Source organism: Vigna umbellata, chromosome 1, assembly GCF_029865625.1.
Source record: "Vigna umbellata cultivar VRB3 chromosome 1, Vumbellata_1.0, whole genome shotgun sequence".
NCBI lineage: Eukaryota > Viridiplantae > Streptophyta > Magnoliopsida > Fabales > Fabaceae > Vigna > Vigna umbellata.
This window is the reverse complement of record NC_142165.1, coordinates 43,763,659-43,891,208: the sequence shown is the minus strand read 5'-3', so window position 1 is coordinate 43,891,208 and position 127,550 is coordinate 43,763,659. Positions and strand designations below refer to the sequence as shown.

Here is a 127,550-nt window from a genome sequence, read left to right as displayed (position 1 = left end):
CTCGTTATCTTAACCAAATCAATGCTTTAGATTGAATATCTTTCGAAATAAAAAAACGTAAAAAAATGAGATATATATACATTAAAATAAATCGTGAAAAAAAGTATTTAATCATTAATTTAGAAGCGGAGGATCGAGATGATATAAAGATAGATAGGGTGGTGATAATATTCTAATTAACAACTTTCGAAACACTAATAATATGATATTTTAATTTTAAAATATAAAATAGTGTAGCAAAAAGGAACTATAAAAGTAAAACTATTTTTTTAAAGAAAAAGCTTTTTTAACAATTTTTTTGGTAATTTTTTCATAATGCATACATGGTAATTTGTGATAGATCCGTTTCAAATACTTTTTTAAAATTAAATTCAAGCATGTGAATAAAATGGCGACATGTGTTCTGTTGTAAAAAGATTGTTAAAAAAAGTTGTTAACGTATAGCATACAAAATTTTCCCTAACTCCATACAAACTATTTCTTGCTGAAACGCACACCCAAAACGTCGTTTCAGTTCATCAGATCCAACTCGAGACCTCGACCTAGGGTTTTGCACACATGGCAGTTGTTGATTCCTGAGTCTTTTATAACTCTTTGGAAGTGTTAAGGCGTGTGAATTAGCACGATGATTAGGGTTAAACGTTTACAAAAAGATGTTGATCAACGCTAGAAAATGGCGTCAGCAGCTTCATTCGCCACTTTGATTTCGTAGAACATCTTCATGTTTTTGCAGTGCGTTTTGAAAGGCTTCTCTTTTTCATCAATCGTTTAGGTACATATGTCCAGAAACCTCTTCTGAATTCTTTATTTTCTTTGTTGTTCTTGTTGTTAATTTCCTGCTTTGTGGGGTCTTCTAGATTCTTGCATTCTCTTGTCCTTGTTCTTGCAGTTGGGTCCATTAGCTCGCTCTTATTTTTACGAAGATGTGGCTGCTTACAAAAGACAATATGAATTATGACATCTTAATGTTTAGCCTTATATATGATGATAAGATTACAGTACTTAACTTAATTTGGCTTACATATGTTCATCATGTAACACTGATAACCTTAATGTTTAATCAACTAAACATGACCAAGTGCATTATATAGCTATGATTTTTGTTTCTAATGTTGATTAAGAGACAAAAGGGAGAATATGTTGGAATTTATATTTGATGACTTTGCAGGAAAGCACATGGCGATCCAAGTGTAATACTTCCAATAGAAACTGAAACTGTATGAATTATGAGAAGAATCAAGAGAATTATGTAATGACTTTTTGGAGTTTTTCTCCTTTGACAAATATAAAACACGTCACTGTCTGTCCTAACACCCACTGCAATTTATCGTTGGGAATACTTCATTCAACCAGAGAAGAAAAACGAGTTTAATTATCATTGATATTGTAAATTTTATGTCATTAATCATCGAAGTTTATACCTAAATAATGGTGTGAAATTATTTGATTTAGGACCGGTGAATTTTAGTTACATATTTCTGATTAAAATTTTAAAATACATACTATTTGAATTCTTTTAATTTAATTTATTACATTTTAAAAATATTAATTTACTGATTTGAATAGAATATTTCAATTCAATATTAAACTGTGTTTAATGCGAAGAGTAAAAGACATTTAGGGTGTGTTCTTTTGGGGGTATTTGGGAAGATGATTTGGGGGAGATAATTTGAGTAGATTTGAGGGTAATTTTTTTGTTGTTTTTTTGATTGGATTTGTGGTTAATTGAGAGTGGATTTGAAAGTAAAGTTTGTGAGAATTAGTGTAAGATTTGATTGATGTGATAGATTTTAAAAATTAGTTTAATAGATAAAATTAAAGATTACCAAAATGTCCCTAGTTATAAAAGTAATATAAAATGATAATCGAATATCGTTTCTAACAGGTATTCAGAAATTCCGTGAGGATATATCAGTTTTTTAAAACCATTTTATTGCAAATCCGCACACCTAAGACGAGATGGGTTCAACAGTACAATCTCGCAAATCAGCGCTTTTACTTCCGATCAAATCCTTGCAAATCGACCCAAAGATCAAATCCTTGCAAATCGACCCAAAAGAATAACGCTCAGTTTCTAAATCAATCCTCGCTTATTCACTTAAAGAGTACAATCAGTACAAAAGAACATAGCCTTAAGCGGAAACAGATAAAGCAATATAAAGGGTGATAAGAAATGGCAAAAAGCAGATTGAATCTCTGAGAAAAGAAAAATGAAGAAACATGATAAGTTCCCAGTTGAAATCCAGAGTGTTTTTGGGTATATATTTTTATTAGTTTACCCATGTACCTAGAAAAAGTTATTTATATTTAAAATTAGATTATGCCATAACTTGAAATTGGTGGGAGAAGAAAACAAAAAGAAAGTTATGGAAGGTGGAATGATGAAAATAGCATGTGAGATGGAATCTTATGTATGGGAAATTAGAGTGATTAATATATGTTGCCATGACATGATTAAGTTATGCGTAAAAGTGTTTGTTGGCACATCTATCGACAACTCTACTTTGAACACACACACTAACCAAAAGGCATTGCATGTGCAAATATCCCACCAATTATGCTATTTATCAGTCTCTACTAAACCCACCACCATCACCTACTTCCACTTTTTACTGCTACTCACTTTCTCACACCTCAATGCCTATTATGCCTCTCTTTTCCTTTTTTATTTTTCTCCCCTTTTAAAAAATCTCTTTTTTTTTAAATTCATCTTCGATTTTTCCTCTTTTTCCCTTTTGCTTTTCTTTTACAGGCCACATTTTTTCACCAATCAATGCACCTCAATAATTATTCAAAATTATTATGGCTTTGAGTTTTGGGCCAATGACCTATTATGACTAAAGATTCGAAAAAATTAATGTAAGAAGTGTAATAAAGTTTTCAACTCCTTTTAAGAATGGTATGTACTTTGAACATATAGAAATTTTACTCTTTTTAATAAAATTTTAAATTGATCGATGCTCCATATCTCGAATGTAATATTATTTTTCTCCTTTTGATCTTTCCTTATATAAATTATATTAATATTTATGTTTGTGAGATATAAAAATGTTATATTTATTGAAAATATAGTTTAAAGTACACAAGTATGAGTCGAGGAATTACGTTTTTTTTTTCTGAAACACTTTCTAATCTCTACTTTTCAAAACTAATGAAATGGATGAAAGAGAGTACGAACTTATCGTTATTAATTTTGCTTTCGGTTTTTTAATATTTTCTTGATATTATTATGACAAAAAATATTAATTAATACTATATTTTATATTGAGAGTAATGGAGAGAGTTTATAATCCAAGCAATTGAGAAAATTGCTTCGAGTTTCCACATTTAAAATTGTTTTAAAATAATGCAGTGAGAAATAAGCATCATTGAAATCCAGTATCAGTATACTGTTAAGCTGTGATAAACTGGTTCTAAGCATTGTTAGCTTCGTTGTGTGGGTCTGGAAACATTATAACTATAGGTCATTGAGTGCTAATTTATACTATTGAGCGTCACTCTTTAGGAAAGGTTTAAAATTTAGTGTCACATTTGAGCGTCATTTTGTACGATTAAATTTGTTTTCTTCTTTAGTTGTTTAAGATAGATCTCTGATGGAACTTATGTATGTTTATAATGTTGTTTATTATTAATTGAGATGATAATATGGTTGTGGACATTGATGATGGTGTTGAAGGAATTTCAATGAAAAATTATTTGTAGTGATGACTTTAGTGTATATATTAACATATGGGATTCACTAAGGGAGTATTATGACCCTCTAATAATCATTCACACTCAAATAGAATAGAATGTTTTATATTGTGAATAATAACAAAAGTTCATAGTCAATGAACTTTGTTTGGTTTAATGCACGAAGGAGATTAACCTTGTGTGTGGTTGAGTGATAATCCCTTGAGACTAAGGCTCTGCAAAACCTAGAAACCACCATAGGTGCATACCTCTAGTAAGTTCTAATGTCAAGGGCATCTATCCAAATAATTATTTTAGTGTCAACTGTTTATGTGAATATATAATTTATCGTACCTAATCCAGGTTTGTATGTATTTGATATAATTTAATTATGTATGATAACTCTTTTGTACACTAGTTTAACTTTTTGTTTGTTTTTTATATGATGTTTGATTTTATCAATATTTATCAAAATGTAAAATTTAAACAAACACTTGAATTATTCATAACAATCTTCTGAATATGGATCATTTTCATATCACTTATTTTTCTCAAAGTGTGTGCTGACTTTACTTAAACTTTTTGTAAACTTTTTGTTGTGATTATACTATTGTTGTGTTTTGTTGTTGTTATCACAGTGAATATAAGTTTCTCACTAAGAAAAACAATAATTCTAATACCACTTATGAATTTTTTGGTATTTTTTCTTATAATTCATTAAACAAAAATTATATACATGTAACTTTAGTCCAACTGATTTACGTTACTTTTAATCGAAAACAACGAGGATTTTTTTTTCTTATATGGAATTTAATTTTTTCATTTCTACTTGATATAAACTCACATTTATATAATATTTTTTCTAAAACAAAATTTAAAAATTAATTTATAATATTAATTTCATACAAAATTTATAACTTTTTTCCATCTATATTAACTTTTTTATAATATTAATTTCATATATATATATATATATATATATATATATATATATATAAACTTTAACAAAAAAAATTAAAAACACTTTAATAAACGATTAAATTAATTTTTTATTTTTATGTTTTTCACTCGCATTGATTACAGTATCTGCGCAATTCCCCTACGTTCAAACTTCCTTCCCTTCTACCTCTTTGCTTCCCCCTTCGGATTCCCATGTAAACAACGTCTAAAGTTGGCATTAAATTCAACATTGGACTCTAATTTTTGTTTAAAGAATAACACCAAACAAGCAATTGTAACTAATATGTGATTTAAAATAAATTAAAGTTTTAAACAGTATCTAAGATTATTCAAAAATTCAAAAATTCAACTTTATATTAGGGTCCTTGATGTACCATCACAACTTTAAGAACATATTTAATACAATTTTCAAAAAATAATAATCAATCATTAATATTTTATCAAATACACTGTATTTTTTGACAGCAATTAGACTGGTTAACATGATAAGAAAGAGTAACTTGTATAATAAAGAAGAATAATAATGATGGCAGCATAGGCATAAAGAATTATAATGATGAAGGTTTAAGTATCTAAGAAATAATAATAATAATAATAATATGATGAGCTTTTTGAGGTGCTCATTATGAAGCGATTTTCTAATCTACCTGGGAAATGGAGAACTAACCCTAGAAGGACTAGGTAGGATGAACAAACCGTTTGATTTATTTCTGACTCAGGATTCATTTTGAGGACAACTGGTGTGGTCTTCAAAAAAGACTGTCATTTTCAAGAATTTAGGTTAAACCTATGCCTCTTGTTCTTTCTCAGTAACATCCTGATTTAAAATAAGACGCTGTCAATATTTTATAATTTCTTATATTAAAACACTGCTAATTACTATATTCTTTTTAGTTTAATTTAATAAGCTAGGTGAATTTCACCACTATTCAATTTTTTATATATTTTCTTTTTTTTCTTATACAATTTGGTAAAGAAACACTAAGGTAATAGATATCGATGACTAATCACCAAAAAGTTCATAATAAACTAAATTAATCATGGCATGAGAACATTAAATCTTTTTTGCTATTGAAAATATAAGAAGAATGTTTCACTTATTTAATTGCTTTTATTGTTTAATTATTAATTAGTTCTTCCTATTGCGTGGAATGTGAGAAGAGATATAAAAAATTATTTTAAATTTGTTAGTCAAATCAACAAGTCAAATTGGGTTAAATTTTTATTTTTCTAAAGGTTAGTTACATGTTAAACCGATTTGAGTCGCATGGAAGATTATTTAATTTGTAATTCAATAACAACAATTCTTTATTATATTTGAATTATTATTTTTCTACATTCTCTTCCTATAGTTATTTATTATTTTTAATTATATAGATTGATAATTTTTTCCCTTAAAAATAAAATCTTATTTAATAATATTTGATTTGTTTATATATTTTATTTATTTATTTATCAAATTATATAGGTTAAATTATATAGGTTGATACTTTAATTTTAATTATTATATTTATAATAATGTTTGATAAATAAGTGAAATTTGATTTCACTATAATAAATATATATAAATGATTGAAAAAATTTCTTTAGCTAGATAAACTTACTTATTTCATTAATAGTCAATTTAGACTACAAAATATTTAACTCATTAAAAATTAACTTAGATTGAGTAACCCATTTTTAAATCAACTTGTTATGAATCAATTCATATAAATCAAACTGAATTACTTTAACATATTTATAATATGTGACAAACTTTAGAAATTAAATGTTTGAATAGAGTTTTTAAACTTCTCAATAAATAAATATTTAAACCCTCTTGCAAAGGTTATACAGTCAATACTAGTATTGAATACTAAAGATTTTTTAATAAGTTTTAGGAAAACTTATAAATGAAAGTAACAAGACAAATTTATTTTTATACTATTTCGTTCCAAAATGAGTTATGTCCAAATCTTCCTTAAATATTTTTAAAAATCTTTAAAAGATTCTAAGAGTTTAACCACTCTTGGTTTTACAACTAACTTAACTCGTTAAACAAGTTTTATTACTCTTCATATAATACTAGTCCAATTGACTATAATTTTTAACTTCACTGAGTTGACATTCACAAGTGTTTTAATTCACTCGTGAATCTAAAAATAAAAAGTGTATTTGAAATACAAATACAAAATATTATTCTCGTAAAGAGAATATGAAATCAATATAAAAATTATGAAAGCTTGTAAAGAAAACTTTTCTTTTCAAAGACAAAATCTAAATAATGTGAATTTGGAGAGAAAACAACAGGGTGAAAGTATAATCTTGTAGTTTAATTATTGTTTTCTTTTCTTTATGGAGTCCTCTTTATATAGACTTTTTCGAAAAAGATTTGTTATCTAAGCATTGGCTTTCGTGTATGGATATAGTCTTTAAGTATGAGGTCAGATGATATATCATGTAAAGGTAACTATATTCTTGTTAAACGTTCTTAATTCGTGAATCGACGTTTAGACATAATATGTTAGAGTAACGTTCAATGTTTGAAATATATTCCAAATATTGCATTTATCTTTTTTTCTTCTAGACAGTTTATTCATTAAACATTATTTCGTTTAGACACTATTATTAAACTTCAAAACAAATTCGCTTAGATGATATTGTCTTAACATTTTTTAATTAACATTATTTTTTATTTTATTTATAGTTTTAAGATTCTAAAGTTAAACTTTTTATTGCTTTTAAAAGAGTTAATTATGTTTTTCATTCTTTAAATATAATATCATTTTAACTTTTCTAAAACTTAAGTTATGTTATACTTTCATATCCAAGAAATATATGAATATAATCTTTCTCGTCTAACCATATTAACTGTTTTTTGACGTTATAAATGACATATCATACTAACCTTTTAAGATCTTGATGTGAAAGAAACTTATAGATTCCATCCACCATGATTTGTGGTTTGTTATGACAAAAAAAAGTTAAAACTGTTAAGTAAACATAATTATATACATTTTTTAATATAAAAAATTAAATATCTAATAAAATCAAAATTTTAGATAAAAACGAAAACCATAGCTAACGTTAACCCTTTTTATAATCAAATAATCTTACTTGACTAAATTACTTTACTGCACAAATGATTTAGAAAAGTGCAACTCTAAACTATGTACTGTATTAAATATTTGATCAAATCGTCCATTGTTTTGGAAAGCTACAATTGTGATAATAAATGGTAGTTGATTGATTCATTGCAAATGCACAAGTTACTAAATTCACAGAAAGGGGGAGTTTGTTTTAGTTGTTCTCTTTGAAAAAAGAAAAAAATTACTTTTCCTAACACAAAAAATATTTATTATATTTTTTATATGTTTGTTTAAATTTAAAATAAAAGCCAAAAAAAAAAAGTAGTGTGAAAATCATCACAAACACGAAGTGATATTGAATGAAAAATATATTTTTCTTTATAGTTATAATAAAATATAAGTAAATTTAACTTGAAAAAGTTGCTAAATTTTCAATTTTTTTGAGAAAAACTTTATTTTTAAGTTTAAATATACTCTTAGAAAAATATTTTTATATTGTAAATCTTCAAATAAACACTGTTTAAAGCAACAAGGAAACATTGTTTACTGAAATGTGATCATAATTAAAGAGAGATGAATTTTGATTATCTGCAATAATATTTTTCAATGACTATTGGAAATATAGTGACAATTTTAAAATTTTTATTGACACAGTTTCCATTAAAAGTTAAATAATACAATGAGTGTTAGAAGAATTATCACTATATATATAAATTAATAATTTGTTGTAAATTTAACGTAACTTTCAACAATAATTATAAATAAACATTTTCAAATCTTTATTATTTCAAAATTAAATTTATTACAAAATTTTCGCCGTTATTTTTTTTACAATAACTTTTTTTTATAAACATTATCATTGTCGTTTCATTACTTTTAAAATAATTAATTTAAAATCGTCATAAAAATATGTTTTGAACATTAAATTAATAAAAAATGTCATAAAAATACGTTATTTAAACATTAAATTAATTGAAAAATGATCATCACTAAGTTTTAACAACTATTCCCTTTATAATTATTGTAATTTTTTTTTGTAATTCCTCTCCTCTTGACAAAATTAAAAAAAAATCATAAAAATGAATTTAAAATTTCAAAAACATACCAGTTGAAGTCAGTTATTAAAGAAAAAATATCACAAATGGTTATATGTATCCTGATGATGATTTTAATCAACTTTTACAAATAATATTAAAACTGTGAAAAAATATAAAAAAATAATTGTCAAATTAATTAGATGAACAAATAGCATATTAAAATCACACCAAGTAATTACAAAATTTAACAATATAAAAAGTAGAGTTGGAGAATAACGCACTAGGATTTATGTTGTCGACTGGATAATCATGTCCAATCTTATTTATTTGAAATTTTACTATTATCAAACTATGGTTAATAATTTAGCTAATCTTTTGGGGTAAAGGAACCCTACTTCTCATAATTCATCCTAAGTGGTTTCTAATTTTCACTCTAATCACCTATTAAGAATCACAAAAACACTATAACACTCAACTAGAAAAACCCTTTTTCCTAAAACAAGCAAGGAAACCTTTCCTCATTTACAAAATAAACAAGTCAAATGTTAATAATCACTCTACATTAACGAGGGAACATGAAATTAAAAGTATTAATCAAAATTAATGAATAAATGCTTGTTTTTACAAATTTTACTTGATTGATGAATAATAAAAAATAGTTACAATTTAAACACGTATATAAAAGAAGGATAGATTGGAAAAACATTTAGCAAATAAAGACAACCAAAAAAATAAAAGATAAAAATTTTAAGATAAGAATCTTTGATTACATAAAAAATGTTCTACGGACTTGACAGATTTGCACTTAGTTTTGAGACCCACCGATGTGAATTATAGTATGAAATTAAACTTGAAATTCTTATTAGGATTTTGTTTTTATAAAGTGACTCGAAATAATGTAAGAATATTGAGTGTATTAAATAAGTTTTCAAAATTAAGAAGAAATTACTTTCATAACTTCATTTTTGTTTTTTTTATAAACATTGCTAGCATTTCAATCTTAAGTATAATACTAGTACTAAGCATTTTCTTATTAACAAATTACATTGGAGAATATAATAATTTATTGAATATATTGCAATTGACCTATTCTAATGTTCATATATCCTTACGTATATTATTTTCTCTGTTTTTTATACGTTTAAGTGTACTTTTATTTTATTGTTTTATTTTGTTTAGAAAATTGTTTATACACTTATTTAATATATTTTTAAAAGCTTTACTATTAATGTCATCTGTGGATACAAAATATCACACTGAATGATAATTTATCGTTTTAATAACAGATACAGTATAAAATGGGTTGGTTATGAATACATTGTCAAATGGAATATGAATACATAATGTGATTAGTATTTAAAAACAATTAAGAGAAAAATAATTAATTAAATATGCCCCGATTGATTATGTACTTATACTAATCATTCTTTTGAATGATTAAAATAGTCAGATTAAAATATTCATTCCATATTTCCAAGAAGCAGACATATGGGCAAGCCTATGCAATGAAACATTAACCCGAGAAATAATGATAAAATATTGCAGAAATGTAAAAGCTGATGAATTAATATCATATACTATAATCACTGGATACAATATGCTATAAAATTACGTAAACTTTTTTTCATATATGAATCATTTCACATTGAAAATATCACGTTAAAATTCGCATTTGATGTAATTTAACCTGTTTATTTAGAAAGACTAAACACACATCTGTCTGTATAATGATAAGATATTATTCAATCTGAATTAAGATCTCAGAGATCTGTTTATGGATATAAATTCATGTCTACTTTTTATTTTTATTATACGAATTTTACAATATTTCTTAAAAGCATCCATTCATAAAAAGCATTTTATTTTATTTTCCAAATATCGATACCAAACTTTATATACGATTGAGTCCAGAAAATAAAGTAGTGTGGATTAAAGGTGAGTGATTGGGAAGTCATTTTTGAAATTCCATTAACGATATGATTGTCCCACCATTGTACTCATTCTAACAAAAAAAAACAACAGTTTCTCTCAGCACTTCGTACAAGTTGCACCATTTTGAATGACTCCATGCAAATTTCAAATTAACTACATTCCTTGTCATGTTAAGGCCAGATGTCAACTTTCTGGAAATTTTAATTGAAAAGGTAAAATATTATTCATATTTTTTAAAGATTAAAAAGAATATAAAACGTGTTTTTACTTGAATTTGTGACACTTACTTCATGTGAAAAAGGAAAACCCTTACGGTGTGCTTGTTCAAAAGAAGAAACTGAAAGAAAAAAAAGTAAAAATGAAAGAAAAAAAACTTATTTTGAGACTTACCAAAGAAAATTGAACAAAAATGAAGAAAAAAAAAAGGAAACCATCAAATAATTTTTAAAGATATTCTACACAGTTATTAATATATCCAGTTTTTGTTCTCGGTACAAATAAATTATCTTTTTCGACTATCCGATCATTTATTGGCACTAAAGTAATCTTAACCTAATATATATTGAGTTGTTGTAACATGTCAAGACCCTTAAAATTCCCTGTTAGTGGAAGACAGGTGTAGGTACAAGGGTTTCTGAAATTCAAAAAGTGGAAGACAGGTGTACAGCGCTGAGTGGCCAATCGGTTTAGTGACAGTAGTATTTAAAGCAAAATCTCAAACTTCGTGCCACTTTTTCTGCATGCACCCTTCATCTTCAACCTTCTGAGTTTTCATTTTCTCCTCCTTCTCTCTACAATTTCTTCTTCTCTCTACAAAATCCTACCATTTTCTTCTTCCGATCATCATTCAGGCAACGCCTGAGTTCTCCTGGTGGCAAGGGCTTCACTTTGCACCAATCAAGTAAATAGTTTGAACTGGTAAGTTCATTCTCTCTTTTAGAACGACTGTTTCTGGCACATGCAAGCCAAGTTTCTGGTTGCATGAGTTTATCATTTTCCTCTACGAAATTTTGATAGCAATTATGGTCTTTTACTTGGTTCAGTTTCGTAATCGGTGAACTCTAAGTGTATAAGATTGGTAGTGGTGAGGCATATCCTGCAACTGTGAGTGTTCGACTGAGTTTAGAGGTAAGGGAAGCTTATTTAATCTAATTATGATTCTTTGTTTTGAATGTTGGATTGGGTGTTTGATGTTCTGTATATATATTTGGTTGAGATGAATTATAAATGTGGCTATATTCTTGTCTGTATGGTGAATGATTGATAAAGGGTGTGAACTGGGTTGATATAAGGTTTGATCTTCAAACTGCAGTCTGCGTGATTTCTATGTTTGAAACCGAGAGTCATTATTGACCGTTCGATTTTTCCTTTGAGCATTCGGTCTAAACTAGATTCTTCTTCTGTAGAGAATTTCAGTTAATGACCGATCAGTTTTATATTATTATACTTGTAAATAAGTGTTCGGTCTATGTATAGTTTCCTATTTTTACTTCTTAAATCAGCTTAGTTAAGGTATTCAATAATTCTTAAATTCTTATATATTATATTTATCCTTTGTTGAAAATAAGTTATATGTAATTGTATTTAGAATATATTCCTTCATTGTATAAGTTCAGTAGTGCTCGGTTTTGAACCAAACGTTCGGTCTCAGTAGTGCTAGGTTTTAAACCAAGCGCTCGGTCTCGTTATAATACTCAATTATACTATTTTTGGAATAAAAGTGTTCTGCTCTAGTTTGCAGTGTTCGGTTTAAAATCTTAGGTCTCTGATAAAAGATGTCATCATTTTCGGTTAGGTTTAGTTATATGTATTCTATAGTATTCCATACGTTTCTTGAGTTTTGTTTAGTAAAGACCTTTCGGTCATAATTGTTGAGTAGCTAGTAAACGTTCCGTATTATCATAAGTGTTAGGTTCCTGATAAGTCTTATCTAGTATGGTCCGTTCGGTCTTGTTTTGTGGATAATTGAAAGACCGCTCGGTCTTACACAAAGTGTTCGGTGAGATTAGTCTAACAGGTATTCTCTTGTTCAGTCTTGTTTCTAAGATTGTAGTTATCTTTTTCAGTTCTGTTCTAAGATGGGAATTTGGTTTTCTTGGTTCGAATTGACTGTATTGATAATGAGGTATGATGATATTTAAAATGTGATATGAATGGAATAATATAGATATGAAAGAGTATTCCAGGGAGGAATATCTCAGGATTTGTTATGGAATGGTAAAGTATGAATGTGGTCATGCTAAGGTGGCGTTCATCCTGATATTCTATGATTACTCATTCTCAAGTAGAGATGAGGAAATCATGTGTGAGAATGACAGGAGGTCCTAGTCCATAAGGTCAAGATGGGCGAAGTATAATGGACTAACCTCGAGTGGCAGCTGTTGAGGGCATCCCAGCTACATCACCCGGGTGCAAAAACGTCGTAGCTACACATAATTCATACAGTTCGGACAGTCAAAGTAAAGTAGTCGGTCATTGCATGCATTGATGTATGGTTATGGTTGGAAATGCATGATTGGTTGTTGCATGCTTGACTATTGAATTATATCAGAATTATGTGAGATATATGTTTTACTAAATTAATTAAATTACATAAGCTTACCCTATTTTTCTGTCTTGTTGTCCGTCCGGTTCTTCTTTCTGTCACAAATATCATCCTGTGGATGTGAGCTTTGGAATAAGTGGAAGTGAAAGTTGAACCATAGGACCGTTCGGTCGTTAGAATTTGGTTTTATTTTGTATAACCGATCGGTGTAAGATAGTCTTGGAACCGTTTGGTCTAGACTTTGTTTTGTAAGGTTTAAATTCTGGAGTATTGTTGTAAGGTCGTTCGGCCATAATCGTACATCTTCTCTTTCAGAACTAAACTGTAATATTGTTAATTGTGAATATTCTATGGTATGATTTTATACTGTATTTTTGGGATGTTACATAATATCTTGACCTATACATATAAGGGGTTATCCAACACAAAATTATCATATTAGGATAATGAAAGAAATTAAGTCTAAATCGTGGTTAAGGTACTATTAAACATCTTTTAATTTCTTGAAAAATTAAAAAAGCACAAGAAAATACAACAAATATGAAGCTCCCAAAGTAAAACATTAGTTTTTGTTAGATTGAACTGGTTACTTCGAGAACAAATTCATAAATTTATTTTAACTTGAGTAGAAGTGTTTTGTGGGTGTCCTATCCTATGGAGACTGAAATCAATAAAATAAGGCTTAAGTGAGAGAGAGAAAAACCAAAGAAGATAGATACTTTTAGGGTGTATTTATATGTATGTGTTGAATAATTGTATGAATGAGTATGTTGAAATGCTTTAGAATCTATATATATGTGATGAAAGATGACTTCATATGAGGTATGTGATGCATGGATTGTGTAGATGATGAGGGTATAATGACTTCTTAAGATGAGTATTATACTAAGTTGGGTTTAAGGTGTATTGAATGAGAATTTCTTGAGATAATTTTGACTATGTTAGTATCCAACTTACGTAAAAAAATATACTTAATTATGAAAGTCGAGAGAGATTGTCATTATCTAGTGTCGGTTTTAAGTAGGAATGATCCTCACAGATAGAAAGAATTTACCCTATCATACTTGAGAGATACATGGATCATAGTTTATTGCTTTGTGAAAGCAGACTCTTTGAAAGTGTGAGATAGTATAACAAATGTAGAATCTCGAAGTCTAGTTAATATACATGTCTTCCAAAAATAAAGTTAAATGTCTAAGTCTTAAGGGCCAAGATTGGGCTGGTGTGGTTGTATTTATGCGATGCTAGTGAGAACATAAGTTGTTTAGACATTTGATCCTTATTGAATTTGTAAAAGATTGTTTAAGCCAATTGGGTTAAGTCGGTGGGTTGTTAATTGCTTGAGTTATGTATTATTTGGTCATATGAGCTTATGTGTGATGTGGTAAGGGAGCTATGATGGTGGTATTTAATATGAGAAGTTGAAGGAGTATTTTTACATTAGTTTATCTTGTTGTTTGTTGCGTGGTGGTTTGTTCATATGTTATGATAGCATGTTATATGTAAGCAGAAGTAGTTGTTGCTTAGGTATATAATTTTTTTTTGTATTGTATAAATTCTCCTAGTTTATGAAGAATCATTGTTAAAAAAATTAATTTTAATTTTTTCATGAAGGGCCGTAAATACATTTTATATTTTTATGTTTGTTTATTGTTTTTTTATCAATTATATAATGCTTTGAATTAATAAGGTGATCCTACTAAATTTGAATGTTAATTATTAATTTAGTTGCCTTATTTCTTAAGCTAATTACAGGTTTATATATAATAAGTAATTAACGTCTAGTTATCCAACTCTTTTACTAATTACAAATATTTAGAAAGATAATGACACGAGACCTACTTTTCCTACTCTTTTGCATATGTGAATCTTTCTTTGATTTTAATCATAAATCAACAATCCAATCTTTTTACATAACCTCGGAGGACTGTACTCTATTTGGTAAGAACACATACTAAAAAAATTGTATTAGATTTTTTATGTCAATTATAAAAATTCTTTTGAATTATAGAGCTTAATTTCTAATAGAATTTCTTTATATTTGTTGTACTTCAAATATTCAAGAAATATTTTATCTAAGTTTATCATATGCATAGTAAGACATTTTCATTTATTTATTTAAACTTAATTACTCATTTTATGCAAATTTTGATTGAAAAGTTTTAAATTTTTGTTTTTATTTTTATTTTTATTTTAATTAAGTCTAATTTTTGAAAAAATATTTAATTAGGTATTTTTCATTAATAATATACTAATGATGTTAAAAACAATCACATGATAGTTTGTAATTTTTTTTGTTTACATACAAGGAGTGTAGTTTATCATGTGATAATATCATTATCACATGAAAATGTTAATGGTATATGTTAATGTTAAGATCACGTGTTAGTGTTAATGTCAAATATAATTCTCTTGCATTTAATTCAATCATTATATATGTATTTTTTATTGAATTCAGTCCAATTTTATTAAAATTGAACAATATCGTCCAACTTCAAATTTAGATTAAATTTATTATTTGTATAAATGATAGATATTTTTATTAAAATTGATTTTTGAACATATTAAAATAAAATAATTATATATTAAGTTTCTTTATTTTATAACAATAATAATTTTAATTATTTTATATTTAACTTTTTTTTAATTATTAATAAAAATTGATTTTTTAAATTGTTTTCATTTCAATTTTGATATTTTTAAGTCAAACAAATATTTATTCTATATTTTATTTTATTTTAAGTTAGACAATACTTTATTATTCATCATATAAATATTTTATATTTGTTAAATAAAGTTAAGTATTATTTAAAAAGGAGTGAGTATTTAAAACTATTATTTTATTCATCCATAGTTTTTATAAGATTAAAAGTAATGTATATAAATGGACTTAATAATTGTTAGAGTTAATTTAAATATAATTTTATAAATATTTAATAAAAATTCAATTTTAATATAAATATTAAGATAACATTAATATAAATAATAAATTTGAGCCCGACTTAAGAAGACATAACATTATTTCTTTTTAAAAAATATTAGGAATGAGTTAAATAAAAAAACATATATAGAAATTGGATTAAATACGAGATAATAACTATTAACATTTATACAAATATGTGATAAGTACAGTATCAAATAACACGGCATTTATCTGATCTATGAATAACAAAAAAAATTACAAAAAAAAATATATGAATTGACTGACGCCTGACTTGTCTTTAATGTTATTGACACGATATTAACGAAAAAAATTTAATTGAATGAATTTTTTAAAAATTGATCTTAATTAGAAAAAAAAACTTGAAAGTTTTCAACAAAAATTTACACCAAATAACTAATTAAACCATTTATTTACTGAGAATCATCAAATTTAAAATAATCACGTTTAGACTTGAATTTAAGATCACGTTGTAGTGTTTTTTACAATGTTTCATTCTTTTTTATTAGCAAAGGTTTATCTCTATTATTTTATATTATTCTCAACATTGTTGCCAAAATACGTCATAAATAATTTATTTTACTTTCTGAAGAATAATTTTTCTTGAGAGGTGAACATGAAGTTTTTATGTATTTCTTTTAACAAAGTTAGCTTCCATTTGTGTATTTTTTATTTTTATTTAACCATTTTTTTCTCCCTTAAAAACGATTAATTTTCTCACCTAATTATGTTATCTGTTCTTCTTTCTCCTAATAAATCAACAAGTAAAACAAAGAAAAATAGATTATATATAAACATTATTTTACCTTTTTTCCGTATAAAATTTACTCCCCCTATTTTTTATTCAAAAATATATATTTCTTAAAATATACAAACATATAACTCTAGTTTTCTTAAAATATCTTTAACTTTAGTTCGTGCATAACATTTTATTTTATTATTGTGATGTATACTTTTCGTTTAAGAATTTTTTAATAAATATTAAAAATTATAAACTTTAAAAACAAATTATCTCTTTATAATAGTATATAATAATAAAAACAAAGAAATATACACGAGTTGAGTTAATTTTAGACAAATCCATTACTCAATTTGATAAAAAAAAAAGGTTAAAATAAAACTAAATCAACTCAAATGACTGTATTATGTTAATTCACCTCAATCTAACCCATCTTATTCTTGATCGTTTTGGATTAAACTAGGTCACAAATTTTAAAAAACATTTTGCATTTAATTTGTAATTTCCAGACATTTCTTTATTAAACTTTTAGAATAACTTACGCAACCAATGATAATCCTAAATGATCAATTCTCACCCATCTCTTCATTCATTACTTTTGCTTTTTAGTGCGAAAAACTCTCACTGTTTCACGGCTTTCATAGCAGAGAACTCAATAATTATGTTATGTCGTATAGCTTTTAGATAAAAGGAAGAAAAAAAAACAAGTTTCATGAATTTACTATTTACTTAACGTGCATTTTGTTTTTGTCCTTTATTTAAAAATAAATATTTATAAATAAAAAAAGTGGTAAAATAATTTAGCTTTTTTTCAGGATATCACCTCACTCACTTCACTTGATTCGTCATCCTTTTAACAGCAGGACAGAAAGGCAGAGGTTTTATCCCAAGAAAGTCACGGACAAACAAGATGCAATGCAACAAAAACATTCAAATTTGTAATTACTTTTCACTTATACATTTCCATATACATAATTCATATAATGCTATGAGTTTAGGAAAAGTACGACCATTACAAAACTCCACAGCTTATGTGTAGATTTTTTTCATTTCAGTTTTTGATTTAGCAGAAAAAGTACAGAAGGAGGCACATCTATATCTCAGGATATACCAATCAATCACTAAAATTCTTCCAGTATTACCCCTCTCATTCCTCCATTTTTACATGACAGAACAGGCATTGGGGTTCTCATCACTGAAGATCTGGGGAGGGTAAGCTGGTCCAGGGTATGCATAGAACTCCATTCCGTACCTTGGAGGGTTGTAGTAATACTCACTTTTTTTCAGCTCCATCACTGTGTTTTCTTCTGTGCCTCCTTCTTCTTCTGCTTTCCCTTCACCTTCTCCTTCTTTCTTCTTCTTCTCTTCTCCTTCACCGTTCTCTTTCTCCTTCTTCTCACCTTCCTCTCCCTTCTTCTCCCCTTTGCTCTCTTCTTTTCCTTCTCCCTCCTTCTTCTCTGCCTCCCGCTTCACTATCACTGCATGCTTCCCTGTCCTCTTCGACACGTGCTCCACCAGCTTCTCTGCCTCGAACACCCCCTTCACGCTCACCTCTGAACTCTTCAGATCTGCTTCCACTGACTCCACCCCTGCCACCATTTCCGACACTCTTGATATTATTAATCTTACATTAAACTACCGTACACTGTTTCCTGTTAATTAAATGCAATTCAACTGTCCAGAATAACGTCTCACTTTGCTAGCTGGATTCCATAACACGGGAGAATCAAACTACAAACTACAAACTACAAAAACGATTTTTGAAGCCAGTAACTGTTACTTGTTTTAGAATTCAAATCACGGAATAAACTCCACAAATTCCTCTTCTGCTCCACTTCCAAGATGATACAAATTTAACTTAGCGCACGGAAAAATGCTACACAAACCTTTCATTTTCTCGATCCGTCTCTTGATTTCCTGCGAGCACGCCTCGCAATGCATGTGGACTTTCAGAACCACCGTGATAACCTGAGTGCGCAGAGACCAAAAAAGTAATCTTGAATGAGACCAAGTTGAAAAAGCATAAAAATGACATTCGAAAGGAAAACAATGAATTGATTAACGAACCTCTTCTTTCTTCTCCTCTGGTTTGGGCTTCTCTTCCTCTTCGGGCTTTTTCTCTTCTTCCGCCGGTGGTTTTGGGATCGGAGAGAGAAGCTCAACCTTTCTGTGGCTCTTCCTCTGTACTCTTTCTAGAACCTTCAGCGGATCCGCCTTTTCGCCTTTCACCACCACCTTGTGAGACTTGCAATCCGTTAGAATATCTTCCACCCCTGAAATTACGACAAAGTTATGGAACAATCAGACAACGTGGAAACAAAAAACAAAAGTGAGACACAAAAAAAAAACAGTGGTTCTGACCTGGGAATCCTTTGAGGGAGCGACGAACCTTGCGAGCACAACCCTCGCAATGCATGAAGACTCTAAGCACGATTTCTGGCGGTGGCGGCGCAGATTCCTCCTCATTGGATTCCTTTTCATCTTTTGACACCTCTGGTTTTTTGTCTTGCTCGGGTTTCTTATCCTCCTTGGGTTCCTCTGCTTTTTTCTCCTCCACTTTGGTTTCCTCTGGTTTTTTCTCTTCCTGGTAAGAAAACAACAAAGAAATGAGACAATGATAACTTGATGAGAAGAAGAAGAAGAAGAAGAGGATGAAAGAGAATGAACGGTTCCGGAGACCTCGCCCATTGGTGTAGTGGGACTCACTGCAGAGATAAGCTTCGTGCTAATGCCTTTTGCTGTGAAAATTTTCACCCTTTTTATTTGTGCTGCGTTTGTGTTTGTGCTTCTTTCTCTCTATATATATATTTATTATAAGATTGGCCTAATTGGTAGAGGCTGAGGGGATATGATTTGAACCTACTCATTCTATCATCATCACATGACGTGGCATCTTTTAAGAGGCACGTGCAACGGGGGACTTCATGCTTCCAACACATGGTACTTGGCTGTGGTTACACTCTCACTGCACTACTATTTCACTTTCGCATTGTTTTTCCCATGATGCACTTGGGTAGTTTCGGAATTCTCTAGAATCTATTCTCTCCCGTGTGGTCCTCCCCACCACACACTCCTGTTCCTCCGTTGTATTTCAACTCAACGGAACGGACTCTTCAAAATTCACACCAAATTTACCGCAGTCTCACGTTTCCAGCTTAGAATCTCTTTTACCACCGTTTATTTTTTGACTTTTAACATATTCAATTACTAATTTAATTAATTGGCCTAACTTCATGTTTTCCACGTTACGTTTTATTGGAGGGGTGTTAATAAATTATGCCGTGTCATGATTTGACTCACTGAGCTGGAAATGATCATTCCCAATTCATAATGAGAAAAAAGAAATCTTAAGATTATTGATGTTATAAATGATAAGAACTGGAAATAAAAGTTGAGGCCTAGAAGTCTTGCTTTAGTGCTGTCTTAAACTTTATGAAAATGAGGTAATAATACGTTGAGGCCAAAAACTTGCAAGTTGAATATGATTGGGACAAAAGTTTGGAAGGGTTCGGTATGTTTTTTCAGTTTATGTTAAAATTAATGAGTTTTGATTTTATTGAATAGAAGTTATTATCTTTAAAATTACTGTGATGATTGGTAAAAGGTCAAACGACTATTTCAAATATTGTTTTTTTAGTGTTTATAATACACTGTTAATGTTTGACATTTCCAAATAAATGATAGATTTATTAAATAAATATTATTTATCTGATTTAGGGGTCAAATTAATAATTGCAGATTTTAATTTTAGAAAAATTAAAATGAAACAATATTTTGTAATGGCCAACTCTTGAATAATTGGTCCTATTTCTAGCTCTTTGTTCAGTTTTTAAGGTTTTCTGTTCTATCGTTAAGGTCTCTTTTTCGTTTAAAATTGTTCGAATGATACTAGTAAAATATACTTTGATAATTAAGTCAGTAGATAATCCACAGTAAAAATATTAAATATAATCATGCGTCTAAACATAATTTAGACCTTTATTTATAATTAATTTATTAGTTTTTATTTTTTGTTGCCTTGATCATAGATTAGATGATTGATTTGTGATTATTATTGGTTGGTTCATAGTTATCAAGTCTTACTAATTAATTGAATCCCAATTAATCAAGTCACTGATCAATTAATCAATCAAATAATTGATTGTTTGAAAGATCGATCCGTCGTACTTATTGACAAAAAATACATGTATAATACGTAAGTAATTATTTCTAACATTTAATTATTTAAAAAACACTTATTTTAAATTCAAATAAACTGACGCACTATTTATTTCTCAAAAACCACAACGGTCCTAAACTGATGGCAGATTTTTTAAACCATGAGCTACGATTCACCTGTATATCATCCATGACTTATTTTTTTATGATATATCTTCACGTGAATATATTATTTTATCCAACGCATTATTTCTTCCCTGAAAAATGAAAATTTATTCCTTGTTTAATACTTAAAATTACAAAATGAATTAAATAAGAAGTTATTCTCAGTTTGACTTTTTATCGTGACTCTTCTCAGTATTATTTACCATACAAAATTGACCATTCTGGGTCCACCCTCAACAAGATATGATGAATTCCGTTTTACCTTCAATATCATAATAACATTACTATGCCAACCAACCAGCCCCTTCACCAGATTCATCTTTATTGCTTAGTGAATGCCAAGTTAGGAAAAAGAGGTAAATCTTCCAAATTTAAAATTTACAGCATCGTTTCTGACATGTCAAACAGAATATAAAATATAAATACCTATATGAATGATCAAATGACATGTATAATCAATTTTATTATAACAAACTCTTATATTATTAAAATATAAATTTTTAAATTTTACTTAATAAAATTAAATTTCAATAATTCTATTATGAGTTGAAATCAATAATCATTTAAATATAATTTTCTCATTCAATCTTTCAATATGTTCTTTTTAAGGACAAAACAGAAGAGTTATAAGAAGTTGACAACACCTCCAATTATTCCAAAATCTTTCCAAACTTTTGACCGAAGATTGATTATGATAAACTTAGTATAACTAAAAAATGCAGAGAAAAACAATTTAATAATATAAATTATGAGGGTCCTATTGTTGGAGACAGAGGTTGTCACAACGTTACATACGTATTTGAGAGTAGGGAACACAAAGTTGCAGAGGTTGAGGATTACCATGTGCTTCAGTACTCTTATCACCAACCCCAATCAGAACATCAGTACAGGACCACATGCACCCTCATTAATTCACCTAATAACAAATCGAATAACATTAATCATTAATTACTACATCTTTCATAGCTTATATTAATATATTCTCATTATACTTTTATAATCTTTCTCAAAAGAATCTCATATCAAACAAATTTACTATTTCTTTCTCAATTCTTAATACTATAATATAAACACAAACGAACCCGCCATCTGGGACTCACATATTTGTTTCGATTTGCAAAAAAAAGATATACGTTTAAATAAACTTCAAAAGGATCTCTCATTTACTTTCGAAAAAAGTTCCTCAAAAGGACCAAAATATTCAAAAAGTAACATTCGAAAGAAATCAACACAGAAAATCATTGATTCTTAACAAATTAAATACATATTTTTAGTCTTTTAACTTTTAATAAAGTTTAGAATTAGTGTTCAAATTTTTTTGGATCAGTTTAGTTTTTTATTTTTAGAAATTAATAAATTAAATATTTTAATCAAATTTTATTAAGTTTATTAAATATTTTAAGTTAAAGTAGAAATGCGTCAAATAATACAAAAATAACTCAAATGTTGTCAAATAAACTTAATAGAATTTAGTTAAAATAATTAAATTACGTATTTATAAAGTATAAGAAATTAAATTAAGTGAGGGTTTTGAAAAGGAATTATTTTAATTTTTTTTAAATTAAGGAAAATAATATATCTAATCTATTTTTAATTTGTGTGAGTGGTGAAAATTTATTTTGGCTTTAGTATATGAATTTGGACACCCTAGCTAGGGTAAGAGGGTAGGTCTAAAGAGAGGATTTTTTGGGAGGGTGGGTGAATGTCTTAAATTTTCATCACAGTGATGATAAAAGTGGCGTTTTTGTAATGAAAGCATATAACTAGTTTTAGGTAATGCACCTAACTTGATTAAAGGCCTTCGGCATCATCATTACCAAATAGAGATACACAATTTCACTTTAAGACAAAGTACCACCTAATTATTCTTATCTTTAGTTTTATTAATTCTCCTTAAACACAACAACAGTATCATGGTTTTAATGCTTACGTTAATCAGGTCCCAATCTTTAACCCAACCTTAATTTATTCGAAGTGGATTTCGATTATATATGTTTCAACTTCTTTGAGTGACAAAAAGGAAATTATAGTTTCTGGAACTTTCTCCAAAATTCTTTGAGTGAATATTAAGCAAGAAAATTAGGTGAACTTTGTTTTACATTTAAATCTCATATTAAAAAGGAAATTTTCTATTCAAATTTCTAACTACTGGACAATGAATACTGTCGAATAATACTGATGCATGATATTGAATTGACGTCCAAAATGTTAGTGATAAGTTTATCATTATTACGTAAATGGTTGGTTTGCCAATGTTATAATCAATATCAAAAGCTTTTAGCACTGCTTAATTATTACTCCATGTCACCCTGATACTAAGAAGGAGGATATTTTCAAGAAAGATGGTGAGAAGGATAGACATGAAAAAGATAAATATAATCTTTAATATTATTTAATTTCTAAAATATATTTATTATTATTTATTGATAATGACGTAGCAACAGTGATGCTAGACGATGAGATTTTTATTTGATGCATGTATGTTTGTTTTTTCTAAAGTTTCTTTTAACATTATGAATTCGTTCAATATTTATTTTATACTTAAGGTAACAAGTATAATAGTCTTCATATGCATTTTTTGAATTTTTCTTGGGATATCTTCACATTAATCAAATATAATTATCTAATATTTTTTTATTTGATATAGAAATGAAAATAATACATACATATATGTCATGTCTACGTCCCTATTCTCGTTCTGATATTCATCTTTTTATCTTTTTTATTTTCGTTAATTCTTTGATTTTTTTTAATTTAAAGAATTTTTTGTTTCACTCAAATTTTTAATAATTTAACTAGTATGATATATTTTTTTTCAGATCTATAAGTTTTTTTTAGTATATCTTTAATTATACATTTATTTTCCTTGTGCAATTTTATTTAATGATTTATCAAATTATTTTCAGGACACACATTTAATCATTTTTACTTTTTAATATTTTTGTTTGTATTGTTTTAATGTTATATATATATATATATATATATATATATATATATATATATATATAAACTTATTCTCTTAAATGTAATTTTACTATTATAATGGTGTAGAAATGTTTTATTTATTATAATATAATTATTTAATGTGTTGTCATAAAACTAAAAAATAAAAGATTTATGTCTAAATATAATTATTATTAGTTTAATATGTTTTATTGTAACTTCAGTTAAATAGTGTCTTATAATATTTATTAATGTATAAAAATAGATTTTGTTATAATTTAGAGAAGGAAGTAAAAATATATTTGAAATATTTTTAAATTTCAATATTGGTTTTCTTTTTATAATTTTTCAACTTTGTTTCTTTAGCATTTTCAAAGATAATAATTATGTTGATTGTGATGATGTTTTATCTATGTGTAATTACATAATATTTTATACATTTTTTTTACTTTATCTAATTATTGTTTTGATATTTTGATTTAAAATGTATATAATTATCGCTCCTTTCTAAATAGTTGACATTGATTTTATTCTTTTTGATATTGTGTATTTGATAATATCATATTTCATTTTTAATGATTTTACATAAAAAATAATTATTTGATATTGAAACATATATGAGCACACATACAATACATGTTATTTCATTATAAGAAAAATTCTAAGTAATAACTAATTTTAGTGACAAAAAATATATTTAGAAACCAATTTCTTAATTAGAGATCAAGACTATTTTCTTTGGTAGCTAAAAATTTGGTTACTAATGTTGGTAATCAATTTAAAGACTAATTTCTTTGACTTTAATATCTAATGTTAGTGACCAATTTATAATAAAAGTTATTTTAGTTACCAGATGAAGAAACTAATTATAACATTTTATTCATAATATAAATAATTTTTAATTTATAAATTGTTATCTAAATTAGTTTGTATAGTAACTTATTATTTTTAATCACTAAAATTGATTATATTCTAAGAGGGATGAAACACAAATTTTATATTTATTGAGTATAAAAATGAAAATGTTTATAATTTTCTATTTTGAAAATGGGATGAAATAAAGAACTCTTCGCCTCCCGTTTTATTCCCATCTCCATTGTATTAATAAAGGTGGTAATTGACAAACAAGCACATGAGATTTGTTCACCCAATGAAATAAAAAATAAAATAAAAAGAGAATAAAAAAGTGAATGAAAAAACAATATTTAAGATTATTTAATTTCTAAAATTTATTCATTATTTTCGTTGATAATAATGTAAAAGTTGTTTCGCTAGAAAATAACCTTAATAAATTTAAAACGAAAGAGATACAGGATAAACAACTTTTTTCTCTCGATATGTTGCTATATCTTTATTTATCATTTACCAAGCAATACGTTAACAGTAGGATATAACAAAAGAATTTTTTTTTAACAACCTTTTTTACAACTATTTTATAATTGTTTATGTGATAGTTTATGATTGATTTGCTTGAAATATACAGATCAATAAAATAGTTACACATAATCTATTTTCAAAAAATTATTAAAAATAATTGTTAACATGATCTTATAATAAATGATAAATATATCTACATGGTAAATTAGTTTAAAACTTTTTCTTATTATTTGAATGTTTATTAATAAATAAAATTTAAATTTAATTTAATTTTACAAAAACTGATTTATATAAAATAAATCTTCCAATATCTTCATATACATTTTGGTAGTAAAATTGAACAATGAATAGTTTAATAACAACATGATAGCATATAGAATCATAAATTCAATAAATTTTGTAGAATAAATTATAACTCATCACTCTAATATAATAAAAAAAACTTTAAATCTAATTAAATTTTACAAAATCAAGTGAGATTTATACTCTATACACGTAAATTGACTGTGATACTTCTAACCATGTTCAAAGTATTCTATTATGCTAGAAAACCAGTTAAACCGTTGTAACTGAATGAAATTTGTTGTTGTCTGATCTTATGCAATAATTGTAATGGAGTGCAACAAGAACCTCATTTTATTATTTACACCTTACGTGATCGTATTGGATTATTAAGTTTGTGATTAGTAAAGATGAAAGAAAAGAGAAAACATAAAGTGGATAGGAAGCATATCCTTTGTGCATGGTCCTAATCGGTGGATCTAAACTCGATGTGACACGTGATTTCATTTTTATTTTTATGCATGACATCTCTAATTCACGCCAACGCAACTGGACGATCATGTAGATAGAAAACTGCATAGATAATTTAGCTCCACATCCCACACTAATTTGGGCCCGTTTCAACAGGGTTACCCACCTCCTCATATTACTTGTTCAAACATCACCGTCTACATGGTGGGTATATAGGAGGAGATTCTCTTGTGTGTTACACATACATCAATAGCATATGAATCAACTAACAGATCAACATATTCTCTACTCAAAACTTTAAGGTTATGAGTTAATGGGTCTTTTACTTTTATATACTATCCTACTTTTTCATTTTTATCTAATTGAGACTTTGACTCACACTTGGATTCCCAACAATCTCTGGATAAGTCTTTTTCAAATAGGTACATTCCTCCCCGAAGCATTTCCAACCAACCACAACCATGAGTAACCTTTTCGAATCGTTGTTTATTTTAACGGGATTCGCTTACCTAAATATTATTTATCAAAAAGACTTTTAATATAGGAATCATTATACTCGTCTAAGCCGGTCATCATGACAAATCAGACTCTGATACCACTGTTGGGTTTATCAAGAAAGAAATTTCTTATAAATTACACAAACACCAATAACATCTGAACCAACTATGTAGATCGACACCACCTCCTCGAACATTCAACAAATCTAATCAAAATTTCTCACCATGTCTTCTTCATATTCACCGCACCCTCCAACGTAAGGTTAATCAATATGACAATGCTGTCACCATGTCTCACTACAACCTTCACTGTCGACACCTGGCAAAACCCATCAACACCCATATCACGCAATACACGTAACACGTTAGTCTTTTGCCGTGGAACCTTAGTATCTCAACACGTAAACCAAACTTTTCCATGTACATTTTACCGACCGTTTTTGCTTTATAACCTCACCCAAAACCACGTGTCCCCGATCAATGTTATCCAAATGACAAGTTCTAGAAATTTTGGTATGACTCGTGAGGGGCCGAGAGACCAACTTTTGCATGGTTGGAGGAAATTTGGGCCTGGTTTTGGGCCCATGAATGCCAGGTGGGAGACCTGTTACCTGAAATAATGTAAAGGTTTTTATGGTGGGAATATTTGTCGAAAATAATTGTTCATAGAGCAGTGTGATGGCATGCGATGCATCCGAAAGTGGTTGTCAATGAAATGTGGAAGTGAACTAAGATTGCGGTACATCATTTGTGCCATCAAATCATTCTCTTTCTAAGCTGTAATATTGTAAAGCTTGGAGTAGACAATGGAAGCACCTATGTTTCTCATCAGTACAGCACAAACTATGTATTTTCGTGTTACATTCATTTCCCTCTCACATGTATATCTGCATGGTTGGAAATATCAATTTCATATCAAAAATATACTTTAAATCTAACTTAATTTAGTTCGAAATATCAAATTCCCCATATTTAAGCATACCCATCCTTCCTATTGGCATCAACATCCCGGTTCTATAATAACAAAATTAATTTATGCTTATAACACACTACAAAAATAATAGATTTTAAAAAAATAATAGATTTGAAGAGATGTTACTTTTTGATGATTTTGAAAAGGCCAAATAACTTTCGATGTTTTAAGACTAAAACTAATTTTATCACAATAAAAAAATAATCTATATACATTTCCGATAGTTTTAAAATTTTAGTTAAGTAAATATCTACATATACACGGTTTTTCTAAAATTTTTAGAAAATGTGACAATTTTGTTAAAAAGTAGACTTAAATCTAACAAAACCTTATAAAATCGATTTGTAAAGTAAGATTTGCATCTACTTATATATTATAAATTGATTTTATCTTTAGTTGATGTGGGATTTCCAAGACATTTCCTTCACGTCGAGGTATTTATATCTCAAACATGAAACTAAACACTCATGGTGATCAAATAATGAATGAAACAATGTATCCAACAAATAATAAATATATCTAAAATAGACTCTAATCACCCTAATTCTAGATATTAAAATAGATACAAGAATAATTAAGATTACGAAAAATATACTTCTAGATATTAAAATCACCCTAATTCTAAAAATAACCCTTTGAAAAATTACATATTTTATAGTAACAAAACTTGGTGATGGTAAATGGGACTAAGGCTCTGTTCACTTGAGAGGATTTGAGAATAATTTTTTTGTTGTTTTTATGAGTGGATTTGGAAGTAATTCAGAGTGGATTTGGAAGTAAAGTTTTATGAGAATTAGTGTAAGATTTGATTGATGTGAGAAATAAAAAAATTTGTTTAATGAATATAAATTGAAAATTACCAAAATGTCCCTAGATATTAATGTAATATAAAATTATATTTGTTAATGTTAAATTTAATTATAAAATGAGTTTATAAAGAGTAAAAATTAAAACTAATTATTAAAAGTAATTTTAATATTGTAAAAAAATAATTAATTATGTCACTGATTGTTTTTTAATTTTATTTTAGTTTCTTTACAATTATGGAGAAAGAGAGCAAGAGAGTGATTTATATAATTTAGAAGTAGCATTTAGGATTTCTTTCAATAATTTTTTTTTATCTTTTTATTTTTTTTAGCCTAATTAAATATGTTAGGAGGAAACCCTAAATTTAATTCCCTTTTACCATTGGGGTTTTTTTTTTTTTTTTCATGCATCATATTTAGGTTGCCTTGATGAAGCTCGCGGTAGTGTTTCTTTCACTTTCCTTTGGCTTCACACACTCTTCTCCTTCAGAAACAAACCTAGATTAGGGTCGCGTATGGGAAAATCTTTCCCCAATCTCTTCTCTTTTTCAATCACCATAATACAGAGTAACGGGTTTTTTTTTTCTTGATTAAATCCTCTATTGTTAACTCCCTCCACAACGCGCACTAATCCTTCTTTCACCTGCAAAACCAAAGAAACAAGTGAGATAGTCATCAAAAGAAAGATCTCAAGCCATCAAAACGAAGATCTCTTGCACTGGAATCAAGAATGAAGCAGTGTATTCGGTTACACCTAGTCTCGTAACCGAATACAAAGGTGCTGAAGAAATTTTCAAGGCTATGGAACCCAATCTCAGCCGCTGGAACCGAATATGCTGCAACACAGAACATGATGGAACCGAATCCATCCACATAAAATCAAATACAGCCTCCACTTTTATATCTTCTATGTGCTGAAATAGATTACTTGGAATCGCATACTTCAATTTGGCATGAGTTATTTCAAACAAAAAAGTGATGACATTTAACGAAAAAGTTAAAGGTAATAATGACATTTCTTAATAAATCAGCTCAAATCATTACATTTCAATAAAATATAAAAAGGCATCAATCTCACAAATCATCTCAAATTTTTCTTCGTTAATCACTCGAAACAAATACGAATATCTCACAAATATCGGAATTTCTATATAAAGGAAGCAGGTTTTATTCTTCTAATACTAATAGAATATTACTTTACCGTCACATAAATTTGATTTTATATGCTTTTCTGAGATAAAATGTGACCTATTCCTTTTGATTGTTTTGGAATTGCAGGACTTCTTTGATTACTGCTAGATGGTCGGTTGTTGGACAAAGTGACATCTGACTTGTGTATGGGAGTTTGTAAACGACATGTTATGTAATTAATGTTCAGAACACACAACAACCACATTTAGGATTTCATATCCTTTTGGTGTTATTATTTTGACGTCCATAGGGTCTGACATGAGGATATAAATCTGGGCTATTTGTTTGTATTTAAAACACAAATGTATTTTAAAATTTCCTATGTACTCGACAAAATTGAATATGCAGAAATCAATATTAATGTTATCTTTTAACTTCGTCATGCGGTACTGCTTACTGTACTCATAAATTTGGTTGCTACTATATTATAGTTTATGGACACCCTTATAGACAAATAACTCTGGCCCAATAAATGTTCAAATCACCTTGTAAGTAAGAAAATTAATAAGAAATTTCAGACTTTTATACCAAAATTAATAACACAACTAAAACACCAACCATTCTTTCGACATATTTGAGGAACTGATATCCAAAATGGTCCCCCCTGCCACTTAAAATGAATACCTACTACTTTAACATTCCCTTTTTTATTCATTCAAACGACACTACATTTAGCGAAAATGTTACAAATGACACCTTAAATAATTTCCTACCAGACATCCCAACTTACATAGTTTTTTTTTTTTCAATCATCCTTTTTCCCTTCCTTCAAGGATATCAAGCAGAGAAAATGTTGCATTGAATAACTATGATTACCTTGTCTTTGTATATGATTATCTTCACGTCAATTTTGCTCATTAAAATTTATCTTTTTTCTTAATTAGATCTTCAACCATTAAAACTCCAAGACTTTCTATAAGGTCACCTACAACTTCAATGTGGGTCAGTAGAATATTTCTAATTTTTCAATTAGTTGCATATTACCTAGTCCATTGACTCAATTTGAACGAAATTAGTACAAGTAAAAAGTGGTTACCCACATCATCTTATATGCTTTCCTATTTATTCAGTGTTTCACATTTCAAATTACATTAGTTTTTTATTTCAATCATCCCTTTTCCTTTCTTGAAAAACATCAAGTACATGAGATTTGTTACACTTACATAATCCATAGCATTTTGTTAACACCAAACTGATTTTAAGCAACTATAATAAGATTAAGCCTTTGTTCCCTTCAATATATTTTAAAAAAAGTGATTGAGGAAATTTGAGAGAGTTTGAAAATAATTTTTTTTATTATTTATTTGAGTGAATTTGAAAATAAGTGAAAGTGAATTTGAAAATAATTTTTGTGAGAACTAGTGTAGAATTTGATTGATGTGATAAATTAAAAAAATTTACTTTTAAATATTCTCTCACCTACTTCCAAATCCACTCAAATAAACAATAACAAAAATTATTTTCAAATTTCTTCCATCACTTTCTCATCCAAGATAAATAGAAAAGCACGATGAATGTTTTCTTTTCTATAATATTTTTTGATCACTACTCATAGGTTGCATTTGAAGCATCTTGGTTTTAATATTCCCAATATCCGCAAGCAACCGTAATTGCAACTGCATCGAAACCTTATGACAATTCAATGTTGGCTACATTAGATGTTTTATAACCTTTTGTTTTAAATTTGAGAGTGTGTGAAAGCTGCGGCATCCTCGAAACAGTGTGCAGTATTAGAGGGAGAAAAGAGGAAGAGAAGAAAGTGGTGAGGGAGGGAATGGCGTCCGGCATCCAACTCCATGGGGAGGACTCGGTGGTGTTGCGGGTCACTCATTCCAATCTGAAAACCTTCAACACCGATATCCGCTTCTCGCTTCAGGTTCATTCCTTCCCTTCCACTCACATTCTTCTAAATTCGTTCGTTAACACGTGGCTTCGTCGATGATAGCTCACGGTGGAAGGCGTCAAGGATAAGCTGTGGAAAAAATGCGGCACTACTGTCAACTCCATGCACCTTGAGCTCTACGAGGATGCTCGCAACGACAAGATCGCCGATCTCTCTGATAATTCCAAACCCCTTGGCTTCTATTCCCCTCTTGATGGGTTTGTATTTTAGGGTTTTCCTTTCGACTCCTCTTGATGGGTTTGTATTTTAGGGTTTTCCTGTTTCAGGTTTCGTTTGCATGTTGTGGATCTTGACCCAACTTCCATCTCCTCTGGTGGTTGGCTGGAAGATACTTCGTTGGTCGAAAAATACCAAATTTCTGAAGAAGCCTACAATAAGCGACAAGGCATGTCCCCTGAAAAAGCCCTCTCTTTTTTTCTTTTTCGAATTATTGTGGAAGGTGATCTGTGCATATGTAAAAATATCTGTTTAATGCGATTTCAGCATTGCAAATAGAGTTCATCATACATGTATTGTTGATGTTGAGGTTTTTATACCGCTAAGTGCCTACTGTTTAGATATCATCCTTGGTATATGACGATGTTTTGATGAGTGATTTCAAATTTTAAATCATTGTTTGTAAAATCTGTGTTGTCACCCTTGTGTGTGTAATGGTATGATCTTGTTTTATGCGATTTATGTATGTATGCTGTCAAAATAACCACTTACAGGTTATCATCAATGAATGTTTTGCTGAGAAAATATTAGTATTTTATGATCTGATTTGCATACAAAGTTGCTTTGTAGCTCATTAGGTATGTTTTACTTTACTGTAACAGACACCTTCAGAAAATATAAAGAGAAAATTACTTCCCATGTTCCTGCAACTGCGGAGGCAAAGGTGAGCATTTAATATATTCTTCCTTCCTAGTCTGCTGTTTTAGTGCTTTCTGATTTCACGTACAGATCAAAGCTATTATCTGTTTTAGAGTTTTTTTACCTCTGTTACTTGAAAATTGAGACGGACCCATGCTGGCTTTTGGGTAATTGACCTTTGACGTTCATTGCACAGATGTCAGACACCAGTGAGGAAGAGCTCTGTGCTAATATCAAGGTTTGGCTGTTATATTATTATATGTTTTATTTTATCTGTTATGATTGTTGAAATTAAGGTTTAGGTGGAAAAAGAGGGAAATAGAATAGAGATACTGTGAATAATGAGGTTAGATTGATGTAAGCGTGATGATAGATGTGCATAGAAAACTAATCTAATACCCCTTCTCGTTGATGTACACTAACAATAAGGTAATGTGCTGTTGTAGTAAAACTAGCACAACCCTATCCCTATAAGTAATAAGACTCCTGACGTAGTACCATAAATCTAATAATTGTCCCTGGTCTAGAGCTTAAGTTGTAAACTACCATGTGAAGGGCCAATTATTCCCAAAGCTTGTGCTGTTGGCGAAGGTTTCAATTCAACAATGATTTAATCTATTCATACAAGAGCCTCTTGATCTTTAAGTAAAAGTCATTACTGCTCAAGCCCAGCTTACTTTGAGTCAAAACTCAACATAATTATGTTGTATGGGGAGTGGCTATAATCAAATTCCTGATGCACCCAACGAATAACAAATGTGCAGAAGCACGCCTTATGTAGGCTGTATTTCACAACGAAACTGGAAAACTGCCTAGAAGTTACAAAACAGGTAGTAACATGTAAAGGTTACATACAAACCGTCCTAACTACTCTAACTATATTTACAAGGCACCTAGGTAACAAGTGAACTAGTAGATTGCCTCTTCCAGCTCCAATTTTATACTTATTTACCGAAAAATCAAATCTATTTTAAAACAAAGAAATAATAAGAACAAAATATATCCCAAGGAAAATTGACATAAAAACTAATCAAACCAGCAAACATTACACCCCACACTTAAGCCTTTGCACTTCTGGGCAAACAACAAAGAAAACAAAGCTAAACTAAACTCTAAAACAATTCACAAAACCGCATAGAACACCTTTTCACTGTATAGCTTTAAAGCTGTGAGCACAATGATAATCCACCAATCAAAGTTTCAAGACTTCAAACTAGTTGAAAACAGCTCAAACAACTCAAGTGCTGCAGAAATCACTCAAAACAGATTCTCAAACTAGAAATGACCTCCTCACTAGATAGTTTCACTCATTCCCTCAAGTTTTTCAGGCTAGTGTTTGCTCTCAGCACTTCATGAATATTAACTTAACCATAGGCTTGAAGAGTCTCTAATTTCCACTACTTGCTAAAAATGCAACTCAAGGTCAAAAGGACTTCATTAAGGCTTGTAACGTGGTCAAGGTAAAGGTGAGATATATGAAAGGATGCAAAGTTAAAAATCAAAGAGAAGTGAGGAAACAATGGGGAAAAAATTGGAAATGCAAGTGCAAAGTCCACGTTTCAGCAAATTCTTCAATCAAACCATCACTTTCTCTTTTCTTTCACATTTTCCTTCTTTCTCTTCTGTTTTTCTCTTTTCAGCTAAAACCACTTTCTTTTCTCGTTTTCAAAGTACTTCTCAAACTGTTTCAGCACATTTTCCTCACCCTCGAACTTCACAAAATTTTCCCAAAACACTTCCAAAACCCCTCATAACTCAATGGTTGGGTCAGATATGGTTTTTCAGGTCCAAGGCTTGTAATGAGCTAAAAATCATCAAAGAAAAGATTAATCAGGCTAAAATATAGGGTGCAATGGAAATAGTTCAAGGTAGGCTGTTTGGCAAAAGTAGCTTCAAGATAAAAAGAATGGCCTAGATCGTTTCAAGAGTACATCTAAAAACTAGTTCAAAGAGAGTCATGAAAGGAAAATAAACTCAAGTCTGGCATGTTTTTTAATGGTCAAAACTGATTTTTCATGAAGAACTTCTGCACTTTCATTGAATGAACTAGTTTAAACAGCTTACAATCTCTCAACTGCAATTGACAAATTAAAAATCACTCACAAGAAACAACTTAACAGCAAAATGGAACTCATGCAATCTGTGAAAGTTTTAAAAACTGAAACTGATAGGATCTAAGGTAAGAGGAGAGAAGGAAGGGGAAATGAGAGAGTAGTTAGGAAAGGCGGGATGGAGGTGAGAGCAGTTAGAAAAGGCGGGATGAGGGTCTTGTATAAATAGAGTTCTATTTCAGTGTTAAAGGGGGTTTTGAATATTATTTTGTAAATCTGGACATTGGCCAGAAGAGGGGGATTAGGCCTCCATTAGCACTATCAATGTACATCGTTCTCAATTTCAATACAGAAATCCATTTTTTCTTTGTTCTTTTGCTTACTGTGAGCGTTGATAGTTAGGTTTCCCACCCAGGAACCTAACAAATTGGTCTGACTTGTCGGATTGGAGTAGGGGGTGAAGGATCAAGAAGTAATCAAGAAATTGCCGGATCTTCATCGGAGGAGCGAACAGAGTGCGTGTGAAGAAGAAGAATGGAGGGAAGGTTGATTGCGATTGAATCGTCGGTAGAAGAGTTGAGAGCGGAGATGAGAGCGATAACTTGCAAACTACAAGCGTTTGGCCGCACTCGTGAACGACGAACCAGGAACTAGCATCGAAGCTCCGAAGGAAGTCGTGATTCCGTCAATGTTGGACGTGAACCACGACTGTCGGAAAACTTGGAGGAGGAATCGGAAGAGGATGGAGGAGAAGTTCGACGCAGTTGGAGGAAGCGCGTTGAACTACCTATTTTGAAGGTGTGGATCCCACTGGCTGGATTGCACAGGCAGAGGAATTCTTCGATCTCCAGAGCGTGACGGAGAAGGATAAGATGAAGCTCGTCGCTACAAGCATGGAGGGAGGTTTGGTGAGATATTGGTTCCGCGTCTAGCGGAAGAAAACTAGGCATCTGACTTGGAAGCGGTTCACCGACGCTCTGACGAGGAGGTTTGGCGGACTAAATCGGGGCACCGTTTGTGAGGAGCTGGCAGCGGAGCGACAAGAGGGATTTGTCAACGTTGGCGGAAGGCAGGAAGACGAATAAGGAGGCAGGGAAATCGAACGTACTGAGGGCCAAAACAGTGGGCGGAAACTGGTGGAGCTGCCCGTCTTCGAGGGGATTGATTCGCTGAACTGGATCAATCACGCAGAGAAATTCTTCGAGTTACAAGGGGTATCGGAGGACGAGAAGGTCCGATTAGCATACATAAGTATGGAGGGTAGCGCGGGGTACTGGTTCCGATTCTGGAGGGAGAAGGCCAAGAACCAGTCTTGGGCAGGATTGAAGGATGTGTTGGTGGTAAGGTTGGAACCATTGTTGAGCGTTTGGCGACATCAAAACAGACGGGGACGGTGGACGAGTATGTACAATACTTAAAGATATGGGCGTGCCGAACGAAGAGGGTGCCGGACGAGCAGCTGTTAGGATATTTTCTGGCGGGATTGCAAGAGGACATACGGAATCAAGTCCGACTCCATGACCCACAGGACTTGATGGTGGCGATGCGAATCGCAAGGGATGTTGAAGAATTCCAAGGAGGCAAAAAGGAGAGGACGGTCGGATCCGAACAGGAGAGGACTGCTGGACCCGAACGGGAGAGAACCACCGAATCCGAACGTGAGATGAAGGTAGGAACCGAACGGTCTTACCATTGTAGTCACATGCCGAACGGTCTTATAGTAAAAACGGTCTCCCTGTCATTGACCAAGCGATCCGAGGCCATAGAAGACCAGTCGTCTGAGGGACAAACGAGCAGTGAGGTGACACGGTCCGAGGCTAATCGCTATAACCCAGGCCGATCGGGAGTTGCTGAGCGATCCGAGGCCAATCACACAGGCCGATTGGGAGCCGCCAAGAGTGTGGGGTCAGTCCGGAAGATGCACGGTTTCATATGGAACCGAACGGTATTGGCCATTAAAGGACGAACGGTAGCAGAACGAAGAGAAGTAACTCTAGATTGGGAAGATTTTGCAGCAACTTTGTTCAGGGTTGTTATCGCGAGCTGAACGATTGAATGCAGGAGGGAGGAGTCGGACGGCATAAAGATAGGGAGAAGAGAGCCGAGAGGCATAACGAAAGGGAGAAGAGAGCCAAACAGTATAAAGATAGGGAGAAGAGAGCCGAACGGCATAACCAAAGGGAGAAGAGAGCCGAACGGTATAAAGATAGGGAGAAGAGAGCCGAACGGCATAACGAAAGGGAGGAGAAAGCCAAACGGTATAAAGATAGGGAGAAGAGAGCCGAACGGTAGAAGAAGTTATTTTACAGGGAAAGATAAGAAGCTCCTCGCCTTCAACGAAATAATGCAGAGACGAAAATGGACCCATAATTTTTATCTCTCAATTCGACCACCACCCAAGCCTCCAGACTGGAAGTTGCAGGTAGTAGCCAGCGGGTTCCCTTCCTGTGATAAGACCATATCACAATACCATGGGCTCAAACTTCATTGTTCCAACCTTGAGGACAAGGTTGTTTTGCAGCAGGGTGTAATGATAGGATCTAAGGTAAGAGGAGAGAAGGAATGGGAAATGAGAGAGTAGTTAGGAAAGGCGGGATGGAGGTGAGAGCAGTTAGAAAAGGCGGGATGGGGGTCTTGTATAAATAGAGTTCTATTTCAGTGTTAAAAGGGGGGTTTTGAATATTATTTTGTAAATCTGGATATTGGCCAGAAGAGGGGGATTAGGCCTCCGTTAGGGCTAAGAGGGGGATTAGGCCTCCATTAGCACTATCAGTGTACATCGTTCTCAATTTCAATACAGAAATCCATTCTTTCTTTGTTCTTTTGCTTACTGTGAGTCCAGGAACCTAACAGAAACAACATGGAAAATCTAAGAACAGACTAACTAATCATGACTAGAACAGCAAAATACCAAAAACAAAAATTAGTTCCTAAAAACAACAAAAGAAACTCAAACTAGCCTATGTAAACTGAAAACAGCCACCTAAAACTAAAGTTACTTGGAAATTAATCCAGCAAAAATTTAAACAGCCAAGAGATCTTGTTAGAGATATCAAAGCAATAAATGAAAGGGCAACTGGATCCAAAACAGCTGCAGCAAAAATAATAGCTAGTAAACTGGTGCAGTCAGCACATTATCTGCAAAAACAAGGTTAGAAAAGGTTAGTCAACTTGTTAGTAAAAAACTAAAATTCAGAATCAGCAAAGAAACTAAATCAATATATACTATTCCTAAAACCCGAAAACTAACTATGCATTGTCCTTACTGTGTCTAGGGTGTATACCAGAAGTGAAAACAGCAATAATACACAATCTGAAAACAGAAAATGTTAAAAGAAAAGAATTAACACTCAGCAATAAATACAGTAACAGCAAAACCTTTTTTGTGGTGGTGACTTATAAAAACCTTGACTTTGAAACAGTCCAGCAGCAATTTGATTTATAGCAACTTGTTTCATCACAGCAGTTAGCTCAGTCGCATAATGTAACCACAGCTGTGTCTCCCGAAGAGTTATTCACTTTTGAAGTCTCAGCTGTTGAATGGACTTGCATCGCATGTCGTTTCTTGGAGCAAACTGATGATAATTCCCAGCCATAGTAGAAATCAATTTTCTGGCTTCATCAGCAGTCTTATTCATGATTGTTCCACCACCAGCTGCATTTATCAAATTCCGGTCTATTATGCTCAATCCCTCATAAAAATACTGAATCAATAGCAGCTCACTGATTTGGTTATTAGGACATGTAACAGTTTCTTCGCTGACTTTCTCAATTGCAGTCATGAAAAGCTCCCTGAAGTTGGGAGGTGTGGTACGAGTTTGATAAAAATTAAACCATTAACAGTGAAGAAAAGGAAAGAACAGCCAAGTGCATTGTTTAGTCTTCTCTCCACTAATTTTTAGTGTGATTGCAAGATAGAAGGTGAGCTATATACTTGAGGTATTTTGGTGATCTATTCTCCCCCAAACCAGTTCAGTTCTTACCCATTTTTCTTCCCTATCTCTTTCTCTTTCATAACCTAAAACTGATAACTGTGCCAAGTGTTCACCACACCACAATTCAATTAGCTGGGATGCTATTCACCTCTATCTTGCCTATACTTCCAGCTGTAATCCTCTTTTAGGATCAGAATCCTATCACAATGGTTGCAAGCTTAGTTGATTGGAAGCAGATTCCTGCAAATAATTTTTTGGGTAAGTAATAACAACTAGGGAGGTTTTGATCGGTGAGTTTGAGAAATAGGTGTTGGGGTGAGAAAGCACTGTTTCAGGGCTGTTATGGGGTTATTTGAGACTTGTTAGAGGTGTGGTTTGATTGAAATCTGATATAGAACAAAGAGGCAGTTCATTGTTGAGGGTTTAGAGTGTTTTTAGTGTAAATTTGGGGTTTTGAGTAGTGAGATTTTGAAGCAAGGGGTGTGAACTGTTTTTGGAAGTTGAGAGTTTGTTATTAGACCAATTATGCCTTGTCTAGGCATTTAAATAAGTTAAATCTGTTATGGAAGTGATAATTGCTTAATAGGTTGCGTTTATTAGTATATTTTAGTACATTATGGGGGTTTTAACTAGTGGAAAGTGAAAACAGAAAGGCTGTGAGGAAACAGAGGTGTTTGGAGGTGTTATCTAGTGTATTAAGACTTGTTCCTGCTGTTGGTTTACTGAACTGGGTGTTGGAAAGAGTAGAAATGGTTTTGGGTAGCTTAGAGAAGAGATTTTGGGTTTGAAGTAGTAAATTTGAGTTAGAGGTATGTTTTCTGAGATTTCTCAGTGTCTAGAGGGTTCTAGGGGAAAGTGGAAGTTGTGTGAGAAGTGCTCAAAGTCATGTTTAAAGAGTATTTTGATCTGTCATACTGTCATGGCGCCTAGGCGCTAAGTTTCTATTTTCGTGCATTGGGCGCCACTCTTGGAGTGCTTGGGCGCTATCTCACTGTTTTTGGGTGTTGAGCGCTAGTTTCTAGGCGCCTGAAGCCTGAGCGCCAGTCTGGGGGTTTTGTTAAATGTTGTTTTATGCTATTTTGGTACTTCTTGATGGATGGTTTCTGATTTTTTTGATGGATATTGATTGGTTTCATGTAGATGTATGTGATGTTATATGAAGTTAAAATTATGAATGAAAGTGATGGAAAAGAGTTCCAAGGAGGAACTTCTTATTGATGGTTAACAAGTGTTGTGTGTATGAATGTATGGAGCTTTGTATTGTAGTCTTCTTAGACTTTAGAGATGTATATAGTTTAGCTTAGTGGTATTGTACATAAAGTTGGTTTTTATGGTTATGTTAGATGACTGTAAATAACTTTGTAATTCCTGTCTTGTCGACTGTTCTCGTTTTATTAATTATGTGATAACTCTCTTATAGTTTAACACTACATTTTGGGATGTTACATTTTGGTATCAGAGTAGTTCTTTCCTTAGGAATCTTGTAGATTATGAGTGTTTCGTGTTTCTGTTGTGTACTCTTAGTTGTATCTAGTTAGTATTTCAGTTTCTTTGAGTTAACTGTGGCTTTTCTCTGTGTGAGCAGAAGATGGCACCTAGCCCTCCTCCTCCCCCACTCACAAATCACGAGGTTCCCGGTCTTGTAAGGATGATGGAGTCCTTCGTGGCGATGATTCAACAGAATACATCCCTAGTGCAGCTGAATACCATAGCCATGCAGCAGTTAGAGGCTGCTAGGGTGTCAGCTGAGACATCCCAGAGGCAATATGTGGATCTTATGAGCAGTGGTAGAACTGTAACTAGGCCTTCTTCTTTTTCACCCGCTCCAGCTCAAGAGTGGAGTTTAGAGAGTTTCCTCCAGCACCATCCGGCCAAGTTTCATGGCAAGGTCAGTTTAGATGAGGCAGATCAGTGGTTCAAAGATATAGAGAGAATCTTCAATGCAAAGAGATGCCCAGATGAGAACAGGTTGGTGTATGCTGAGTATTTGTTGTCTGGAGAGGCTAGTTACTGGTGGAGCAATATGAGGATGCTATTGGACAGAAGTGGTACACCTATCACTTGGGGTCTATTCAAGAAGAAATTCTATTCTGAATATTTTCCTGACAGTGTAAGGTTTGCTAAGGAGGTGGAGTTCCTTCAGTTAGTGCAAGGAGGAATGTCAGTATCAGAATATGCAGATAAGTTCAAGCATCTCATTCGTTTTCACACCTTGGAGATGGATGAAGAATGGAAGTGTAGAAAGTTTGAAAATGGGCTGAGAGGAGATATCAAGTTACTAGTAGCGGGCTTATATATTAAGGAGTTTCCTTCATTGGTAGACAGAGCCAGAGTGTTGGAAAAGATAAAGAATGAAGTGGAAAGTCAGCAGAGGCAGCCTCCGAGAGTTGGTGGACCATCTGGGTCTAGGTTCAGTCAGGGAGACAGGAGGAAACCTTATTCTAGGCCTCCCTCTCATGGGTCTAGGGGGTCTTCTTCTCAGCCAGTAGGTCAGGTAGGGCAATCTGGTGGAGTGAGATGTTATTCTTGTGGAGGACCACACTATAGGAATGTTTGTCCTCGCTTGAGTGGTGCCATGAAGTGTTATTATACCTGTGGGAAAGAGGGACATGTTGCCATGGACTGTCTGCAGCTAAAGGATCAGGATCTTAGTCGCAGCGGTCGGGTCCATCTCAGCAAAGGGAAGGTGGCAGACCTCAGGCTACAGACAAGGTTTATGCTATGTCAGGGGCAGAGGCAGCAAGGTCAGGTAGCCTTATTATCAGCAATTGTTTGGTAGAGATTGCTATGTTTTGTTTGATTCTGGAGCAACACACTCCTTTGTGTCTTATGTTTGTGTGCGTGAGTTGGGGTTGCCAGTGTGAGCTACAATATGATCTTGTGGTGTTACTCTAGCTTCTGGGTTGGTCAAGACATCTACGGTGTGTGCTAGATGTCCTGTGGTGGTTGAGGGGCGTCAGTTTAAGGTGAATCTCATTTGCTTACCTCTACAAGGTTTGGAGGTGATCTTAGGGATAGATTGATTATCTGCCAATCGCATTCTCATAGATTGCGAAGAGAAGAAGTTGTTGTTCCCTGATGTGGAGTGAAGTGAAGGATGGGTCGTGTTGTTTCTTGGTGTTCACGCATATGGAGGTTGATCATAGTGGGGGGAGCTTGGATCACTTAGTTGTAAGTGATTTTTTGGACGTGTTTGCTGAGGAAGTGTCAGGGTTGCCTCCTCAGAGGGAGGTTGAGTTCTCAATTGATCTGGTGCCAATCACCCTTATAAGATTATATCTTGCATTTTTCATTTTTTTCCCTGGACGAGTAGAAAACGAAAGAAAGAAAACTGGTTAGTTTTGGGCTCACAGAAACCAATTTTAAACAAGAGAGGAGAGCGCGGGTGGGGATGGATGACTCCAGAAAAATAGAAAGGTTTATAGGACGAAAATAATTAAGGGAAATAGATGGACTAACCAACAAATTAAAGAAGGCATGTTAACCGGATAGAATATGAATTGAAATGCTTGTAGCAATAAGTTGGAGACATAGTTTTGTTAGAGTTACAATTTGTATAATGTCAATTGCTAGCAATGAATGAGACTATTTCATCTTGCTTGTGGTAGGCAGTAGCCTCAAATACTTGAGTATTTGGATGAATTTTGAATGTTATTTATTTGATAATTCTGTCAAGTGTTTTTTATTCCTTTTTGTATTGTTGAAGAAGTGATTTATATATTCTTGTTCACGTTATTGTTTATCGTAGGTATACTTCTATGCATTGAATCTTTTTTAACTGCTATTTTATTATTCTACTGTTTCCAACATCCATATTTCCAAAAATATTAAGGTAGGATCCAGATGTGAAGTTGAACCTGGGGCAAAAAGAGGTGTTGTAAAATTTGTTGGTCGGGCAGAATCACTGGGTCCTGGTTTCTGGGTTGGAGTACAGTATGACGAACCCTTGGGCAAACATGATGGCATGTAAGTACAATTTCTACATTTATTTATGATATGCAAATTAGTGGAGTCAATTCTCAATTAACCTATCATCTTAAGTTTTCTTAAGTATTACTTCCACACTTCTCTCAGAATTTTCCTGCGCTATGTTACAGGGTTAAAGGAGTACGCTACTTCGAATGTCCTCCATCTCATGGTGGAATAGTTAGACCAGATAAAGTGAAGGTTTGTTTAGAAACACATTGCAATGATATTTTAAATATTGGGATATTTTCCAATGTTAATGGTGGTTCTCTATTCTGATAAAAGTATTGATTAACACACATAACCTGGTTTCACGATAGAAAATAAAGAAAAGAGGAAAAATATAATAGGTGCTATTTTACCCTTATTTGCATAAAATTCATTAAATTTTGCATAAAAATCATTAAATTGTGCAAAAAAAAATGTCATTTACGTGTACATTTCCTTGTCAGGTTGGTGACTACCCTGAACGAGATCCCTTTGAAGAAGATGAAATATGAGTTTCAACGTGGAGGGTTTTCCTTTTGTGGATCAAGTATTTGTTTCCAGAACCTAATCAAGGGTTTCATTGTGGTTTTTGAAATGTTTGTGTTGTTTTTAAAATGAAAAACCAGTGCAACGTGAAAAACATAAATTAGATGTTCATATGATGGTAAAATGAAAGCCAACAAAGCGGGATGCTACTTCAGAGAACATTCAAATTTGTTTTTATTACTCACTGAAAGGAGTTAGTATAAATTTTTAAGCCCATATAATTCGGTAAAGGACAACACACGCGAAGACTAATTATGTTAAGAATTAGATTTATAAGTAAGTGTTTAATGCTTTTAGGTCTGAAAAAGGAATAAATATATTATGGCCTGTTGTTAAAGTTTTCTTCAATTTTCATCTTTCTAATTAATTGTTTACATATGAACCAGAAGATTGATATGTTGTAAAAAATAGTAATACAAGAATACCAAATTAAAAGTTATGTGGTCTGAAAAGATATGGTTTTTAAAATTTTATTTTTTTATTTTAAAAAGATCAGATTTTTTTTTCTAGAATTTGGGATAAATCCTTTTACTCTCGCATTAAAAGAAAGTTTATTCTAATTCCTCACATTTAGTAAATTATGATTTTAATTTTTCTGAAGGACTATACACAGTTTTCTAAAACTTATTTTAGTCTCTCAAATTTAATGTTCAAAGATTAAAATCGCATTTTCTCAATTTGAAATATTTTATTTTGCTTGAATTATTTCAAATAAGTTTACGTATTTAGGTAGTATCAGCTTAAAAATAAAATGCAAAAGGGAAAGTTAATTAAAAATTTATCTAAATTGTGTTTGAATAAAAGATTTTTATCATTCTAAAAATTGATATTTAAATGATTTAATATTTTAATTTTTTATTTTATCAACATTTGTTTGAAAAGAATAATTAAAATATTTTATATTTTTATTTTTTGTTTGAATAAAATAATTGATTTTTTTAAAAGATAAATTTTATTTTAAAATATAAAATTTTGAAATTACACTTTATAACATATTAATCAAATTTAAATATTTAAGTAATATTTAACCATTTAATCGTTTAAACAAATACGTGGGCAGAAAAAAAAAGCTACTAGTTGTAAAAATTCAATTTCTTTACTTCTTTAACAAGTTCTAAATTTGAATATTCTTCTAATTTTACATCCAAATAACTTATTTTATTTTAAAAAATAATTCATCAATGAATTATTCTTTTAAATTCTCATTTTAAACGGTGCATAATTATTATTTTTTCACAAAGATTTATTCATAATGAGATTTTGGAGTGAAGTTAACTTGAATTTTCAACATGCATGAACATATATATATATATATATATATATATATATATATATATATATATATATTGAAATGTAATGGTGGGAGATATTTTGACGTTACCTCTTTCTTGGTAGCTGCTGGAGAAGTTGGTAACGTCCTTTTCTTCAGCAATTTCATGGAAAGTTGGTGTTTTCTTTATTAATGATTGTAATAACCTATTTCACGTTCATGCCGCCATGATTCACGAATCATGTTTCTCATTTCATAATCTTAATATCCCACGTTTCTTCAGTTCACAAAATCCTCACGTCTTTTATCAACTAATAAATATATTACTAATCTTTCAATTTAGAAGCAAAATTAAAATTTGTTCATTTCTAAAATTTATGTTTTCTATTTTAAATTTTTAAAATAAAAAATTAATGTAGTTTTCTTAATTTAATTATGTAAATTTTTTTATATGTTAAATAATGGTTTAGAATAACATTTAATATATCAATCGTCAATCTAAAATTCATTTCATATATTAAAAAAGTTTAAAGCAATACGTTTGCATAATTATATTTATTTATATTTAAAGTTGAAAATCAAATTTTGATAAATAATAGATAATACGAATCATTATAAGAAAATAATAAATTTTAGATACGCTTAACTAATAGCGTGGTTTTATATTCCATCTATGCTTAATTAATTTATTTTTTAAACATGAACAACTTAGATTTCACACACAACTTATTCCTCTTGTTCAGTTTTTGGGTTAAATAAACTTTACAATAATTAAATTAATGCTTTTTCAATTGACCAAAGTCACAAGTTAGTACTTTTGACATGGAAGATTGGAATTTATAATGTCTGCGCACATCACTTGATTAGATTCCATGTTATTCACGGCAACTATGACCAAATGCATGCTAAAATACAAACTCTTAATCTAGAATTATCAAGATAATACTATGAGAGAAAACATTTGAATTATTGTAATTTGTTTTGAGTTTATGAGATGGAGGATATTAATATTTCTGAAATTTATCAAGATAAACTTAATTGAAATAATAATATTTTAAATTTTAATTATAAATCTTAGTTATTAAGATTGATTTTTGTTGAGACGTAGGATTGAGGTCAATTCAAACTTGAAATGACTCGCAAAGAGGTTTGTAGTTGGATAAATAACATTCGTGGTTTGTTCATTTTAAGTTGATTAAGATTTTTGACCATATGTTTGAGAAGCTTTTAGATTGTTCGGCTAACTAACTAGTTGGATAACACCAAATACATATTGAGATTATATTATAGTATACGTTTTTTTCATTAATAAACATCTTTAAATAGAATTATAAAATCTAGAAACAAAATAAAACTATTTTTAATTTATACGTTGAATGAAAAAAAAAATGAGCAGTTTGATATATATGTAGCTTGTGCTGAGTCATGTTCGACTTGACCAGACCTGTTGACTTGCTTGCCGCCCTCATGTTTCACCTTCTTCCAATTCATCTATTCTGTTATATACATATCTTCTCCTTTATTCCTTCTTCAATGGACAAGATCAAGTGCTGTTCATCTTCTCCTTCTCCTTCTTACTTTAAACTCCCTCGTCATCTTCATCATCAGGTTCGAGAACAAATGAAGCACCGCAGATTTGCATTTCAAACAAGGAGTCAGGTTGATATACTCGATGATGGATATCGCTGGAGAAAGTATGGCGAAAAGTCTGTCAAAAACAATAAATTTCCTAGGTTTCTCATCTTCTTCCCCTTTTACTTTTCTTTTTCTTCGAACTTCTACGTACTTCAAATTAATCTTTTAACACTTTTGCTGATATTCAAAAACATTATATTCATGTGCGATATGAAAAACTTAGGCATATAACAGAACATTCTCAACCTTTTATTAAAGTATGCTACGACAACTTTCGTTTGAAAATTTCTAAGTGTTTCCTTGTTTGAGTTCCATGATTGGTAAGTTTTTGTTACTTTGGTTGTATCAGAAGCTACTACAGATGTTCTTATCGAGGTTGCAACGTGAAGAAACAAATCCAACGACATAGCAAAGACGAAGAGATTGTGGTAACAACCTACGAAGGGACACATTCTCATCCTGTGGAAAAGACAAGTGAAAGTTTCGAGCAGATACTCAGAAACCATCACATATATAGCCTCACTCTTTAATTACAGTATCTCCAAAAAATGTTGGAAAATATTTAGTCGATAGCATTTCAATTTATTTTCAGTTTTAACTCTTGAATATTTTTCATTCTTTAGACTAAGTTTAAAGAGACAGAGAGGAAAAAAAGTAAGAATATCTCAATATATTTTTATATAATACATTCTTTCTATTTCTTTTATATCTATCTCCATGCATATTTTCTCTTCTTCTCAAATATATATCTTCTTAGAGCAATTCCAGCACTAAATGTAAAACCTTTATAACAATTTATGAAGAGGTACATCTAAAACATTATGTTTTTCTATGACAATGTTACTGTTCCAATTTGGATTATTAATCTTCATCCAGAACACATTTGACCATTCTTATTTGTTTAATATATGCTATATTATTGAGTAGTTGTAATTTGAGTCGTTTAATAAAGTGATTTTAAGTTCAACTCTTTGATTATGAATTTATTTAAGTAGTTTTAGCATTAAAATTTTAAAAACCGTATTACCTGTTTATTTATTCGTTTATGAAAAAATAATTAATCAAAGGTTTATCAAACACAATATTCTCAATTTTAAAAAAATAATTCAGTATATAAATTAGATTAGAGGTTGAAGCCTTCATTACCATGAGCACCCTTATTCCCTTTCCACATAAAAAAATAAAAACTATGTTCCATAATTTCCTCTTCTGTTAGCAGACATAATGGAATAGATGGCTCATAGTATATTCTAGTCTCTTTTGTCTTTTATAGTTGAACAGTAATAAACATACTCTGTAAATTGATGTTATATAATAAGTATCGTAATTATTTATAATAAATAATTATAACTCATTATCACAATAATATAAAAAAATCATTCAAATAAAACAAAACATCTATTAAGAAAAACGCTTAAACTAATAATTTGTGACCCTTATTTTATAATAATTATCATTCTAGCCCTTGAAAATTTGTTTTATGGCTAAAGCAGTCGTGTAAGAAACAAAAAGCTTTACTGCATAGCATAGGATCCAAATGCAGAAAGAAATCGTGTAAGTAACAATAATACTCCCAAATCAATCATATGTTGGAAATTGTTCATAATTTATGATTTTTATCGGATTTTGAAATTTAGTTAACGGTTTATTAGATTTAGGTGAAGCGAATTTATAGCAGAATTCAAAATTTTGAGGAAGCTCTTAACCGAATTTCTAAGTCCATTAAGTGCACGTCTATATTTTTTTTATTTGTTATAGTTTTCTTTATGTATTTTCTATTTTTTATATGTATTGATTTTAATATTTTTTTTGAATTTGTTTGTTATAAATATGGAAAGAATGTGAGGTGTATCTACTTATCAGCCTAAGAATTTTTCATAAAGGAGACTTACGACGTCAGCTCGTAAAAGGGATCATCCTAAATAAGTTGGAGTATTATGTAATCCTTCATGAGGAGCACTAAGATGTTATTAAGGAGTAGGATGATGTTGTTGAACCTGTAAAGATAATGAAACTTATTTTATAATAGAACAAAAGAATAATAGTTTTACTTGCACAAAATGAGATCCATGAACTAATTGTATACATATTAATCAATTATGATCACATCATATTAATTATATCAAGATTGTCTTATATCAGAAGGTGATGTACTATATAATGAAAAGATCGTAATATTTTGACAATATGACATACAAATTATGATCACATCATATTGATTAGTAGTAACATAGTCAATGTATGATATAACATAACATCATCATCATCTAATACCCCACTTTTTTTATAATAATAGTAATAATAATACCTCAAGAAATTATTAAAAAACATAGAAAAATAAATTAAAATAAAATAGTTAAAAAAATTTAGAAAAAAAAACGATTTTCTTATTTAGATTTTGTAATATTATGTGTATCTTAATAGGATTTTAAAATTCGACAACTTCTTTAAAAGAATTTCTAGAATCTCAGTGAGTTTTGAAATTCGATAAATTTACTTAATTATATTTTAAAATTCGATTAATTTTTTAAATTGAATTTCAAAATTCAATACATCAAAAACTTAATGAAAACAAATATATTAAGAAATATAAAATTTAAAACCTTTAAAAAAAACTTACATCTAAAACATAAGAGATGAAATGAAGAAGATGAACTAAGCAAAGTGGTTGAGAGGTTTTGTGTTTTTTAATGAAAACTTACCTCTAGACCACACGACAAACGAGATAACAGAATGAAACAGAAAAGACTTAGGAGTGCATGACAATAAATGTAAAACCAACAATGAATGCAATTGGATAGTGCTTAACTAATTTTATTTTTTTATATATATTTTACTGAAGGAGAAAACTATAAATTTGGAGATGCTGTGAAAAACCTTATAACGACTATATATTTAACGCATATTCATAACTAAGTTTTTTTTTTTTGTTTTAGGTGAAAGTATATTATTCACACACACTACACAACAATTTAAATATAGTAAATAAAAAACTTCTATTATATATTAAGTATAGATTACCGAACCACGAAGAAAAGTATGAATACGGGGTGTGTAAAAACTTTGGCAATTATTACTTTTGACAGAATAAAAGTTATCTAATTAACAACTAATTTTTTTTTATGATCATACACATGGAGGATTAACAGAAAAAGAAAGCTGGGATTGAAAATATAATTAAGATTGTGGGAAGGATGAACAAATATATATATTTTTCTTTTCTGATAAGTTGGAACTAAATAGAGATCTAAACAATGGCCATAAAAAACAGTATTCTTCAACAGAAATTAACGGGGGAAATTATATTATAATAAATTTCAGTAATACATATAGGTTAGTTAAATTTATAATCTATAATAAAAAATCAATTCATGATGCATGCTTAAAATTTGTAAATGAAAAAATGTACATACATAGATATTTGTGTGTGAATTTATTGCTAATAAATAACCCCAGTATCAGAATTGCAAATAAATAACAAAAATAAATAAACTTCATATAAAAGAATCATTGAATGACATTAAAAAGTATTATTATAAACAATAATCAAATATATTTTTTATTATTTTGCTTACACATAAAATGTAAATTATAATAACCTGTATCTATCATGCTGTGTTACCTATTATGCAATTTAATAAATAGTTAAGTAAAAAAATGAAAAATAAAGTAAATGTTAAATTTAAGAAAAATAAAAAAGATTTAAAGAAAAACAAATAACCAGGTGTACCCACTGAAGAACACATAAACTAGGAAAATAAGGCTTCATAACTTCAAAAGCCATTCGATGATGAAATACAATCCACGGTCAAAAGTGCTTACATACAGTTGAGTGACTAGTGTCTTCATAGCTAGAAGATCCTAACTGTAACTGTCATTAGTCTAGATAAATAATTACCAACTACGAAACTATGAGTAGTTAATAAGAAGGGTCAGTTTCTTCTTATAGATCTTACAACTTTACTAGTTTTCTGTGCTGTTTTTGGCAAAATCTTGCGTCACTGATTTAGATTACCGAAAATTCAGCCATTAATCAATTCGCAGAGATGTCCTCTATAATGCCCTTCCCATCGAAAACATCAAAAAAGAAAAAATTCTTGAGGGGGTCTCCTTTTCCAGAAATTGCTTTGATAACCTCCTGAGACAATAAAGTCAAATTCGTCAGTTCAATATCACAAACATTTTTACAAGGCAATGAAAAGTAGTCAGTACCTGTCCAAGAATGCCCCCTATAACGGCACAAACAGGAGGAAATTCTTTTGCATTTGTCACCAATCTTTCTAAAAGAGTGTCAGGCACATGAGATTCGTTGAGAGACTGTCAACACAAAGATCAGATATATGAAGGACTTTTGTAATACCAGCAAAATAACAAATTTCAGGAAGCATACTTGTGCGGTGCATAGGTCCTTTTTCAGCTTCAGAACAGCAGAAAGATCTGCAATTGAAACTTCCCCAGCACTACGTCCTTCGGCCTCTTCAAACTTTTCGATTACTGCATCGGACAACAAAACGTTAATGACTGCTGCACATTTGTCTATAGACCAGACTGATCATAAAATTCAAAGGAAGAGAACAAAATAGAGATGTATTAATTGTTTACTTCAGAATGAAAACAATCTTGCTTCACACACGAGATGCAAGCTTTCACTCCACGTCTTTGTTAACACAGTCTAAGGACCCAATCAACGGTAAAGTTTTCACTTTCCAATTGATTAGAATCCCTTTGTTTTCTTGTGTATTACTTACAAACAGAGCAGTACAGTTTACCATACCTCTCATTGCAAAGTACAGCTTTGACATTCTCCTGTGAAGTGACCTCCAAGGTACTGACAATGCATCCTGTAGGAAAAAAAAATAGTCATACTCACGAAAATAGCTCTCAACTACAAAAGGATGGTCACTCCAGTAAACTATTAAAGACATAGACAACCAAGACAAAATCACAAGCACAATAACACTAATCCCACATCTGCCATTTGAGATTGTTACAGACTCAATTTTATTTTACAAAATCAACACAACTCTGAAATTTTAATTCCAGCAAAGAAATCATATGGGAAGCATGACAGACCTGAAGTACATGATAGAAAAGAGGGTACTTCTCTTTTCTGACTTCTAGATTATGATACTAGGTTCACTGAATTTAAAAGTATGCATTTGAAGTCATACCATGGGTATCTGATGTAAATTAATAGTATGGCCTGCTATAATGATTACCGGTTGCATCAACTACCCTTCGAATCAAAATAAACATAATATATCAACTGTTATTTTCATTTCTTTATGCAAATGATAAACTATAGGAAAAAGTTTTGAAGGTCTTATGGATTGCACCACATACTATTTTGGGAAACATTAAAGGATTTCTCCACATAAGAAGAAATACAAGGTAGTATTGCAACTATAATGAATAAAGACTGACATACCTCAAAAGAAGGATATTTCAGATCGCATTCAATGGTTTCATCCTGTTTTTTCTGCCAAATAAAAATAGAGCGTTAAAAAGAAAATAGATGCAGCTTTAGAAAGCACAGGATCATCTAATGCTTATAATTTACTACTTGGAATCACAAACAATTTATTTCTAGTAACAAAACATAAGCACGGTTGTTAAACTCAAACATACTATGTAAACTTATGAAACTCCATAAAGTTGAACTGAAAACTCTGAAGAGTTTACTCAATATGAAAATTACAAGGTAAACATTGCAAGGTAACTGAAATATTAATATTATTATTTTAGCTTATTATATTATATTTTATTTAGTTATATATATATATATATTTATTTATCCCAACAACATTGCAGGGTTGTTAAATTCAAATGTTATTATATATTTATCCCTGTTTTCTGATTATGTATTATTTATTCAATATCAGAGTATCCCATAGTCTTAAAATGATATAACATATGACTAATAAAAAAACAGTAAAAAATACACAACAAACCCAAAAAAACCTATAAAAACATTTTTTTTTGTCACAAAACATAGACAAGGTTGTTAAACTCGACAGTCCATGTAAACTTACGAAAGCTCCATAAAGTTGAACTGAAAACTTGTAATAATTTACTCAATATGAAAATTACAAAGTAAACATTGCAAGGTAACTGAAATATTAAATTTTATTATTTTAGCTTATTATATGATATTTTATTTAATTACTATATATATATATATATATATATATATATATATATATATAAAAAAATTCAAATGTCATCATAGATTTATCCCTGTTTTCTAATATATAATTATGTATTATTTTTTAAATATTAGAGTATCCCATAGTCTTATAATGATATAACATATTACTAATAAAAACAAGAAAACCCCAACAGACCCAAAAAAAAAGCCTATAAAAACAACCTAATCTGCTTCTTCCATCCAACTCCCTTCCTTAACAAGAACAGATAACAAAGAGACTTCTGGCAGCACAAATGGTGCAATTGCAACACCAAAATACATCTTCTTGGAGACGTAAACCCGTCCCAAGTCTACAAGTTTAATAACCATGAGCATGAGAAAAAAACAAAAATGATTATGAAAATTCTTAATGAGTCTAATTATCAAATAGTAAGACATACAATCCACAATAAAGGGCATCACTATGAATACCAACTTACACGTTCACTAATCTTTCTGTTTTTATGATCTTGTACTTAGGCTTCGCTTGCAGCTTCTACCACTAATAGCAATAAAAAAAATACCAAAAATGACGACTTTTTATTCATTGAAATCACAAATAGAGTAGAGATTGAATTCTTTACAAACCATCTTCATATAAAAAGCACAGAAATTGACTCAACAAAATCAAAGAAATAATATCTAGTCATAAAATCATATAATTGTGACAAATTAGTTCCACAAAAGTGAATGGTACCTTTGAATATTTATAATCCTGCAAATCAACAAAAACTTCACCACACGAATCCCTACAGTCAACAGCATAAAATGCTACACGTTTTGATAGCTTTCTGCATTTGTCATTAGCCAGTTTCTACAGCAAAAGCAATAGAGGCAAACAAGAATGTTAAAAGACACTTTACAGTATGAGAAATGTGTAAAGTAATTTTATGTACAGTAAATGTACAGCATCAGAAATAAAAAATATTCCAAATTACTTTGGCTGAAAGTGAGCAACAACTGACGACGACAACATTGAACTTGCTGAAGAATTCAACACCAAAGCTTGACAAATCCCCTGAAGCCAAGATGAGTGACATAAAAGTACAAACAAAACATAATGTCAAAAGCCACAAGAAAACAATGCAGAAGCAGAAACCAAACTAAGAAGGGAACGGGTGTGAAACAAAAACCTTTCTCAACTGAAACACGAACCATAGGATTGAAATCTTTAAGAGAATTACAACAAAGCTCCGCAAGGGTCTTTCCACCATACACATCCTCAACAGGAGGGATGAGAAAATTTGAGGAAAATGCCTCCTCAGTGGCAACCCGATCATCTACTAAAGTCAGACTACCTACTCCAGCAAGAACAATATTCTTGCAAAACTGACCAACAAAAGTAAACTCAGACACCATACAAAATGACAAAAACGCGAGAAGGATACAAATAAAGTGCAAAAGGAACAACCAGTAACCAAATCCAACATCCTATTTCACTCATTTTTATGTTGTGTGTCAAAGTCAATTTTGAGAAACCAACAAGATAAAGTGGTGGAATTACCTCAGCTACAGTTCCTTTCATTCCATAGACTAAGACATGAGCTTTGCTTAATCTAGGTAAACCAGAACAACAAAAAAGAAACTATAGTTAAAATGCTGAATAGAGTGATTGCTTAAATTTTTAAATTAGATACAACGAAAAAAAAATAGCAGAATATAATTAGGTTATGAGAAAAAAGTAACAAAACAAATCGAAACAATTCAGAATTTGAAAACTAAAAGAAGAAAGAACCTTCTTTGAGCATCGGCTCCCCAAACCCTAATTTGGCGGTCATACAAAGCAGTCTCCTGCGCCGTCAACTCCTCGCCGTCGCCCTCCATTCCGAGCCGCAACCTGCTCCACGACATCATCGAAACCTTCACTTTCAATTTTCAAATTCGCAAATAATAAGAAACAAAGTACAAATTAGCAACAATGACAAACACCCACTGTCGCTGAATCCCCTCAAAGGCAAAATTCCGTTTCTCGCTTCAAGCTCTCAGTAGCGCACGGAGGAGAATAATGGGTAATGGTGAGTGTGATTTTTTGGGGGTCAACTGCACCAGAAGAAAAGCGCCAAACAGCAGGAGCCCAAGATCAAGAAAAATGTAAGCCCGAATAACTTAAATGGGCTTCGTCACTTTGGATCCATCTAACTGGATACCTAATTTGGGCAACAAAAGGCCCATGACGGAAACCTTATTTGTAAATCATCTGGTTACCAGATGGAATATGAACAAAGATTCCTATTTTTATAAATCTTCTCGTGATCAGAGCTAATTATGTATTTTATTTATTAAAAAACAAACTACATGATAGATAATTTAGAATAACTCACAATGAATTGTATTATCAGAATTGGAACTTCAAAGCACAAATCAAATTAAAATAAAATGCATATAACAGAAAAACGAAAGATACAGATGAAGAACACAAAAAGCCAAAGAATAATTTTATAAATTAAATATATATTGTAAATTTGATTTAAACCATGTGAATAATATTAAAAAATATATCTTAAATTTAATTCAATCTAATAAAATCAATTTGAAACAAAAATGTATATTATAAATTAGTTTTACGTTTAATAGATGTGATATTTTAATAAATTATAATGAAATTTTGTTGGAGAATATGTATATTGAAGAAATGATTAAATGGGTTTGTGATCAGAAGAAGCAGGAGAGGGTGTTTTTGTGGACCTAGAGATGCGTAGTGGAGTGTAGGTATGAAGTTGAAAATCGAAATATCGGCTGGTGTGTAATAATTTAAAATGTGTTCTGTCCTTATCCATTTTGTTTGGGAGAGCACGGCTTCACGAACGAAGATGATTCCTCTCCATCTCCCTCACCCCAAAAAACTATAAGCAACCTTTTTGTTTTATTTTGACAAAGAAAGTGGCAACATGGTTTTAAATGTGTGGAGTTCAAGGTGGTCCAAGTTTAGGTAGTGCAAGTATTTGTCCAAGGTCTGGTAGAGTTTTCTAGAGTAGGCATCCATAGCACTGCTAGATTTATCACTTCTTCTTTGTCAACATCCCTACGTATTACACTGCCTTCACGAAATTCACAGACAAAAACGGGTAAACTTGCCTAGAAAACAGAGAACGAATTCCTTTTATTTTCTTCTTCCTCCAAACAACATGCTTCCTCTTTGCATCCTCTCCTCCACCACCACCCACTATCCACTTCAGTCCTAATACAATAACAACAACATCATTTTCTTACGTTTCTGTAGGAGAAATTCAAACGAGAGAGAAAGAAAAACCTGTATCAGGCAGAATATCGCGGTTGGAAACTTCCACTCTGGTCCACAGACCCATTAGATTCGCATTATGGGTCATGAATGGTAACACATAATTTAAGTGTGTCGTGGCTAAAATTACGTGTACTTGAATTTCCCCAATGTAGCACCAAACCCTACCTATTGAATAAATCTGCTCTTGCCTTAACTGGCTATGGCTATCTATGCCTCTCCTTCTGGGAGCATATATATCAATTTATTTACTCTTGATGGTTTAATTTGAAAAACGAATTTGAAAGGTCGCGTTAGTGGAAGTGCAATGTGCGTGTCTTGAGATTTGAAACGTGCCCCAAGTGCAAGGGAAATGTTAACTTCACCCAACTTTTTTAAATGTCAGCCTCACCTATTCAAATATCTTTAAGACTCACACGTCTATTCTACCTCACTCACATTCACTTGGATTATTAAACTGCGTCACCACACCATCTTTTATTCAATTTAATTCACTTACCAAGCTTTCCAGTTGATCAAATCGACAACCACTTCAAACTCTCCTCAAAATAACATACTTCTTTTTGTATCAACATTACATAAATCCACTTTTCTTCCTAAATTCTAAATTTAAACAACAAATATTATCATGTTATGACAAAAATCAAAATTCGAAAGGTCGATGTCCCGTTGTAGGTACACATTCCTATTAAAATAATATAATTTTGAAAAATATCAAAATATATGTTTTCAACGGGAAATAGTCAAAATTAAATAATTAACTTTTTTTAGTTGAGTTGTTATATATTTATGATTAGAAATTGTAAGGTTGTGGATTTTATTTTAATTTAACAAAACATAAAATACTCTTATTAAAAAAATCATAAAAAATGGTTATAGAATTGAGTAGAAATATTAACAAATTTTATTAAAGAAAAGAATAATAAATTCAATAAAACTTAAAACATGTTAAACTGATTATATGAAAGATTTTATACATTTTTTAATTTTGGTTTTTGCCTTAAAAAAAAGGGAGAGATTACAATTGCTTGTTTGAGATCATTAAAACGAGAAATTCAAAGTTCATACAGTTTTTCTTATCCATAAACTCCAAATACGAAACGGTTTTAAAACTATAATTTCCCTTAATAGGGTTTCGTTTATACGTTTAATGTAAACTTCATATTCAAGGTAAGAGATATTTAAAGTTGACTTCTTTTTTTATTGTTAAAATTATCAATAGTATTGATTTTGGATCGTTATTATTATTATAAACCTTCAAAAGATGAAATCAAGATTTTTTTTATACATGAATATCAAGACTTCATATCATTTATTAAAATATAAATAACGATAGCATAAAATGTGTGTCTATCTGTCTACGATGGTTAAGTTTGATTTTAATTTCTAAAGAATTTGACTTTTATGAATTTCTCATCATCCAAGTTAACAAAATATTTACCTGTTTAAGACAATGTTATGCTAGGACTGAACACTTTTAATGACATGGTTGCCGTGTCTTATCGTGTCACTTACAATATTCTCACATGCTAAGGTGAGTTTTTCTTAAAAAAGAATAATGATTTGATCGTATAAAAAAATTAATTTAGACTTTATAAACTTTTAGTGTCATAAAAATAATTATTTAATTTCATAAAAATATATTTAAAGTATAGCAGTATCGTGTGTAATGATTCATTATGAACCTGTTCTAAGAAAAATATTTGTGGCTAGCTAAGTTTCTCATGTCCTATCGGACAAAAATATTTTTGTTGATAATTAATAATATTATATTTATATATTATATTCGAATGCACATAAATGATTAAATTTAGATTTTGATTGGATAAGAACAGAAGAAGAAAAAGTATTCCATCTCTTCATTCTCACTGGTGTCGATTATATATTTATTATGAGGTAAATTATGCTAATTTTCATTTAATATTTATTTTATAAAAAATAAACTTTAAGCACCACTTACAATTTAATGTTAAAGTGTCAATTTAACATACTTGAATATTTTGATCAATGTAAAACTTCAATTTAATTTATTACTGTAACTTCTATATGTTTTAGTGTTATTAATGAAGATATAGGTATGCATATTTGTTCATGTAAGATAATTGTAATAGATAGGTTAAAAATTAATTAATTATAAATTACAACCAGAATAGAGTAATCTATCACTGGGCAAAGAAAGTTGACTAATACCACAAAACCTAAAACATGCTCCTTTAGAAACAAAATTTGGATTATTTTTATTCTTGAAGATTCAAAAGTAGTGATTTTGTTGGTAGTTTACCTTGGTTCTAAAACTTATAAAAACACTATTTTTTGTCCTTAAAACATATATAAATCACTTATAAATTATTATCCATCAATAAAAAATTATTTTCATCTAATAAAAATGAGAACTAACTAATAAAAAACTTTATGTGTGTTTCATCTGAAAGATTAAGACCTTACATCGGCTTCGTATATGTTATGTGAAATTAAAAAAAAAAACCTTAACAATGATGATATAAGTTTAAACATCTTAACAGCATCAAGAGAATATTAAGCATCATGGACCACTCAAATCTTCCTTTTGTCAATGTGCAGCAACTTCTTCAGTAGACTACAGTTGTTAATATTAATATTATACCAGATGATATATCAAATTCATTTTCTTTTTTAAATATTATTTGGATAATATTTAAAAGTTAAAATTGTTGTATTATTTATTTATATACTATTATCCCATTGGTTAAACATAGGATGACAAAAAATATTCGAACCCTCAGTTATCGCGATAATTAATACTTGCATATACATAGTAACTATTTTAAATATTGGTTTATAAACTATGTTTTTTTGCAAAATAAACAAAAATAAAAATAATAATTTAATTTATATTTTATTTTATTTTATTTAAAATAAAATTAATTTATATTTTATTATATTAAATTTAATTAAAATTAAATTTTAATTTTATATATTTTTTGTAATTTTATCTCAATTATATTTTTAAAATATATAAAAAATATGTATGGATTGAGTTTTTGTTTTTCATGTCAGAGACCATGGATAGAAACTATTTGTACCCAGTGTCAAGTGATTATATTTACTTTTGTTTTATAACTTAATTTTATATTTATATATATCTTATTCTTGTTTATTGTATAAATGGTCTTCTGGTGAACAATTATAATTTATCTCATAAATGTTGTAAATTAAAATGTATTTTTTTTTTACTTTTTTTTTTAACATTTATTATGATCATTTGCTTTGTAAAATTTCTATTTATTTAATCTTTAAACTTAAATTATTTAGTTATTTTATTAGCTTGAAAGTAACATCGACGGTATTGCGTTTGACGACACTTGTAAAATGCATTTTACCACCATTTAAATAGAAAATAAGCAAAATGAAAAAAATAATTCAAAATCTAAAGTAAAATTTTCAGTAATCATAATATTAATACAAACTATTAGTCATTAAAAACAATGATTAACCATTACCATATAAGTATTTACCTTCACTTATAACATATTTCAAAACGACATTGACGTACATTACTAAAAAATTAGATGATGAAATATTAAAAGGAACAATAAAGATTTACAACATATTTTACCTTATTACGATGTATTAAAAAGTTTCCTCCACCATTTATGAATTACAAAAGTTTCTACAATAGCTAATATTTATCACTTCATCATGTCCCTTAAAGAAACATATTTTGATCTTGTTTATAACCAAATTTGCTTCCTACCACATTTTATCATCAATTTTACGTACAAACAAAAACATGTAAGTGTAAACTAATGTAAATAAAAAATAACATCATGGTTATGTGTGTTATCATTATTATATATATATATATATATATTATCATGCATGTATAAAAATCAAGTATATGATGTTAGTAAATTTAAATTTAGTTGTGCATAATAATGTAAATAAAAACACTTTGTTATATTTCCTCTAATTTCTCATTGTCTAAAGATTATTCTACAATTATTAGACTATTAGTAAAATCAGAATATCTTTATTAATATGATCTTTTTATTTATTATTATCACCTATTAAATGATTTCATCTCTAATATCCTACAACATTTATTGAGGTTCATGCAAATCATTCATCTACGATATATATATATATATATATATATAGTATATATATGGATATGTATATATATAGATATGTATGTAAAGAATATTTTAGGTATTTATCTATAATCCGAAATATAATTATTCATTGGTATAAAACTAACGTTTATATGTTTATTTGAGAAAAATAGAGGATTTTCTTTAGTTTTTATCATAAATTAACGAAAGTTATTAATGATATATAAAATTGATAAATAACCTTTACGATCTTTGTAAGACCTGAAAATATATGGCAGTTTGGTCTTATGTTGAAGCAGTCAGGCTCATAACACGAAGGGTACTATGATTTTAGGAGGAACTTTTCAAATCTGAGTTCATTATCTCAACTTCTCATTCTCTCTCTAAAAAGCTTGTTCCTCTATTTCTCTCTGTCTTCTCTCTACCATTCTCTTACGTTTAGTGGTTGCATGTTGGATTAGGTGGTGCTTTAGTGACCGCGACGTAGAGACATTCGCAACCATCCGAATAGATTTTCATTCTTCAGCGGGTAAGTAGCTCTTCACTGTTCTCCGCTGTTTGGGACCTAGGGCAAGTTGCATGTGCCTAGTGTACCCTCCTTTCACTGGTACAGATCGGGGAAATGACAGCGGTTATTTTCGCTAGGCACCGGTTCCTGAACCTAGGCATATTCAGACGAAGTAAAAAGTGGTAGACTTTATGCCTGAAACCCGAAGCAGGTACCCGAAGCGGCGGAGAGCGACGGAGCGAGAGAGCGAGACCGAGAGAGCGACGGAGCAAGAGAGCGAGCCAGCGAGAGAGCAACGGAGACGAGGGCGAGGGAGGCAAGAGCGAGGGGAGGCGAGAACGATGAAGGCGACAACGAGGGGAGGCGACAGCGAGGGAGGCGACAGCGAGGGGAGGCAAGACCGAGGGGAGGGAGGCGAGAGCGAGGGAGCTAGGTTTTCGTTCAATTTGGGGAAATTTTTTGGGGAAATAAGAGGCTTATATGCCTCGGTCCTCCTTGGGCCAGAGGCAGCAGCAAACCGGCGACGGAGATGGAAGCAAAGGTGCGCTCCAAACGTTGCAGAGGAAACGACCAAAGCACTTGGCGGTGGTGAAGAAGATGAACATGAGAGTGGTTCTGTTTCGCGCTGAGAAGAAGATGAACATGAGAGAATAGTGGTTCTGTTTCGCGGACGATTTAAACAGCTTACTTCCTCGGTCTTCCAACACCCGAGGCGTAAACAAACGTTACTACCTCGGTCTTCCAACACCCGAGGCGTAAACAAACGTTACTACCTCGGTCTTCCAACACCCGAGGCGTAAACAAACGTTACTACCTCGGTCAGCAATGTAACCGAGGCGCAAAGAATCGACAAAAATAAAAAAAGCTGCATCATCACCTCAGTCAGTGTGGAAATACGAATTGCATGCCTTTTATGCTTCGGTTCTGAGTACAACCGAAGCAGTAGTTGTACATCAGAACAGCTAGCAGGCAGAGCAGTCCCATCTGGGCAGGCGGAGTAGGTATGGAGCAGAGTTTTATGCCTCGGTTTAGCTTAGAACCGAGGCAGTAGCGGGCTTTAGGCATCGGTGTCGGGGCAGCCGAGACATATAGATCTATACACTTCGGTTTCTGTAAAACCGAAGCCTATACGGCGCTTTCTAATCCCTTTATTTTACTAGTGTTTACGTTTTCCTCCGTTCATTCTAGCTCTAAAAGATGTTCTTGATCACCGCATTGCGGGTTGTAGGGTGCTATCTAGATTATTTGCGTGTGGGGTACTAGAGTTGTGGGTCTTTGAGCTGAGCAAAGAAGTTTCAAGGTAAGGGGAGCTAGAAGGTTTCTTTAATTAGTTGCATGAACTATATGTTGAGTTTTGTACTACTGTATTGTTGATATTGTGTTTTGATTTGGAAAGACTTAGTTGCATGTGTTGGGTTGAATGACTGTGAAATTGGATTGTGATGTAAGTAACTGTTTTAAGATGTATTTAAATTCTATAATGTCTATGTTGATGCGTTTGGGCTGAGAGACATGTTGTAACAGTGAATGGATGAAAAATTTGGTATTCTGTAAGGGTTTTGGGTCACTTGAGAAGAAGTGAGGTAGTGATTTTGGGAAGTAAGGGTTCTGGGCACATTTGGGTTGTGGGGACATCTTAGGCAAGTCATTTGTGACCTGTTAGGATCATAAAACTAGACTAGAACATGTTAGAAGTGGTAAAATCGAAATTGGGTCCTTAAGTTGTGGAAATTGATGTTCAAAAGACAAAACTTGATCTTAATCACTTTAGAATGATAGTAGGAATGTTCAGAATCATTTAGATGAGTTTAATTAAGTATAAAACAAGAATTAAGGGTGCTAGAAGTTAGTAAAAATAGTTAGTAATGGTTGTGTTAGGTGTTGTTCATAATTCTGCATAAATTTTTCATAATTATGCAGTTTCGCAACTGATAACCGTTCGGCCATGCACTGTTGAGCGTTCGGTCTTAGCGTTCGGTCGTAGTGCTCGGTCTTAAGTGGAGTTCGTCCTTAGTGCTCGGTCTTGTTAGCGTTCGGCCTTAGTGCTCGATCTCGTTAGCATTCGATCTTAGGGCTCGGTCTTAAGTAGAGTTCGGCCTTAGTGCTCAGTCTTGGTAGCGTTAGGTCTTAGTGCTCGGTCTTAAGTAGAGTTCGGCCTTAGTGCTCGGTCTCGGTAGCGTTCGGTCTTAGTGGATGGTCTCTCAGGTAGCGTTCGGTCTCTTAAGGAGAGTTCGGTCTCTTAAGTAGCGTACGGTCTTAGTGGGTGGTCTTGGTAGCGTTCGGTCTTAGTGGATGGTCTCTTAAGTAGCGTACGGTCTTAGTGCTCAGTCTTAGTAGCGTTCGGTCTCTCAGGTAGCATTCAGTCTCTTAAGTAGCGTTCGGTCTCAGGTAGCGTTCGGTCTCTCTTAGTGAGCGGTCCTGAATAATGTTCGGTCACTCTTCAGTCTTACCATTTATGGACCGTTCGGTCCTGTCCTTTGGGAAGTGAGATATCGTTCGGTCTCCACCATTCACAGGGGGTTCGTCCTTGCCCATGATGTGTTGATGTTTCCTGTTCGGCCTATATTCTTATTTAATCCAGTATGTTATTTTACTTAATTGTTCCAGTTGCTTTAAGGGTTTATGTATGAATTAATATGTTGGTGTTAAAGTGGAAAGTATTAGTATTGGACGTAATTCCATGATCCTCAAGGGGATACATGGCGGTGCCCTTTCAGTGTGTTTAGAATGATTTGCATGGTAGCTCAGTCTTGGGGGTTTTCTTGACGCTCCAATGGTCTTTGATTCTCAAGTAGAGAGGATTGATCCATGTGGTGAGGAGTATCAGGAGGTCCTAGTCTTGGGTGCTTCCAGTATGACCCAAGGTGAGTGATAACAGACTAACCTCGTGAGTGTGGTAGGGTGAAACCCATTGGCAATGGCTTTGCAAAGCAGGAGAAGCCACCACGAGTGCATAACCTGTCATAGCTCGGCAATCATTCTAAGTCCGGATGAGTCAAGTTTAAGTGCAACAAGTTATGTTTGTACAGTATAGTATATTCGTCTTTAATTGCATGTTGCCTATGACTGTTATAACATGATTTTATATCTAGCTCACCCTTACTTGTGTGTTTGTGTTTGCTTGGGTATGCTTTCTTTTGCAATGATCATTCACTTGGATGTGAGCAGAGATGGATGAGGTGCCTTTAGAGCAGGCTTTGGAGGAAGATGATGCTGCTGCTTAATCTCCTTAGGATTTCTATTAGTCATTTTTTTTTCTTTTTTTTAGATACTCTAGTATGCTTAAGTTTTAAATTCTGACTCCTTATCAGATGACTGTACGCTTAACAAACTTTATTTATAATCTACTCTAATTGTTCTCTTTTATATAAACGTGTTATATACTTTTATATAATTTGAGATTAACAAACTTTATTTATAATCTACTCTAATTGTTCTCTTTTATATAAACGTGTTATATACTTTTATATAATTTGAGATGTAACAATCTTAGTTATTTGAAAAAGGGATTTTTGACTGATCTTTTACGTATAAATATCCTTGACTATATTTCGGAATTGTTTTAAAAAATGTAAATATAGATGTATATAATACTTATATATTTATTAAATAAATATTTTTTAATAGTTCACCACTGTCATCTAATCATACTCCATCCATCCCTTTTGGTTGTCCATATATCATTTGCTGATTTTATATCACATCAACTGTGTAAGGTATGCATTTGGACCACTCTTAGTGAATAACTTTTCTATGAGAATAATTGTCACTCTTCAATTACAATAATATTTATTTTTCTAAAACAAATTAAATAAAGTTCTTTTTACCGAGTCTTGTAAAGAGGAATACATAAACTTTTAACACCAATTAATTATGAATATTATATATAAAAAATGAAAAAATATTTTTCAATCCAAAACATTGAAATACCAAGTTTGTGAGTTTCTTTCAGCTAATTTTGTTTATATCTATTTAATGAGATAAAAAAATTCATTTGAAATTCTAACCATTTTTTTTCAAATGTAAATCTTTTTCACGTTAATACTCTCCGTCAAGTAAGAGTAATAATTGACTTATATAATTAAAAATATTTAAAATAATTAAACTAATATCTATTAATTTTAAAAATTTGGGATTAAATTATATTAAAATTAAGAACAAAAAATAAATTATAATTTAACATCAAAATTTAAAGAAAAAGGAATTTTTTTCCTGATACATAATTTGTAATTTCCCACGTGCCTGTGTAATTTATTGACTTTTACTTTCATCCGTAACACTTTTAAGATTTGTGGTGAATGAAATAGTAGATAAATGACATTTTATATAGTGTGAAAAAACATGGTTGTGAAAGGGTACACGTGGCCAATAATTGATAGGCACTGAGAAATACTTAAGAAGTTGAGAGGTTGGGCCTACTACTACTGTTTAGTCAATGACAATACCAAGAAACTCTCAGCTATCAGAATTTTTTCACATAAATATTGAAACGCTGAACCATAGAAGAGAGCACAGCAGAACCTGCAACATCAGTTTTACAAAATCTGCAAGGGATTCTCATGCCAATTACAATTACAGGCCATATCTGTCACACTGGCTCTTCGGTGGTTGTAAGGTTCAAATATATTTTTTTCTCACCTACTATCACGATTTACCCCTCCTAATTAGGTAATGTTTTAGTTAGTTTAAATATAATTTTAGTTTATAAAATGAATATAATTTTTTTAATGATGATACTATTTTTTTCTATTTAATAGTATTTTAAGTTATCGTTGAAAGATATAAATTTATATAAACAACTCAAACATTAATTTAAAATATTTTTTATAGATTACAAAATTTAACGTAATTTATTTTAAAATGAATCTTTTTTATATTTCATTCTTTACAAGTATTTGTTTTAGTAATTATGATATAAATGAATTATATATATATATATATATATATATATATATATATATATATATATATTTCGTGATGTTGAGTATATATTAAAGGTCAAATAACAAATAATAATGTGTAGGAAAGAAAATTGTTAAAATCATTGGATGATTCACGTGATTGAGATCTCAATTTGATTATCATATTTTGAATTGTCTCAATTGGGTGATTATTTTTTAAAATGTTATACAATTTATCATTTTCTGTTAATACAGAATAAACAATGTTAACTCAGTAATCACGGACTCACATGTGACATTGAGTTAGCATAAGAACAAAATTATATCACATTTTAAAAAATAAAGATCCAATTGAAACTATTTAAAATACGAGGAAAAATATTGAGATTTCAATTTAAATATGAGGATCATTTGAGAGTTTTAACAAAAAAAAATCATAAATAAATTGCTTTAAGGTTTTTTATATAAATTAATATCAAAGTCTTTTGTGTGAGTTTGATCTAGACCTTCTTGGTATCTCAGTTGATTTCCTAAAAAAAAACTAATTATTGATATCATAACCAAGTTTTAAGTTTTAAAATTTCTCGTATCAAAAGTTTTATAGGTAATAGATTGTTGGAATATGTGTAACAATATATACCTAAAACATGTTGGCTTCTCAAAATAAGGTTATAATACGAATTAAGCAAACAAACCAAGTTAACACTTTTCAAACCAAAAATATACATTATAACATACTCAAAATAAGGTTAGAATACGAATTACGCGAACAAACCCATCCAAATCAATCCCAAATAGCTCAACACAGTTTCATGGATTTCACATATCAACACATACATTATAACATACTCAAAACGCAAAATACAACTCCAAACAGTGCACCAATTCAGAATCCAATATACATGCACTTCATGCAAGCAATTTAAAGAAGTATTATAGCTCCCTTTACCTTGAAGTTGAGCAGTACAGCCCACTAGAATGCTCTAACAGTGTCTCACACAACAAAGACCCGACCAAACCCCGCTGAAGAAGAAAAATCTAATCGGATGGTTGCAAAGCTCACTGCGTCGCGGTCACTTGAGCACCACCTAATCCAACATGCAATGGCTGAATGTGAGGGAATAGTGGAGAGAAGGCAGAGCAAGGTTCGGGAAAATAAGAGTTTTAGAGAGAGAAGAGAAAGTTGGCTAATGAACTCAGATTTTGAAATGTCACTTCTAAGGTCATGATGTTCTTAGTTTTACGGGTCTGGATGCATCATCATAAGACCCAACTGCTCTTGGCCCATTTTTCAGGTCCTTACATTTGGTGGGATATTTTAGCTTATAAATTAAAAAGAAAAATACATTCGTAAATCCAGACATGGTAGCTTTTATCATCACTTCCCTCGATTCTTTTTGAAAAATGAAATTAATGTTAGTTAAACAACGTTTAGAAACTACAATTTGAAGGTTAAGTATACACTTTGACAGAGAAGAGAAAGACTAAAGAGTGTATAAATAAAATAATAAATGAAATAGGTAAGAGAAAATAGAAATGTTTTACTGAACCAAAATAAAAAAAATGAAGGAAACAAGAGGAAAAAAATGTAAAAACAATTTAACAAACCTTTTTTAAAATTATTTTCCCCGTAAGGAAGACTATCGTGTTTTTATCCATTTTTTTTCTGTATTCCACGTTACAAGATGTAGGAATTAATTCAAAAATTTCAAAAGGATAAATAATTTATATGAATAAAATATAAGTATTTTATTATTTAAACCAAAAAAATTAATTATTTAAATTTTAATTCAACAACATTATTATTTTTCTAAAATATAATTTGTAACTATATAGAAAATGGGTATTTAAGTTGTAAGGATTTAATAAAATGATAATCAAATATTTTTATTAATAAAAGTTAAACTATAAATGGATTTTTTATTATCGAGTTCATTTTATAAAACATTCTTAATTCTAAAAATCCTTTCTTTTTTTTTTTTGCATTTTTTTAAAAGATTTAACCACCTGTTCGTAACAAAGAATTCCACAACTTTACTTAACCAAAATTATGAATAAAGTAAATTCTTTTTCTATCCTATTACAGAGTCAAATATGTTCTTTTCCTTAAATTGATTGTATATGATTTAATTATATTTGTGTTTGTGATATGTTTATATAAATGATCTTATACTCCTTTGTGTAAATACACATGTCTTTCTTAAAGTAAAATGTCATGTTATATAAATCATTTTGGACACATGTTTTATGTGGATATTTGATTGATGATTTACGTGATATTATTGATTGGTTTGAAGAAAAATACTTTAATTTGAGTAAATTTAAATTATATTATAATTAAAATTGCTTACTTTATTGTTAGTTGTGTTGTGATTTGTTTCTTTAGTAATGATATGTTATATTTGAAGAATATAGTGCATATGAGAGATTTGTAAAGCATTAATAACAAGTGTCAAAAAAGTTTAGTGGTTGTTTATGTATATAATTTTTGTATTATATAAATATTATAGTTAGTGAAATATTATTTAAAAAAAATATTCTAATGATTTAAAATATTGTCAGAAAAATGTTGTTAAAATATCATTACCCTTTCTATAAATCTTCTTCTCATTGTACCATATCGCATCTAAAAAAGGTTAGACAGTTGAAATTTAACCTATTTCCAATCTTCTACATTTTAACTACCAAAACATATATAATATTATCTTATCTACTTCCATTAAACTTAAATTAATGATTTAAAATTAAAGAAACTTTCTAACAAATATAATAATTGTGTCTAACTATATCTTTTCATTTATCTATGTAAATCCAAAATATATATAACATAATTATATGTTAATCCTTAATAAATTTATACACTAATTCATAACAAAAATAAAATATTGAAAAATACTTAAATTTGTTATTAAGAGTGACTAATGATATTAATAATAACGGATATCTGATCTTTCAAAAAGATTTTAGGTTCCATTTTTGTTTTCTTTACCAATAGAGATGAAGAAAAACAAAACCCTCATATAATATTTAATGTAATATTTTTTTATAAATGAAAATCATAATCTATATTTTATAATCAGTGTTAGTCACATTTTATATTTTAATCAGGCCATTTATTAGAAATCATAACTCATTTTATAACTAATTTTAATTATATTTCAAATTTTAATACTTTTATTTCGATTCCTTATTAAATCATAATATTACTTTAGAATATTTACCATATAAATAAATATTTTATTTATTTATTTATTTTTATTATTTAGTTATTCGATTCATTTGTCATGTTTAATAAAAAAAATTTATCAAAAAAATTATGATACATAAACCTAAAACTCATTTTGAGTTTAACTATATAGGTTTATTTATGAGATATAGTTTTTTTAAAACTTTGATATTTCTACTAAATATGAAAATTAAACTCACACACTTTTAAATATTCTGGAACTAAATTTTCTCTCTGACAATTAAAAGAAATTGAAGTTCACCTTTTCTTTTCCAAATTAGGATTGACTGTGTGAAGTTCATAAAGTCCATTAATAGAAACAGACACTTATATAAATAAAAGTTGAGAATACTTAAATATGACATTGGATACCTGACCTGAGCGATTTATGCAGTGATTGAAAAGAAGTTAAAATATATTTAGAAAGCACAGTGAATATTTCACAACATTTTTTTATAATATTTTAACATCATTTATTATTATTATTATTATTATTATTATTATTATTATTTGATTGATCCAAAATTACTATAATAATAATTATATGAACCAATCACAAAATGACACGTAGATAGTATTAAAATATTATAAAAAGATGTTATCAAAGTATCATTATTCAATCTTTTATCAAATTTTAAAATTTGATAAAATAATTTTTTTTTTCATAATAATTTGATAAAGGAAAATATAATTTCCAAGATTATTTTTAGAAATTAAAGATATAGATGAAATGTTTGGAGTTAAATGATGAAAAACCATTTTGTTGTTAGATGTGAATGAGAATGGTAAATAAGATGGAAGTGTTAGCAGTGTGAAGGAAGGTTTTAATTGTTGTGGCTTAAATGAGGAAGGCATCTAAACCCCTGGAGCCCTCTGAATTAATGGCCAGCGACCTCTCCCAAGGCCCACCACCACCACCACTCATCATTATCCTTCTGCCAACAAACTACACTACAACCTTACATTTTTTATTTATTTTTTTTTCTTTTCATTTCAAATTTCAACTCTTTTATTTTCTTCCCCACTGTGCCCTACACTTACCACCTTCCCATTCATAACCTAATATTAATGATTCTAAAATATCAATATTAATAATTTTTTTAGTTAATCTTAGTTACTGTTATTTTTACATAAAAATTCATTAAGACTTTTTAACCTATATTCACAAAGTTTTTTTTTTCTCAATTCATATATTTTTACAATGTTGTTGGTTATTCTTTTTTACTGACTTTTCAATATATGCTTGCTAAAAAAATTTCAAAAACAAACGCTAATTAAAAGAATCTTAATGTTGGTCAAAAGTTTTCTTAACCAAAAGTAGAAAAAAAAAATCCTAGCAAACTAATTACAAATAATAACATTAGTATTGGGGATTAAAAGGAAAATCATTGCAATGGACAAGAAAAGTACGACATATACTAATTTTCTTTGGCAAAAAAAAATTGGATAGTGGTTAATTAAAACCTAACTAATATTAGAAAAGAAATAATAAAAAAATTATAATGTCAAAAATATTTATAACAATACAAAAAAAATACTTCTTGTTAACGTTAATAAAAAAAATCCTTGTAGTTATCAACTCATCCTCTCAAAGGTATAAAAGAAAAACCTTAACTAACACTCATCAAGAAATATTCTTGACCTATAATGTCTAAAAAATAAATGTAAAAAAGGAAAATCAACTTACATAAACGGAAGGTAACTTTAGCTAGTATAAGTTGAAAAAATGTATTTGACATCAATAAAAAAAGCATCTTTAACGTGATAAAAAAAATTGACTAACATTAATCAGAAATTACTTTTACCTAACATCAAAAATAAAATTTTAAAAATAAGCTTTTCATTGAAATTTTGAAAAAAAAATGTTAAAATTATGACACTCAATCACTAGTGAAGCCGAACAATACGTATCTTTAATTTGTGACGTCCATATAAGTGACGAATTTTCTATATAAGTGAGGGGACCTTGACTCTACCAAATATATATTTGACATTTTTAAAATTTTTATGTATTCACAACAAATATTTTCACCTTTTAAATTTTTTTTTTCTGAAAATCTACCAAAATCGTGTTGATATACAATATGAAGAAAGAAAACATAAATTTAATTTTTTTAAATCATATAATTCTAAAATTTTAATGTTTAATTAACATAAAATATTAATAAAAAGAAATTATTCTTTTAAAATTACCCTACGAATTCTTAATGACGTTTACAATCTTTACAATGTGGTAGTTGACCAACGAGCTTAGAAGGTTGAAAATAAATTGTTTGGATTTATATTTTGTGGGGATTGAAATACGTAATTAGAGGATATTTTAAATAGGTGATGGTTTGTATTAGATGTTGGATTATTTATTATTTGTGTCGTTAGTGACGGTTAAAGGAGATGTTACTGTAGTGTAGAAAACTAAAAGAGGAAGATAATCCTAATAAAGGAAAAACATGCCATGAAATGTGAAACACAATGCCACATGCCTTGTCTTGAGCATCCATTCTTTGTACTTCTCTTTCCTGACTAAAAAAGCTGAAAGCAACCAACACCCTGTCCTTATTATATCTCCTTTCTTTCCTTTCTTTCTCAAGCTTAAAATACCCACAAGCGACCCCATTTTTGGAAAATGCTTTTTCAAATTGTTAAAATATTCACTTTTACCTGTTAAACAGAGCACATCATCCATATCCTTTTTGGGTTTCATTCTTCTTCTTCTCCTTCTTCTCCTTCTTCAACTTTCTACACAGTTTCACCTTCTTAAATGGCTAACAAGGTATGCTTGTCACATAGATTCCTCCTTCTTTCTGTCCTTTTCACTGTTATTATTTGAAAAAAATCCTTAATTTAACTGTCCAGTGGAGGTTTTGGAAGTGAAGGGAAGAAGAAGGAAGTATCCTTCAGCTACTACGGTTGTCTAAAAGCACTAACTTCTCTCTTTTTTGTTTTCCTTTTTGACATCTTTTTGCTTCATTATACCATGTAGGTGACTTTGTGAATTGTAACTCCGATTTCGTTGGAAGTCTTTGAACTTGGCAGTGTTGTTAGTCATTATCACGTGTTTTCACCACTCTCTGGTGCAGGTTTCTTCTCTCTCTCCTTTTTGCTAAATACGGACAAACAGATGTCCAATATAGTTGCATATAAGGAGCCTATTTTATGGTTGTCTTTTTTATATTTTAATAAAGTTCCTCTGTATCAGTTGCCACTTTAAAAATCTTGTTGAATAGAATTTCGGTTGTTGCACATTAATCAGCAAGAGATACACTTTGATGAAGTTTGGTTCGCCTTCTTTTTTATGAGGGTCTGGTCCAATTAATATTTCTCCCTGCCTAATCTTCTCTTACTTTTCAATTTCCATGCAATTGAAAGCATCCTGGTGTGTGGTATACAGAAAGGGGAGCAAAGAAAGACAAGAGGGGCTGAAAAAGTGCAAGTGTTTTTGGTATGGACTGGAATCTGAAAGCAGCTTCTTGGGATTTGAGTGAAGTGAATCAGGCAAACTTACCCAACATGGAAACAGTGGAAGGCTCAAGCAGATATGGAATGTTTACAAGTAAGGGGGAATTTTCAGTTGACTTGAAGCTTGGTCAGGTGGGGAATTCTGGCACAGAATCAGTGTTGACCAAGTCCAAAGATGCTGTAGGACTCTCCAAAATCTCATCCTCATCTTCATCTTCTGGCTCATCTAAGAGAGCTCGTGCCCTTGGCAACGCCACACAGACAGTCTCGTGTCTTGTCGATGGCTGCCACTCTGATCTCAGTAACTGCAGGGACTATCACAGGCGCCATAAGGTCTGCGAAGTTCATTCCAAAACTGCACAAGTCACAATCGGAGGCCAGAAACAAAGGTTCTGCCAGCAGTGTAGCAGGTGCATGTTTCATATCTGTATATGTCATCACTTGCTTCAAAATTTTCACGATTTGTCATCTCATTTTTTTTAATCTGAACTCTATATAATACATGCTCTGCTAACCAGAGTTCAGTGAGTTTAAAACCTTATCGGGTCATGCTAGACCTGAAGATTCAGCATGATAAAATACTAATATATTACTCACCAAATCTTTTACCAAAAAGTCTTTATTATTGGTAATGAGATTCAAACCGCTCTTGTAAAATATGAGTTATATCTGTGTGCCAGTTAAACCGACAAATACGAAATACATGTCTAATATTTTAATTTAGCTTTCATGAGAGAAAGAGAGAGAAAGGTAGAAGCAGAATATAAACAAAAAAGGGAATCTGAAGTGATGGAGACTATACTGTATACTGTGTGTGATTAATTAAGAAAAATATCTCCCTCTGCTTAGATAGGTGATTGTGTTGAGGATGGTTGGGATGGTGAGGTGGAATTTGTGCATAAAAGAGTTGTAAATAGTTAACTAAATTTACAGTGAGTGTGATGCTAATTAAGGAGACCGGGCAGTGTGATGTCAGTGAAGTCCTGTAGCTTTAGGTGTACTTGATGGGATGAGTCTGCAATGGTGAGGGTTGTATTATTGAGTTGATAAATCCTGATAAGGTAAGTGGAGTTTTGAGAGCAGTATTATTATGATGAGAATTTTGATTTGATTTGGTGCATTTTGATGGCATAGTTGGGAAGGTGAGATGACATGTTAGCTGAGTGGAGTTGTTTGAATGATAAACCTGTGTAGGTTCCATTCACTGGAGGAATTTGATGAGGGGAAAAGGAGCTGCAGGAAGCGATTAGATGGGCACAACAGACGGAGAAGAAAGCCCCAACCAGAACCTCTAACGCGGTCTGGTAGTTTTTTGTCGAATTACCAAGGTTAGCTTACACTTCTACCTACATTATCTGAGTGGACCCATGTGTGGCTAGATTTGGAGCAGACATTTCCTCAGGATCCCCACATAGCTACACAAATGTTAAGAGTAAGAAATAACACCATCACACAATACACTTACCCACCATTTCTCTTTTCCTCCATTCATCTCCATCCAACTCGCAACGTGTCACTACACACACAACACAATACCCTTTTGCTTTCTCCCATCCCAGCAGTACACTCTTATCTCTATTAACTACCTATCTACTTTGCTTAAACATCTTCTGCCACACCACCACTTTCTCTTACACGGTTTCCACATTTCTCGACAAAAACACACACTCATCCATCAATTATTGCTCAGCCACCACCACCTTTCGCTAACACTCCCCATACACACGCAAAATCTGTACCCATCATCAATAGTACAAAATTCAATTCTAAACATTTCATCACCTCAAATTTAAACCAGTAATTCTTAAAAAATATCAGAAAGACGTTATTTTTAAAAATAAGTAGAAAGAGTTACCCTTTGATGAGTTTTGAGCAGGTACCCAGTTGCTACCTTTCTCAAGTTCACACGTATACCCATCGACTACCGTGATGAATCCGACATGGGGTGGAATTGTTGCTTCTGGTGATGTTAGGATTCATGGACACAACCAACAGGGTGAGCTTTTTCTTGGGACTTCTCCAACCGCTTATAAAGAAGGGAAACAGTTGGCCTTCCTGCAAGGTGACCACACTCTCAACAACCAAAGCCCACATCTCGCGGGTGCTTCCGTGGGCCAGGCCCATATGTTTCTGAGGACCGGCCCGTATTCTGAAAGTAGTGGGCTGAGGTGTAAAATGTTGTGCGATAGCCTAACGAGCTCGGTCCACGACTCCTCCTCTCGTGCTCTCTCTCTTCTGTCATCACCACAGCCGCACAGTCCTGGAAATGGGTTGAGCCAAATAGTGAACCCGCATTCGCCCCTTATGCAGCAATTGGGCCTCAGCCTGCATGATGGTAACAGCTTGGGGCCCGTGGACCCGGTTTTGGGCCTGAATGGGAGTGACCATTCTTCGTCGATGTATAACATAGGTTCTAATGGATCGCAGGGGAACGAAGCCTCTCCAGTGTTTCCCTTTCAATGGGGATAGAATCGTCTTTACTTGAAGGATTCTTTTCTCTGGCACTATTTAAATTCTGAATTTATCTTTCATGAAGCCATGAACTACCTATTATCACGTTATCAAAATTATGGTCTCAATTTTTTTCATTTCATCACTTTCTTGCCCTAAAACTTACTACTCATGCTAATTATTTTTCATAACCTCATTTCCAAATATTTTATGTTCAAAACTATATGATCGGTAATTTTTTTTTTTTTTACATTTGAAATAAAAATATATTTAATTAAATATTTTTACAATATATGTTTGAATGAAGAAGGTATATAAATCTAAAAGTTGTTTAAATTTATTTTTAATAATCTGTATTTTTTTACAATCAGTATTTCAATGGGGATTGAACACTAAGTACTAATGGATAAAACTCATGAATTTTAATATTTTAGTATTCATATTGTTTTGTGTGACGAAGTTGCATGCTTATTAGTCATAGTGAAAACCATAGAATCCATTATCTGATCTTTGAAGCAATCGGGCTGTTAAAGTGCAAAAACAAAATGATTGTTTCAAACTTATTTGACTTAAAAAAATTTAATAAAATTAAGTTCAGAATTATATGACGATGTTTGGATAAATTTTTCATGAAAACTTACAAGAGAATAATGAGATAAAAAGTCAAATTTGGGTTTCTCTTGTAGTTTAAAATTAACTAATTGATGTATTAAAATTTTATTAAATTCTTCAAAAAAGTTAAAATATACAAATTCGATATAATTTATAAAATAAATTTAATACGTTTTACTTTCTTATTTCATTTTATTTACAAGTGTTTACATAAAAAAGTCAACGGAATATAACTTAAATTGGGAATGACAATGATAAAACAAATATATATATATATATATATATATATATATATATATATATATATATATATATATATATATATATATATATATATATATATATATATATATATATATATAAACATATTTATTTATAACTCTTCCCTTTATTGAGGCACGAATAAGTTTGGTAACTATTATATAGTTGCATCAGAGACTAAACGATAAGAACAAACTTATAATATTAAACTCTTTATGCAAAAATATGCGGATCGTATTAGGAATATTTTACATAAATGAAAATTAAGATCAATTTATATTATATAAACCGAAACAATTATCATTTAATAAATTAATTTTATAAAAATAAATTAAACTTAAACTCTCTTTCTTTCTAATATAATGTAAGAGTCTTATTACGAGATCTATTAAGTCTATTGATTTATTCTTTATCCAGTTACTATGATATTATTTTCTACAAATATCTAATTCTACATATGAAATATATGCATCTTGATGGGAGAGATGTATTTAAAATATCATATAGTTTAAAAATAAGACTTACAAGTGAAGATGATAATTTTATGTGAATGAATTACCATACTAATTTCTACATATATGATAGTGTGGATTATTTTTATAAAAGAAAATTTGTGTAAAACATAAAAAGTTATGTTTAGTACGATATTGGCACGACTCAATCAGAACAAAGGACCGAGTGATTAGGAGATTTGATTTGATTGAATCGTTCCAACATCAGTACCTAAAAATTTACCATAAACAATAGCAATATCTACCTTTGTGCGAGAAGAAGAAGAAAATGGACTTGAGTTTGAGACATGTTATCCTTCAAACGAACTAGATAATTGAAATAAGACTCTCTGGCCTTATAGGAGAATATCCATTGATATGGCTTTCCAAGAGACCAAAAGAGATGAGATTATATAGGGAAAATCTTAGTTCAAAGGTCAATATATCTAAATTATTATATAAATTTCCCATTAATCCAATGCTTACATGATGCTTATATATATATATATATATATATATATATATATATATATATATATATATATTTTCGTATTATAGTATTTTCATATCCATGGAGATAAAAATTAATCTCCCGGTTATTGATCAACAAGTTTTTATAAGTTATAATATATTTTTTTTCTTAATGAAAGATACTTAACTACTACACCAACTGATAAGTTATAGATTATAATTGATGATTTTGTCAAATGCATATAAAAAAAGAAGAGTGTTCTTTACTTGCTGGCTTTTCTAATTAAATATTGTCAATTATTTTCCATTATTCAAATTTATCTCTTTTATCCTCCTCTTATAAAAAAAAAAGAAAATAATGATTATTTTAGTTTTTATTATAGGTTTTTTTTTCTTGGATGCAAGAAACATATGCGACACTCAAGTTAGTACTATAACTGTTTAGTGAGTTTAATAAAGTTTTAAATTCACAATAAAGAGGTTTAAAGATTTGAATGATTAATCGACCAGACTCCTAAATGATAGTTACTATAATAACATGACTAATAAGTGTTTTAATATCAATCAACACTATTATATTGTATGAAAGTAGCCATATGAAACAAATTTAATAAAGAAATAAGGGTGTGAATTTACCTATATTCATGAATATCCAAATAATTTGAAAATTCGAACAATGTTGACAACAGTAAGTGATCTATTTTATGAAGCATGTCGGTTTTTAAGAAATCAGTTCAAGTGGCCATTTTTTAACTTTAATATATCATTTACACAACTTTAGGTCACTCCTAATTCCCCCTTTAATTACGAATTTTCCAGCTCACACTGCACGAAAAGTGGTCCACTGCTGTAAAATGAATTTTATAATTTTAATTTTGAAATTATCAACAGAGGGGTTCTCCAACATAATTATTTTTTTCTTTTGATGGACGTAGAATAATAATATCCATTATCCAACTACGTCAACAAGGACAGGAAAGAAATAAAGAAATAAAAGTAGAAAGTATGTGGTATAAAGATTTTTGGTCGAAAATGATGTAATAATGTTGGTGGAGTCAATGTCATGACAAAGATAAGCTCACTAAAACGTGTTTTACAACAAATCACGCAATAAGAATTAAGCTAATTTTAAAGAATCTTTGACCATATAAGTGGAGTTTTGCTTGCCCTTTGGCTCGACGGCACCACCCCCTGATTCTGGGCACTGCACTCGCATTTTAGTATCTCCATTTTCACGACATTGTGCTCTTTGTACGGTTTATTCTTTTATATTATCCCTTTTTTTTGCCCTAATAATAACTTTGATTCGAACCAGCTTTTGTAGTGCTTTAATTTTAATTATTGACATATTGGAAGTGGTTGTTGTTGAACAGTGATCTTTGACATGGGTGTAAATATCAGAGTAATGCAAGCATCAAAGTCCATGTTTGATTAAAATAAATCATTGAAATCTAGAATAGAGGGATTTGTCACAAGTTTCAATTATAGATCGTATATTGTGACGTTAAATTTCCTTATCATCCAGTTATCATTTGAATTTGCAAAATCATTTTCGGAAACGCTAATATAAGAAATAAGCTTGGAAAATGATTAAGGGATTTTTAAGAAAAAGTTGGACATGTAAGAAGAACGATGAGTTATTACCGATTCTCTTGATCAAACTGTAGATTCAAATTTTATGAATTAAAAACCTGTGTTTGAAAGTGATATAGTTAGGAGGGAAGAATTAACTGAATATTTGCTTGGAACCATTCAGAATGTTAAAGTAACATTTTTTTTCATATATATCTAAGTTATAGGTTTTAAAACTGGTAAAATCCATTTAAGGATTGTCCAAATTATATAAAAAAAGGTGAGAACATTAAAATTTGACAAAAAAATGTCCTATTGAAAGAAAATGTAATTTAAATTTTCTGTTGAATTTTTTGTATAATCCCTCTCCCGCAACTTCAAAATAATATTAAAGTAATATTGATGAACACTAATTTTAATAATTTAAAATATATTAATTTTTTTAATATATTATTTAAAAAACTTAACATAGGTATAACACAAGAAAACAGCAGAAAATCTAGACTTGAGAAAGTAGAACTTGATCCTTCTTGTATTTAAATCTTGTAGATAAAAAAATAATAATAATTGGAAGATAATACTTCACTCTTAAAGTTTTCAATCAGGTCTCATTTTGAAAATTAATTATCAGCAAAACTGATAAATATTCCACTCAATAACATTATGACCCAAAAATATATATTAAAAAGAATTAAAAGTTTTAATCATTTACAGTCTTAATTATTCTAATTCATATTTATTTTTTATTTTTTATTTACATGGCTCATTTTACTTAAATTTTGATGTTTACTTTGACAGAGTTAAGAACATATAAAAAAAATATGACTCATTTTAGATTTTACAGTTAAAATAATTAATGATATTATATTAATTTAATATCATGTTATATATAATTAATTATAATTAATGTCAAGTCCATTTCAATGTAATGTTTAGTTTTAAAAACATTAATGGTACAGTTTGAATGGAGATACAGGATGCATCAAGTATCAACTAGGGAATGCGCTGGAATTTGAATCACCTCTCATTCTTAGCACACAAGATATGGAGCAGATTCATACATTACAAGAATACTTCAATATAATCATGAAGAAAGTGTTGAAAGTAACAGCGTCAAAGGAGAACTCCCCATACCTTTCCTACGGAAACTTCCAAACAACTCAAATCAACTCGTGCGTCTCATCAGCACATGCCTGCAAATAGTTCATAAAAACGGGGCAGACAGTGAAAGTGATGGAAACCTGATTGTTTATTCACACAGTACCTGTTGAAAGGACACTGACCAAGTGGACATTGAGGCGTTTATGATAAATATTTGTTCGCAAAAAATGGACCTGTCCAATTATGAGTAATACTAATGGCCAAAGCTAAAAAGATGCAGTCTCATCTCTGATAAATATCACTCCAGTCAAATTATATAGACCATGATGTTTTAAGCCAATAATCTCAGCAAGGAATACAAAGAAAATACAAAAAGCTTGCTCTTTGTTTTTGATTCTTATTTCCTTACAAGCAGAACTCCAGCTAACAGATACATAGAAGAATAACAAAAAAGAGCATCAAACAGAAATACCCAGGGACTTCTTAAACTTCTCAACCTCCAAATATACTGTGGAGTAAGGAAGGAACTCTGAGTAGTGGTCTCTGCTCAGATCATTTATAGCAACTGCAAGTTTAGGGATTTCTAAGATTTCCTCATGGGTCAAAGTCCTCACAAACCTGGCTGGATTTCCTGCCCAAAGTTCACCAGAAGGAATTCGCCTTCCAGGTGGAACTACTGATCCAGCTTCAAGGATTGACTGTGTCTCCACCAATGAACCTTCCATTAGGATGGAGTGCTGCCCAATAATGCACTCTGGCTCAATAGTGCAGGACCTCAAAAGGCTGTATGCCCCAATTGTCACGTACCTCTCTATTGAAGTGTCAGCCGGAAGGCCTGTTTCACAGAAGACAGCATAAGCAATGAATAAACAATAGATTCATAAACTATACTTAAGTCTATCCCATAAGAAAATTTCAAGGATATTTGGAAACAGCAATGTTATTCACCTCCACATGACAGTAAATAATTCGAAAGGAGTATGCAGATAACTAACTCCAGTTCACAGTAAACAGCTTAACAATGAATATCGCATTCTGATATTATTTTCAGAGTATATAAACATTACCGATACAACCACTTACTTAATTACTTCTATATTATATTATAAAAGGGTTGTCAATTGGTTGTGCACAGAGGAGTGGTCAAATCATTATTTTCCATTTTGAAACAAGGATAAAGACTAATTTTCCTGAAGAAACACAGCCGACAATGGTTGGAAGGGAGATTAGAAGTGTCGAACAGGACAATCACATACGAGTGCAACATACCTATAATAATGGTAACAAAAATTTATTTCATTAGTATGTTAGGAAGGGCCTACAGAGGTCCGAAGTAAACTCCCACATTTTATACGGTGGTCTTAGAATACTAGAATAATAATTAGTTTATATTTCAATTTTCCTAAAGGCAGATAATGACACTTATGGGATCATTATTCAACTGCTGGCGTCTTTTAGGTTCTATAATTGCAAGTGTAATCGTCCTCACCTATTATGAATGAATGAGGATAGGTGAATGCTGATTTTATGCTCTTTAGCTTTAAAGGTAGTATTGTAGGTATTTTATGGTAAGTAGTTATTTTCTCTCTCTATCAGTGTAGGACACAACCCTCCAGATGCCCTCTTGCCGGACTCAAAATAACACAACATAAATGACCAGAAGTATCTTTGCTTCAAACAAATTTACATTTCTCAAACAACACAAAAACACATGCACAAGTATGGTTCATTTCTTTGTAGCATACCACCAAAGTCACCTAAAGATCGAGGCCCTAGCATAGAGAACTAGTTGGATCAAACAAGCATCTCTGTCAAACTCCACTTCCACCCCATCTCCACTCCCAAGAGTATTTAAGTTATCCTTTTCGATCAATAGAAGAAAAAGATAGATATTACAATCTTCAATGATATAAGAAAATTGTTCAATCCTACTGTCTCTACAGAAAATAAAATAAATCTTGATCCAAAATTTAAGGAAACTCATATTTATAAAAGTAGATGTCAACTAGTAAGTTAAGGACTTGAGGCCAAGCAACAAAAATATTTCCCTCAAAAAATGCTATTTGGTACAACACCAGCACAAATATATTACATGGAAAAAAATGGGATCATTTCGCCCAAGGTTTCCAAAGTTTGGTTCCTATAAAGTGAATAAAGAAAAATAAGAATTGTTCCTTCAAAAATGCAAGTTGGTACAATACTGTTGCACGAAAATTTTACATGGATAAGCTGCATCATTACACCCAAAGGTTCTTAAATTTGGCTCCAATAAAGTGAATAAGGATGAAATAAGTAATCTTAGTCATCGAGGAGACAATCATCCATAGATTTTTCAACACATTTATAATTTCTTATGCGAGTGGTATTGACGGTTGATTTTCTTATCCATGATTGAGATTACCTATTTTTTTTTATTCTTTCAATTGGCACTTACAAGTAAAATGAATTGAACATCTCGCATGAGCAATAATCAACTTACGAATTTATCTCCTTCGAAAACTACAGTGTATACGTTGATTGTTAATTTTAGCTTATGAGAAAAGTCGAATTAGTTTTTTTTTCTTATTTTCATTGCTTAGGTAGAAATTTATCCAAAACAAGGTCTTACTAGTTATCCAATGAAATACAGAGAAACACCTATATTCGTATATAATTCATACCAGTAAGCATAGCTCTATTTCATTACGCTTGGGCAGAAAAGGTTGAGTGGGAGTAGAGAATATCAAAACCATAAACCTCATTTGTCTTTACTTTCTTAAGGCAAAAATGTGATCTTTTAGAACTTAGAATGTACCCAACTCCAAGGTACTTCGATAAAACTGATTGGTTTTCAAATATATCAGGGCCAACACATTATCTTCCCTGACCGAATTCTGACAATAGAATTGTCAGTACAATGAAACACGCCGGGGAAGGAGAACCAATCATATTCACAACTAAGAACTCTTGAATTAAACCATACCGAAAGACGAATTCGAGGAATTTCATAACTAATATTAGAAAAAGAACAAATCTACACAATTCACATTTCTAATTCCAAGGTACAGAAACGGAAAGGGAAGGAATGTGTTGGAATGGTAACCTAACCTGTCGGGGAAGTCCATGCGGCGTGAAGAACGGAGCGTTCCTGGACGTTTGAGCAGAATCCGATGCTGATCTTGTTGAGATCGCCGCGGAGAACGCAACCAGGCCAAACCGAAGCTCCGTCCCACACGGTGACTTGGCCAGCGAGGACCACGTTGGGTGCAACGTAAGCATCCACTGCCACTTTCGGGAGCCACTGCCCCAACGGGATTATCTTCCTCTGCCCTCGGTAGTCCCACTTCACCCGATCCGGAGACGGAGTAATTGATTTCGCCGCCTCCGTCGAGAAAGCGCGCTCCTCAGCCAATAGCTGAGGTTGCACTTGCGATTGCGCGTGCCTTACGAGCGAGTGTGCGCTTCGCAGGGCTCGCTTGGAGAAGCGTGCTAGATTCGCCATGAGAGAAACAGCCAGAGAAAGTGGAACCGGAAAATAAGAGAGAGGGTGAGAAAGACAGGAAGCAGGGAAGGGGGAATGAGTTAGTGGGCTACCAAGAGAAATCGGGTATTTCGAGCTCTATTCTTGGCCCACTGTATAAATAAATAGGCCCATTGGGTTTTATCCTTCTGAAATTTTAACGCAGTTTCTTCTGGATCTTCATAATTTTCTTCCTGCATTTTTGAAAAAGAATTCCAATTTTACTCTGAAAATAATTTTTCAACTTTCAAATTATGTAATCTGAAAGTCATTTTATAAGAAAAATAATTTTTTAATTGCAATGGAAACCATTTTCAGAAAATGACTTTTAGATTATACGCCCAAAAATATATAATGGGAAAAAAAATTGTGGGGTGCAGGAAGAAAGACGTGGAAGTGCAGAAGGAAACTTTCAAATTTTGATCATACCAATAACAAAATACATTAGATAAAATTCTTTCAGCATTCATTTTAAATTTATTATCCCAAATTAATGATTTAATGTCGAACATAGTTTTAATTATAACGTGTACTTGTTTTTCTAGAGTATTTTTTATATATAAAATATAAAACTGCATTTATTAAGTCGCTCAATTAATGTATTCAAACTCCGACCTATCACGGATTAGTGGATAAAACGGATTGTTTCACGGACTACTTAATTACAATTTTTTTAAAATAAAAAAATTACAAACTTTCTAATATTCAAATCAAAACAAATTTTACTCCGTATTTAATTAATTTTAAAAATAAAAAACTTAAATAACTTTTTCAAACAAAAACAAAATAATAAATATTTTTTTATAAAATTAAAATTAAATTTTAATAAAATAAAATAAGATAAATAGATTGGTGAATTTACCTGGTGCACCATCGTTTCAATCCACATAAACTGAGTTTAAATAAGTAGATTGAAATATACTCCACATAAAAAAAATACAATTTTTTTAAACCTAATCCAACTCAAACACGTGATAATCCGGGTTCACGGGACTGTGACCCATGCTCTACTAAATATGCAAAATTATATATATATATATATATATATATTTTGATCTTCTTAAATTATATATAGAAATATTAAATTATTAGGAACATTAGCACTAGTATAAATTAGAACAGAGTAGTATTAAAAAGCAAATAAATTACTAATACTTTCTAACATTTTTATTTTTGGTTGCAGATCAGGCCACAGTACCCAAGAATCATAATTTTAAGGATTCCTATACTTTATGCTACGTAGTCCGTGTACAAAACCACGTGAGTTGAACTGCCTCTGCACGCAAGCCAGAAAGCCCGTTCCGCGTTTGCCTAAAATTTTCAAAGTACATTAATTACATTAATCGATTCATTGTCCAAAAATATTACCAGTGATAGTTCCACCGTTATCAGTAGTATTAATAGTATTTAATAAAAAGTACTTATGGGAAAAGGAAGAGAAGGAAGGCAAACGGCGTGACTTTTACATGCTTCCCTTTTTCTGTGAATGGACACTTTGCAAAGGCCACCAACGTAATATCCAAAACGGTACCGTTTGCGAAAATGTTGAAGAAACCCCAAAAAAGCAAACCCAGCCAACGTCACAAAGCGAAATGGATCATCATTCATATCTTCGTAAAAACAACATCATCCTTATCCACACACACGTACAGTAACAGATCAGAAGTACTACACTAGAAACTTACAAGGAAATGTAAAAAAGTAAAAGGCAGAGAAAGATAAGGAGATTGAGATTTAGATCCGTTGAGCTAGCCGGTTTGGATGTGAACGCCGATGGCAATGAGGAAGATGGTGATGAGGCCGAAGTAGATGATGGCGTGAACCAAAATGGAGGCTCCACTGGTTTGCATGTTGCCGAACTCCGCGATTCTTCCCCTGGATGGTATCTGGAAGAGAAGGCCTGGGCTTAAGAGCACGAACAGCACCACCGCGATCACCACCGGACCCCAATCAGCCATTTTCACCCCTTTGTTTGGTTGGAAGGAAGAAGAGTTTGGAAGTGGAAGAGATTTCTACGTGTGATTTCAGGTTTGGGGCTTTTAGCGGTGAGCAACACAAGTAGACAAAACTCACACCACATACCCAACCAAACGGATCCTTCGCTTTCCTGTCACTCTTCATCTTATAACTCGTTTCAACGGCTCTGATCAATTCCCAATCATCTTAACGATTTTCATCCTAATAACTTTTTTAAATATTATATAACTTCCATTATAATAGTACTTTATAACTTGGCGATAAGATAATATCTTCAAATCTTTAGTGTATCATTTCCCCAAAAAAACAGTTTTAAAATGATTTTTTTGACCACTTTTTTTATAATGTTTCTAAAAGAAATTAAATGAATTTAACTTTTTTTTAAACGTAGACTATGAGACATTAAATGCGTCTTATAAAATACTTTTATTAAAATTTTAAAAATAATAGCTATCTTTAAGTTTTTGTCACATATAAATTCGTTCGTATAACACGCGTAAATTTTTAAACTTTGAAAATATTTCTTCTCAGGTAAAATGTGGTGCTAAACTAATACTATATTTCATATAGAAAACTACCTTATGTTAATGTTAATGGGAATGGAATTAAGATTGGAATTAGGTTTCTCAAAAAAAATTTAAGATTTTTTTAAATAGTTTTAATAAATAAATAATTTTAATCATTAATTAGATTTAAACAAATAGTAGAGAGAGAGAGAGAGAGAGTTACTCAGCGGTATAAATATATAAACTGCGACATGAATCTAAATAAATTGGGTCAATTTAGTGCTATCCTTCACTCTCATGGGTTATGGAGGCTTTTACTTCCTACACCCCCACAAGTTTTTCAATATACACTCATTCAATCACAACAACATTAATTCTTTAAGAAATATTTTTATTAAAATGTAAAGACATAAACCCATGATTAAAGAGTCATTGATCAACGGCTGAGGCATATCCACACTCAGGTTTCTTTGTTTTTATGAAAAGAAAAAAAAAAACAGACACGTTTGCATCAAACTTTGAAGATTTTTTTAGCTACAGTACCAGATGGTTCCATTATTGTGCTTATTTTGTTAGGTAAACCTTTCGATTAATTGAAGAGGTTACAGCATGAAATAGCTCCACCGACGGCTAAAATTGTTTCAAGTTTGCAGGTGAATGATTATAACTACGACTTTTAAAGAAGCAAACTTTGCAATTCGATCATCGTTATAATCTCTTAATATTTTGTCCCTTAATATCTACGAAACTTCTATGAATGAAATCAACATCCTATAAAAAAACATTGATGTTAGCATGTATTTGGAAGAAGTCTTAAAATAATATCAGTAGCTTAATCTTAATATAGGCATGACAGTGATTTTCTTTTTATGTAATGAATAAATATGCAGCATACGATATTTTTATTGTAAAATAAATAAATCAAATCAAACATACTTAATATTCATATAGATAATTGCATTTAACTAGTTTTAAATATTGTTTCGATCTTATACGTACAGTGATTTATTTATTTTTAAATTATTTTTTTTAATTATTAATATTTAGCATTTAAAAAAAATTGGCAGGTAATTGTAAATACATTTTAATAAATTTATTTTAAATATAAATTATATTTCTAAGATCATATTTTAAAAGTTGCACAAAATGTAAGAAAAGAAATACTCATATAATAGCTATCTTTATGTTTTAATTTTATTGAGTGTTTGGCTATAACTCTTCGTTCTGAATTGACACATGTCGAATTTACCGCACTTGCTGTTCCCACGAGAATTGGCCCCGTTGGAATCGGCGTCAAGTTCTCCTCTCCCACCACCCCGCCTTTTTTCTTCAGCTACCGACACAACCACAATGTTCCTTCTCAATCTCTGTTTCTTCACCGGCTGGTCACCGGGAACATACTTCATCTACCGACCGTCTCTACCCCCTTCTGTCCAGATTCCTTCGCCCTCCTTTCTCACCAACACTCTTCTCTTTCCGGTGACTTTCTTTGCTTCTCAATTTCGTTTCTCCCTTTTCATTTTCCATTTTCATCACATTTTATCTGAATTTGAGCGGTTACAGGTAGCGTTCGGGAAAGATGTCAATTCAAAGTGTTTCTTCTCGAAGGGGGGGTTCGTTGACGAACAGCCCCTCACAGAACAAGAAGAAAGCCTCTGAGTATTCGTCGCTTGACCTTACTCCTCGTAAAACGTTCCCGTCACCGCGCACCGTGTACTTCCTCCTCCTCATTTTTTTTCATATACGTTTTCATTTTGATTGAATTCTCCTACGTATAAACTAAAATCGTTATACTCGACCCTAGTTTTTAAATAATTTTAAGAGTTTTTTTTATCTGAAAATATTTTTAAATATTAGAATTGATTATTTAATTTATCATAGTTAAATTATGATCAATTTTAGTTGATAATAGAAGTGTCTTAAATTTGTAAACTCTTCACAATTAGTATCTCATTTGTTTAAAAATAAAATGAATCATAAATATACAACTAAGTCACTAATAGTTTCCCTCAATTTATGTGGAAAAGAAAGATGATACTTTTACACATATAAATACTCTTAAATTTTCTACTATTTTTTTTATCAAATGAATATAAATGTATATTATTCTATCTAATGAAAAATAGGATAGTCTTTATTTAATTATAAATACTTTAATTTTAGTAAAAGAATTATTAATGAAAATACGTTACGGATTATGTTTTATAAAAAAAGGTCAAATATAAGTTGTAATCATCTTATAAATAAAAATGAAAAAGGCATTTTGATAAATTATGTATTTATTAATTTTTAAATCAATTTTATATTATTTTTAAAAATTGATTAATTATTAGAAAGAGCTCTGTTTCATAATATAAAGTTTTAGCATAGATTTTAAATTTAACTTTTGTATTAAAATGCTTTTGTCATAATACGATTAATGTATTTAAAATATTTGTTTATTTTAATTTAAGTTGCACAAAATGAGTATTTAATCTGGGTATTGCAGTAGCTAATGCGATTCCAAAGAAGTGTTCAAATTGAAAATTTATAATAAATAGAATTCCCATTGGTGTTCATGTGAATTGTCATTTTCACTTTATGGAAACACGTATTCTCACGTTTAGCTAATTGATGCATCAAATAGAGGGGTTTATTAATTAAGCATTCACAGAGTATCTGTTCAAGGCTCTCAAATTAGATTGATTTTTAATTTTAAACGAATGTGTGATGTCTTCATTCTCGGAAATGTAAGAAAAGATGAGTCAGATAATGGTTATTATGGTTTTGTCATTTAAATCATGTGATGATGATGATGATGATGCCATTGTTTTGTACTTGGAATTGGAGCAGGGGAGAGCGAACTGTGAAATCATTGCGGCTTTCAAAGGCATTGACAGTTCCTGAAACAACCACCGTCTATGAAGCTTGCCGTAGGATGGCTGCTCGCAAAGTAGATGCTCTACTACTAACAGATTCTAATGCTTTGCTCTGTGGAATCCTCACAGACAAGGTAAATCTTGGACTTCTTTTTGTGCCACCCACTAACAAGAAAAATAAATACTGGGACTTTTGTTTTACATTATAATTTTGTGGTTAAAGGATGTAACAACAAGAGTCATTGCTCGTGAGGTTAATCTCGAAGAAACAACCGTTTCCAAGGTTATGACAAGGAATCCAGTATTTGTCCTTTCTGACACTCTTGCTGTGGAAGCCCTCCAAAAGATGGTGCAAGGTTGGTAGAATACGGAGAGAGGCGACACACACCGTTTTCAAGTTAATTTTTATTTCTGTATGGTGCTTTTTGAATAAATACAAGGATGATTTATTGTTTTCAGGGAGGTTCAGACATTTACCTGTGGTGGAGAACGGAGAAGTTGTTGCCATACTTGACATAGCGAAGTGTTTGTATGATGCCATTGCCCGTATGGAAAGGGCAGCAGAGAAAGGAAGGGCAATTGCGGCTGCTGTTGAAGGTATCGAAAAACACTGGGGAACACCTACGTCTGGTTTGTACAGTATTTTCTTTTTTTCATGGCTACTTTTTTTTAGTTAATCATCATTCGACACTATAGTTTGGTTGCCAGTTTCTTTAGGCCTGGTTTTGTTTCATGCTAATTTGGCCTTTGTGCAGGCACCAATTCGACGTTCTTTGAGACACTTCGAGAGCAGATATTCAAGCCTTCTTTGTCTACTATCATTCCTGAGAATTCAAAGTAGGTAATAATTTATTTTGTTTTAGCTGACAAAAAATTTCTGGGATTTAATTTGCTTTCATGTTGTAATTATTATACCAAGATAATTCAGCAGATACTGGCACTTTCCAGGGTTGTTACAGTTTCACCAACAGACTCAGTTTTGGCGGCAACAAAGAAGATGCTTGAACTTCGTGCAAGTTGTGCAGTTGTGACTGTTAATGACAAACCTTGTGGTATCCTTACGTAAGTGTGTTGCTATTGACATTGCCACCCCTCCTATTTTTCTGAAAAGTTACTTTTACCTCCTACATTCCAAAGTTAATTTTTTTGGTAAACAGGTATCGTCAGTATTTTTTTTAATGTACTACTTTCCCTACACAAATTTCAGTTCAAAGGATATCTTGATGCGGGTGATAGCACAAAGTCTTCCTCCAGCCTTAACTCTTGTTGAGAAGGTACCACTACAACTAGATCTAGTGATGTTCAGGACCACATTTTCCTGCATGTTTTAGAAGAAGTTTTTCAGAGCTTTCGTCCAGTTATCGTTTCTTGTCCCTTTTTTTCTGACCTACAGTCAATCAATGTACAGGTCATGACTCCAAGTCCAGAATGTGCAATAATTGATACACCAATAGTCGATGCACTTCACACTATGCATGATGGGAAATTTTTGCATCTTCCCGTTATTGATAGAGGTAATGTAAATTATATATGAGATGGGTAACTAGTTCCTGCATCAATAATTTTCTGATTTGGATGGTTGAAAACAGATGGTACTGTTGTTGCTACGGTTGATGTAATTCATATAACTCACGCCGCTGTAGCGACAGCTAGTCAGGTATGCTTTCTATAACTGTGTAAACCTACTGCTGATGATTGCATTAAACCTCTATTGAATCCTTGTTGAAATGGGGTAATTGGCTGTCTATTTGTAAGTTATAGCAAACTATTCTCAGCAAAACTAGTTACTTTTCTTCACCTTAAAAACTAAATGCAGGTTTCATATATGAATTGATATCTGAATATGTATGCAATTTATTGATGAGTGGGTCTTAAGTCAGCATTTTGGTTTTAAACTTGGGAGAAAATTGCCACCCGCTTTTCTCTTTACCCATTTTCTTAAGCCTCTTGTCTTGGATATATAAGAATATGAAATCTTGATAATTCATTATTATTGAAAGCTTAACCGCTGTTAACTATTTTTCTTTTTATGAATTTTCTTAAACCATGGAACTGGCTACTTAAGAACAGAAAAGGAGGTGGCATATCATGCTAATAAATTTAATGATAATATTATCCTCGAATAGAAAGCCAAATAAAATCAGAGAGCACTTCGTTCCTTTCATTTTCTCGGCTTCAACCTCCACATGCTCTAAAAGACGTAGGCATAGCATACAACATAGTGAACAGAGTCGGCCTAAAAGATAAAATATGATGAAAAGAATTGTAAAATTTTATACCATCCTTACCATAATCAACACGAGCAGACTCGTTAACACAAAAACGTGTGCCTTAGGCAGGTTGATTAGCGTCGTACACATAGTTTACTGATGTTGAGATATGCGTTAACTTTCTCTCTCTCGCATGTCATGAAATTGAATATTTCGAATCACCAAGAGTCAAGCATTATGAAGAAGTAATCCTTATATAAAATCCCTTTAGGTTGTTTTCCATGTTTGTACACTTACTGTTATTCTTTCTCTGTTGATTTATCCTATCGATGCATCGAAGATTTCTTTTACCCTTACAATTTGGCAATTTGCTATGAATGGTAGCTTTAGTCCCATGAATGGAAGTATCAGGGTTTAATTTTTCCCACCTCTTGTTGCAACACTATTTTAATCTGCAAATATTAATTATTAGTTTAGTTTTTATTAGTAGAGTACTCAAACTGATGGCCTACCTCTCCAACCACTTTTTCCACCTATCTTCTACTTTCAATATGTCGCTCCCAGGACAAGAAAATGTTCAACTGTTTTTTCCAACTGGATTTATTCTAAAGTTGTTTTTTTTACTTCCCGGATTTCGAGCACTGCTGATGTTAATGTTGAATATAGGATACCGAAATTCAATTTTTTTAGCTTCCGTCATCTTTTTCAGCTAAACATTTGTAATGATGGTAACATTTTCTCCACTGATTAGGTCGGAAACAGTGCTGGTTTTAATAATGAAGCAGCCAACACCATGATACAAAAATTTTGGGATTCGGCCATGGCCTTAGTTCCAAATGGGGACGACGACGATTCCCAAAGGTTAATATATTTTCAATTTTTTTCAAATATGCATCCCTGTTGCTAGGAAAAGTTATTTTCAAAATTTTAATTTAATTACATGTTATTATTGACATGGCAGCGAAACTTCCTTGAAAATGATTTCTGAGGGAGGAGAATTAGGGAGAAACCTTTCGTATCTTGGGTCAAGCATGCCGAATGCATTTTCCTTCAAATTACAAGACAGGAAGGGTAGATTGCATAGATTCACATGCGGTATGTCAACTATTGCATGTTTCCAATCGGGTCTTTGCTTACATGTGTGTTTTCCCTCTCCATCTTTAGACTAGCAAATTTTCGTTAACAACCATATCACAATTTCCCTTAATAATAAAATATTGTACTTAATTTAGTCCGCAAGCAATTTGATAAAAAAAAAATGTTATTTAAAATTTAAATTGGTAGTATAATGGTGATATATAATTGGTAGTATAATGATGATATCATAATTTTTAGTAGTCTCAGTTGAATGAGACTGGTTTACATGTCTTCAGTCAATTGATGCCTAAATCTGCATTTTTAGTTTTAGTTTTGAGTAAGGTTTAGCTGTGCATAGTGTACAACCCATGTAATTTAGAGAGGGGATCCTGCCTTACTAATATTGATGAGTAAAAGAGAGAAAGAGGAGAAATAAATGGTGGTGAGACGTGTGAAACTTCTGTAGTTCAACATTGATGGCTTAGGACTGTGGTACTGATATGCAAAGACGTATACTTGGTTTTTTTTTTTTTTTGACGAAATAAATAATTTTTTTTTTGGTGAAACGCGTCTTCTTTCCTTCTATTATAATTTTTTCTGTAACCACAAGAAACTTGTTTATTGCCTGAAGAAGCTCTGTTTCAACTCACGTGAATTATGCATTACGTAAAAAGATATCAGTTCAGTGGTTTGTGTGCTTCGTGCATGTTCAGATACTCGGAGCTTGACAGAGGTAATAACTTGCATCATTCATAGAGTCGGTGATGAAATTGACCCCACGAACCTGCCCCAAATTTTGGTAAGTTTCAAAATGTTATATTTGTATTCTTCGGTCTGTCTTTTCTCCTCTGCCTAATGCAAGCTCTTCGATTTGTTTGTAGTACGAAGATGAAGAAAATGATAAAGTTGTACTGGCTTCGGACAGTGATCTTGCCGCAGCTGTAGACCACGCAAAGGCGGCTGGTTTGAAGGTATGGTTGAATGGAATTTGGAGAGAGGAACGGCTAATGATATATTGAAGAAAATTTGAATTTAGAGCAAGATATTTTAATTAGTCATTTTCCTTTTCTTATGAGTTCGCAAATATTAAAATGGAATAACAACATCAAAATGTTTATGGCTGTATGAATCAATAATCAATTGTCTTAAAAGGTAAAAGAACTTTAAAATGTGGATAGAATATAAAGTGCATGCCTCAAACAGTACATCTACCGCTCTTTTTGAAATTTGATATAGTTAAGATCAAGAAAGGTTAAAAGAATTTAACTTAAATTTTCATAGTTGGTTAGAAAATTTGCATTCACAGATCTCGTATTCCATCACATGATAACTTGTCAGACCTCTCTTAGTCTAACACTAAGGAAATTTTGTGGACGGGAAAGACAGATGTCATGATCAATAAAACGGTCATATTGCTTTAAATTTGTTTCATTTGTAACTCATGATAGTATGAATAGGAATCTGTCTCAAATAAGTTTGAAATTGAATTTATGAATTTTGTAGGGATTGAGATTGCATTTAGACTACTCAGGAACACGGGGTTATGGAAATGATTCAAGTTCAGTGAGTTTGAAATATGGTAATTCAGAATCATGGGCAACAGCATACAGCACCTTTGCTGCTGGAGCTGCAATTGTTGCTGCCTTAGGCCTAATGGCGTTTGTGAGGCGAAGTCAATAATAGGAAGAAGCAGCTTTTGTCGGGGGTAGAGGCCACAAATGAAGTGAGTTGGAACTTTGGAGGGGCATACTTTTAGCACTTGCCAATCTCCAATCTCCAATCTCTTTAAGTTCTGGCATTTTGTATAACAATTTGTATTCGTATTCAAATGTTATACGAGAAAGAGAGGAAAAACATTTTATTTCACTTCATCATCTATTAGACTTGTATTCTGGCATGTCAGTAGTTTCACATAGTTTAAGAGTTGAGGTCAAATACAATTTAGGTACATCTTCTTTCAATGTTTCAAGATGTTTTTTAAAGACAACCATGATGAAGAAGCTACAGTATACCTGAAAGTCTCACATCCCTTGGAAGCGCTTCATCGATCAACTCTGTGAGATGTTTTTAAGTATAAAACTGTGTCAGAAATTTAGATTTCAAGACAAACAATATTTTAGATATAGTTATTGACCGACCTAAAGTCGGAACACATTGTAAATTTGTGATATACAGATTTCCATATCTCATCATCTGTCCGATAATTTACTGCTTCCATTCTCACATGTTAATAAATCAGAAATTGGGCTTGAGTTGATAACAAACAATGATTTCGCTTTGCAATTTACCGATTAGTAAATGTTTATTAAGGTGTAGGTTTAGTGCATGCCACGTATTGGTGTATGCTTAACATTTTTCTTAGTAATATTAAAGTTGATACAAAATGTTAGTATAATCTGTTTTAGATTCAATGTGCATGCTTCTGGTCCGTAAAATTTATTTGAAATGTGTTTTTCCAAATCCCAGTTCATCATGAGTTGAATATTCAATCTCAATCTCATATCCATATTAAATATTTTTACATAATTTAACTTATTTTCATATCACTTGGAAGTAATATTAAAAATGAGAAATTATATATATATATATATATATATATATATATATATATATATATATATATATATATATATATATATATATATATGCGACTTCAATATAAATGTAAAGAATGACACAACTTTTAACTGAAATTCAAAATTTCATATCACTTGGATAATAATATTAAAAGTGATTAATTAATTAATCTTGTCTTATTAATTTTTTTCATATATTTATAGTTTTTTTTAAATTATTCTATTTTTTAAATTTATGCAATTATGTTGATCATATCTAAAGAAATACTTATGAAATTTTAAAATATTTAAAGAAATTTATTAAGAAAAAATTATATATGGGTTATTTTAATAATTTTCATTCTCAAAACCCTTCTCACTTCCATCATTCCTCTCAACCCTTTCTTTTTCATCTCTCTCACTCCAACATTTTCTCTGTCATCCTATGGTAGCCCAAACTGAAAAAAATCAGAAACACTGGCAGTTAAACAATCTTACCAAAAATGATTTTATAATAAGTTTTCATTTTATTTTATAATTTTTGTCTTATCAAATTTTCACAACCATAAAGGAATTGGTAATTGATCTAAAAAAAATGATTTTATAATTATAATTTGTCTTATCTAATTTTGTCCAATTTTCACAAGTATAATTACATCAAAGGAATTGATAATTGGTCTGAAAAAAATCGGAAACACTCGTTATTAAACAATTTCTTACAAAAAAAATGATCTTATAATGAGTTTTCATTTTATAATTTTTACAGTATATAATTTTATCTAATTTTCGTAAGCATAATGACATCCGGAAGGAATTGGTAATTGGCCTGGAGAGTTTTTTTGTTAGAGATAATGATTCAACATATGCAGATGATGAAATTAGAAAGATTAGTAAAGATGGTGAAATTGAAGAGATCTTGAATAAACCTTTGCTTAAAGGTGAATATGTCAATGACTCAACTCTTTACAAAGGCAAATTGTTTAACAGTAAGTGTTTCTGATTTTTTTCAATTGGGGTGCAGTAGGGATGACAGAGAAAAAGGTTGGAGTAAGAGAGATGAGAGAGAAAGGGTTGAGAGGAATGAATGAGTAAGGGTTTGAGAGTTTATTTTTTATTTTTTATAGTTTTGAAAATAACAATTATTAAAATATCATTAACCTTAAAACTTAGAATTCATCATATATAAAGATATTTTTGTCTACTAAAATTCGGTACACATTGCGTAAGCAAACCCATATACAATATATATATATATATATATATATATATATATATATATATATATATATATATATATTTAATGTAAAACTTAAACTTATATTGTTAGAATATTCTCTACAATTACATATAAGAAAAATTGTTTAAAGTTGCATTGGTTGTTTTTTTTTTTCGATTATGTCGTGAGTGAATAATTTTTTATCTTAAATTACATGTTAGTCTATATAAAGAGGTGTTATTTATCTTTAAAAAAATCTTTAATCCAGGAATCGGGTTGAATCAATTATATAATGAAACCTTGTTACTACATGTTATTTTAGTAATGCTACAATACAATATTGATTTAGACTAAGAAGAAAGTACTTAGAAAACGTAATAAATACTTCATTGGAATTATAGTTTTATTAATATACCCTAATTGTTATTTTAATTTTATACAGGGAAGTGTTATTTATTTTAACTTACGAGCATATAGGTAACATTTATTTTATCCAAAATTAACAACAATTCTGACTTTCTGTGAGAAAATTAACAGAAAATTATGCTAACCCTTTCCAATTAAGATCGTCATTATATAGTTACATAGGATTTTTTGTTAAAAGTTAACTTCTAAGAAAAAATTATTTTTTTGTTAAAAATTTGTCTAACAATTTATTTTTCAAGAGCTTTTATACTTGCATATTTGTCGTGTTTTTCTGAGTCCGTATCTGCTGGCTCTTGTTTTGGTTTTGCTTTGCACGAATGCATGTAAACCATAATTGTCTTCTATCACTAAAAATTCGGTAAAAAACAGGAGTTCGTAATTACCACCATATATTGTATTAAAAATGCATAACATTTACTTTTCTATGAAACTGCAGCAGTGAATTCGTCACTCGTTTTGTAGGAGACAGTATTTCCCTAAAATTTTAAGGAGAAAATCTAAATGGAATTTCGCTTTGAAAGCTCATCTCTTAAATTTTCATATCAAATTTTAAGGACATGCCGGGGTTATAACAGAGTGGATGGTGTGAATGCTGCACCATCTAACTAAACAAAACAAGAAACGGAAGTTTTCTTCTACATAGAGAAATCCAAACAATCTTAGCTAAACAATCATATAAAACCTTGAGCAAGCAACAGATAGCAATTTTATTGCTTCTGATAAATGTGACAGCAAATTTAATTATATCACTGCTGATTATGTCTGTTACTAAAATTAAATCATTCTTACACTATAAGTCAGTCTCAATTCTGTGGAAGCACAAGACAGTTTGAAAGCTCATAATGCGTTCAAAGTTATTAACCACTTTCCCCTACCTACCTAGATATGCACTACAAAAATAAAAATAGTTTTATCCCAGCAAGTGAGGTCAATTACATAGATCACACGATGTTATCACGTGAAGCTCTCTATCACAGGCCTGGTTAAAAACAAATTTCTCTAGGATATTACGAACAAATGGGGATGGATTGATCATGAGCAGCAGCCAAAATAAAATGCAACAGTTTATGCAACTCCCAGAACAGAAGCTATTGTCACATTATATAGTTGAAAAATATTCCTCTGATCTCAAAATAACTCCAACTAATGAATTCAATTCTTCCACTCACAGAATATGCAATGTATCACAAACATCAATGAACAAGCGCATTATGAAGCACAATTAATCAACTGTATAAAATGCAGGGAAACAAGATGTCAACTATATTTCAAAACAAAATTCTAACCATTTTCAAAGTAATAAACAAGGCCTGCAAATCACATTCTAAGGCTCCACTGTTGTCACCTGTTGCCATTCCCCGTCTACTGCTTCCTTCCACAATGTCACATTGTTGTTCCCATCAGCCACGGCAAGTATGTTTCCCGTCAGTGACCATGACACCCTCCAAACAGGTGTCTTGAAATCATTCAAAACCTTGCCTTCCCACTGATCACCCTCTTTTGCCACGGTCCATATAACCACTTTACCATCCTGTGATGCACTAGCAATAGTAGATTTAGGTAGCCCTAAATTGGGTGCCCAAGCAACATCTCTAACCCAATCTGTGTGCATATGAAGAGCAGGGAAGCAGTCCATCTTCCACAGTCCATTGTTGAGCTTCCATACCTTCACAGTATTATCACAGCCACCAGAGCACAGCTTTTGCACAGGATCAAGCAACCCTGCACCAACAAGGGCACCAGGTGCCGTTGATGGTGCCCATGACACAGAAGTGACACCAACTGGGTGAGCCTGATCAATCACTGCAGTGTCCCAGCCACCGTCCGCTCTTGCAGTGAAAACAGATATATTCCCATCGGATGAGCCACAAGCCAAGCAGAGACCCAACTCGTGGGGCGCCCAAGCAATAGAATTCACAGATGATTTGTGCTCATCAAACACATGAGCTTGAGTCCATTCATTTTGGTTACCCTCCTTCCATACAATGACACGGCCATCATAGGAACAAGATGCAAGTAGAGAACCAAACTTAGGGTGAGCCCACACTACTTGCCAAACAGGTCCTTGGTGACCAGTCAACGTTGCTAGATGCTGAGAGGCCGTGTTGCTCACTCCAATTATCTTAATTGTGTGATCTGATGAAGCTGTTGCCAGCCTCTTACCATAGTAATCCATCGCAACATCATGTACCGTGTCTTGGTGACCCGTTTCAACCTTCTGAGAAGGCATATTTCTGCTATCATCGCACACACACACAATGCAATCATTTAGTTTCAAACAATTTGCAAGCGAAACCAATAGCTAAACTAAACTAAGCCCTCTGTTAACTAGTCCTTCCAATGTAGAAAAGGTAAACGAAATCTCAAATAAAATACAATGAAGGAAAAATAAAAGCATAAGCATAAGCATAAGATTCAACACCAAATACACATATATATAACATTTCCAAGCAAGCAACTAATAGATTTTCAAAAAACAATTCACTACACATTATAATAAATCCATCAACAAAAACATAATACTCAAGCAAAACCCTAGTCCCAAGATGAAAAGTGAAAATCAGCCAAAGGTTTTAAATTTTACACAAATATTAATCGGATTTAGCATTGAAGAAAGCACAACACAATTCCGTGCAAAACATGATCTGTGAACGATCATAGAATAGCAAGCAAATCGAAAAATTAATAACATCAAACCCTGTAAAAAAAACGAAAATTGGGGGGAAATGGTTTATCGCTGAAAATAAACCGCATCTGGCGAAACAAATGAGGGAAATCAAGTAACGGAGGTGAGGTGAGGAAATTGTCCCAAAAGAATAGAGAGGTGTCTATTGAATAGGAAGAATCGCAAAATGGGTACCGAATCACAAGATCCAAGTTGAAATTTGAATAGATCAAGAGAGATAGAGAGGGGAAAGAGAGGGGACCTGAGAAAACGAGAGAGAAAGCAATGGAACCAGAGGTGGTTGCCGGAGCTGCCGTGAAGGGTGGTGCGAGTAAGGGTGGCCGGGTGAGTGTAAGATGAGATCTAATGAATAGGCTGAGAAACTGAAAATGGAGGCCAAGATTAATGGACAAATATTATTATAAATATAAAGCTCTTTAAAAATCTAACGTGAGGCACATTTTTAAGAGGAGAATAAAATATGAGTTTCATATGTTTATCAATTTAATTATATTTTTTTAAAATTGAATTAGAAAAAAAGTCAGATAGTTATGAGATATTTAATATGGACTTATATCTTATTTTTATGAAGAAATGTCATAAAAGAATTAACAAATTTCATTTTCAAATCCAAGAAAATTTAACAATCACTGATATATTATTGTTATAAGGACATCTTAAGAAACACTTGCAGGTCTCATTCATATAAGTAGCTTCTTAATGTACTTTTGTGAAATACATCATTAAACTTTTATGTATTATATTGATACCATTTAATTCTTAATATTAGAAAGTGATTGATCTTATATTATATAACACATTTACTTAGTTTATGTACCGACATCTATTCTTAAGTTAAATCATTAAAAAAATGTATGTTTCATATAATTAGTTGAAAACAAAAACATCAACTAATTCAAAATTAAAACTACATAATCTATCTCTATCAATATCAATAATCATACTCCACCTAAATAATCAAAACTACTAATTTTTATCTTATTTTTATTACATTAATATTATTTCACCCAAACTAATAAATTTAAACAAAATTACTAACAAACTCCTTAAATTTAAATTTATCTACCAATAAATTGTTAAAAAATGTCAGGCCATTACAACGCTAATCCATCCAATCGCATGCATTGGATTAGGCCTTCCTTAATAGGGTTGTCTTTTTCTTTTTCATTTTGTATCCCATAAAGTCCACAAATCCCTCCTTATCTTTATTAAAATTATAATGAAAAAGTAAATGATATTTTTGCATCCATTTTTTTAACGAAATTTGGATTATATAATTTGGAAAGTATAATTTTGATATAAAAATATATTTCAAAATGTATTTAAAAGAATTATTTTAAAATGTATATTTTGAAAAACATTTTAAAATCTGAAAATATCTTTCGAATTGCATAGTTAATAATGAATTGAAGAAAAATACATTTCAAAATACATATTCTAAAAGGTATTGGCATGTCTAAAATTATATTTTAAATTACATAATTTGGATTACACTTAAAAGAAAAACTAATGATAATAAAATAAGCTTAGCCTTGTAAGTCTAGTTGAAATTTTCATCTGTTAGTTTTTTTGACCCGTTTTGCCTTACCTGCAAATTAACATACCATATAAGCAAGCATGACGGGACAGACTGGTCTGTCAGTCTAATTTTTAAATAAAAATTAAAATAAAAAATTAATTTTTATGTATTATAATATTTGAAAAATATAAATATATAAAGATGTTATGATTTAAATATTAATTTTTATAAATTAAATTCTAAATATTATTTGTAATGTAATAATTTTAAGATGATAATAATTATTTTGACTGATTATGTGACAGTGACGTAGCAATGGGGTAGATGGCGGTGGAGGCACGGTGATCGTCATAGTAATGCTGTGGGGTTATGCTGTGTCCTGGGTATTAATTCGTAGGTATGACTGGAAATCATGTTTCAAATGTTCAGATTCATGTTTTGTAGATTTGCTTTTTAATTTATATTTTATTTATTGAAATCAAATGTTATAAGAATAGAATGTTTACGTAAAAAGATATATAAATTTCAATTTATAATAGTTTATGATTTTTTTATTTTTTTTTTAGATTACTCGTCTGAGACCTGAGCGTTGTTTTTTTGTTTTATTATTACTGTATTACATTTTTATTATTAACGGTTTGTTGTTAAAACATGATTGTTAAAATAATAGTAATTATACGAAAAATGTGATAGTTAACAAAATGGTAAATATGTGAAAAAATAATTTATTGATTTAGTAAGTTATTCGTAACTCTGTTGATACATAATTATGAATAGATTTAACAATAATCAACAACATTGTATGAATATTAATCTGTGTAGAAACTAAAATACTTGTTCAAAATAACAAGATTAAGATCATTACTAAATTCCATTTTGGCACATTAAATTGGCAGACATATTCACTAATCAAGCTATTGAACATTTTACTAAGATATTGAGTAAACTTTATTTTTAAATTGAAAATTAACTACCTTTTTGTCTATAAACAAAGAAGAATTCATTATTATGCATTTAAAATATGTTTTTCTTAATATTGTCCAAATTCTTTTTCTGTCGGTGTTGAATAAATTTGTTTCGGTTTAATTTGTTTAAAATTCATAAAACTGTTTTCTCTTTAAGGGATTTTTTCTTTTATAACACTCTAAATTACATATTTTATTTTCTGTGTATTATGTTTGGAAAAATACAAAAAATCTATTTTATTTAATTAAATAATTTTTACGATGCACATTTAATTGCTTTTATATTTTTAATAATTTTGATTTTTCTTTTCACATACAAATGTTTAATCCTCTGTTTTAAGTGTTTAATTGTTTAAGTAATTCAGTGGCTAACATAAAAAGTTTATCCTCCTTCTTCTTAATAACTATAAAATATATTATGTTATTTTTCAAGAGTTTAACTGTTTGATATTTACAAAATTTACTAAGACCTCTAATTTTTTTTTCCTGTTATCACAACTTTCATTACGTTTTGTATAGTGTAGTTTCATGAATTGAATTTCAAAAATACAATCTGCACTTTAATTTAATAAACACATTTAAACATTTTTAATAAATAAAAAATATTTAATTATTATTTGGTATTCTGATTTAATATTTGCATAATTATAATTTTTTTTAACAGTATTTAACATTCAAAACAAGAAATGTTTATTTTGTGATATTATACACATGCTAATGTCATGCTTATAAAGTATGTATCTTTTAATTCCATAAAAAAATAACTAATATTTAAAAATGAAAATTAAACAAAACTTACATGCTTATTACAACATGAAACAAAAATAAACATAATTTTTTCTTAAATACTAATTTGGTTTTTATTTTAATGAAGTTTTTTTTCATGCAGTTCTATTTTTATATAAATTAAATTACACTGTTAATTTTATTTAATTTAGTAATTTTTGTTAACTGCCTTTAAATAATTAACTCGATTTAAATGATATATACGTGTTATTTCGTAATTTTTTTTTTATTTATTTGTTCTTAATTAAAAAAAATTACTCATATATCAAATTAGTATATTGTTGTGTGACCGTAGCAATGTCGTGAAATTCAATTTAGTTTAAATTTTACTTAGATAATTTTGTTTCTTTCTATATTTAAATCAAATTTAATTTTTATATAAATATTATATTAATATTTTTATTAAAAAATATTTAATTACTTTTAAACCAATTCCAACTATGTTATTAAATAGGGTTAGAATTAATTTAAAACTATAAAATAAAGTCTTTACTGTTTGTATATTCTTGCCCTATTATAGGTATAAAAAATCAAACTTTATTTTTTTAACATCTAATCTCTATTTTAAATCAAATGTTAAACCAATTCTAATCTAATTTTTTTACTGTTAGTAAAAATTAAACATAAATTTAATATTTATATTCTAATAATATAATTTAAAAATTTGGTTTAAAAATACTAATATTCTAATAATTAAAGTAAAAGTTGATTTGAAAATAATTTTAAAAATATAAATTTTAATAAAAATATAAATATGATATTTATATAAAAATCACTTTTGGTCTAAATTTGTAAAGAGACAAAATTATTCCATTTAAAAAATATTGAAACTAAATTAAATTAAAATAAAAATATATAAAATAAATTAAATATAAGACATTTGACACATAACATTACTACTACACATAATATAATAATATAATATGATATTGACTTCATAGACAATTTTTTTTCTCTTTAACTATAAAAACCTAATAAACAGTTAAAAAACAACAACAAATGACATGTGATCTATAATATTATTTATATTTTGTTAATTATTTAAACGATAAAAAAATAAAATAAATGAAAAGTAAAATTTAATTAAAAAAATAAAATAAAACTAGAACCACGTTTAAATTTTTTTAATAGAAATAAAGATCAAATTAATATTTAATTTATTTTAGTTAAAAAATTAGGATTTAGTACCAAGACTCGCATATTCTTCATTGTCATCCTCACTGTTTTTTCAATTGTTAAAGTCTTGTTTAAAACACATTTGTTGTTAGTGTCAAAGACAAAGCCAGAAATTGAAATACTGGGAAGGCTCCTGATAAAATTTTCTTCTATGGCACTAAATAATATTTTTTATATTATAAAAATAATATAATGTCAGTTTCAGAAAATATATAACTGAATTTATCACACTTGTTGTGGAAAAAGAAAAGTCAAGGTCTTCGTCGTCTACCAATTTTCCAAAGTACCAATAAATTTTTTAAAATAATAATTTATTTTAGAAGAATATAAAAATTGTTTAAAATTAATATCACACATATATAAACAATTTTAAAAAAATAAGAACAAAAAGAACCATCTGGCTATTATTATACCTCGATTTCGATGACACTAAATAATATTTGTTATAATATAAAAATAATATAATATAAATTCCAGAAATTATCTAAGTAAATTTATTACAATTTTTGTGGAATACGAAAAGTCAAGGTCTTCGTCGTCTACGTACGTGGGGGCACTTCGATTTTTCGAAGTACCACTGGGCATGGTTTTTCTCTCATATATTCTTCTTTAATAGTAAAATAAATATTTTTAAATAATAACTTATTTTAGAAGAAAATAAAATTATTTTAAAATTAATATCACATATATAAACAATTTTAGAAAGATAAGAACAAAAGGAATCACCCTTCATATTTTATACTGTATACTACTTTCGAATTGATTTTCTATACCCAGCTCAATTTAAGTGTATGTTTAGACTTTTTCAGTATCTATATGGTATCATTTTCTTAGGAAAAATTAAATGTGAATCACAGGATTCCGTTTACAGTCAAATATTTTAACTATACACTATTGTAATAAATTGAGCTTTGTTAATAACGAAAAATTCAACTTTTTTTTTTCTGTATCATTGACTTGTTGCTTACAAGATTATTGTGAGAGATGTTTTTCAAAGTTCAAAACTCTTCAATTTTGAAGAATAAATAAATACCCAAAAAAAATCAATTTATAGAAATGAGAGTGAAAAGAGTAAAAAATATGTATATGGTTTTGGCATTTTCGCTGAAATTAATTGTTCTTCTCTTGAGTGCTAATAATAAATATACCCATCCGATTCTTTTAGACAGTCTGGATTTCATTTTAAAGAATTTATAATAATATTTAGTATAATAACATTTAATACAATGATTTATAATGCATGTGACGTCAAAGTTAACGTTAGCAAATACGTATTGGTTTGACGATGATGATGGAGGAAAGAATTAGGAAGGATGGTTCATGAAAAAGAAGAATAAAAAGAAATGAGCATTCAATACTTTCCCACAGCAGCTATATTTATCTCCATTAAACTCTAATATTTAGTTAGTTATACATGTGAGAAATAATTGATATTAAGTAAGTATTCTAGATAATATTAATTATATATGTTATAGACCTTACGATCTAATCATGTATTAAGAAAGGACTATTAATTGTTGAAAAAGGTATTATATCACAATAAGAAAAATAAGATAAAAGTGTAAAGAAAAAATATTTAAATAATATTAATCACAGAAAAGGAATAGATGTACACTAAGAAAGGGTTTATCAACATCCACACATCCACATAATATACTACAAAAGAAGAGAGTGCATATACTAATTTTGGTTTTAAAATAAATTACTAATTCACTCATTAATTTAACAAATTCATATTTACTTAATATACAACCTAGTTTGAGATGAATAAAATGAATGAAAATTGAGAAATGAATAGATGAAAATAGGTAAAAAATGAAGTAAAAATTAAACGTATTTGTTTGTTAAAATTTATAGAAAAAATAAAGATATATAGAGACAATAAAAATAGCTAAGAAAAACAAAATCTCTGAATCGCAATGTTTAAAATATGAAAAATAATATACTTTACACTTCTAAAAAGAATATACTTACTTTTACAAGTTATATTAATAATATAATAATTAAAATTGTAAACTAAAAATGAAATAAATATAATTAATATATTATTATTTTGAATTACTAAATAAACTTTTATTTTTTTTATACGTATAAAAACATTATCAAGTACAATTTTTTCTCGAAAATATAATATTATAAATATTATTTCACATATAACTATAAACAAAATTATTTATATATATTAAAATTATATTTATATATATATATTTAAATAATAAAAACAATAAATTAATAGACAGACAAAAAAGATATATAATAAATGGATTATGATGTTTTAACAATTTTTTTTAATAGATTATGTGTGATTATTTAATTAGTTCTTATATTTAAAATGGAAAAATTGTAAAAAAATTATTAAAATTTTCATAATAAATATAGATAAAATGAAAAAATGGTCGTAAAAATATCTGTTTGCTAACATTAATAATGGTTGGATAGAGTGTTCTATAAAAAGGGCTTGCTTCAGTCCCATTTCTACACACAAAAATAAACATTCTCTTCTAACCTCTCCTCTTACAGCACTTCCAAAAATGAGTCTCCCAAGAGGATTCTTCTTCCTCGTGGCTCTATTATTCACCTTCACCACTGCTGCATATGCTGCAAGGTTTGATATCACAAACCGATGCCGCAACACTGTGTGGGCGGCGTCTGTGCCTGTTGGCGGTGGCAGACAATTAAACCCCGGCGATACCTGGTCCGTTGACGTGCCGGCAGGAACCACAGCGGCCCGCATTTGGGCCCGAACCGGTTGCAACTTCGACGGGTCGGGTCGGGGTGGATGTCAGACCGGAGACTGTGGTGGAGTCCTGCAATGCAGAGCATACGGTGCTCCTCCCAACACCCTAGCGGAATTCGCGCTGAACCAGTTCAACAATTTGGACTTCTTCGACATCTCCCTGGTCGACGGTTTCAACGTTCCCATGGAGTTTAGTCCAACGTCGAACGGATGCTCACGTGGCATATCATGCACTGCTGACATTAACGGACAGTGTCCCTCTCAGCTGAAGGCTCGAGACGGTTGCAACAACCCATGCACCGTCTTCAGAACCAACGAATACTGTTGCAATTCCGGAAGCTGTTCTGCTACTGCTCTGTCCAAATTCTTCAAGGATAGGTGCCCCGATGCTTATAGTTATCCCAAAGATGATCAGACCAGCACCTTCACTTGCCCCGGCGGAACTAACTATAAGGTTGTCTTTTGCCCTTGAACCACCCACTTTGCATATATGTATGCACTCAGAATAAACAAAATTATTAAATAAAAAAGGAGTACTTTGCGTACCCTTCTATCATCTAAGTAAATGTGCTTCCACTTCTATTTTTGTTTTCTATTTTACGTATTTCTATTATTATCTTTTAATTTAAGTTAAAAGTACTGAGAGATGGATTTATTTTATACTTATAAATAATTATTAATAATGGATTCTCTCTGTACCTATTTTTAACTCAATTCACAATAAATCAAATTATTCCTCTATAACCTCCTTACTCAAAAGTCCCATATTGGATAAGGTGATGGAAAAAGAAATCCCATGGCTTTCATTATAGTATTCATAATAGGTAATTTCTTACTGTATTTCCATGATTTTAACCTACACCTCCATAAGGTTTTGCATTTTGTATAGAATATAACTTTTTTTATTTAAAATTATATATCTGAAATACAAAATAAGAAGTATATTATGACTTAGCATTCACTCTAGAATTTGTAACAAGTCCACATTTCTAGTGAGTGCTATATTGGATCATTATCGAGTCAATAAATTACGGCAGCCCACAGTCATATACCATTTTTAAACTCCCATTCAATCTCCGGATCAGGAAAAGGACAATCGATGATCTTTCTTAAAGAAAGAAGTGTTATATATATATATATATATATATATATATATATATATATATAAATCAAAATGGGGTAAGTTCATTCAGAAAATACAAAAATGGTGTAAGTTCTTTTTTAAAAAAAAATTGAGGTTGGACCAGTTGTGCCAAGTTGATACAATATTATAACAAAAAAGTTATGTCATGTTAATATAATTTCATTGCAGCTGAAATGTAATTGTACTGACTTAGGACAACATCTTTGAAAAAGTTAAAGTCCTTATAGATTAATGTAATTTTAATTAAGCCAAAAACAAAGTTATGTGACACGACTTTAATTGTGTTGTGAATGTAGTAACGTTCTATTAACACATAAGTTATTGCAACATTTCACGATTTCAGTACATTTAATAACACAAATAATTGCTCAGTCAAAAGTCTTCTTAAGTTGGAACAACTTTAACTTTTTCAAGGAAATCATATTTCATTTTTATTACAACAAAATCATTTCAGTATGATACAACTTCTCCAATCACAAAATTCTTTTTAAATTTACACAATTTTGATAATTTTAAAAATTAAATTACCTCATTCTAGTAAAAACAAAAAAAAAAACAAAAAAAGTGTGTAGCTCGTTTAGTTCACATCGAGTTTTAAGTCATTCCAATAAAAATAAAAATTTCATAGTTTCATACCATTTAATTTAAATATAGCATCAAAATCAGATATACTCCAATTGAATTCAACTAGGTTATATAAGTTACTTATCTTTTATTTTTTTCAGATGCTAATTTTATTTCAAATATTATATTCACACTATTTCCATTCTTATGTGATGGTAATTAATTTTTTATTACTTAGTCAATTAATTACAAATAAATAAGTATTGGTTGTTTCCTGCCTACCACGCACACTAACAATTCAATACCTACAATTTTTTTTTTCAAAATAGAAAAACGATAATCATAAATATTTATTTTTCTTAACAATTACCCAAAGGTGAATCAATAAGACAAATAATATAAATGCAACTTAATTTAATTCACTTTTAGAGAAAAAAAAACATATTAAAAAAATACTTTTTATTTTTAATATTTTCGACTAATAGTTTAATCAATTCCATATTTTTATGCATCCAACATATAAGATTCGATTTGAACTCTAACTTCTGAAGACATGGCCGACTGGGAAAACTTTTACCAATATCAAATCAATTGCTAATCAGATTTAGAAATATTGCTTGAATACATATAGATTTTACTTCTTCAAATGCGGCCAAATTTTTATTCTCAAAGATTATACATTGAACTGCCTAAACAAATCAACCAACATAGTATTCTGTAAAGTGATGCCTATTTGTGAGGAAAACATTCATTGATGTGCAGTAATATTTCTCAAGCTAATTCAAGGCTTCCCCGTGTAACCCCAGGGATTGTTCTTTGCCCAATTCCACTGGTCCCTGCACATCTCCTCCACACCATATTTTGCCCTGAAGGAAGGGCAAAATTAATATTAACTAACAAAAAACAAAGATAAAATGAAAGATCCCTACATCTTATTTGTCAAATATACAAGTTTAAGAAGTTTAGTATGGTAGTATTTGAATTTTGAGAATCCATATTTTTCAGCCATCAAAATCTGCTTGTCAAAAACTCGAATGATTACCATTTTAACCATGGCGCAGAGGACTAAAGTACTTACTTCCAACTAAGTTCTGTCTCAGCTCTCTGTGTAGATGCATAAACCTCCGTGGCATCTCCTGGTCTTCTTGGACATAACTTTACTGGAATTTTCTGAAGATTTCATATCCAATGGGAAAAAGAGAAGCCTTCAGACGCAATTATTTCATTCATTTGTGTTTAGGCATGAAAAGCGTTTGATTTACACGATATAAATTTTAAAAGTCTTACACCATTCAACAACTTTTTCATTCCCTGAAGAAGAAGTATAATTTACCTTGCCAGAAGCCTTTTCAAATGCTGCAACCATTTCAAGCACAGATGTTCCACGACCGGTTCCCAGGTTGTAAGCGGTACAACCTGAACAAAAATATATCATCTTTTACTTTAGCATTAGTGACAAGAAAAACCCGGTAAATATCATAAGGCTGATACAATGACACACAAATTTGTCCACGTAGATCTACAAGGGAAGAAAAAGAGCAATTCACCTATGTTCTCCGATGTGAAGAGCTTTCTCAAGGCAGCAATATGACCATCTGCTAAGTCCATTACATGGATATAGTCCCGGATCTTATTTTGAATAAAGAGAAGGAATGGAGGATTAGCACTTTGCAGGGGTAAAACAATATGTTTATAATGCTATTTACTTTGTCCAACTAGACACTGTTTTCCTTAACGTGCTGTTCTATAGGTGTATATGATGTAAAAAAAACAAATAAGTTGGTGTATTTTACGAACCGCTGAGCCATCCCTAGTTGGATAATCATGACCGTATACATTGAGTTCAGGCAACCTTCCAACAGCTACTTGCTGAATGTAAGGCATGAGATTATTCGGGATGCCCTTGGGATCTTCACCGAGTTGACCACTTTCATGAGCCCCAACTGGATTGAAGTATCTCAGTAATATAATCTTCCATTCTGGCTCAGCTTTCTGAATATCTCGGGCAATTTCTTCAAGGAAAAGCTTCAATGAATTGAAGGGAGAGTAAACAGAGTTAAAATCAGTTTTTGAAAATGCCAACTCATTCCGAAAATACATTTTAATTCATCTTATCTTTTTTATTTCCTTTTCCATTAAATAACTCATTATTGATAACTTAGAAAAAGAAAGTAAAAGTGAAAGGTTACTCAGAACAAAGTTACTTTGGTCCGTCCATAGGGATTCATAGCTTGCAACTTGAAATCCTCCTCGCACGGTGTCTTTTCAGGTTGGCCATAAACGGTAGCAGAAGATGAAAAAACCATCTACATAGAAACATGATCATGTCAAGTAATATTCTACACCATCACAAAAGAAAAAAAGAAAAGGGCAAGAATCTGATACTGTTTCCTTGTTTGGAACATAACGTAAAGCATAAAATATCCCTTCCATGAATGACACGAAAGTTAAAGACAATGATGGACCAAGCCCTTCTAAAATAAATATAAAAAAAATTAAGTTTCTACAAAAAGTAAAATTAGTTTACACATAAATAATACTTTAGAATCTATCTTAGAAAGAAACTTAGCTAACTTTTTCAAGGCACATATTTTGCCCTGCACGTCCATACATATATATACATATATACATATATATATATATATATATATATATATATATACATATATATATATATACATATATATATATATATATATATATTATTGTTAAAAGAATTTGTTACTTAAAAATTAAATTGAATCTAACATGTCATTTTCATAATAAATTGTGACAGCAGCGACGAGATAAAAAAAAAGAAAAAAAAAAGGATGAAGTGAAAACCTTTTTACAGTTATACTTGGCCATAACTTCGTAGAGATTGATGGTGCCGATCAAATTGAAATCAAAATAACGACGTGGCTTGACCACGCTTTCCGCAACCGCTTTTAGGCCAGCAAAGTGGATCACGGCATCGAATCTGTTTCAGCATATTATCACATTAACTGAAAAACTAAGAAAGGGTAAAAAAAGAACAGAATAGGAAAATGAGAAGAAGCAATATAGAGGGTACTTGGTTCTGGAGAAGAGTCTCTCCAAGTCATCCCTGTTCCTGAGATCGCCCTACGAGAAGAAGAGGTGAATTTGCAGTATGGAAAAGTTAGAGAGTGAAGTGAAACAGGAAAAGAGTGCAGACCTGGGTGAATTCGAGGTTCTGAGAAAGATGAGGGCCCACCACTTGGCGTACCCGGTCAACCGCCTCCATGACGGAGTTGTCAAAATTGTCGATTATTGAAACGGTGAAGCCTCCTTTGAGGAGCTGCACGACGGTGTGGGTGCCTATGAAACCGGCACCACCGGTTACCAGAATCTTTTGGGAGGGTGAGACCATTTTGAAGAAAGCGAGAAGGAGATAATGGAAAGTGAGAGAGAAAAGTGAGTGGTGAGGTGAGAATTTATGGAGCGAGTGAGAGAGAAAATGGAATTAGATTTGGGAATGTTTACTTTACTTCCTTTCCCTTTCTTTCTAATAATCGTTTAGATTTGTTACTTTCGCGCGCCATTCTCCTTTTTAATTAAGAGATTAATTAATTAACTATTAACTAATAATAATCAGTGTTATTGGTGTTCTATTATTGTGCGGAGTTTTGCGCGTGGGTCCCAATGGGTTTGTATTGGTTCGTCACGCAACGATACCTGATGCGCGTGGCATTATCATCCAATCTTTTCAGTTTTGATATACTTACTCGTCTCATCCTCATCGGATAATAATATCACGGACGTTCTTGTTTACTGTATAATTCATACTTTATTATTCAACAATTTAGTTGTAACATTGGTCATTACTTTCTTATAATTGTGTTTATTACTTAACAAATAAAATATTAATATATAGTTTTTTCAAAATTCGTTATAATTTTTAGTCAAAAATATATAGATTGGTTTATTGATTAGTCTATTATAAATTTATTATTTAATAAAAAAACAAGCCATTGTTTTTATAATAAAAAATTAATTAATGTTTTTAAGTTTGACTATTAATTTCGTCAACATAGTTCTAGGTAAAAAATTATTGGTCATTAATTTCGGTACACTATAATTAGTTATTAATTAGCTGTTATATAATTTTTTATCTAACAAAACGCATTACATTTTGGGTAATCTGACTGAAAATATGATATGCATTATGATTGATGGTGTGAGTTGGTAATCAATTTGACTGTCATTGATATTAAGTTATTTCAGTGTTACATGTGGTTGTGTTCTCTGTACGTAAGTATGGGTTCTATAGGTACTGACGGTTCTGTATTCCACTTATTTTTCTATTAAAAAACAATTAATATAAAAATTAAATTTGCTTTGTTTTCTTTCACAAATTATTTTAGATTTGTTGTTATTTCATCTTCTAGATCGTATGGGAATTTGAGAGAGACGTAGGCCAATTAGTTTTAGTTCCATACTAAGTGCAATATGGTGCAATATGGTCTTCTTATTAGGAGATGATAAAAAAATGTAAGTCCGATCCGTTTAAATTTGATTTGACTTTCTTTTATTTAAAATGGGTTGGTCTCTCACCTTAAAAGATTCGTATTTACTTTGCAGGTTGATAAGCTAATTTGTAGTTTTTGAATTTTTTTTAATATTTGGTAGGTTTTATTTGTGGATCAGAATTTCAAATAGAATTCTGATTATTTGTTTTCTGAGTTTTAATTTAAATAGAATTCTGTCGTTAATAATATTTATTAATAGATAATAGTATTTTTTTAAAATGACTATAATCTGCATGTTTGGAATGAAACAAATACAAGAAATAATAAAGCAGAGAATGTAGTGAATGTTAACGGAGTAGAGCAATTGATTAATACGCAAGCAATCCATTTTTGAAATTGCAAACATGTAATCAATCATCCAAAGCATATACTCATATACAAAACACTACCATCCAAACATGTATATTTGTTTTAACCTAAAAATAAAAATTCGTCAATATTAATAAAGCTATTGTTCAAAACTTTTGTTCACAATTGTTTATACGAGACAGATGTAAAGAATTAAGAGTTTTTATTTGAAATGAGTTCAATTTAAAAGTAATGTGATTAATTTGTGTCGAAGATGTACTTGTAAGTCAAAATTTTAATTAGAAAGTTAACCATGATATAAGAAATATGACATCAATATCTTATATCTGGATTGTGTTAATGTTTTATTAGTATTTTTTTTATTATTTTTTTCAAAAAATCATCTAAAATACTATAACCAATGATTAATTATTGTGATAAAGTTAAATAACTAGTATTACATGGTCTTTGTAAAATAGATGGTTTATTGACAAGTACTACATTAAGAAGTGTGAATTTTAAGTTTAACTTTATGATATTGTAAAACTAGTGAGTCAATCATATGAGACTGAGATTATATGATTTTTATATTGAGTTTTCTATCAAGGTAAACAATCATATTCATAAATTCATTATGATATCTAAAACATTTGTTATGGTAAAAGAACAAATGCACTGCTCGTATGTAATAAATAATAAATATTGTTATTTCTTTATAGACTTATACAACATATGACAATTCTCATAATTCATAACTCAAATAGAAAACAAAGTTCACAAAAAACTAACATACTTTTCTGGATATTTTATCAAACAGATGATGTGAAACAAAAGATTTAACATATTTACAATTGTCAATATTAGATTTCATCCCTTTATTTCTTATGCACTCAAAAATATCTCAATTCAAATTTTATGTTAAAATCAACTCACAAAAATACTTATATTTTATTCTTAGTGACCTTAAGCCTATGATAACTCATCAAGTTTAAATTCCTTAAATCCTCAATAAGTAATTATGCATTAAGTTTAAGAGTCTTAAAATTACTAATGAATCATGTTTTATCCCTAGATGAAAGTTTCATTAGATACTTAATTTCTGTTCTAAGTTCAAACGACATCTTTCAACACCTAATGAACTAAATATGAAGTTATGGATGACAAAACCAAAACAAAAATTAAACATAAAAATGAAATACTAACATAGACATGGAAATGCATATGTATTAACATCACACAATACACAAAAAAATTAGTTTACATCTAATCTCAACAATAGATTTTGCTCTTCCTAATTGAGAACCTAGGTTTTATAAATTGAAAAGATAATGAAGAAATTGAAACTAAAGAGAGATGCACGTCCTTCCCCCAATGTTGTTAGTCTCTACTCCATGCTCAAATTGTGTTTCCTCTTTGCATTTTCATATCGAATTTGTGACTCATCTTCCTCTTCCACATAAAAAGGGCAAAATCACTATGATGAAGATTGAAGCCCAAGGAGGAGAAGGGAGAGCTTCTCCAAACAGACTTTGAAAACCTCTCCCAGTTGCTCTATGTGATAAATGAAGTGTGAGAGGAGAGAATTATAAAACACTCGTAAGAAACATGTATTAATACACATTTTTTATGTGTCAATCATTTTTTCATCGCTCAACATAGAGGGTGGTTACTCAAACCCACAAATGTAGCGTTCAGTACCATGTAGTTTGACAACACTTTGTAATTGAAGCATTCGACATGATCCTAATGATGCCTAACACTAGTATTTGCTTTAAATTGATATTTTTTTGTCCAAAACATGTTTTTTCATGAGTTTTAACTTGTTTTTCTGTACTAAAATTATTCTCTATTAATTTATTTCACACACTTAAACAAAATGATTAAAATTAAGAAAAAGTATAAAACTAAAGTTGAAGATAAAACAAAATAAAATTTAAGAAAAAAAAGTTGATTTATTCATAACAATAAAAAAAATTAAAAATAAAAATGGACTTTATGAAGCTTCATTGTAATCACTGTAGTTGATTAAAATGTGGTTATCCAAAACATTCATTTATGAACTGCACCCACTCTGTCTTCCATAGTGGTTGTTCCGTGAACGCAAGCCTTTCCCACCGGATTAGAAACAAGTCAGATAAGCAACTACGTTTGTCTTCATCCTCAGAGCTTCAAAATTCAGACTTCTACAATTGTGATGTCGAATGGAATAATAATTATAGTTTTTCTTTATGGTCTTTTGCCCTGATTGTGATAATGATACATCGCAGTTGGATGCAATCTAAAATTTCCTATAGTGATTAGTGAAATGAGAAGAGCCCATGGGCAGCATATACCCAACCGACAATTTGAAAAGCCCATGGGCCTACACGGTTCTGTTGGAGACAACGGTACTTGATTGATGAGAGGCAACCGCGTCATGTTCTTCACGGTTTCTTTCTATATATTTTTAAGGTTTAAGATTTAATATTGATATTTTATGACACCATTTTTATTCACATCCTAATTATCAATCAAAACGTGCCCCATTTTATAACAATATTATTATTTATAATCACCTTTCAAACTTCAAAAGATAAGCAAACATAAATAATAAACACATTTGAATATTAAAAAATGTGGAGACACAAACACCTATATTCAATTGGAGAAGTCAATCACTTATTCCTTAATAAAAGATCAATAAATTATATAAATCACAATTCATTCCTTATCTAAATAAGGGATTCAAGAATTTTGACTACTTTCAAAAGACGCATTAATGAATTAAAAAAATAAATAACATTTTATATTAAAGTTTACTAAAAAAAATATTTGCATTAGCTCAATGGTACTTCAAAAATTCTTGTGTAAAAGTTTTTATATTTTTTTATTATCAGTTTATATAATTTAAATCATCAATGAAGTTAAAATACTTTTTTTATAGTAATGAGTTTTAATATTCATTAGATTTTTAGGTCAAACTATTTTATTTAGTGTAGTGATTTATCCTGCTAGAGAGTAGAATAATTTATATTTGTATAAGCTTTTTAAAAAGAAAAAACTTCATTATATAGGAAATGAGATCCATCCATCTATATCAATAATAATATAATCCTCTAATCTTAGAGTTTGGAACAAAAATAGTCACTATAATCTATCAAACGAGAACTCAAATGTACAATTATTATTTCTATTTAGAGTAAATTGGATTATTAAAAAATGTTACCAAAGTAAAATCAAAGAATACCAATATATTATACCAATTAAACACTTTTAAGAAAAGTGTTTATAGTAGTATTAGTTGTTAACCCATGCTTCAAAATAACCAAAATAAAAATTTAACAATGGCATGTTGAAAAAAAGAAATACTTAATTAATATTTTTATTTGTTAAAAATATTAAAGATCACAACAAAACTCCAGTCACCTTTGGGTGTATATTAAAATGCCGAAAGACAAGAAGAAAAAAAAAAGGCTTTTAAGGCCCAATTTGGTTTGTAGTCTCTTGTGAGTGAACTCATAATTTTTCTCACTAACACATTTTAATCATAGGACGAACCAGAAATAGATGATTGGGCCTAATTTCATCTATTGGTTACCTACAAAATATTAATCTCACAATTATTCTAAACTGTTAATTACAATTATTAATTAAATTATTTTTTTAAGATCTAATATTATTGTTAGATATATTATCTTTATTTTCATTTAACAACATACACTTATGCATACTTTTAATTTTGAACACTATAATGTTTAATATACATTTATTTTAAGTATGACTCATTTTCACGCAATAAAAAATATGTAAGAATATCTATGTTTCTATAATGAGTTGTTCTTTTTTCTTCTCATACCTTAAGAGTTCTTTTATTTTTATTTTTGTTCTTAGGAATTTATTTATTTTTATTAAAAATCATTTTCTAAAACATTGGTTTTTCAAAAAAAATTATTTTTATTTGCATTTTCAAGTAATTTTTCAATAATGTCAATGTCAAAGGTATGGTTTTTACAAGATGCACACTCAATAGCTACATTTCTCCATTCTTCTAAAATTGAAATTTTACTATTTAAATTTTCTGCTTCCTCCAATGATTTTATTCTTTTACAAGATTTCATATTTAGATTTTAATTTACTATATGCAACAAGCATGTTTTCTGATTCACAAAATAATTAAGTTTACAAACACAATAAAACAATCTAGAAAATAGAACAACACGAAGTTACAAGAGATGAAAAGACTTTCATTGAATCCACAAGAGATGAACGTCTCCTTTGAATCATACACAAAATTAACAGTTTTTTCTAATAACAATAGCAACACTTAATCACTCAATATCACACTTAACGAAAGTTATTCTTCTAGTATTAAGTTTTTCAAATTCTTTCACAAAAAGTTATCGAAGTTCTACCTACTTCTCTAACTTCTAGTATATATAAAAGTAACTCCCACTTAATTTATAAAAGCTGATTTCAAAATTAAGTTTGGAAAACGAAGAATCAAGTCGCAATTGTCGTCCACAATTGATTATTACAACAATCAACAATTAATTATTACAAACAAGAATGAATTATTGCATTGTTTTTCAAGATATGTTTAACTGCAATTTTTTTTTTGAATAATTAGTTATAGTAAAATGATAATCGATCATGTATATTTTAAAAAAAAACTTTACATTTATTAATCAAAGTGTCGAAAATAAAACTAATAATTAATTTGAACAGGGAAAATACCTGAGGAGAAAAGAAATCTCAGCACGGTTTGAAATACAATGATTTACTCATTAAAAAAAAAAACAAAAAAGTAAACGTTAAGTATTGAAAAAAACAGAGTAAAAATAGTTATGGCTTACATTTATCTGAAAACCGGTGATTGTGTTGTTTCATTCCTCTAATTAACTACCATGAAATATAAAAACCAATCGTGCCTCTTTCTAAGAGCTTTCTCTCAAAGCTCTTTCAGATTCTTCCATATTTCATTATCCTTCATTCAAGATGCCTCAGGGAACCCTTGAAGTTTTTCTTGAATATGCCAAAGGCCTTGAGAACACAGATTTTCTCTGTAAGTTCTTATTTACACACAAATACATAACAATCTTATAAGTTCCACCCTTCATAATCTCTCATTGATCTGATCTGAACTTTTGTAATTTTTTTTCTTTGATATTTTCACTCATGCACGATCTGATGGAGCAGCTAACATGGACCCTTATGTGATCCTCACATGTCGCACCCAAGAACAAAAAAGCAGTGTTCAAACAGGTACATATTAATTATTTGTAAATCTGATTTTACTATAAACTCAAATTCAAATATCGAATGAATACGATGATTAACCCTAACGATGTTATCTTAACGTCCCAAATGGAGTTTTCAACTTAAAAATGATTTATGCAGTTAGAAGTTCACGAATTTACCTGTATTCAACTAATTTTTTAGATGTTTTATTTGGTGTTATAATGAAACTTGTGAATGCAGATAAAGGAAGTAATCCAAAGTGGAATGAAAATTTCATATTCAACGTTTCTGAAGGCGTTAACGAACTGAGATTAAAGATCATGGACAGTGATTCCATGTCTGCAGATGATATCGTGGGAGAAGTTACGTGAGTCTTTTCTCCCTGATTTTTGTCTCAGCATAAAAAATTAAATCATGCTTAAGAAAAACTTTATTATTGTGTTAATTAAGTTTTTTAGAAATAACTATTCTTAAATAGACTAATTTAAATTGAATTATGTTTATGTATGATAGCATTACGTTGGATGACTTGTTCAAGGCAGGGAGCATTCCATCAACTTCATACAATGTTGTGAAGGATGACCGTTATTGTGGGGAGATTAGAGTTGGCCTCATTTTTAAGCGTCAGGTATTAATTTTTTTTCTTACTTTGTTTATCATGTTTATATATAGATACATAATTGTACGTGAAAACTGCTATAAATTCTCCAACATACTTTTTTATTTATAGTTAAAATTTGTTGTGAATCATAAATTTTGATGAGTACTAAATTTTATTTATTGAGTGTCTCTTAATTTTTGTAGTTTTTTTTTATAAATTTTATCTAGTAGGAAATGAATAATTAAGTTGAGTAATTTTTATAAGAATCATCTTAAAGAACGTATCTTTTGAGTCCGAATGAATTGGAGGAATATTTATAAATGAAAGTTATATACAAGAAATCATTTAATTATATTTTTATCATATAGATCATGTTTAAAATGTATATTAATTTTAAAATTCTTTAATGTCATTGAGATGGGTGCATAAGATTGATGTTAAGTAGACTCTTGAAATATATGAAATTCGCTACATTTTTTCTTTGGGTTTGTTAATGAAGGAACGCAGAGAACGCGGTATGGAGGAAGATTTTGGGGGATGGAAGGAGTCTCGTTGCATAGACTAAATGTATTTACTGCACTTCTGAGTGTTTGAGTATTATTTGTTGTGTGAGGAGACATTAGCATTAATAAGAGATAAAGTTATGTAAAATATATTTGTTTATTTATTTATTGACAATTATTAGTTGTTTATATTTTGTTAATAAGAAGAGTTGAATTTATAATTTCTAACATTTTTTTCTTTCAAACTTTTCAAACCAATCTTATAATTGAGATAAAGGATATAAGAGTAATTTGCTAATAAGGATATAAGTGAAAAGGTGTAGAATCCTTAAGTTAACTTAAAGATTATGATACTGGTGGATGTAAAACACGACAAACAAATTAGGTATAAAAATGGGGGCATTTATTTAATCACTGCTTTGTATCAAACGCCCACATTTTCTAGTTGATTATAACACTGAATCAATTGGAAAAAAGCAGACAATAGTTCCAAATCCCAATTCCTAGAAGATATTTGAAAGAGGGTACAATCATTTCTTTATAATTCGAACGAGAGTCACTTCAAAAAGAGACCACAAGTCGTTGCCACCAGTTGTGTTACCCAATATTGGTGTTTTTACGGCAGTTTGGTTATGAGCTCGTATAATATTTTCTTTAAAATCAAGAAAATAAACAAAAAAAATCTCAAAAAAAGTAAACTTAAACACGCAATTGTTAGCATATGCCTTAAATACTAGGAATTAAACCAATTAATAAGTTGACACAGAGAGTAGAGTAGTTAGATAGTGTGACAACAACAGTTGGACTTGTGTACCTCCTTACTTTGCTCACCTAGATCTTCTCAACAAACAAAAGGCAAAAACACTAACCGAGACCTTATGTTCACAATGTATTTACAAATGTGACAGGGAAAATAAAAGGATACTTAACGATGAACATTTTTGCAGTCTACAAAAGTATAACTACATACCAACAGTAGTTATCCTGGAGGTAGCAACAAACATCTAACTAGCTTACCTTTGAAAATTATTGTTGCACTGAGAAAAGTGTGTTTGAGGATCAACTCCAGCAAAACCTTGAAGACCTGTTTTCTCCAAGGGTAGGAATGGAGAGCTTACTGATGACTGCTGCCCTGGCATGGACTTAACCCCTGTATCATGGAAAAACGAGAAATCGCTTTGTGAAAAGCTAGATGATCTGAAATCTGGCAACAATGAGACACCATCCCTCCGTTCATGATAGTTAGCAGTTTCCGGGAAACATCCTTGGAGTGTTAAATTTTCCTCTACTGGTATCGCCCCTGTAAGAGTCTTAAATGCAAATTCTAAGCATGGGTCTGACCAAGAATTCATAAACGGTGCACAATACTGTAACTCGGAATTGTCATGGTTTACAGCTCCAGTTTCAATTAGTTGCTGCTCCGTTGTAATAATTCCACCCTCAACAGCCTGTCCATTTTGCTTTAATGGCTCTTCATGTGCTAGTGTGTTTATATTCCAAGAATGATGCACAGGTTGTGTTATGTTTCCAGTGAGACTGGGTTCCACATCAAAATTCTTAAGAATGTTATCTTGATCAAGATAAGATTCCCTAGTTGTAAAGTTAGAAGCATTTTCATAAGAGATGGAGCCGGTCCTCAACTCAGGTTGACTAACCATATTAAGCTCCTTATTGAGCGAGGGTTGGTTCGAGTTATCATGGACTTCTTGATTAATGTCTGTCACCACAGTTCGATTCACTTGCCTATATGGGGGATTATCAAAGCCAGGAGGCAAAGCAGGCATTATGTCTCCACCAGCATCAACTGGAAAAACACCAGTGAGAGTCTTGATGGCAAATTCTAGGCATGGATCTGACCAAGAATCCCCAAACGGTAAGGGGAGCTTAGGCTCTGATCTCACATCACCAACATTTTCAATTTCAACTTTCTCCAATTGTTCCTTGTGATCGGTTTGGGTATCATATGAGTTCTCACTCCGTTTTAATGATTCTCCAAGTACTTCTGTTTTCAAACTGTCAGAAGCTTGAAGAAGAGTAGGCTTGGTTTCTTCCCCAGCGTTGTGATGATCAGACACTCCATTAGTTAGAGTAGCAGTGGCTGTTGGCTCTTCTTTACATGATTTTCTAGTGGAATATTCAAGAGCTCTTTCAGCAGGCGGTATCTCAGGTTCCAGGCCAGCAAGTCGCTTTGATAACCGCACAGGTACTTTGAGCTCTTTCGTTCTCTTGGGTTTATTAGAACGCACCTGGGATTTTCTATACTTGCTTCCTGTAACAGTGTCATGTAAATTGTTTTCATTATCCCTGCTTCTTGTAACACTGTCAATCAAAGACTTTTGAATATCAGTTTCAGGTCCGGTACTTCCCGATTCCATTTCAACCACCGTTTTCTGAACATTGTTTTCAGGGATTGTAGTGGCGCTACTCCCCTTAACACTGTCAATCAAAGTTTTTCGAAGATCAGTTTCAAGAATATTAGTGGCACTTCTGCCAATGTTTACTGAAGTGTTTTGAATATCAGTTTCAGGGACTGCCGCGGGGCTCCTTCCCGTACCATTGTCAACTGAAGCTTTTTTAATATCAGTATCAAGGACTGCAGTGGTACTACTTGCCGTACCATTGTCAACTGAAGCTTTTTGAATATCAGTATCAAGGACTGCAGTGGTACTACTTGCCCTACCATTGTCAACAGAAGCTTTTTGAATATCAGTATCAGGGACTGCAGTGGTACTACTTGCCCTACCATTGTCAACCGAAGCTTTTTGAATATCAGTATCAGGGACTGCAGTGGTGCTACTTCCCGTACCATTATCAACTGGAGCTTTTTGAATATCAGTATCAGGGACTGCAGTGGTGCTACTTCCCGTACCATTATCAATTGGAGCTTTTTGTATATGAGTATCCGGGACTGCAGTGGTGCTCCTTCCCGTACCACTGTCAACTGAAGCTTTTCGAATATCGGTTTCAGGGACTGCAGTGGTGCTCCTTCCCGTACCATTATCAATTGAAGCTTTTTGAATATCAGTTTCGGCAACAGTACTGGGTATATTATCAGCTGGTGGTAACACACCAGTGAGGGCATTGATTGCATATTCCAAGCTTGGGTCGGACCACGAATAGTGATATGCAAAGGACAGCTGAGGTCCTGTTTTCTCATCATCCATCTCTTCTTTTCCCCTTTTCTCCAGATGAGGTGCTGCTGACTTTTTCCTTTTATTTGTTGACTTTCCATTTATTGGGGCTTGATTAGCAAGCACTGTAGCTGGCCCACACTCACTTTGCTGCAATTCCACTTTAGAGTTCATAGACTCCTGCTCAATAGCAGCTAATCGTTTTGAAGCACGACGAGGAAGGTGGTGCTCTTTCTTTTTACCTGATTTGTTTGAGCTGATTTGAATTTCTGGCTTTTTGTCTTCTATTTTATCTGTTTCTTGCTCATGTGGTTGTTCTTTAGGAGCTGCTTGGTCCACAGAAATATCAACATCTAGAGTGTTTCTACTTTTCCTCAAGTTTCTTTTTGGAACCTGAAGTGTCTGTGCATTGACCACATTGTTTACCAACTGTACAGATTTACTTCCAGCAAGTCTCGGTGATGACCGCTGCGGTACATTGAACTCCTTCCTGATCTTGGATATGCTTTGGTTACTGTGATTTTTCTCATTACCATTCTCCACTGCATTCACAGCACGTTCCTCTTCTTGCAAATCATCTGCAAAAAGTGCTTTTGCTGATTCCTTCAAGGATTCATTTTTCAAAAGTGCTGACCTACCTGGGTCAGATGATTTCTTCACTTCAGATGAGTTTGCAGCTCCATCTTCTAGTGAATGCATATTTGCAACAGAATCACCTTTAGGAACAGAAGCAACCTTCGTTCTAGCCGAAACATTTGCATTTTGCTTTTTCCTTGGGCTATTAGCACTAGGTTCTAAGCTGCTTTTATCAAGTATTTCTGTGGCTGCAGTAAAAAGTTAAAAATAGGCAGGAATGGGCATCAGGTGTGAATGGTATATTCTTCATTCACAGAGTTGGATGAACTTGTAGTAAAATTGAATATACTTTAGTCATAAATAGTTTCTTACCTGCAGAAAGCTGTTGTGTGGGTGCAGACTGCTTCAGTTTCTGCCGCTTGGCAGCAGGTGGTGACTAGATTGAAAAACATGAAAGCATATAAAATATTCTGTTAGATTTCTTAGATGCATACATAAAAAAAAAATAATGATTCTCCTGATGCTATAGGATTGTTCTTTGTTAATCATTCAGAGTTTGGACTACTCATCATATAGCATTCTACAATTTTAGACAACTAAATCAACCAAAATCTATAAAGGCTACAACAATGCAAGTATGCAAATCTTAATATTAGGAAAATTCTTAAAATGCTAGAATTTTCCGTGAGTCTCAAATCTGGTGTGATTAAAAAATCCCCAGATTTCAATCACTTACTAACAGCTTGGAGTAAGAACTAATGAAAAATAAGAATACTCCACAAAACAACAATGGTAAGATGGTAGTCATGCAAAAATATCTTACAGTTATGTTGTCTTCATCTTGGATTTGTCTTCTACTTGGCTTAAAGGCACATGACCGTATATCACCAGATGCAAGATACCGCAGTACATCCTTCTTAGAGCGGAATACATATCCACTCACTGGATCAATATAAAACTGTCGGAAGTGTAACCCAATTATAATTTATATAAGCATAAACTTTTGAAAAACTGTAAATGTAGCATGTTACTCAATAAACCAAACAACAGTTTTATTTGCAGCCCACTTCTCTAAATAGGAGAAGAGAATTTTGGCTGAAATTTTTTCATACCGGATCTTTCCTAATGCCCTTGCCATTCTTCGAAATCTTCAATTCTTTTAACCACCCATGTGGTAAATCCTCCGGAATAGACTTCTCAACCACAACCTAAAACACCGAAAAACTTTGAAAATTAAACATGAACAATGTTACCGATATAAGTTATAATTCATAAAAATATTCAATGGATTAAATAAAGGCCCATAAATAATCAATTTTATAAAAGCTAGGTTATAACATTTTATTTGTAAACTTTCTATGCCTTTTGTTTGTAAAAATGTAAATGTGTTAGCAGCACACAACTCAAAAGTCGCAAAACATGAATAGTTTATTCAACCCGAAAGACAGAGACAAACTATGACTCAAAATTCTTCCCATCCATAGTGTTCAACAAAAGAAACACAAGCCAAATTGTTGAAGTAGAAGTGCAAATAAACAAATACATAAACATCAGGCAATAAGATGAGACAGCCATTTAAGTTTCATGAATGGGCCCTTTTTCTTATGGGGGCAACATTCTTTCATGATTTAATCTTTGCGGTTGTATTTTCAAGTTAACTTACAAAACATGGTCCTTTTTGCACATTAAATAATCAACAGTCCTGCCATTTGGCGTGATTTTAGGTTCGTATGCCATGAATAATTCTAAATCATCAATCATATGCGTAAGATGATAATAAGAATCAATCTTCAGTCTAATGATAGCATTCATAATTCATTAATAATAAAGAGAAAAAGATTCAAGGAAAAAGTGATACAAACATCAATTGGAGAATCCATGTTAGTGCAATTCTTCTCCTTCTTCGGAGTGCAACTGCTGTCCTTTGGAGAATCCATGTTAGTGCCTATCTTCTCCTTCTTGGACAGGCAACTGCTGTCGTTGGGAGAATCCAAGTTATTCCCATTCTTCTCCTTCTTGGGAGCACAACTGTTGTTGTTTGGAAAATCCATGTTATTGCCCTTCTCCTCCTCCTTGGGAGTGCAACTGTCGTCATTTGGAAACTCCATGCTAGCACATTTTTTCTCCTTCTTGGAACTGCTGCTCTTGTTTTTTGGAGTCTGCATTTTACTGCATTTCTTCTCCTTGGAAGTGCAGCTCTTGTCATTTGGAGTATTAATCTTACTACTTTTATTCCCCTTCTTGGAAGTGCAACTGCTGTCCTTCACAGTTTCGAGATACCGTAATACCTCTGGTTTGGAGAAGAATTTGTATCCTTTTAATGGTTCGATGTAACACTGAAACAAGAAAACATGTTTATAGTGAGAGATAAGCAGCTTTAATAATGTATCACTATTGATGTTAAGATGCCTGAAAAAAACATAAAATACCACCAAAGATTACAGAATCACATGAACACATCAATTAAAGAGTATAGAGTTTAGTCTTTAAGAGCAAATATGATTACCATTGTAAAATTAATTAAGCATGATCTTAAAAGAACAAACCTAAAATCCAGCTCATCAAATTTAGGACAACTGTCAGAAGTCAGCCAAATGGGGGAAAACAATAGTAATGTTGTAACCACCGTACATTTAAGTCACGAGTGTTATTAAGAATTGAGTTTAAGATTTTCAAATAAACTTCTGCTACACACAAATCTCCAAAAAAATATTCATGATTCAAGGCCAGAAACCTAAGAACAGTGCAAGTTATGCACTAATAATGTCTACCATATATTAGTGGCAGCAGTAACTACATGACTACATCAAGCCGATGTTTAAGGAATATGATATTAAGTTGCTACGTGAATAACATAGACTAAAGGAAACATAACAGTCTAAATGAGCTCGCTGACAATCTAAACAGTAACATCTAAATTAAGAGAATCTATCTCCCACCTTGTATCCAGATCCCATGTGTACACCACTTTTACGGATTCTGACTTCCAAGTTCCAGCCATCAGGTAACCATTCAGGACGTTCGTTAGCATTTTCTGCACTCTGAAATTATTACAAATGAACTAAATGAAAAGTGATAAAGTTTGTTCACAATGTTGAAAGGAAAACCCCCAACATAAAAAATCTTCAAAATTCATACCCACCTGCTGTTTGGAATTACAGTTTGTGCTACTGTTAATCTGTTTATTGGTTGCTTCAGACTTTTCAATATCAGGATCTTCCATTTTCAGATCGTGGGTTATGTTATTAAAGATAAAACAAATTGATAAAAGCCCTCAAAGCTCTGTACATCTCCTTTATTCCAATAATCTGTTTCCACTGCCAAAAAACTTGCAGTCTGACTCGTCTAATTTAGTCAAGAGGCAGAAGTAACATGCAACACATATTAGGGATCACAACTTGCCCTCCAATGTAAACTAAGCTGTATTTTTCCCATCACCGCACAGAACCCCTGAAACACAAAACAACTCTCATGAATCATCAGAAAGATACAACTTCAATGGACATGCATATGCTATGTCAAGAATAACATCTGAACACTAAACGGATTCAACTCATCGAAACACAAACCGCTCAACAACCCAGACAAAGTCACGAACAATGAGGATCACCTGGTCAGAATGAATTTCACTATCTCCCTCCTCACCAAACTAAAGATCGAATTTTTCATACGAAGAAAAAAAGAAGAAGCAAGAACATGCTTTAGCAAACCATAATGTTTGGTCCATGGTTGGAAAACACAGAGGGAAAGTACAAAAAATAATATAAATGAATCTAGACAAAACAGATGCATTGATTTTGACTAAAACCTCATCCAACCGCCCACCTCCTGGCCTCCGCGCATCTTCCCCCAACAAATCATTAACATACAAGAATAAACTAAGAACAGAAATCAAAAGTATGAATTACTTGGACGCAGCTGAAGCAAAACTTATGACAGTACATAAAGTAAAAATTAAGCTAAAAAAACAAAATTAGTTGTCGGATTAGGTAGTAGTTACAGTAAGAGAAAGGAGAATTGCTGGATCCGGCGATTTTTGGAAAGAGTGGATGTAAAATTGCGGGTTGTGGAAAGAGAGGCGAGGGTATGATAAGAGAGGGTATTGAGAGTTTTGAAGATTGCTTTTGATGCTTTTATTTGAGTCTGAGAATATTTAATCTGAGTCCACGAATCGGCCTTCCAACCCACGTGTTCTATTGAATGAAAGATTGAAATGCAACACACTTCTTGTTTCTCCCAAAAAATATTTTTATTTTACTTAAATTAAATAAAATTGGCTTCCATAACACAGTATGGGTTAGGTCAGTTACTCGCTCACTCACGCATCTTCCTTTTACTTCCATGCATCCTTCCACTTTCACACTCTTCTTTCTCTTCTTTTTAATCTCATTTTCCAAAATAAATTCATCATACTGACTTTCAGAAATACTTTAAAATCATAACAAAAAAAAAGTATTAGTTTATTGATTGAGTGATAAAAGGTAAGTAAAAAAATTTACTTAAATTAAATAATAATTAAGTGTATTTATTTATCATTGTCTATAATAGTACTTAAAATATAATTAATTCTACAACATAAAATATCTATGACATAATTTATATGAAATGGTGTAAATGACAGAGAAGATTGAGGTAATAAAAGATGGGATGGTTCTAATAAATAAAACTTGTTGCATTTATTTTTAGTTGGAATACAGAACCAATTTTTTACTTTCATCCAAGTTAACTTTTTCAGTAATATTTACTCTCTTACTATGTATAAATAAATAAATTTACACTTCTTTCCTTTTATTATTAATATTATAGAAAAATTCAAATTTGATCATACTTTTTATTATTATTTTTTTGTATAAACAATAATAAAGAAAGTATTTTGTTAATCTTTTGTAGTAAAATAATACTAGTATTTGATAGATTATGAGTGTCATGTATTGATATTTTCTGTTCAATTTAGTTTTTATATTTAAAATTTGACTTAAAAGTAAATAAGAGTTCTAAATTATATTTTAAAGTTAAAAAGAAAATCACAGAGATTAACATATGAAAATTTCAATAATATGAAGAAAAAACATCACTTGAAGTTTGTCCTAAATGATGAGAAAGATAGTACATTGATTCAATAACAAGTCCTCTTTGTTTTATTTAGTAAAAAATATTTTCAAGGGTTAAAACATAGGTATAAAAATACCTAATGACATATATTAAATATTTAAATATTTTGGATTATGTTTCGAAAGAGATATTTGGGTTGTGTTTGTTTTTTGGATTGATTGTTGACCTGTATGAAATAAGAGAAGGTTGCGTGCTTGTTTTTCACTATGAGATAATGTGAACAAAAAAGAAAACATTTATATGTTTTTTTGTGAGCAAAGAAAAGTACAGGTAAGATGTTAATAATTTATCTTTATTTAACTTTTTTTTATGCTCAACTAAATAATTTATGTTTGAAGTCTGATCTTAATTAAATATAAAATGAATTCATAATAAATAAATAAATGTAAATTTATTATATAAATTATTTTGTGTGATTAAATTAAATTTGAAACTAATATATAAATTGAATATAAATTCTAATTTATAATTTTAATAATATGTCAAGTTAAAATTAAAATTTGTTATTTTTTAATTTTTTATCTAATTTTTATATGAAATTCAATCACATACTATCCAATTTCATATAAAGTGATTATTTTCTCTTCACTCCTTTACTAAATAACACACTATATTAGAAAATAGTAATTAAACACAAAAATATTTTTTACATTTTTAAAAGTAAAATCACAAATAAATGTAAGCACTCAATACAAAAGTATATTAAGAAGTATTATTTTTCTCTCTTTGAGTTAATTGATGAAAAAAAAATTACTCTTTCTCACATAAAATAGCATTAATTAAAATAACTATTTATTTCTATTACTTTATAGTATATGCATATTTTTTTTCTCATAAATTAATATAGAAGTGGTAAAACGTAGTAGTCTAATCCATTGTTGGTTCTAAAAAATGTGCGGTTTCAGACTAACTTATCGAACAAAATCGATTTGATATTGATAATTTGTCCTACTCACAATGTACTCGATTGGGTTTGTCCATTACCTTTTTTATTTTTAGTTTATTTTAATTAATTTTCAATTTATCAAATATATGTTTTTAGAAATTTGTTTATATAACATTACAAATATATTTAATCCTATAAAATATTTTCTAAAATTTTAATTAGATATACTAAAATAATTATACATTTACATTACTTCTTTTGCATCAAAATAATTATAAATTACACTAAAATAAAAAAATAATGTTATAATGTATTAGTGAAAATATAAGCACTA

The 127,550-nt window shown here is 30.7% G+C and overlaps 11 protein-coding genes, 1 long non-coding RNA gene and 2 pseudogenes across 25 annotated transcripts; 6 read left to right on the top strand and 8 right to left on the bottom strand.

Moving 5' to 3' along the window:
- Window positions 1-17,805: 17,805 nt before the first annotated feature.
- On the bottom strand, window positions 17,806-19,713 carry LOC124836305 (heavy metal-associated isoprenylated plant protein 7-like). The gene is made up of 5 exons (XM_047311444.2): window positions 19,574-19,713; window positions 19,256-19,478; window positions 18,962-19,167; window positions 18,781-18,862; window positions 17,806-18,483 (listed from the first exon to the last, which is right to left on the bottom strand). Exons 1-5 carry the CDS (start codon window positions 19,580-19,582, stop codon window positions 18,056-18,058), a joined length of 948 nt encoding a protein of 315 aa, XP_047167400.1. The 5' UTR covers window positions 19,583-19,713; the 3' UTR covers window positions 17,806-18,055.
- Window positions 19,714-31,296: 11,583 nt separating this feature from the next.
- Window positions 31,297-43,162, top strand: EMB2804 (tubulin folding cofactor B). Of its 4 annotated transcripts, none has more exons than XM_047311424.2 (9): window positions 31,300-31,633; window positions 31,703-31,857; window positions 31,927-32,045; window positions 32,479-32,540; window positions 32,712-32,753; window positions 40,087-41,245; window positions 42,338-42,467; window positions 42,599-42,668; window positions 42,920-43,162. In XM_047311424.2, the coding sequence occupies exons 1-9, from the start codon at window positions 31,532-31,534 to the stop codon at window positions 42,965-42,967; spliced, it is 1,887 nt and encodes a 628-aa protein (XP_047167380.1). In that variant the 5' UTR covers window positions 31,300-31,531; the 3' UTR covers window positions 42,968-43,162. The 4 variants fall into 4 exon arrangements, 3 of the variants coding, with proteins under 3 accessions (XP_047167380.1, XP_047167379.1, XP_047167381.1); XM_047311423.2 differs by having other exon boundaries at window positions 31,301-31,633; window positions 40,087-41,250; window positions 42,334-42,467; XR_007028631.2 differs by lacking the exon at window positions 42,920-43,162 and having other exon boundaries at window positions 31,297-31,633; window positions 40,087-41,250.
- A 2,534-nt stretch (window positions 43,163-45,696) lies between these two features.
- Window positions 45,697-46,612, top strand: LOC124836286 (putative WRKY transcription factor 43 pseudogene; annotated as a pseudogene). The gene is made up of 2 exons (XR_015783680.1): window positions 45,697-46,004; window positions 46,256-46,612. The product of XR_015783680.1 is annotated as a putative WRKY transcription factor 43 pseudogene (transcript).
- A 3,044-nt stretch (window positions 46,613-49,656) lies between these two features.
- LOC124836310 (SUMO-activating enzyme subunit 1A-like) lies at window positions 49,657-55,434 on the bottom strand. The gene is made up of 12 exons (XM_088103293.1): window positions 55,344-55,434; window positions 55,169-55,271; window positions 53,829-53,930; window positions 53,598-53,649; window positions 53,227-53,422; window positions 53,032-53,111; window positions 52,791-52,907; window positions 51,335-51,385; window positions 50,681-50,747; window positions 50,297-50,400; window positions 50,119-50,223; window positions 49,657-50,044 (listed from the first exon to the last, which is right to left on the bottom strand). Exons 1-12 carry the CDS (start codon window positions 55,417-55,419, stop codon window positions 49,940-49,942), a joined length of 1,158 nt encoding a protein of 385 aa, XP_087959419.1. The 5' UTR covers window positions 55,420-55,434; the 3' UTR covers window positions 49,657-49,939.
- Window positions 55,435-70,338: 14,904 nt separating this feature from the next.
- LOC124836303 (squamosa promoter-binding-like protein 13A) lies at window positions 70,339-74,106 on the top strand. 7 transcript variants are annotated; one of them, XM_047311442.2, is made up of 5 exons: window positions 70,339-70,827; window positions 71,038-71,128; window positions 71,446-71,923; window positions 72,708-72,841; window positions 73,390-74,106. In XM_047311442.2, the coding sequence occupies exons 3-5, from the start codon at window positions 71,499-71,501 to the stop codon at window positions 73,980-73,982; spliced, it is 1,152 nt and encodes a 383-aa protein (XP_047167398.1). In that variant the 5' UTR covers window positions 70,339-70,827; window positions 71,038-71,128; window positions 71,446-71,498; the 3' UTR covers window positions 73,983-74,106. The 7 variants fall into 7 exon arrangements, with proteins under 7 accessions (XP_047167398.1, XP_087959416.1, XP_087959418.1 ...); XM_088103292.1 differs by having other exon boundaries at window positions 70,340-70,827; window positions 71,424-71,923; XM_047311441.2 differs by having other exon boundaries at window positions 70,340-70,827; window positions 71,038-71,134.
- LOC148205459 (uncharacterized) lies at window positions 72,780-73,510 on the bottom strand. The gene is made up of 2 exons (XR_015783268.1): window positions 73,369-73,510; window positions 72,780-73,246 (listed from the first exon to the last, which is right to left on the bottom strand). It is a non-coding gene; the product is annotated as an uncharacterized LOC148205459 (long non-coding RNA).
- Window positions 74,107-78,759: 4,653 nt separating the features above from the next.
- LOC124836298 (gamma carbonic anhydrase-like 2, mitochondrial) lies at window positions 78,760-82,032 on the bottom strand. Its single transcript, XM_047311436.2, has 2 exons — window positions 81,560-82,032; window positions 78,760-79,307 (listed from the first exon to the last, which is right to left on the bottom strand). The coding sequence occupies exons 1-2, from the start codon at window positions 81,951-81,953 to the stop codon at window positions 78,931-78,933; spliced, it is 771 nt and encodes a 256-aa protein (XP_047167392.1). The 5' UTR covers window positions 81,954-82,032; the 3' UTR covers window positions 78,760-78,930.
- Window positions 82,033-83,551: 1,519 nt separating this feature from the next.
- LOC124836327 (DUF3339-domain containing protein) lies at window positions 83,552-84,074 on the bottom strand. Its single transcript, XM_047311473.2, has one exon. The coding sequence runs from the start codon at window positions 83,927-83,929 to the stop codon at window positions 83,720-83,722; it is 210 nt and encodes a 69-aa protein (XP_047167429.1). The 5' UTR covers window positions 83,930-84,074; the 3' UTR covers window positions 83,552-83,719.
- Window positions 84,075-85,683: 1,609 nt separating this feature from the next.
- Window positions 85,684-92,788, top strand: LOC124836324 (CBS domain-containing protein CBSCBSPB1-like). Of its 2 annotated transcripts, none has more exons than XM_047311471.2 (15): window positions 85,684-85,933; window positions 86,018-86,167; window positions 87,287-87,446; window positions 87,536-87,668; window positions 87,772-87,909; window positions 88,068-88,149; window positions 88,261-88,374; window positions 88,520-88,586; window positions 88,721-88,826; window positions 88,902-88,969; window positions 90,274-90,383; window positions 90,484-90,617; window positions 91,313-91,398; window positions 91,481-91,570; window positions 92,103-92,788. In XM_047311471.2, the coding sequence occupies exons 2-15, from the start codon at window positions 86,034-86,036 to the stop codon at window positions 92,277-92,279; spliced, it is 1,599 nt and encodes a 532-aa protein (XP_047167427.1). In that variant the 5' UTR covers window positions 85,684-85,933; window positions 86,018-86,033; the 3' UTR covers window positions 92,280-92,788. The 2 variants fall into 2 exon arrangements, with proteins under 2 accessions (XP_047167427.1, XP_047167426.1); XM_047311470.2 differs by having other exon boundaries at window positions 87,772-87,942.
- Window positions 92,789-95,924: 3,136 nt separating this feature from the next.
- Window positions 95,925-97,883, bottom strand: LOC124836301 (protein transport protein SEC13 homolog B pseudogene; annotated as a pseudogene). The gene is made up of 2 exons (XR_015783267.1): window positions 97,724-97,883; window positions 95,925-97,030 (listed from the first exon to the last, which is right to left on the bottom strand). The product of XR_015783267.1 is annotated as a protein transport protein SEC13 homolog B pseudogene (transcript).
- A 6,519-nt stretch (window positions 97,884-104,402) lies between these two features.
- Window positions 104,403-105,221, top strand: LOC124836293 (protein P21-like). Its single transcript, XM_047311427.2, has one exon. The coding sequence runs from the start codon at window positions 104,460-104,462 to the stop codon at window positions 105,135-105,137; it is 678 nt and encodes a 225-aa protein (XP_047167383.1). The 5' UTR covers window positions 104,403-104,459; the 3' UTR covers window positions 105,138-105,221.
- A 1,714-nt stretch (window positions 105,222-106,935) lies between these two features.
- On the bottom strand, window positions 106,936-109,854 carry UGE1 (UDP-D-glucose/UDP-D-galactose 4-epimerase 1). The gene is made up of 9 exons (XM_047311426.2): window positions 109,549-109,854; window positions 109,426-109,475; window positions 109,197-109,332; window positions 108,578-108,679; window positions 108,171-108,398; window positions 107,921-108,002; window positions 107,707-107,789; window positions 107,452-107,543; window positions 106,936-107,239 (listed from the first exon to the last, which is right to left on the bottom strand). The coding sequence occupies exons 1-9, from the start codon at window positions 109,741-109,743 to the stop codon at window positions 107,155-107,157; spliced, it is 1,053 nt and encodes a 350-aa protein (XP_047167382.1). The 5' UTR covers window positions 109,744-109,854; the 3' UTR covers window positions 106,936-107,154.
- A 6,219-nt stretch (window positions 109,855-116,073) lies between these two features.
- LOC124836309 (Calcium-dependent lipid-binding (CaLB domain) family protein) lies at window positions 116,074-117,694 on the top strand. Its single transcript, XM_047311450.2, has 5 exons — window positions 116,074-116,231; window positions 116,366-116,431; window positions 116,648-116,774; window positions 116,921-117,035; window positions 117,508-117,694. Exons 1-5 carry the CDS (start codon window positions 116,165-116,167, stop codon window positions 117,571-117,573), a joined length of 441 nt encoding a protein of 146 aa, XP_047167406.1. The 5' UTR covers window positions 116,074-116,164; the 3' UTR covers window positions 117,574-117,694.
- A 511-nt stretch (window positions 117,695-118,205) lies between these two features.
- On the bottom strand, window positions 118,206-125,374 carry LOC124836306 (uncharacterized). Of its 2 annotated transcripts, none has more exons than XM_088103288.1 (8): window positions 125,219-125,374; window positions 124,361-124,668; window positions 124,158-124,279; window positions 123,081-123,554; window positions 122,331-122,426; window positions 122,042-122,176; window positions 121,591-121,654; window positions 118,206-121,466 (listed from the first exon to the last, which is right to left on the bottom strand). In XM_088103288.1, the coding sequence occupies exons 3-8, from the start codon at window positions 124,173-124,175 to the stop codon at window positions 118,525-118,527; spliced, it is 3,729 nt and encodes a 1,242-aa protein (XP_087959414.1). In that variant the 5' UTR covers window positions 124,176-124,279; window positions 124,361-124,668; window positions 125,219-125,374; the 3' UTR covers window positions 118,206-118,524. The 2 variants fall into 2 exon arrangements, with proteins under 2 accessions (XP_087959414.1, XP_047167401.1); XM_047311445.2 differs by having other exon boundaries at window positions 124,158-124,259.
- Window positions 125,375-127,550: the final 2,176 nt, after the last annotated feature.

Coding starts and splice junctions, on each gene's coding strand:
- LOC124836305 (XM_047311444.2), bottom strand. Junction 19,168..19,255: donor CTCCCTCAAAGGATTCCCAG/GTCAGAACCACT, acceptor TCGTAATTTCAG/GGGTGGAAGATATTCTAACG. Junction 18,863..18,961: donor CAGAGGAGAAGAAAGAAGAG/GTTCGTTAATCA, acceptor CTGCGCACTCAG/GTTATCACGGTGGTTCTGAA.
- EMB2804 (XM_047311423.2), top strand. CDS start 31,532: ATGGCGTCCGGCATCCAACTCCATGGGGAGGACTCGGTGGTGTTGCGG. Junction 32,754..40,086: donor AGCTCTGTGCTAATATCAAG/GTTTGGCTGTTA, acceptor CTGTGTGAGCAG/AAGATGGCACCTAGCCCTCC. Junction 41,251..42,333: donor GGCAGAGGCAGCAAGGTCAG/GTAGCCTTATTA, acceptor AAAAATATTAAG/GTAGGATCCAGATGTGAAGT.
- LOC124836310 (XM_088103293.1), bottom strand. CDS start 55,419: ATGACCCATAATGCGAATCTAATGGGTCTGTGGACCAGAGTGGAAGTT. Junction 53,112..53,226: donor TCGTGTTTCAGTTGAGAAAG/GTTTTTGTTTCA, acceptor TCTTGGCTTCAG/GGGATTTGTCAAGCTTTGGT. Junction 50,748..51,334: donor TGAAATATCCTTCTTTTGAG/GTATGTCAGTCT, acceptor TTTTTCCTACAG/GATGCATTGTCAGTACCTTG.
- LOC124836303 (XM_047311442.2), top strand. CDS start 71,499: ATGGACTGGAATCTGAAAGCAGCTTCTTGGGATTTGAGTGAAGTGAAT. Junction 71,924..72,707: donor TTCTGCCAGCAGTGTAGCAG/GTGCATGTTTCA, acceptor AAACCTGTGTAG/GTTCCATTCACTGGAGGAAT. Junction 72,842..73,389: donor TTTTTTGTCGAATTACCAAG/GTTAGCTTACAC, acceptor AGTTTTGAGCAG/GTACCCAGTTGCTACCTTTC.
- LOC124836298 (XM_047311436.2), bottom strand. CDS start 81,953: ATGGCGAATCTAGCACGCTTCTCCAAGCGAGCCCTGCGAAGCGCACAC. Junction 79,308..81,559: donor CGCATGGACTTCCCCGACAG/GTTAGGTTACCA, acceptor TCTGTGAAACAG/GCCTTCCGGCTGACACTTCA.
- LOC124836327 (XM_047311473.2), bottom strand. CDS start 83,929: ATGGCTGATTGGGGTCCGGTGGTGATCGCGGTGGTGCTGTTCGTGCTC.
- LOC124836324 (XM_047311470.2), top strand. CDS start 86,034: ATGTCAATTCAAAGTGTTTCTTCTCGAAGGGGGGGTTCGTTGACGAAC. Junction 88,150..88,260: donor ATCATTCCTGAGAATTCAAA/GTAGGTAATAAT, acceptor GGCACTTTCCAG/GGTTGTTACAGTTTCACCAA. Junction 90,618..91,312: donor ATTGCATAGATTCACATGCG/GTATGTCAACTA, acceptor GTGCATGTTCAG/ATACTCGGAGCTTGACAGAG.
- LOC124836293 (XM_047311427.2), top strand. CDS start 104,460: ATGAGTCTCCCAAGAGGATTCTTCTTCCTCGTGGCTCTATTATTCACC.
- UGE1 (XM_047311426.2), bottom strand. CDS start 109,743: ATGGTCTCACCCTCCCAAAAGATTCTGGTAACCGGTGGTGCCGGTTTC. Junction 109,333..109,425: donor AGACTCTTCTCCAGAACCAA/GTACCCTCTATA, acceptor ATGCTGAAACAG/ATTCGATGCCGTGATCCACT. Junction 107,544..107,706: donor TTGAAAAGGCTTCTGGCAAG/GTAAATTATACT, acceptor TGAAATCTTCAG/AAAATTCCAGTAAAGTTATG.
- LOC124836309 (XM_047311450.2), top strand. CDS start 116,165: ATGCCTCAGGGAACCCTTGAAGTTTTTCTTGAATATGCCAAAGGCCTT. Junction 116,232..116,365: donor TGAGAACACAGATTTTCTCT/GTAAGTTCTTAT, acceptor CTGATGGAGCAG/CTAACATGGACCCTTATGTG. Junction 116,432..116,647: donor AAAAAGCAGTGTTCAAACAG/GTACATATTAAT, acceptor TTGTGAATGCAG/ATAAAGGAAGTAATCCAAAG.
- LOC124836306 (XM_047311445.2), bottom strand. CDS start 124,441: ATGGAAGATCCTGATATTGAAAAGTCTGAAGCAACCAATAAACAGATT. Junction 122,177..122,330: donor AGGGCATTAGGAAAGATCCG/GTATGAAAAAAT, acceptor CACTTCCGACAG/TTTTATATTGATCCAGTGAG. Junction 121,655..122,041: donor AAGATGAAGACAACATAACT/GTAAGATATTTT, acceptor TTTTCAATCTAG/TCACCACCTGCTGCCAAGCG.